The sequence below is a fragment of the Haemorhous mexicanus genome, chromosome 17 (assembly GCF_027477595.1).
Source record: "Haemorhous mexicanus isolate bHaeMex1 chromosome 17, bHaeMex1.pri, whole genome shotgun sequence".
Taxonomy (NCBI): domain Eukaryota; kingdom Metazoa; phylum Chordata; class Aves; order Passeriformes; family Fringillidae; genus Haemorhous; species Haemorhous mexicanus.
Genome location: NC_082357.1, coordinates 15,656,672 through 15,791,068, shown reverse-complemented (window position 1 = coordinate 15,791,068; position 134,397 = coordinate 15,656,672). Strand labels below are relative to the sequence as shown.

Here is a 134,397-nt window from a genome sequence, read left to right as displayed (position 1 = left end):
GCTGCGGGCTGTGCTGCAGGGACAGCCCGGCAGATCAGCGGGGAGCTGCACCCTGCACCCCTGGGCTCCAGCACTTACAGAAGTCCGCAGCCATCCGGGGGCTCTCAGCGGCGGCAGCTTCGTCCCACCGAGGGCTCGCAGCTCTCTTGACTCTCCTCCATCACCCCCGAAAGCGCTTCCCATCTACCCGCAGGGCTCCTGGGAGCATCATCCCGGCTCCCCGTCCTCGCTGCAGCCCCCGGGGCCGCTCCGGTGCTGCCGTGGCACCGGGACAGGGTGGGCAGGGGGTGGCTGCCCCTTCCCGGCCTTCTCACGGCAGCCCTGCGCCCTTCCAGCGGCTCCAGCTCAGCGCCACGCCCGCACTAAGGTCCTTCTGGCCTTCTCCTTTCCTAATTAACGCGATTTCCATCGCACGGAGGAGCGCGGGCAGTCTAATTGCCGTGCTCGTCCTGGCTGAGCCTGGTGCTGACCTGAGCCTGCAGATCTGGGGGGAATTAGGAGCTGGAAGGAGGGAAAACAGATTAGTGCCTGTGGAGGGAAATCCTTCACCCACAGGGCAAATGTGAAGCGACAGCGCCGTGCGGAGCAGGGGGACAGCGCCGGGGCCACCTGGGCGGGCCGGGACCTCTGCACAGGTGAGTGAGACACCGAGGTTTGGGGACTACCACCTACACGTGGTTTGCTGCAGCGATTTGGGGTCGAGGACTTGGGGGCTCACCAGGAGAGCTGTCCCCAGCCAGGCTGCTCCGTGGGTCCTGGCAGGGGGCAGCAGCCGAGCCCTGTTTGGCCACAGAGCCCTCCGCGCTGGCACCGACTGTCCCCTAAGCTGCTATTTCTGATTTTCTCCTCGGCTTCCTCGGCGCTGAGGGATCCCAGGGCTTAGCACGCTAAGAGGTTTTAGAGAATTACACGTCCTGCTGCGGCACCAGCGGGAGGGGCGTCTGCATCTCTCCATGGAGCACGCCGTGCTCGGCCTCCCCTCGGCTCCGGCACCGGCCGTGCTGCCGGCAGTGAGGGATGGGCTGGGAAAACCTCCCTGGCACAGCTGGCACAGCTGGCACAGCTGGCACGGGGCTGGGCGCAGCCTGAGCACGGAGAGCTGCGGGGTCTTCCTCCTGCTCGGGACCTCTGTGGTCATGTCACTGCTTGAGGGGATGGAAACCCACTTCTTCCTGCTCCTCCTGTCCTCTGCAGCTCCTTTCTGGCAGGTTCTCCTGCACAAATCTCCTGAGCAGCACTGCCGGGGCTTTGGGGCCTCTGTCCTCCCGTGCTGGCACTGACACACACAGCTCCTACAAACTCAGGCATCTCTGTTACCATTCCCTGCTCAAACAGTCAAAACTGCAATTAATTCTCTTTTTTTGTTGTTGTTCAGCCAGTGAGGTAATTGCTTCTTTTCCCTCAATTTTTAACTGACTTGAGCACTTTAAACACTGACAGCGAATTTTAATCCTTGAAAGAGCTCAGTTCTGGGATCCCAAGTGAATGGATGTGGCTTCCATTAAGACCTTCTGCCAGACTTTGACCAGATGAGTCTTTCTAAGTGATTTTCACAGGGCTTGGACTGAATGAGCTTCATCCCTCTGAGTCTCAGCCTCTGCCCAGCTGTTTGCTGGCTGGTTGTCCTTCAGCACAGCCTGTCAGGGCACCGAGAGTGGGCCAGCTCCCCTGCAGTGCTGGTGCCAGTGCCAATGTGGTGGCCCTCCCTGCAGCTCCTGGCCTGGCTGTGCCCAGGGACCGTGGCACACACAGACCCTGCCTGTCCCCCCACAAATAAACCCCTCGTGACCACCCCAGCCCCTTCTGTGCCACCAGGCTTGCCAGGTGACATCCAGTGACCCAAGCCAAGCTGTTTCTGTACCTGCAGAAATTCTGCTGTCTCAGTGGGATGGGGGAATGGCTTTTTCCCTCCATCCTCCATCAGGACCCAGGTGCCTTGGGCTGCACTCCAAGACAGCTGTGCCCCGGGAATATTCTGGCTGCGTTTCTCCCTCTCATGTCCTGTTTGGTGCACTGGCCTTACCAAGGGAAAAAAGAGACTCTTCCTGAAACTCAAGCTCGTTTCCTGCCTCCCACCAAGACGATTCACCTGCTCTTCGGCCGCAGCCCCTGGAGCATCCCTGGAAGGCTTACCTGCGCTGTCCGAGCTCCAGCCAGCGGCACGGCGGGCCCCGGAGCTGGGAAAACCATGCCAGCAGTTCGGGAGCCTTTGGATGGGCGGCGCGGCGGCCGCCCCCGGACGGGTTCTCTGGCAAGTTCCAGGCAGGCCCCGTAACCCAATCGGCCCCGGCGGTTTCAGTTGTCACACGGCTCGGAGGGACGGGCTGAGCGCTGCCTCCCGCGTGTTCCCAGCTCAGCCCGGCTCCGCTGGGACCGGCAGGTGCGGGAGCGAGCCCCCCTCACCTGGGACAGGCTGGGACCGGGGGGATCGGGGTTACCGGGGAATGTCGCGCTCACAGCTCTGGAAAAGCACAGGAATTTCGCTTTAGGGACTTCACCAAAGGCCACAAGCCTGCAGGAATTTCTGGCGATGGCTGGGGAATGGCACAGGACGGGCGAGAGCAGCGGCGGCCGCGCTGCGGGAGGACGGAGGCAGCGCATCATCGGCGCGGGGCTCGCACGGGACCGACCTGCCCGGGACCGCGGCAGCGCCGGGGCTCGCCGGCTGATTTCACGGATGGTTTTACGGCTTTATCTCTCCTCGGCGCCGCGGCACGGGCCGTGCTGTCCCCGTTCCCCGCCGGGGCGCCGGAGGGCGCTGGAAGCGCCGCCAGCCCCGAGCGGCGCCGCTTCCGCCGGGCGGCGGCTGCTCCGGGCTGGCCCCCGGTGACCCCCGCGTCCCCCGGGGCTGGAGCGCGGCCAGGGAAGGGAACGGGGCTGGGCAGGGCCTGGGGGATTCCTGAGGGGGCTGGGAAGGGGCTCAGCCTGGAGAAAAGGGGGATCAGGGGGAATTTGTGGCTCTGCACAGCTCCTGCCAGGAGGGGACAGCCGGGGGGTCGGGCTGTGCTCCAGGGAACAGGGACAGGAGCAGAGGGAACGGCCTCAGGCGAGCTCAGGGTGGGCACAGCAGGAATTTCCCCATGGAAAGGGTGCTCAGGCCTTGGCACTGCCCGGGGAGGGTTGGAGTGCCCATCCCTGCAGGTGTCACCTGGAGGTGGCACTCAGAGCTCTGGGCTGGGGACGAGGTGGGCATGGGGCACAGCTGGGACCCCATGGGCTGGGAGGCTTTTTGCAGCCTTTTGGGATTTGGGGATTGTGTGTTTCTGCCCTCGCAGAGGTAGGTAAAGCACTGCCCTCAGCGCTGGGTGCTGCTGGCGGGGCTGCTCCATCCCTGGGCTCGGGGAATGCCCGGCTCTGCCGCAGGACTGGCACGCTGCGGTCCAACAGCCGCTCCTTCCCATTGCAGGGCTCAGCATGGACTTCCTGACGCTCTTCCTGGTGTACCTGTGCTCCGTGCTCGCCCTCGCTGCCCTGCTGTGCCTCTGCTCGGCAAGGAAGGAGAGCTTCCTCACCAGGAGCATCACCAGGGCCAGCCAGGTACGGCGCTGCGCTTCCAGGCAGGGAATGAGCTTCAGGGGAATGAGCTGCTCCCCTGCTGGTCACCTGCCCTGCTTCGTGGTGCTAAAATGAGTGCAACTGCTATATTTGTTCTCAAAAAAAGCAAAAAAAAAAACCAACAAAAGCTGGTGTGTGTGGTCAGAGTGAGAATAGATTCCATCCTGTTTTAATGCCTGCTCTCAAGGAAGTGAGATAGGAAGTAGAAATACACTTCCTTTGAGATGGTTAAATCCTGCCCGAGCAGGGAGTGAAAATCGTTTGGCTCTTGCAGCTCCTGTCCCTGCCTGTGCCTGTCTGGGGTGAGGGTGGAGCTTCTCACCATGCCAGAAGTGCCTTCTTCACTAACACCACAACACAACCTGGAAAAATTAAATAAGAATCGGGCCCCAGGGATTTGCAGTTTTGTGGGGTTGCTGCTGTCATCAAGAGAAAAAGGTGGGGGAGGTTTGAGGATTAAAATAGGAAGAGAATTGTAAGTGGTGGCAGATATTTGAGGAAAGCTCTTTAATGTGTGTACTAATGCTGCAGGCTCCTGTTCTCTAAGAAAGAAGCAGGAATGAAGAGCTTTAAAAGAGGATTAAGAATTGGCATTTTATTGTAAAAACGGGGAATTGGGAAAGCACCAGTTCATTTTTCTGTCTGTTGGGCTGTGTCTGAATGAAAAGGAAAAAAAAAAGCTGTAATATTTCTGGAAGGTTAAGGATAAGAAAATTATCACTTAAATTGTAAATTATGTTTAATGCTGCTCACAGGAGTTCAGACAGACTTTTTTTATTACTGGTATTATGCTTCCTTTTGGTTTATAGACACACTGTGCAGAGAAATTGATTTTTTCCCCCCATATCTTAATGGCTGCTGCTATGAAGTGTCTAAACAGCAGCAATTAAATTACTGCTGTGGTGTGAAGCCACTGTCTGGAGGAATCCAATCAATACTTGTGCCTGGGAAATAAATACACGTGAATATAATCCATGTTTTACCTGGGATATAAATACAGGCAATGCTAAATGTAAGGTCACAATAGAAGGTAAGAGATTATAAGGAGCAATACAATGCAAACCCCAGAAAATCAGAAGGGTCTGAAGCTCTTAGAGAGCACCCAGGGATGGACACGGGGTGGTGAAGGACCTGCAGGGGCCATGGAGGAGCAGCTGAGGGCACTTGGCTTTAGCCTGCAGAGTGCTGAGGTTTCCTGCAGGTTCTTTTCTGCTGGGTTGTGTTTCCTCTTACAGCACACTTGGAAAAAACCTTCTTTTTGCAAACACTCCTCCCTCAATCCACCGAGCTGAGACGCACCAGTTCTCACCAAAATATTTAGCATCTTCTCAGCTCCACATATGCTTTTTGCCTCCTGGTCTTTCACATCTGAGGCAAGAAGCTCTCGCTGCATATTTTCCCTCCGTGTCAGCTAGAAATAGGTGCAGCCTCTCTGATTGCTGTGTTGCTATAGAGACCTGCCAGCTCAGAGCAGACAATTCCTCCTGCAGGGATCTGCCAGACAATTCCTCCTGTAGGGATCTGTCAGCTCAGAGCAGACAATTCCTCCTGTAGGGATCTGCCAGACAATTCCTCCTGTAGGGATCTGCCAGACCATTCCCCCTGTAGGGATCTCTCAGCTCAGAGCAGACAATTCCTCCTGCAGGGATCTGCCAGACCATTCCCCCTGTAGGGATCTCTCAGCTCAGAGCAGACAGTTCCTCCTGCAGGGATCTGCCAGACAACTCCTCCTGTAGGGATCTGCCAGCTCAGAGCAGACAATTCCTCCTGCAGGGATCTGCCAGACAATTCCTCCTGTAGGGATCTGCCAGACAATTCCTCCTGCAGGGATCTGCCAGCTCTGAGCAGACAATTCCTCCTGCAGGGATCTGCCAGACAATTCCTCCTGTAGGGATCTGTCAGCTCTGAGCAGACAGTTCCTCAGGCACAGCCCTGCCTGGGGGAGTCCCTCTGAGCAGGGGCAGCTCCTCCTTCAGCTGTGCTGGAAGGGGCAATTGGACATGGAGCCATGGGCTGGAGCTGCACAAACTGCATTTCTGGGGCTTTGGCTGGCTCTTTTTTCCCCCCTCTCTTTTCTGGAGGCCACAAGCTTTCTCCCTTTGCTTATCTCCCCCCGATCTGTCAGATGGGCTGATGGAGCATATTGTAGCTGGGGAATTGCTCAGGTCTATCCCCTGCTTAAGCCAGCCCCACCCCAGGCCCCCCTAAGCTCCTTAGAACTTTCACACATTAACCCAGATATGTTTGTTTGGGCCTGGGGGGCTCCCAGGAGTGTGGAACCTCAGTCCCCTGTGGAATCCCAGCAGTATTCCTGCCTCTCTTCCTTCTTCATGGAGAGGGGGCTCAGGCATGGGAGGTTTGGGGTCCCCATCCCTGGAGGTGTCCAAGGAAGGACTGGAGGTGGCACTCAGAGCTCTGGGCTGGGACAGGGTGGGATTTGGCACAGCTTGGACTCCAGGAGCTGGCAGGGCTTGTCCAGCCTTCTGTGATTCTGTGTGTCATGGCTGGACTTCATGGTCTTGAAGGTCTCTCCCACCTTTGATTCTGTGGTGAGAAGCTCCTGAAAAGGAGCCTCCTCCCCAGTGCTGGGGCTGTGCAGGTCCAGAGCTGAGGGAAGAGGGACTTGTACTTAAATCTGAGCTTGCCCCGAGGCAGCAGTGCTGGCCAGGTGACCCAGAGCTTCATTTCCTCAGGTGCTGTCACTGGTGATCCCCAGGCAGCTGCAGAGGGTGGCACAGCAGGCACTGCACAGGCTCTTCCACACAAGGTATTGCACTTTCATGCCTTTGGCATTCGTTTCTACTCTGATTTCTGGTGACTGTTGGGATCTCCTGCCGCCAGCAGAGCTCTGGTGTTATCCTCAGGAATCCTGTCTCCGTTTGGAATGCCTGTCAGGGGTTCCAGATTCCCTTGGAGGTTTGCCACGCTGCTGTCTCTGCCTTCCCTGCTGGTTGTTTGGAGGGTGGAGCCCTGAAATGTTGGAACATATTGACAAATGAAGATAATGTGGCTCAGTAACAGATGTTGGTCACACTGGTGGGATCCTGCATCCCCAGAGGAATTACCAGAGCCTCTCTGGCAGCTGCAGGTGGAGTCAGACAGACTCTGTCTCCAGCCTCTCCCTCAAATCCCATCAGTGTCAGTCCAGCAGCCTGGGTGTCCCGGGGGCTGAGGGGGAAGCTGCACAGCAGCCTGCTGCATTCAGGTGCATTTTGTGTGTCTGGAAACTCTGGTGCCTCAGGAAGGATTTAAATACCTTTTCTCTGGGGACAGCAGCTCACTGTGACAGTGACTTCAGGGCTGTAAATCTGCAGCTGTGTGGAGAGTGCTGGGGTGGTTTTGTGCCTGTTCTGCTGATCCTCTGCTCAAACACAGCCTGAGACAGAGAGGTGGCACTGTCAGAGGTGCTGGGGGCACTGGGAATCTCCACATACTCTGCAACTGCTGCTCACTGCCCAGTTATTTATTTAAGGGTGCCCTCCTGCCACCCTTATTTCCTAGCAGCTGGTTCTCTTATTGCAGAGTTGAAAAGATTATTTTCTTTGCTTTCAGAGTAGCAAATATCTTCTGGCAGAATGTTTTGTGGCCTATTGCTGTGGCATATTTTGTCAGCAGCAAGTGATTATAAGCCTTTGTACTGACAGGGGGAAAAATCCAAAGTACATGTGAATAAAGCAGGGAATTTAGCTGACATATTTAAAGGAGTATATGTGGGAAGAAGAGAAGGAGAAGCCAGTGGATGGAGAAAACACTATTAATATGCAATCCAAGCTGGCCTGAAAACCCAAAAGAGGTGTCTCCTTGCATTTGGAAAGTCTTTGATCACCTCTGAGTGTACTTGACCTGTTAATCAGGATGCTGAGTGTTAAACAGACTGTCCCCTTTCCTTGGCAGGAGCTGTTTGTTTGTGGTCCTGCACGTGGCCCTGCAGGCTGCAGTGTTTGGGGAGTACACCTGGGAGGTGTTTGTGTACTGCTGGGAGCTGCAGTTCCACCTCCTCCTGCTGCTCCTGCCCTACCTGCTGCTGGCTGGCAACCTGGGCTGCTTCCTGCTCTGCTCCCGGGCCAACCCTGGTGAGATCACACCCACGCTCTTTGACAACAGAAAACAGTGCCACAGATCCCATTTTTTAGTTCTTTTTCCTGTCTCTCTGGCAGGTACAGTGACGAAATCCAATGCTGCATCCCTGGCTAAGGTCTATGCCTACGATGGGGTGTTGTTCCAGAGAGGCCTCGTGTGTCCCACGTGCAGCGTGGAGAAACCAGCCAGGTCCAAGCACTGCAGTAAGGATCTGAAATTCCTTGATTACCATGGCAGTAAGAGCTTCCCAAAGGATTTCTCCCCCAGGAGCTGCAGTTCCCACTACAGCTGTTCTGTTACCAGCTGAGTGCTCACAGGGCTGTGTTTGTGTTCCTGGGGTCCCAGGTCACAGCTGCACTTGCCCATCCCTGGAGCTGCTTGGGTGCTGTTTCTTCTCGCAGAAATTGCCAGTTCTGAGGGGTAATTCAGGGTCAGGAATAGCTGAGCTTGTGAGGAGTTGGAATTATAAATGAGAAGTTATCAGCTGTCAGGACCTCAGATCAGGATTCTCTGTTTCATAGTCACAGAGCCCTGTCGTGGCTTGGGCTGGGAGGGATCTCTAAAGCCCATCTCACATCAGCCCCTGCCAGGGCAGGGACACCTTCCACGAGCCCAGGGTGCTCCAAGCCCTGCCAGCCCAACCTGGAACACTGCCAGGGATGAGAAGTCCACCACCTCTTTTTGTCATCTAAAATAAAGGTGGGAGCTCCAATCTCTGCCTTGCAGGTGCTTTGCCAGGCAGTACTGTCAGACAAACCTGGAGCTGCAGTCTTGATGAATTAAAGAGGAAATGGAATATGTTGTTTTTCTTAGGATGCACAGATGAATTTATTTGCCTCAAAAGCTGCCAGCTGAACCCTGACTGCAACTCCCACATATTTTCAGCATAAAAAACACCTAAAGATCAATCTGCTTATTTAAAAATGAAGTGCCAAGATCTCAGAATCTCTGCTGGTCAGAGTGACTCTGAGATACGTGCAAGCCTCTTTTTCCCAGCCCAGCAGTCAAAGAAGGAGTCAGGATTCTTCTGTTCTCGTCCTCAAGGTTGTTTATAATTTCTTACCTGCAACATTCTTTCTCCAACCTGCCATAGGTCTGTCTGGCAGGTCGGCTTGAGGCACACTGGTGTTACCTTTTTATACTAAAAACTACCTGTACATTATTTACCATCACTTCCCAGTACCTGTCAGCTATGTTAGACAGTGAGCTTCTCCCTTAAACCAAAGCAGAAGTGCCACCATCACCCAGAACATGGAGGCTCAGAAGAAGGAGGAAGAAGGACAGTCTACACCCAAATCCCTCCATCTTGGGACCCCGAGCCCCCATTCTAAAAACCTCAAAAATCTATTTTTCACCCCGTGACAAACTGACTATTATTCTACTTAAACTTTCTTGACTTGTAATTCTTCATAGAAAGGTGGTGATTTGCTCCATGGGTCAAAATCCAAGGTGGTGATTTGCTCCATGGGTCAAAATCCAAGGTGGTGATTTGCTCCATGGGTCAAAATCCAAGGCACAGGGGTCTTGGGCTCTGTGCCAGGCTGCTGAGCCCCCAGGCAGGGGCTGGAGCCCTCCAGGGCAGTCAGAGGAATTTGGATTCCCACACCAAGGCTCTTGTTTTGCCCCTGCCTCCTGGAGGTGTCTGCAGGACGTGTGTGCATCGCTTTGACCACCACTGTGTGTGGGTGAACAACTGCATCGGGGCTGGCAACGCGGGCCTGTTCCTGCTGTACCTGCTGTCCCTGACGGCCACCGCCGGCGCCGTGGCTGCTGTCACAGCTGCCTTCCTCATCCAGGTGCTGCTGCTCTCCAACATCATGCACGGCACCTACCTGGATGCCCAGGGACAGGAGCAGCCCGTGGAGATCCCCCTCCTCGTTCAGGTCAGTCCGTGCTGTGCGACGCTCCGGCTCGCGCTCTGCTGTCAGGAACCGCGTCCTGTTCCCCCAGCACAGGGACAGACTGCAGGCTCTGGGGACAGACTGCAGGCTTTGGGGACAGACTGCAGGCTTTGGGGACAGACTGCAGGCTTTGGGGACAGACTGCAGGGTTTCAGCTGTTTTATACGTAAAACTAGATTTAGAAAACTGCCACTGCTGAATACCTGAGAAATGGGTTTTTCTCGCAGCACTTCCCATCCTACAGGTTCCCCTCTCCAGGATCTGTCGCTCAGCAGATCTGGTTCATAGAGCAGGAATCTCCATTCCAGTGATTAGCTGATGTAGGAAAGTTTAGGAAACAGCTAAGAGTCCCTGAGGCACCCTTGTGGAGGTGTTAAAGCAGGACACCCCCCCAGAATGCAGATACAGTTCCACCTGCACATGGATGTGCATTCCAGCTGGGGCTGTGCAGTGCCCATGGGATCCAACCCTCCCACATTTTAACTTACTTCTCTCTTTCTCTGCAGCACCTTTTCTTGACTTTCCCTAGGATTGTCTTCATGCTGGGGTTTGTCATCCTGCTCACACTGGTCCTGGGGGGATATTGCTCCTTCAGTCTGTATTTGGCCCTCACCAACCAAACCACCAACGAATGGTGCAAATCCCGAAGATCTGGGGGCTCCCCCCATCTCCCCTCGCAGCCTCGTGACAGACCCCTCGTCTACAAAAACATTTATTCCAAAGGGATCTGGAGGAATTTAAAGGAAATCTTTAACCCTCCTACCATCTTGGAAAGGAAGAAGAAAACATGAAGATATTCTTGTTTCTCTGGGTGTTTTTAAATGTTTTCTAAGACTTTATTTCAGCAGTGGGCTTGGCTGCCCCAGGCAGACTGTGGAACAAGATTACTGCAGAATTCACTTACTGGTGCCCCAGCAGAGCATCATTTGAACTCCCTCCCCCAGTGAGACCCAGGGCCAGCTCAGTCCTGGCCCCTGAACACAGGGGTTTGGGCCATCTTCCCAAAGTGAATCTTTCTCTCTGGGAAGGGCTAACACAGAGCTCCTGTGAATTCTGAGGAAGCAGCATCGTTTTGTATCTTTCTTTGGGAAACAATTAACCCATGACTGTTAACAATGACTACAACAGGTTGTGTGTATTTAGCTGAAAGAATGATTTCTGGCAGGATCTTACCTGCAGAAACTATGTCCTACTGCAGCTTTGGAGCACTAACTTCAGGGAGGCAATTAAAGTGTCCCTGTTCACCTCTCCTTCCAGAAATTCTTCTGTTTGAGTATAATAGAAGAGAAATTGGAAAAAAAATGTAGTAAGAACTTTAAATAATTTTATTTTTAAAAATGTATTTATTTACATGCCAAATCTGTACAATATGCAATTAAAAATCCATATATGGTTTAAAAAAACCAAATTCCTATACAATATGGCTTTCCAGCCCCCAGGCTGGCTCTCAGAGCAGCCTGGCTGGCATTGCAGGGTACAATGATGCATTCATAGACCAGTACATAAGGCTACTTGTGCAGGATACCAAAGAAAAGAGAAATACTGCAGTACCGTGCCTTGGGAGGCCTGAAGGAGTGAGGTTAAAGGCATGAGAGTGTTTCAGTGGTGCTCAACACACACCACAACTCCTTAGGTTTGGTTTTCTCAACTTGTTTTAAATGCATATATTTAAATAATCCCGTGTGAGACCCCACATACTTGCTACACTTTCTGAATCCTTTTAAAAACCAGACCACTGCTCTCCCAGTGGCGGGCAGAGTGGGCTGATTCCCAAAGGATCTTCCTTAATTCGAGGCTGCTGTACAGAATACTGAGTGCCACTTGTGACCTGTCAGTCTCCTCAGTGTGACCAGGCCAAGGGTTTAACTCCTGGTATTGGTTTTAGACTGAGAACACCTCGGGCCTGCCCTGTCCTATCCCGTTTTAGACCTGTCCTATGCCATTTCAGGCCTATCCTGTTTCAGACCTGTCCTATCCCGTTTTAGACCTGTCCTGTCCCGTTTTAGACCTGTCCTGTCCCGTTTTAGACCTGTCCTGTCCCGTTTCAGACCTGTCCTGTCCCGTTTCAGACCTGTCCTGTCCCGTTTTAGACCTGCACTCTCCCCTTCTGGGGCCCTGCACTATGCCAAGAGCATTCCCTGCCCTGTGAGCAGCCCCAGTGCCCAGGTGTGCAGCTCCCATCCCTCACACGATCACGGTCTGCACCTCCACGTCGCCCTCCTGCGCGGCGGCGATCACGAACTCGCCGGCGTGCTCCATGATCTCGATGTCCTCGGAGGCCACCATGGTGACGGTGGCCTCCTGCGCGGCCAGGCCGCCGTCGGTGGCCAGCACGGCGCCGTCGCCGATGGCCGAGGCCAGGGTCATGGCCACCTGCTCGGTGAGGCTCTCGGGCGTGGCGATGGTGATGGTGTCGGCGGCGTCGGCGGCCGCCGCGCCCTCGGCCACGGTGACGTTCTGCACGATGATCTGGTGGCCCGAGCTGGCCTGGTTCACGATCTGCTGCACCACCTTCATGATGTGGCTGTCCACCTGCCAGGGGACAGGGCTGCACTGATGCTGCTGCATTTACTGCCAGAGGGGCCTGCCAACCCCTGGGGCAGCGACAGGAGCTGCTGCAGCTGCTCACCCCAGGAACAGAGTCTGGAATGTGTCACCCCTCCTGTCACCAAAGGACTGCTTTACCTCGTGTCTTGTTCCCTCTATTATTTCAGTAGCTTCACTGGTCTCCATGTCTTCGGTAGAAGTCTGGAAGACAAAATAAGATTATTCTCTTTTTAGGTTCTTATAAAAAGAATTTTATCACCAAGATATAATTCACTAAGATTTTTTACGCAAGTCTTTGTGCTCCCCTCACATGCACTAGCTACTCCAAAGACAACTCCTTGACATTCCTTCCCAATCCCATTATCAGGAACTACTTAAAATGAATGCACAATGTTCACAAATAACTGAAGGAGAATGTCCTCCCTCAGCAGGATTTGGCCACACAGCAGATTTTCCTCCTACTGGAGAAGAACTACAGCAGCACTCAATAACTGAGCTGTGTTACCCTGCTGGGATGAGAACTGGCTCTGTGTGACAGAGGGGAGAAAGTGAAATGCAGAATTCATTGCTTTTGGCAGCCTCTGTTAGAAACAACAGAGATTATCTGGGACAAAGTAAAATAAATAGAAATGGGAGAAAATAGGAGGGGAAGCTGAAGCAAGCTTGTGAGGACCTAAAATCTGGTGTGGTCAGAAGTTCTCAGGCTCAGCCTCCTGGTACACATAGCACTTTGGGAGGGTGGGGAAGCTCCAAGTGCCTTCCTTCCAAACAAGGCTGATCCCACTGGCTCCTGGGGCCATGCAGGCAGGGCAGAGCCTGTTTTACCCTCTCCCAAAAGCCTGGAGCAGGAACGTGAACAACTGCAGAGTTTTTCCTGACCAAAGCCTGTGCTCAGTTCCCAGTGAGCGGGCTGGCTGCCCCTTCTCACCTCGATGATGTACTCCTGGGTGTCTGCCACCACTGAGGAAAACTCCACCAGAACCGTGTGTGGATCTTCCGAAAGGACCGTGGCTGCCAAGTTGTCAGCAGACTGACTCTCCTCTGACACTATCACTTCTTCCACCTCCTTCATAGCAAGGAGGCAGCCACCTGCATGGAAGTCCAGAAAAACATCCGTTTTTGTGTCCATCTCCAGTAGCAGCTGGAAGGTGCTATGCAGCACCAGCAAGGGCATGCCATGGATGAGTGACCAGTGCCACTTGAGGGGCTCCTGGCCCACCAGGACAAGCGAAGGAACAGCCCAGGAAAGTCCCTGTGACATCAGGAGCAGAGCAGCTCTCTAGTGCAATTCCAAACACCACATGGGTAAATTCCAGGTGGTAAAACCACTCAGGGTTTCCAAGCCATGTGTGAAGAACATACAGGAAGAATTTGGGTATATTTTAAATCATTGATCTTTTCTGCTGATACATCTCAGTATCTCCTACAAAAGTCCTTTTTTTCCTCCAGTAAACTTGAATCATTCCTTTGGAATAACACCATCAGCACTACCTGAAGAAGTCTGGAAATCCCTGCCTTAGGAGCTAAAGGAGCAGCAAGCCCAGTGCAACTAATCCCACCAAACCAGATAATTGGTGAAAATTTCACCCAGACATTTCCTTCCCAGAACATGCCCACTTCAGTGTGGGTCATCAGATCCACAGAATTCATAGAATTCACAGAATGACCAGGTTGGAAGAGACCTTCAAGATCGAGTCCAACCCAGCCCTAACACCTCAACTAAACCCTGGCACGCAGTGCCACATCCAGGCTTGTTTTAAACACACCCAGGGATGGTGACTCCACCACCTCCCGGGCAGACCATTCCATTCCTTTCTGTAAAAAACTTTTTCTTAATACCCATCCTGTATTTCCCTTGGTGCAGCTGGAGACTGTGTCCTCTGGTTCTGTCAGTTGCTGAGATCCACCCTCAGCACCATTCCCAGCCTGCCCAGCTGCGAGCCCTGCTCACCTTTGGTTTTGAGGTGCCTGTTGAGGGTGCCGTGCTCGGCGAAGCCGCGCCCGCACTTGTAGCACTTGAAGGGTTTCTCGCCGGTGTGGTGGCGGATGTGGCGCACCAGGGAGCCCTTCTCCCGGAACCCCCGGCTGCAGAACTGGCACACGTAGGGCTTGTCCTCCAGGTGGGTACGGAAATGCACCTGCTGGGCGTTCTGCACGCACAGGGAGGCAAGGCAAGGGCTCAGAAAGGACACGGCCAACTCATGGACGTGGGGTTTTGCTGCCAGGGTGGAACTAAACGTCTTTTATAAGACACGAGGAGGATTTTCTGGGGTGGTGGTTTAGGAATGGTACTTCCCAAGTCAGTGCTCACACCGTGACTCTCCAAACCATGAGACACTCACTTGCTCCCCCTCTCCCCCTCCCCTCACAGTGGGCTGGAGAGGAGAATTCTGAAACACGGAGTCAAGATTCTCATCTCTTCCCTCGTCCTGGGAGCCCTGCGATCACCAGCAGAGCCTGGCTCTGGGGAGGCCAGTGAGGAGGTTTGCTGAGGGGGGCCCACCTTTGTCTTGTAGCGCTTGCCGCACTTGGGGCAGGCGTAGGGCCGCTCGTCCGAGTGCACGCGCCGGTGCCCCTTCACGTGGGCAATGGTCTTGTAGAGCTTGCCACACTCCCCGCAGCGGAACCGCCGCTCGTTCACGTGCACCTCCTGGTGCTTCTTCAGCAGGTAGCCCTTGGTGAACTCCTTGCCACACTCCTCGCACTTGAAAGGTTTGTACTCTAGAGGGACAGGGAGAAAAAGGGGTGGTCGATCCAGGGCAAGCTGCAGCACTTGGTACAGGTGTAACTGAATTGTCACAAAAAGCAACCTGGAGAAGGGGAGGAATTGTCTTGTCAAGCATGTGTGTGGGCTTTCACAGAACCCCAAAATAGCTGGGGTGGGAAGGGACCTCTGGTGATCATGCAGTCCAGCCCCGGTGCCCAGGCAGGGTCACCTGGAGCAAGTGACACAGGGACGTGTTCAGGGCTCTGCCACCCTCGTTGCAAAGAGGTTCTTCCTCGTGTCAACATGGAACTTGTGTTTTAGTTTCTGGGCACTGCTCCTCATCCTGTCACTGAACAGAGTCTGGCACCGTCCTCTGACACCCCTGGGAGGGATTTGTGTGGATTGATGGGATCCCCTCTCAGCCTTCCCTTCTCCACACTGACCAGGCCCAGCTCGCACAGTCTCTCCCCATCAGAGGAGCTGTACCCAGCTGAGGTCACTGAGCCACAGCTCGTGTCACACAGCAGCCCCAGCAGCCCTTTACCTGTGTGACTCTTGCTGTGACTTTCCAGGGCAGCAGCTTCATTGAAGGCTTCATTACAGTGAGAGCAAATGTAACGTTTGTACCCGTTGGTTCTTTCTGCAGGTGTCTGCTAGAGAGAAAATGGGAAAACTGCTTTTTCTTTTTTTAGACACACCTAACTGGTGTGTTCAGTTAGGATTGCTACCCAAGTTCCCAATTAAACACTCCAGCTTTGACAGGAAAGAGATCTCTGTTGTGAAAAGAGACAGCACGTGTGTGAAGGAACATTTCCCTTAAATCACACCTGCACGATGTAACTCTAAAACCTGACACAAAGCCACAGGCACAGGCAGACCCATGAGGACAACAGGGCTGCCCACAACCAAATACAGACAAGGGAGGTTACAAAATTAATCTGTGGATGGAATACAAACATACAGACTCTGCTCCTTCCAGTTTAGCACACTGCTCCCCACACGGCTCCTCTTCTACTTCCACCCCTTTGTTCTCCAGCTCTTCTGGAGCAGCTGCCGCAGGTTCATCTGGCTTCTGCACCTCCTCCACAGCCACTCTCTCGATGACAATCCCCGAGTTCCTCATGGCCTGCCTCAGCAGGTTCTCACTGTTCACCTCCCCCTCGCAGGGCAGCTCCTCGGGATGCGGCTGCTGCAGGAACAAGGAGGAAGTTGGGCACAGCAAACCCACAATGTTCTACAGCAACACTCTCTCTGGGTGTCCAGTGCTGTGCTACAGGGTTGAAAGATCAACCAGGGGATACCTTGGGCTGAGCAGGAGGATGAGCTGGATCTGTACTCTGACAACCCAAGGGATGACAAGCCCAGAGGGAAACCAACCAAAGGAAGCCCTTCATTCCACACTCAGATTTACTGTCAGTACCCAAGACACCTCTGCTCTGAGGTGAAACGTTCTTTGTGTAAAACACACAGAGGGTGTTTGAGGCAAAGAGCACTCACATCTGCCTCCAGGGGTTTTGCATCCACCACGGGAAGTTCCTGCATCTGGACATGGACCTCATGGAGCACGTTGCCTTTTGCATCTGTCACGAGGTGAATGACAGGGGAGGCCTCGATGGTTTCGCTCGCTATGGAGGACACTGTGTCTGTGTTGGAGCTGCAGGGTCCTGCAAGGGATGAACCACGTGGGGAAATGCACCCCTCAGCAACTCCCTGAGCCCTAAAACAGCTGCCTTAGAGCACAAGGTGCCTGTTAACACCACCTTTGTACCAGATCCTCAAACATCTCTGAATTCACACCCGGTTTTGAGGTAATAGCTTTGCTCTATAAATTACTTTTTTCTGGCATAAAAAATATAATTTTAAAACCATGGGAATACTTCTTGTCATAAATAAGAATCAGGGAATAGTTTGGGTTGGAAGGGATCTTACAGGTCATGCAGTTCCACCCCCTGCCATGGGCAGGGACACCTACCAATCTGGCCTTGGACACTGCCAGGGATGGGGCAGCCACAGCTGCTCTGGGCAACCTGTGCCAGAAGGAATTTCTGTTCCAAGTGCTGTGAGGGTTTGGCTTTATCAGGCAGAAGGCAGGTCCTGGCAGCATCACTGACCTGATGGCAGATCATCTTTGCTGACAACTATTTCTTTGGTCATGTTGAAGCGGATTTTTTCAGTGCAAGGTGTCAGAGATTTAAGGTGCCGAGTCAAAGCTCCCGATTCCCGGAAGCTTTTCCCACATTTCTTGCATTTGTAAGGTCTTTCATCTGGAAATGACAAGAATCAAAACAACCATGTTAAAGCCAGCACTGCCAGGATCAGCTCTGTGTGACAGGCTGGACAGCACATGACTGTGCCTATCCCAGAACCTTCCACTGCCTCCCAGCACCCCAAATGCTGAGGAGCTCAATGGTCTCAGCAAAACATGGGAAGCAGGAAGGAATTCCACTGGAAGGCAAATGGATAACCACAGACAGCTCCAGTAACAAGGAGCTCTTATTTGGGAGAACTCTTACCCGTGTGCCGCCGATGGTGTCGGATCAGAGACCCCTTTGTCCTAAAGGAAGTCCCACAGAGTTTACACTCATAGTCCTTCCTGCTGCTGTGAGTGATCATGTGAGCTTTGAGGATGCTGGCCTAGGGAAAGAACTTCCTTTAAGAGACGTTCCAAATAGTTTAAAGATTTTACATTTTAGCTGTAAAGAACAACAAGGCTCCTTGTGAAGGAAGAACTTCCCTCTGGGAAGTGTGGCAGGCAGTAAAGCACGCTGCTACTGAGTCTTGGGAGCTCCTAGTTCACAGCCAGCCTAGAAGGCTCCCTAACCCACACCCAGAGGGGATACTCACAGTTTTAAATGTCTTCTGGCACAGCTCACACACGTATCGGCCCTCCTTGTTCACCTGCAGCTTGACCTTGATCAGCTCGCTGGAAATGTCCTGCTCCTGCTCCTCGGGGCTGCCCTGCTCCTCACTGACCTCCCCATCCACGTGGCCATTCGGGTTCTCAAACACATGGTCCCCTGCTACAATGACCTCTTTGATGTGCCCACTGCCTGGGAAAAGGTGGGGACACAGTTGGCTTCTTTACAGGACAACAATCCATCATCTACTGTCTCAGCATCTCATGCACGAAGATGGAGAAAAGATATTTTAAACCTGCCACTCGAGTCTTTGCAATCTTCTCAATTTTATGGCAGCATAAAATGGGCACTTCTGGAACAGAGTTTAACATCTAATTTGTATTAATTGAGCTGAAGGAGGGTAGGTTTAGAATATATATTGCTAAGGAATTGTTCCCTGTGAGGGTGGGCAGGCCCTGGCACAGGTGCCCAGAGCAGCTGTGGCTGCCCCTGGATCCCTGGCAGTGTCCCAGGCCAGGCTGGACAGGGCTGGGAGCAGCCTGGGATGGTGGAAGGTGTCCCTGCCATGGCAGGGGTGGCACTGGGTGGGCTTCAGGGTCCCTCCCAACCCAACCCATCCCATGACTATTCCATGACCCTGATGGGAGAGGATTGCAGACCTGGCCCAGGGCTGCCTCCCAAAGCTCTGCAGGAACAGCCCCAAATCCCAGTGACACAGAGGTGACACCCACCCAACCACAACCCAAAGCCATCAGAAGAGGTCACAGTTGAGGGAACAGGTACCAGACTCCCTTGGGGGTGCCAAGGCACCCCAGAGCTCACCTACGATGGCCGAGGCATTGCTGATCTCCTCTGCTATGGAAGATGCTTCAACAACAATGTGAGCAACAGTGATGGACTCCTCGACAGCAGGAACCACCTGCTGGCACAGAGCACCTTTCAGCAGGCAGGTCCTGCTGGTCTGAGCACGCTGCTCCCTGCCCTCCAACCCAACAGACCGTTGCATCCTAATTATTTCCAGCCCCGGCTGGGAGAAGCCGCTGTCACCTTTTGTCCTTCGTGGCCGAGGAGCCCGGCGAGCGCGTCGGGAGGGCGCTGGCAGCCCTTCTGCAGCTTGTGCTGCACGAACTCCTGCAGGGAGCTGAACTCCGTCTGGCAGCGCCCGCACTTGTGCACGTCATCCTCGTCTGCGGGGAAAGAGCCGTCAGCGGGGCCGGCACACGGGATACGGCCCACGGCCGGGCTCAGGGCCGAGGGACCGGGCGGTCGGTGTACTCCCCGCTCCCTGCCCCCGGGATCCCGTCCCGAGCAGCTCCCCAGCCTCCCCCGGCACCGGCACACACCCGGCCCCGCCGCTCCGCCCGGGGGATGCTGGAGGGGAGCGGGGCGATCCCGGCCGAGGCACACGGAGACCCCGCCGCCTCCCGCCCCGCTGGCGGCACCGGCCCGGCCCCCTCACCCACCGGGCCGCGCCGCCCCCAGGCCTGGCAGGGCCGGCCGGGACCCCTTGAGGGTGGTACCTTGCTCGCCGAAGGGCGGCGGGAGGCCGATGAGGGCGGCGGGGGGCGCGAGGGGCGCGGGGGACCCGGAGCCCGCGGCGGCCGCGCCCCGGCCCGGCCCGGCCGCTCCTGCCGTAAGCGCCGCCGGCCCCGCGCCCGTTGCCATCGCGGCCCCCGTGTCGCAACGCGCCGCAAGATGGCGGCTTTACGGCCGTGTCGTCATAACAACGGGACGGGGCTCGGCGGGGAACGCGCCCGCCGCGCGGGGGTTCCGGGCGCCGGCGGGCGGTGTCGCAGCACGGTCCCTCTGCTGCCCCCGGTGACCGCCGGGCCCCGAGCCCCAGCGGAGCGGAGCCCGGGCAGTTCCCGACGAGTTACCGCGGAGTTGCCTAACGCGTTACCGAACGAGCGCCGGGGCGCCCTGGCCAATAGCAGCGCGCGGAGGGCGGGCCGTCGCGTCGGGCGGCCAATGAGAGCGCGGCGCGCCCGGCGCCATCGGCGGCGACGCGCGGGAGGACGGGGGGGACACCGGGCGCCGGCTCCCGGCGGGGCGGGCGTGGCCGCCGGCAGCGCCGCCCAATGGGGACGCGGTCCGTGCGGAGCGCGGCCAATGGGGAGGCGCGGGCGGCGGGCGCGGGGGGCGGTGCGGCCAATGGGGCTGGCGGGGCGCTCGGGCGCGGCGGCGCGGCCATGGCGGACGCGATGGCGGCGGGCGGCCCGCGGCGCTGCCGGCGGCTGGAGGGCGAGGCGGCGCGGGCCGTGCTCGCCGACGCCGACACGCTGCTCTTCGACTGCGACGGCGTCCTGTGGCGGGGCGAGGCGGCCGTGAGCGGCGCGGCGGCGGCGCTGGGCCGGCTGGCGGCGGCGGGCAAGCGGCTGTGCTACGTGACCAACAACAGCGGGCGGACGCGCGCGGCCTACACCGAGAAGCTGCGGCGCCTCGGCTTCCCGCCCGCCGAGCCCCGGCACATCTTCAGCTCGGCCTTCTGCGCCGCCCGCTACCTGCGGCAGGCGCTGCCGCCCGGCGCCGCCGCCTACGTGCTGGGCAGCGCCGCGCTGGCCGCCGAGCTGGAGGCCGTGGGCATCCCGCACCTCGGGCCCGGGCCCGCCGCCCTGCCCGGCCCCGCGCCCGCCGACTGGGTGCAGGCGCCGCTGGAGCCCGCCGTGCGCGCCGTGCTCGTGGGCTTCGACGAGCACTTCAGCTACGCCAAGCTGTGCCAGGCGCTGCGGTACCTCCTGCGCGGCGGCCCCGAGTGCCTCCTGGTCGGCACCAACCGCGACCACCGGCTGCCGCTCGAGGGCGGCGCCGGCATCCCCGGTGCGCGGGGCCGGGGGTGGAGCGGGTGGTCCCGGGGCTGGGCGGTCTCCGTGCTCTGCTCTGCGGCTCGGTGTTGTGTTGATAAAACACAAGAAGTTCCACCTCAGCCTCAGGAAGAGCCTTTTCCCCGGGGAGTGGCAGAGCCCTGGAGCAGCTGCCCGGGGAGGTCATGGAGTCTCTGTCTCTGGAGATGTTCCAGACTCGCCTTGGCACGTTCCTGTGTCACCTAATCCAGGTGGCCCTGCCTTGTAGGGGGGTTGGACTGGATGATCTCCAGAGGTCCCCTTCAGCTATCCTGGGATTCTTTGAGGCAGCCTGGGTGTCCCGGACCCTTTCCTCCACAGCACCCCCGAAAGAGAGAGAATCCTTATTGATCCTTTACTTGCGAATAGAAGTTCCCTTTTGTCGCTGCGGGGTGGAATTCCCACCTCCTGGCAGGCTTTAAATACCACCTCCCCTGTCCCTCTGCCTGTAAAGCTGAGGCATCCATTCCCAGTGTCCTGAGCGGGTTTGTCCTTTCTTGTGTGGGCACCAAGAGCCTTTTGCCCCTAATCCCTCTGCCTGTTCCCATGGGAATGGGATGCCTGGTGAAGGCCCTGGACACTCTGCCTGTCCCTAATCCCTCTGCCTGTTCCCACAGGAATGGGATGTCTGGTGAAGGCCCTGGACACTCTGTTGTCCCTAACCCCTCTGCCTGTTTCCCCAGGGCCGGGCTGCCTGGTGAAGGCCATGGACGCTCTGTTGTCCCTAACTCTGGACACCCTACCTGTCCCTAACCCTGGACACTCTGGTGTCCCTAACGCCTCTGCCTGTTTCCCCAGGGATGGGATGCCTGGTGAAGGCCGTGGATACTCTGCCTGTCCCTAACCCCTCTGCCTGTTTCCCCAGGGATGGGCTGCCTGGTGAAGGCTGGGATGCCTGATGAAGGCCATGGATACTCTGCCTGTCCCTAACCCCTCTGCCTGTTTCCCCAGGGATGGGATGCCTGGTGAAGGCTGGGATGCCTGATGAAGGCCCTGGACACTCTGCTGTCCCTAACCCTGGACACTCTGGTGTCCCTAACCCCTCTGCCTGTTTCCCCAGGGACGGGCTGCCTGGTGAAGGCCGTGGAGACGGCGGCGCAACGCGAGGCGTTCATCGTGGGCAAGCCCAACCGCTTCATGTTCGACTGCGTGGCCCAAGAGTTCCAGGTGGACCCTGCCCGCACCATCATGGTGGGGGACCGGCTGGACACGGACATCCTGATGGGCAACAGCTGCGGCCTCACCACGCTGCTCACCCTGACCGGGGTGACGGCGCTGGACGAGGTGCGGGGCCACCAGGAGAGCGGCTGTCCCGCCAGGCACAGCCTGGTCCCCGACTACTACGTCGACAGCATCGCCGACCTGCTCCCGGCTCTGGGGCAGTAACGGGCCCGGGGCAGCCCCGGGCAGCAGCCCGTGACAGTAACGTACGCACTAGATACTCCCCGGGGTTAGAACCCTTCGCTTGTCTCCTCTCTGTCCTCTCGGTATGATTCTGTTTACATCTCAGTCTGAAATGCACTTTGAACAAAGGGGGCATTACAGGGGCTGGGCTTGGGGCTGGGTTTAGTTATCGTGCATCGATCCAGTGCTGGTGGTGCTCCATGGCACAGCTCCTCTGGGCTGGGCTGGGGAGGGGGAGCTGGTTGATCTGAGGGGAAGGATCATGTCCTGGCCAGGCTGGGCCATGGCTCAGCCCGGTCTGTTCAGGGAAACGACTCTTGGGATGTGCAGTAGCTCTGGTTGTGGTTGGAAACACTTGTGGAGCTGGTGTTTGCCCTTGGCTGACTCTTTTTCCCAGCTGGGGCCCTGTTGAGGGGCACAGCCCCACGTCAGGTCACATCTCCTTCGTTTGACCACTGCACATTGCACTTGTGATGCAGACTGGGATGATCCCACACAACTCCAGACCTTGCCTGCTGCACACAGTGTCTGTCCAAGGTCGAGAGTGTGTATAGCACGTGTACACACAGGCACTCCCTGAGCATAAAGTTAGAATATATTTAAATTATAAATAGAGTCTATGATAATATATCTTGTTTCCCAGGAGGGAGGATGAGAGGAATGTACTTAGCACTGATTTAATTCTCCTGAACCATTGCATTTGGTAATGCAGAGAGTCTGTAGCCACGCAGGACTGTCCCTCATTCCTGCTGCTTCCCAGGAATCCCTGGATCGATGTGTACCGAGCTCCTGCACTTCCCTCAGCATCAGCGAGCCACTTGCCTTGGCTTTAGCTGCACAATCCCAGTTCCTGCTCAGTCCGTGGATGGATGTAGTGCCCAGGACAGCTGTCCACAGGGAGCCCTGTGGCTCTGGCTGTGTGTGACAAGAGCTCGTGCTTCCTTCCCATCCCTGAGGTTCAGATCTTCCGCGTGTGCCGGCGGGCGCCGGGCACGCTGGGTGGTGAGGAGTGCTGGCTTGCTCAGGGATGATTCTGTTTGATCTCCAGGTGGGGTTGGGCAATGAGGGGCTCACCACAGGGTGGTTTTTGTGCTGCCTGAATCCCACAGTGAAAGCTTTTGCATTACAGAATTAATTGAAAATTATATATGCAAATAACTCGCTTTTATTGCATAGATTCCAGACCTACAGTTCAGTTTAAGCACTGGTTTTCCTTCCTGTCCAGCTGAGGAGCTCGGGCAGTGCTGATGCCATTTCCTGCCTGGTAACTTGTCACCTTCTTTGCACAGCAATAACCCTGCAGTCCAGAGGGTCTCGGTGTCCCAGAGCACTGGCTGACCCTCTGGAAGGCTGTTTGTTTGTAATGTGGAGTTGTGGAAGGAAGCGTGGATAATCTCTTCTGCCAAGTCCCAGAGGCAGAGCTTACCCTCGCTCTGGGTAACATGAAGATGGACATTATGGACTCACTGCAGGTCGTGTCTGATGTAGCAGTGTGGGTTTGGATTCAGTCTCTGTTTCTGGTGCTTTTTGTGTCAGGAAAAGGCCAGGAGAGAGTCCAGCATCCCTCAGGGCTCTTGCTGGCAAGGGAGCCATTGCCTGGGCTCAGGGGTGCTGGAATGTGCTGGTGGCAGTGTCAGTCGTGCTTCAAATCTCTGTTCTGACTTCCAAACAGTTCTTAATCCTCTACTTGAATTCCCATTAAACTCTCAAACCTGCTCTCCCCAGCATTGTCTGTGTGGTCTGGTCTCCTGAGCTGTGTGTTGGGAATCTTGGGGGTCAGGGATGGGTTGGGAAAGGACCTCAAAGCCCACCCAGGGCCACCCCTGCCATGGCAGGGACACCTCCCACTGTCCCAGGTGCTCCCAGCCCTGTCCAGCCTGGCCTTGGGCACTGCCAGGGATCCAGGGACAGCCACAGCTGCTCTGGGCACCTGTGCCAGGGCCTGCCCACCCTCCCAGGGAAGGATTTCTTTCCAACACCTAATCTAACCCCCTGGCATTCCCCTTTGCCCTGCCCTGCCCCTTGGCCAAAGTCCCTCTCCTTCTTTCTTGTGGACTCCCATCACCCAGTTTGTTCAGCCCTGGGCTGTGCATGATAGGAAAATGTCCAAAACCTGCATCTTCCCTGGATAGACATCACATGAAGGAATTCTTGGCTCTTCCTCCACACCTTGGTTATGTCTGGCTGGCAGGTCTGGAATGTTCTGGGGGCTCCTGGGCTGCTCAGGATCTGGGCACTCAGGTTCTCAGGACATGGGTGACAGTGTGAGCAGTGCAGGCTGTGGCAGTGACTTTGTGGCACAGCCCTTTTCCCTTTTCCTCCCAGGGTGGCACAGGTGTGTCTGTGTGTCTGCAGCCCAGGGACAGCGGGATCAGCACCTGGCTCCAGCCCACGGAGCTCCCGTTGAAATGTGGGAATTGCCGCTGCCGCAAGGGCAGCCTGCCACTGTCCTCTGGGCATTTGATCTCTCAAAGAGCCTCACCTGGCCCCGTGCTGGGCCGTGCCAGCCCCGGGGCACACAAAGGCCGCGATTGTGGCTCCTGCCCGTCCTGGGGCTGAGCAGGAAGAGCCGCGCCGGGCACTGACAGCAGCGCTCAGCTCCCGCTCCCGCCTCAGGTTTCCCGTCCCGCGGAGCCCCTGGCTGCCAGGGACAGCTATTTACGGGGACAGGTATTTATGGCCCACGGACACACGCTCAGGTTCCCCAGGTGTGCCTGGAGACGGGACCATGCCCAGCCTGAGCGTGGGCAGGAGGCAGAGCGGCAGCAGCCCGGTCCTTGCCTGAAGTGGAGGATGGAAGGAGGGGACGGTGCCGGCCGTGCTGCCCCTGCAGTGAGTATTCCTGAGCATTCCCAGTCCTGCAGTATTCCTGAGCATTCCCTGTCCTGCAGTGAGTATTCCTGAGCATTCCCTGTCCTGCAGTGAGTATTCCTGAGCATTCCCTGTTCCACCAGTGAGTATGCCCTGTCCTGCAGTGAGTATTCCTGACCATTCCCTGTCCTGCAGTGAGTATCCCTGAGTATTCCCTGTCCTGCAGTGAGTATTCCCTGTCCTGTAGTGAGTATTCCTGAGCATTCCCTGTCCTGCAGTGAGTATTCCCTGTCCTGTAGTGAGTATTCCTGAGCATTCCCTGTTCCACCAGTGAGTATTCCTGAGCATTCCTTGTTCCACCAGTAAGTATTCCTGAGCATTCCCAGTCCTGCAGTGAGTATTCCTGAGCATTCCCTGTCCTGCAGTATTCCTGAGCATTCCCTGTCCTGCAGTGAGTATTGCTGAGCATTCCCTGTTCCACCAGTGAGTATTCCTGAGCATTCCCTGTCCTGCAGTGAGTATTCCTGAGCATTCCCAGTCCTGCAGTGAGTATTCCTGAGCATTCCCTGTCCTGCAGTGAGTATTCCTGAGCATTCCCTGTCCTGCAGTGAGTATTCCTGAGCATTCCCTGTCCTGCAGTGAGTATTCCTGAGCATTCCCAGTCCTGCAGTGAGTATCCCTGAGTATTCCCTGTTCCACCAGTGAGTATTCCTGAGCATTCCCAGTCCTGCAGTGAGTATTCCTGAGCATTCCCTGTCCTGCAGTGAGTATCCCTGAGCATTCCCTGTTCCACCAGTGAGTATTCCTGAGCATTCCCTGTTCCACCAGTGAGTATTCCTGAGCATTCCCAGTCCTGCAGTGAGTATTCCCTGTTCCACCAGTGAGTATTCCTGAGCATTCCCAGTCCTGCAGTGAGTATCCCTGAGTATTCCCTGTTCCTCCAGCGAGTATTCCCTGCCCCTGCAGTGCTGCTCTGTGCTTGCCTGATCCCCCTCCGAGGGGGCAGAGTTCCTGCCATTCCCACGGATCCTGGGAGGGTTCTGTTGATCCCCAGCACCCCCAGCCCAGCTCCTGCCAGGAGCTGCTGTCACTTGGGTTGAGGTGCCTTGGAGGTGCCTGGGCTTACCTGGGATGAACTGGTCGGGTTCCAGGGCAGAGGAGCCACGGCCAGGCTGCTCGGGATGGGAGCTGCTGGAGTTCTTTATCTGCACCTTTCCCACTGGAGGGAATTCCATTGGTTATTGAAATTCTGCCAGTTAGTGCAGGGCTGGGGCTCTGCTCTGCTGGAATTGATAGGATTTCAGATAGGTGCAGTTTTAACTCACTGCTTTTCTCAGGGAATAAATCTGGGAGTTCCCTGTTTCCAATAAAGATCCATAACTGTCCCAAGGCTGGATGAGCCCATCCTTGTGCAGCTGGAGCACATGTAATCCTGGGCATGGATTGAATTTCTCTGTCCTTCAGAGGATTGAGAAACAGGTTATTTTTTAAATGTGGGCTGTGTTTGAGATTATTGAAAGCACATTTTCTGCTTTGTAAAAATCCCATTATGTGCCATGAAGTTAAATTTAATTGCTTCAGTATAAGAATTAAAGTAAATTAATAGAGCCAATAGAAATGTCACAGCGCTGCCAAGCTCTTTTCCTTGGTCTCATGGAGAACAATTCAGCAAGACAATCCAGCACAGCCCAGCACAGGGAGGGGACAGAAGCAGGATCACTCCACACAGGGTCTGATTCCAAGGCTGACTGTCCTGCTGGGGATTTCTGCTGTAAACCACAATAATTTAATTTGTTATTCCCTGTGTCTGGAAAGCTGCTGCTCCAGCCCTGCCCTGGGGCTTTGCAGCTTTCCTGGCTGTGGCAGGACTGGGTACCAGGATGCTGGATCTGGAATTCCAGCCGTGTGGGGTTATTCCAGGTTCTGCAATTGTTCAGCAGCTCTGCACTCCAACCAGTCTGCACAAGGGTTTGTGTCATCAGCTGGAAACTTGTTTGATGAAGAAGAATTGGCAGAAGGGTCAATTTTAACTCCTGTTCCTCCTTCTTTTGCCTGGCTCCCAGGACAGGAGGGCCACAGCACACTTCCCAGCTCCCTCCAGGACCTTCTGGATCATCTTGTCCGTTGCCTTGTTGTTTTTTGCTGTTGTTGGTGTCAGTGTCCTGGGGGTTCTCAGCTTCTCCCCCAGCTCTGCCCAGGTAAGGGATCCTGATCTGGGCTGGCAGCTGCAGCCCTGGGCTGTGTGGAAGCAGCTCCCAGGAGGGGTGGGTGGGCTGAGCTCTGGGCTGAGTCTGGCTGGATCAGTCCCTGGCCAGTGCAGGAAGGTGCAGGTGGGGCAGGGAGGTGCTGGCAGGCTGCAGGCAGGGCTGGGGGTCCCCTGGCCCTTTCCTGCAGCACCTGCTGCCTTTGGCACGAGAGGCACTGGGGGTGAGGATGGAGTCGTGGATCATCCTTCCCGTGGGTCAGAGCCTGCTCCTCTCCAGTGAATCAGCCCGGAGCAGGGGCCAGCACAGGGCCAGCTGGGGGTGTTGGGGGGAGATGCTGCCCACAGGCACGGGGCAGCTGGTGGTGGGTGCTGCCCTCCCACTCCTCGTGCCCAGGCTGGCTCCCAGCTCCTCCGAGTGACACTCCAGGGCCAGCAGGACCCGCTGAGGAACCAGACAGCCGTGGTGGACAAGGCCAGGAGCACTGTCACCTACTACATCACCTCGCAGAGCAACCTGAGCGCCGTGGTGCTGTACGACAGCAGGAACGTGAGTGCTGGGGCACCCCTGCCCCCTCAGCTCCTGTTTGCTGCCTTCCTCTGCACCTTTGGTCACGAACTCAGAGCAGGGCAAAGGAGAATGGCCACTTCAGGGCTTTCCTGGGACAGGGGTGGGCGTGTGCTGCTTGCTCCAAGGGGCACATCTGTCCACAGGGCTACGTGTGCTACAAGCCGCTGGAGCAGCGAGCCTGCTACCTGAGGAGGATGGAGCCCTGGGACCTGCAGACAGCTCTCAACACCTCTGAGCACAGCGTGAGCAGCTGCTGCAGCATTCCCGGGACAGCTGGGGGATGGACTGAGCTTTGCACGGGGTCACTGAGTGTTGTCCCTGTGTGGATTTGCAGGGGTGACTCTCCACAGCCAAGCAGCCAGGGCAGGGCTCTCCCAGCCCGGGGGAGCAGTGGCAGCCCCTGCTCTGGGGGATTCATTGCTCACAGGAGCAGAGCTGTGCCCCCAGGCTGGGCTCAACCAGCTCTGAGCAGCAGCTCCTGGCTGTATCCATGCCCTGATTCCTGTGGGAAGCAGCCTGGGGCAGGGGGATGTGTCCCATGGAGGTGAATAGCAGGGCTCCTGCAGGACCCGCTCCCACTGGATTCTGTTACCTGCTCAAAAATCTGGGGGAGGAAAAACAAAGGGGGTTTGTTACCAACTGCCAGGGAAGGAAGTTGGAGGCAATCATGTACAAGGACCCTCAGAACAAAGTGTCAGTGGATGCCTGGGAAGGGGCAGATTCCATTTCCAGAAGACAGAAAGCCCCATTTTTTTGTGCCCCTGCCATCTGCTATCCATTTCCCCAGTGGCTCCTGGGGGCTCCTCAGTCCTCACTCCCAGAGAAGTGTAGGAACACAGGCTCCCAAAAGGGATGCAGGAAAAGCACCTGCCCAGCCCTGAGGCTCCTAAATGGAAGTAAAACTTGGCAGTGCTGGCGTTGCCAGCAGCCCACAGACAGGAAATGAGAGCTGGCAGCCTCAGCTGGGAGCTGGGACTGGGCAGCTGGCAGGAGAAACCTGCTGGGGTACAGACCACTCCTGGGGTGCCCTGGGAGCCAGAGCAGGGCTGGGGGACAAAGTGCCTTCCTTGGGAGGAGCCAACAGGGACCTTTCTTTCAGGCTGAGCAGCTGCTCCAGCCCAACAACCGGACCAGGTTCTACCGGGAGTTCCTGGGCATTGTGGCAGGGGAGCAGCTGGAGCCCAGGGGCCTGGGGGAGGCTGTGCAGGGCCTGTGTGAGCACACCTCCATCTTCTGGGTGCGCAGAGGCCACGGTAAGTGGGGCACTCCCCTTGGCAGGGCAAGCAGGAGCTTTTCCAGCACCTCTAAGAGGATCAGGCTCTGCTGCACAGCAGCTGATGCATCCCAGGACAGGCTGCCAAGGCCCAGGACAGGGACAGGTGACCTCTAGTGCAAAATCAGACCATTGTTCACCAACCCTTAGTGCTGGCTTGTACCCACCCCGGGTCCTGAGCCATGGCACTGGGATGGGCTCAGAGCTGCCCCAGCAGCACAGCACAGCCAGCACACAGAGCTGTCCCCTGAGACATCACTGCTTAATCCCTGTCACCTTCATCCTCGGCCAAAGCAGCCTGCTGAGCTGTCAGCCTGCTCCATCTGACTACAGCTTGAATAAGAAAGGTCATTCCCTGAGGCTTTCCCCTTGCTCAGCTCCCGAGGGACTCTGCAGCTGCAGGACCAAAGCATCCCTGGGGACTCTGCAGCTGCAGGACCAAAGCATCCCTGGGGACTCTGCAGCTGCAGGACCAAAGCATCCCTGGGGACTCTGCAGCTGCAGGACCAAAGCATCCCTGGGGACTCTGCAGCTGCAGGACCAAAGCATTGCTCTCACTGCTGTCCTTGCTCCTTGGCAGGACCCGGGAGGCAGCGCCTCATCTACCTGTGCATTGACATCTGCTTCCCCAGCAACATCTGTGTCTCCATCTGCTTCTATTACCTGCCCGAGTAAGTGCTGCAGCCACGGCCGCCCTCTCTGCCCTCACACTTGAACTGGACTCCTCAACAGCCTCTGACTTCCACGAGGAAGGGAACACCTACAGCATCCCCAGAGCTTCCTGCTGATTCCGTGCTACAGGTCAGGAGAGTTTAAAGAAACAGCATCAGGAGAGTTCAGAGGAGCAGGAGGCCTCTGCTCAGCACTGTCAGCACAGACTCTGCAGCTCTGCTCCAGGGCTGCGCCTCGTCCGTAGGAATTAGGAGAGCCAGGCCCAGAGGAATCCCAGGAAGCAGCTGGAGTTTTGGGGCTCCGGGCTCTGCTCAACACAAAGTGGTCGTTGTTACATCTGGGGGTGGTTGGCTTTGGGAGAGCAGCTCTCCAAGGCACTCTGTGAAACACTTTGAATAAAGGGATTGCAAACCAAGACAAGAGCTGCTTCTCCTCTTTGCTCAGCCTCTCCCATCACTGGCAAAGGCTGACTTTTATTTTTTTCCCACTCTGGGGTACAGGAACATCCAGGGCTGTCAGCAGCCGATGCCCCAGGGATTCCTGCAGCTGAGCTGTACCCGTGTCCCTGCAGTGGGACCGTGCCTCCCTCTCCCATTCCCTCCCTCAGGGCCACACACATTTCAGCAATGTCGTGCCTGGAGCTGAAGCCTGCTCAGCCCAGGCAGCTGCAGCTGCTCCTGTCAGAGCCCCAGCCCTCTCCAGGCGGGAGGGGATGGGTACAGAGCATGTCCCAGGCTCTGGAGAGGGCCTGGCAAGGCAAGGGGAAACAAGCAGAGGTGCTGTCCTTGCCACACGTGCCCGTTATCCCAGGACGCTGTCATTGAAGGCCAGGCAGACCACAGCTTTCTGGTGGCCACTGTATTCCCTCTTGATCTCCCCTGTCTCCACACACCACAGTCTGGCCAGGTTATCAGAGGAGGCTGGAACACAGAGTGAAAAGAAGAGTGGGATGTATATTACCTTTTAAGTTTCTTTTTTTACTATTATTCTAAGAAATACTTTGCTCTTGCTTCATGCAGCCATCCTTAGGGCTGGCCATGACCAGCAAGGCAGAGCAGCTCAGTGCACTTCTCTGTATGTGGGGTTTAGCTCCTTTGGAGAGCAGTGAGTGTGGAAATTACCACAGGTGTGCTCAAGGGACTAACAGGCTGTGAGATGAACAGCACACTGGAGACCTCTCCAGTTCCAACAGCTGCCCCAGTGCAGCAGCACACAATGCTCCAGTCAGCAGAACTGGCTGCTCCCACCCCACAGCCCCTGTGCCCCAGGCTCTGGCCACGTCCCAGCCAGGGTAACTGGTCAGGCCTGGCTGCTGCAGGCCCTGGCACAGCCCAGGTGGAGCCTGACCTGTGACAATGTACTGGGAGTCCCCGGAGAAGGCGCAGTCCCACATCCAGCCCCGTGACGTCTCCCCAGGGTTGTTGCTCTTAATGCTCAGCTCTGTCATCAGAGAGAAGTTTGAAGTCCTCCAGATCTTGCATGTCTGATCTGCAGAACAGGTGGCCAAGAGCCTGCAGGAAGGAGACATCTGAGGGCAATCTCATCAGTCACTGTCCCCCTGTGGGCCTCTGGTTACACAGACCTGGGCCAGGGCCAGTGACAGCCTGCAGACCTGTCCCCATTGCAATCAGATCTCCTGACACCTGCACTGTCTGACTGAGCAGATGCCAGCTGAACAGACTCCGTGAAGGAACTCACACTGCAGCAGCTGGATCCCAGCTGTAGAACAGCTCATGGCTGCAAACCTTGCTGAGCTCAGGGAGCACGAGTGGGACACCTGTGACAGCAACACCCTGGTGCCACATGCCCTGACTCCTGTCCCGCTCTCCCTGGGGACCTGCAGTGTGCAGCCAGCAGCAGGCACGGCTGGAGGCACAGCTGGAGGCACAGCTGGAGGCACAGCTGGAGGCACAGCTGGCCCCTGCCTGCCCCGGGAGGGAGCTGAGGGCTCCACACTCACGTGGAGTCGGGGCTGAACTTGCACTGCAGGGCGTAGCGGGTGTGTGCCGGGATCTTGGTCTTGGGGATGAGCTGCGTCACCTCCTCGCCGATGCCGCCCGTCAGGTTCCACACGTAGCAGTTTCCCTGCAGCAGAGACACAGCAGGATCTGTGCCCGGGCTGTGCCCAGGCTGGGGGATGCCCACCCAAGCCCAGCCCAGCTGGCACCCCAGCAGGGCCTGGCAGAGCTCACCGAGCTGTTCACGGCTGCCATGTAACTGGCGTCGGGGTCGATGTGCACCGAGTTCACCGACACCTCGGGCTCGGGGATCAGCTGCTCGTTGTGGTCAGTCTTCAGGTCCCAGATGTGGATGGCCCCGCTCTGGTCACCCACGATCAGCTCTGCCTGCAGGACACACGGCCGTGGCTCTGTGGGAGCCCTGAGCTGCAGCCTGGAGCTGGCACCCACGCTGTGCTCCTGCAGCATGGCTCTGGGGTTAAACAGCTCCATCCTGTCCTGCCTTCTATCCCCAGCTCAGGGCTGTCCCACAGCCTGGCTGTCCCAGCCGGGTACTGACTCCATGACACCCTGCAAAAGGCTGTTTCCCTCCCCAGAAGGGTTTGCTGGTTTTCTAAGCCCCAGAGCAAAGAGAGCTGTCCCAGTTCCAGGGCTGTGGCACAGCCACGGCTCCAAACGACAGCCACAGCAGCCAAGTGGTTTTCAGCACGTCTGAGAGGCAGCATTAAGGGGCAGGTTGGCCACTGAACAACTGAGGCACTCAAGGGTGCAGATACCAGAAAAACACAAGCTGAAGTGGGTTTTTCTCTCTCTCTCTCCTTCTCAGGGGAAGGACAAGAGCCAAGGGCAGGAGTCCTGGCTCTGATCCCGTGCTCAGAGCAGAAGACAATGCTGGCATGTCTCCACTCAAACCAGGCCTTTATCGACAGCCCTGCGCTGCCCATAATTTTAGCAGAATCCCTAGAGGAGATCAGGTCATCAGGCACAGCTAATCCTGTCCCTGGGAGCAGAGGCTGCTTCTGAGGAGACAAACACCACTCAATGCATTTATCTGCCTGCACAAAAGTCTCTTCTGGACTCCTCAGCCCCCTCTCAGCAGGTGTAAATGCTGAGTCCAAAGTTTTCATGGCTTTACTCAGGCCGTGAGGAATCCCTGTATAACTGGATCAGCATCTCTGCAGAGGGAACTGCAGAGCCACAGAACTGCCCAAACAAATGCTGCCACCTTTGGTCAAATGAACCACCTTCTGCTCACAAACCAACACTCTGCACCTCAGCTGCACCGTGGTCAATGGATTATTTCACATCTAAGACCTATGTTCAGCAATATTCATTTAACATAACACACTCTCACAGCACTGACACTACAAGACAGTGGATAGTCTACATGATTTGGATAGTCTGGTCCAAATAACTGGTCTCAAATTTAGCCTGAAATTCCTGATTTGCAAAACTAAACCTTTGCCAAATGAAATGCAAGGGAACATTTCCATTACTCAGGACTTTAGAGAGGTTTGCACAGCCCTACCTGCAGGCAGAACCACAGCCCTGCAAGCCCAGCCCAGCCATTAGCACTGATTGATCCCTATTGATTTCCCTGCTCCTGCTCCCTTCAGCCCCTTCAAGTGCCCCCACTGTCCCTCTGCTCAGCAACAGCTGCTGAACCCACTGGAGAACTTCACCCAAACCCCACAAAACGGCTCCAGGATGCCCTTCCTTGGCAGTGTTGTCACCCTCAAGCTCCCCAGCTGCCCCCACTCTTCCAGCTTTGCTCCCATCCCATCCCCAGGGATGCTCAGGGGCAGAGCCTGCTCCAAGGGCGTGTTTGCTGCCATGGGATGAGCTCAGTGCAGCCCCTGTGCTGTCCCTTTGCAACAGCCACCAGGTCATCAGCACAAACACATCGTGTGAAGCCCCCAGGCCATTTCTGTGGTACCCCATCTTCTGCTGGGATACATCTCTGCAGCCCCTCAGAGAGGAGCCACAGGAACAGGGTGCCCAGGGTGCCCCTGGATCCCTGGCAGTGCCCAAAGCCAGGCTGGACGGGGCTTGGAGCACCCTGGGGCAGTGGAAGGTGTCCCTGCCATGGCAGGGGTGGAATGGGACAGGCATTAAGCTGTTCCTCAGGATTCTGAGCTGGGAACCCCAGAGGAGGCAGCTTCCTCACCTGGTTGGGGTGCAGGCAGACACAGTTGATGGGAGCATTCACCTGGAAAATGCGCTGGCACTGCAGGTTCCGGGACCTGTGACAGAGAGAGAGGAGTGCTCAGGGGAATGGCACCTGTGACAGAGAGGGAGGGGTGCTCAGGGGTATGGCACCTGTGACAGAGAGGGAGGGGTGCTCAGGGGTTGTGGCACCTGTGACAGTGAGGGAGGGGTGCTCAGGGCTGTGAGCTCGGCCCTGCAGCCCGGGGAAGCCCCGGTGCCCACCTGAGGTCCCAGATGCGGGCCATGCAGTCCTCCCCGCCCGTGTACATCCAGCGCCCGTCCTCGTGGAACCCCACCGAGGTGATGTTCTTGCTCACGCCGTCGTAGTTGATGACGGGGTTGGGGTTGTTGGAGTTGAGGTCGTACATGCGGATGTGCTGGTACCCTGCGAGCACCGGCAACGGCTCAGCACCGGGCAGAGACTCAGCACCGGCTCAGCACCGGGCAGAGGCTGAGCACCGGGCAGAGGCTCAACACCGACAGCGGCCGAGCATCCTGCCCGGTGCCCGCCGTACCCGCCGGGGCAGGAGCGCTCACCGGCGGCTGCGATCATGCTCCGGTCCGGCGTGATCTCCAGGGCGTTCACCTGCTGCGGGCGCCGTTAAGGTCGGTACGGAGCATCAGCGGGCCCGAGCCGGGGCCCGATGGCGGGGCCGGCCCCGAGCCGCGGGGGCGGCGGCGAAGGAAGGATACGGAGTCCTGGTGCTGCACCGTGCGGGTGCAGATGCCGCTGTGCGCCTGCCAGAACCGCACCGTGTGGTCGTAGCCGGCCGTGGCCAGGATGACCGGGTCGCTGCCCACCGTGCCCTGCGCCGCGTTCATGGTGCCGCCGCTCCCGGAGCCGCCGCGCTAGGGGGATTCCCTAAAGCCTGCGGGGTCTGTGTCACCCCGCAGGGTGTCGGCCCGGCCCGCGGGTCTCCCTCAACCCGTGTCCCCCCAGCCCCGCTCCCGGTCCCGCTCCCGGGCCGCTCCCGGTGCCCGGCTCTGCGCATGCGCGCAGCCAACCGGGCCGCGTCCGGCGGGAACGCACATGCGCGGGAGCGGGTGGGGATGGACCACAGCCGGGACGCGGGGGGAGCAATGGGCGAGACCACGGAGCGCAGCGGGGGGAGAGCGCGTGCGCAGCGTGCCGCCAGGGGGCGCAGTGCTGGAAACGGGACAGGGGATAGGGGATATGGGATATGGGATATGGGATAGGGGATAGGGGATATGGGATATGGGATAGGGGATATGGGATAGGGAATATGGGATATGGGATATGGGATAGGGGACATGGGACATGGGATATAGGATATGGGATATGGGATAGGGGACATGGGATATAGGATATGGGATATGGGATAGGGTATAGGGGATAGGGGATATGGGATATGGGATATGGGATATGGGATATGGGATATGGGATATGGGATAGGGGATATGGGATATGGGATATGGGATATGGGACATGGGACATGGGATATAGGATATGGGATAGGGGATAGGGGATAGGGGACATGTGATATGGGATATGGGATATGGGATAGGGGATAGGGGATAGGGGATAGGGGATAGGGGATAGGGGATAGGGGATATGGGATATGGGATTGGGACATTTTGGGATATGGGGTATGGGATATGGGATATGGGATATGGGACATAGGATATAGGATATAGGATATAGGATATAGGATATAGGATATAGGATATAGGATATGGGATTGGGATATGGGATATGGGATATGGGATATGGGATATGGGATATGGGATAGGGGATAGGGGATATGGGATTGGGATATGGGATAGGGGATAGGGGATATGGGATTGGGATATGGGACATGGGATATGGGATATGGGATAGGGGATAGGGGATTGGGACATTATGGGATATGGGGTATGGGATATGGGATCGGGATATGGGATATGGGATTGGGATATGGGATATGGGATATGGGATATGGGATATGGGATATGGGATATGGGATATGGGATAGGGAATATGGGATATGGGATATGGGATAGGGGATAGGGGATATGGGATATGGGATTGGGATATTATGGGATATGGGATATGGGATATGGGATATGGGATATGGGACATAGGATATAGGATATAGGATATAGGATATAGGATATAGGATATAGGATATAGGATATAGGATATAGGATATAGGATATAGGATATAGGATATAGGATATGGGATTGGGGTATGGGACATGGGATATAGGATATGGGACATGGAACACACGCTGGGCACAGGGCACACACTGGGTGCCAAGTATGGGACACGAAACATGGGACACGCACCGGGCACACAGCAGGCACAGAACACGCGACATGGGACATGAAACATGGGACACTGCTCATGGGACACTGCTCATGGGACACACACGAGACACGGGACACGCACGGGGCACACCCTGGGCACAGGAGCTGGGGCACGGGACACGCAGCGGGCTCCAGGCACAGAGCACACACCGGGCATCGCTGAGCGGGGGCGGGCGCTGGGCACACACCGAGCTCGAACGGGCACTGGGAACCGACACCGGGCACCGCGGAGCCGCCCCAGGGCCGCCCCTCGTGCCGGGGTCAGGGCGGACGGCGGCTCCGCGCTGTGCCGGTGCTCCCCGCCGTGCCCGTGTGCCGCCGGGGCGCTGGGCACGGTGCCCGCTGCGCGCGGCGGGTGGCAGCGCCCGGTGCATCCCTCCTCGCTTGCCGCACCGGCGGGCACCGGGCCCTTTAAGAGCAGAGGCGGCGGCGGCCGTGCCCGTGCCCGTGCCCGCGCCCGCTGCCGGCGGTGCCCGCGGCCGCCCCGCACTTGCCGGTAAGGGCCGGGGGATGCTGGGGGCCGGGGGATGCCGGTGCCGCGAGGGGATGCCCGGCGCCGCGGTGGGGACCGGTACCGGGAGGATGCGGGGATGCTCGGGGGATGCAGGGCCCCGGTGCCGCAGGGAAGCCCGGGAGGATGCAGGGATGGCTGGGGGGATGCAGGGATGGCTGGGGGGATGCAGGGATGCCCGCGGAGGACGCAGGTGTGCCCGGGGGCGCAGGGGTGCCCAGCAGAGCCCGGAGGTGCCGTGGGGTGGGGGAGTGCCCAAAGGATGCCCTTGGTGCGGGGCGCTGTGGGGTGTGCCGGCTTTGGGGGTGTGGGTGGTGCCCCGCAGCACAGAGGGATGGGTGGGGTGTGGAAAGGGTCCCTTGCGTCCAGGGGCTGCTCTAGGTGTGCTCCAGCACCCCGGGAAGGAACGGGATGGGACAGGGCCCAGTTCTGCCCAGGGATGAGGGAACAGCCCCCTGGTGCTGCCTTGGGGCTGCAGCCCCACAGGGACCCGCAGTCTCCCCACGAACGAGTCCCCGGCTGTGGGGCTGCAGCCCCGTGACCCTGGCGAGGGACAGCTGGTCCTGGGGGGTGGCACGGGCTGGCAGCACGGGCTGGTGATGGCCAGGCTGGCCGTGGAATGCTCTGGAAGCACGCGAGCGTGCACACGTGTGTGTGAGCGTGCACTCGAGGTGTGCAGGGAGCAGCACGGTCCCCCCGGGGCTGCGCTGCCGGCGGTGCCGGGGCACGGGGCTCGCCGTGGGAACACCGGGAGCACCGGAGCGGGGCTCTGGCAGCCGGGCGGCACCCGAAACCCCCGCTGCCAGCCCGTGGAGCACAGCGACACCTGCCACCCCGGGACACTCGGCTCCCACCCCCGCTCAGGTTTGGGTTTGTGCGCTCCCATCCTCCTCTCCGGGGCTCTGGGAGGTAAGCGGGGAGCCGGGCTGGATGCAGGGCGCTGGCAGCAAAGCCCACGCGGGGGCAGGGAGGGGGCCGGGGGTGCGGCCCCTCCTCGCCCCGCTGTCGGTGAAGCGTTGTCAGCCCGGTCGGTTGTGCGGGGCCGCGGGCTCTCCCGAGCTCCTGGGGCCCGTGGCAGCGTTCCCCAGCGCTGGCAGCAGCAGATGTGACGTTAGTAAATACAGCGGGCGCTCGGGGCGAGGTGCCGGGCTGGAGGGGCGGCATCCATGGGCTGAGCCCTCCTCGGCTGCCCAGGGATGTCCCCGTGGCGCAGGGACACGGCCCCTGGCTGTCCCCACACCCCTTGGGACTCCCCCTCTGGCCAGCACGCATCCCTCACCCTGGCTGTGCCACGGAGCTCCAGCCCTGGGAACCTGCCCTATTTAAATAAGATAACGTGCATTAAAAACACCGAATGCTGGCGAGCTGACAGCGTCTGTCCAAATATTTATCCCTGCTCCGATCAGGCGCTGTGTTCCCATGACAGCACCATTAGCACTTGGCATATTTATGGCCTTCCTGGGTGCTGGGCTCCCCACGCTGCGTGCCCAGGGGCCACTGACCCCCCTCCTGAGTGCCCTCTGTGCCTTCCCGTGCGCCCAGTGGTGACCCCTGGGCTGGCAGCCACCTCCAGCCTGGCACGTCCCTGCTGGGCTGTGCTGGAGCTGCCAGGAATATCTGAGCTGGGCACGGCAGGGAGCGGGAGCCACATTTGTCCCCCGCAGCACAGGAGCTGCAGTGCCACCAGGGAAGGAGCACAAGGACAGCCTGCTCCCCAAAAACCGGCTCCTGCTCCTCCTCCTGCCCACGGGCACCGGGCCGTGGGGATGGAGCAGGGATGCTCCAGCTCCTGCACGTCGCTGTCCTGCCCTGTGGCCTGGCCTTGCTGGGGCCTCGTGCTCTGGGGACAGCATGTCCTGCTGCCCAAGAGGGGTCCCGGCGCTCAGCCCCTGCACCCCCGGCAGGTTTTGGGAGGGATCGGGGCTGTGTCTGGGCAAGGGCTCCCTCGGAGCCGCGGGGCGGCTCAGCGCGGCTCTCCCCGGTGCCACCGCTCTGGCAAGGCAAACAAAGCCCTCGCCGTCAGCTGAGCCGCTCGGGCACCCGCAGCTGCCAAAATCTGCTTTTCACTTCCCCAGCGTGCCGGCGCCGAATTTAACCCTGAGCTGGGGTGTGTTTGGGTGGCAGCTCACCGGGAGTTCACCAGGAGCTCGCCGGGAGCGCTGGCGGCAGCAGCGGCGGTTCTGCGGGGCCGGGGGGGCTGCGCTGCCCTGTCCGAGCCTCACCGAACACCCCAGAACCGGAGAAACAGGAGAAAGAACGGGCAGAAGTGCCTGAGAGTGGCTCCCAGGAGGATCCGTGCTGCCTCTCGCACGGCGCCTGCGGGTGCCAAGGCGGTCCGGGCTGCCATCCTCACCCTGCCAGTGCCGTGGCCGTGCCACTGTGCTGGCATGTGCCCGGGTGGCTCCCAATCACCTCTTCCCTGCCTGCAGGGATGCACCGTGCCCACCCCGTGATGCCACCCCATCCAGCCGCCCTGTGACACGGCCCCTGGAGCGGGCGTGACCCGGCAGCCAGACGGGATCCCCGGTGGGGACCTGCTCTGCCGCCACCGCCCTGTTTGCTCGGGCACCGGCCGCACCCGTGCGGGCAGAGGGAGAGGCGGAGCCGGCCGCTGGCCCCACGCTGGGGCACACGAGGTAGGAGGGACACGGGGCACTGCCGAGCACGTCCCCGGTGGGCACCAGGCTGGCCAGAGGGGCTGCCCCCATGTCGCCTTTCTCTGGGTCTCGCGCTGCTCCGGGCAGGGGAGCAGGGCACGGTACGTGGGGCTGGGTGGGCTCACCTGTGCTTGGGGTCCCTCTGGCCACTGCTGGCCCCGGAGTACCAGAGCCCGTGTGTGTCCCCAGAGATCCCAGAGATGGCCTTCCAGCGGAGCCACCGGCTGAACCTGCTGCGCCTCGTCGTGCTGCTCCTCGTGGCCTTGGCCGGCATCAAGTTCCTCTTCCGTGACAGGTGAGGTGACAGCAGGACCCCAGGGGGGTCTGTGGCACCCCCTGGGCTGTGCTTGTGTGATGCCCGGTGCTGGGGGCATCTGCTGCCCCCCTAACCCCACGGACACCCCCATCCCTGCCCCACTCCCTGCAGCTTTACCCTGGACCTGCACAAGCACGTCAGCAAGGACAGCGGGTTCTGGGGGGACACAGGTGACGTCGTCCAGGACGTCATCCCCCAGAGCCAGGTTCTGGAAGCCCCTGCAGCAAAGATAATGACCCTAAAGCAAAAGCAGCAGGTCCTTAGGGATGTCAGTGCCACCGAGATGAGGCTGGTCCACCTGGACCTCAAGGGAGCTGCGCCCAGAGTCTCCTACCTGGAACAGGTGAGGATGCCAAGGGACAGGGAGGAGGGGATGCACTGATGGGGCTCGGCCCCTGCTGGCACCTGGGCTGTGCCATCCCCACTGCTGAGCCCACCCTGCCCACCCTGCAGGTGTTCCCCCTCCTGTCCCAGCTGGGAGCCAACGGCGTCCTCATTGAGTACGAGGACATGTTCCCCTTCAAGGGGGAGCTGGAAATCCTCAGGTCCCCGTACGCTTACAGGTGAGCAGGGCTGTGTGCCGAGCTGGCTGTGGGGCTTGTGGCCCCTGCAGGTCACGGTGTGCCAGGGACTGGGTGTGACCCACCTGGCCCCATGCCCATGATAACCACGGTCAGAGTACCAGACTGTGCTGCTGGGCAAACCAGCTTCCCGCCCTGGCTGGCCAATGTTTGTGCCCCTCAGTAAAGTGCACACATATGTGGGGCAACCAGGGCCATGTGGGCAGGGTGCCAGAGGAGGGGGAGGAGGGGGAATTGCCCCCATGCCCTGGCAGAGGCTGAACCTGTCCCTGCCCTCCCAGTGAGGAGGACATCGAGCGGATCCAGCAGCTGGCGGAGCAACACAAGCTGGAGGTGGTTCCCCTGGTGCAGACCTTTGGCCATGTGGAGGTAGAAGGTCCCAGTCCTGCTCCCCATCCCAGATCACAGGGGTTCCCCTGGACACCCCCTGATGGCTCCTCCCCGCAGTTCATCCTCAAGCACGAGAAGTACCAGCACCTGCGCGAGGTTGAGCGCTTCCCCAACAGCTTCAACCCCCACGTCCCCGACACCCTGGCCCTGCTCAAGAGCATCCTGGCTCAGGTGATCGAGAAGCACCGGCGCTCCACCTGGATCCACATCGGTGCAGACGAGGTGGGCAGGGGCTGTGCAGGGACCCCAGCCCTCTCCCCAGGCACTGGGGGTGCTCCCAGGGCTGCTGAGCATCTCCCTTCCTCCAAGTCCAGGTTTTCCATCTCGGGGAGGGGATGGACTCCAAGAGCTGGATGAGCCACCACAAGGGCGACGTGGGGACCATGTACCTGAAGCACATCAAGGAGGTCCTGGGCTTCCTCACGGCGCAGTACTGGGGGCTGCGGGTGCTCATGTGGGACGACATGCTGAGGAAGATCAGCGTGGGAGCCCTGCGGGGTGAGGGCACAGGGACGGCAGTGGTGGCACCTGTGCCAGCCTCCTCAGCCGCACCCTGGCTGGCATCACACCCAGTGCCAGCACGAGCCCATGCCCTGCCCTGGGGGATCGTGGGTCTCGTGAGGAGCCCGAGGCTCCCTCCTGCTGCCGGCACCAACGTCCCCTCGCCGCTGTCCCTGCAGAGTCCGGGATAGCCAAGCACGTCTCACCCGTGGTGTGGTTCTACGCACCCGACTTCGAGGCTGAGCAGATCGGTAAGGCGACGTGCCAGGCCCCTGGGGGCGGTGGGGGGATCCCCCCTCAGCCCCCCGCAGCCCCCTGGGGACGGTGGCACTGCCTGTCCCGCTGCAGTGCAGTTCCTCACCAAGTACGTGGAGAGCGGCTTCGAGGCCGTGTGGTTCGCCAGCGCCTTCAAGGGCACCACGGGGCCGGCGCAGGCCTGGACCCCGCTGAGCTACCACCTGAAAAACCACCTGAGCTGGCTGAAGGTGATGCAGGCCGTGCCACGGCTGGCCCCGCTGCGCTTGCAGGGTGTCGTGCTCACCGGCTGGCAGAGGTAAGGGGAGGTGGGACCCCCCTGTGCCCTCCCGGTGCCCACAGAGCCGTGCTGGCACAGTGGTGGCTGTCCCTGTCCCTGTCCCTGTCCCTGTCCTGCAGGTATGATCACTACTCGGTGCTCTGCGAGCTGCTGCCCGTCAGCATCCCCTCGCTGGCCATCTGCCTGCAGACCCTGGTGAACGGTGAGCCCCCAGCCCTGGCAGCATGGCCGGGGTCACCCCCACCTCCCACTGCCTGCCAGACCCCGTCCTGCTGGGCAGGGCGCTGGGGGAGGTGGGAGGCAGAGGAGGAAGAGCTTCAGCTCACTCAATCTTGGGGGTGTGGTGAAGCCAGGGTGATCCCAATGGTGAGGTGTCCCTGGCTCTTCTGTCCCTTCCCTTGCCCTCCCAGGGGGCTTCACAGAAGAGGCAAAGAGGAAGGTCCTGGATGTGCTGGGCTTGGAGAGCGTGCAGCTGGAGCAGAGCACCTGGTGCGTGGTCGGGGCAGCTGCATCACAAGGGATATACTGGAGGGAGGCAGGGGCTTGGTCACCCAAATGCCCTGGTCCCAGACCTGCCAGGGTGCTGGATTCACCCAGCCCAGCACACCCCACGTGCTGAGCCCTGACCTTCCCCTCCCTTACCCCAGCGAGGGCAGGGGAGCGTTCCCTGGTGTGGAGATCTACCACATGGTGGAGCAGGTTAATGGCCACCTGAAGGAGAGCATCCTTAAGGCCCTGGAGGAGGAGAGGTAACAGGCAGGGGGAGCAGCGGCATTGGTGCCTCTGGCCATGTATTTCCATGGGAGGGGACCTGCCTGATGCGCAGCTCCCCATCCCTGGTGGCCCCCGTGCCCCCAAGTCCCTCGTGCCTCTCCAGTGCCATCAAGGGCTGGTTCAGCCCCTACCACAGGAAACGCCAGTTTGGGAACCCCCGCAACATGGAGAGCTTTGGCAGCAAGGTGCTGAAGTAGGTGGTGCTGGGGGCTGGGAGGAGTCTGCACGGGGCTGGGAGGGCTCCCTCGCAGGAGGGAGCTGCACCCCTGCTCTCGACCCTCCAGGCTCCATGAGGACTGGGAGAGCTTTGTCCGTGACCTGCGTGCCCAGCTGGAGAGGATCTACTTCCCTGACACAGTGGAGGAGTGGCTGGAGGAGAACGTCAACCCCTACCTGGACCAGCTGCGGGAGCTGGTGCGGGACTACCGGGCCATCATCCGCCTCAAGGGCCGGCCCAAGGCCACGTAGGGGCTGCAGCCCCCTGCTCCCGCTGCCCCCTGGCTCTGGGGCCACCATCGTGTGTGTGTCTGTTTGCTGGTGACAGCGCTGCTGCTGCCGTCTGCACTGTACAGAGCCCCTGCTCTCCCCCTCCACAATAAAGTATTTTCGTAGATCCTGCTGCTGCTGGGGGGGCCACGGCTCTGCCCCCCGTGCAGGGAGAGGGGGCTCGGGCTGCTGTGGAGGGCTGGGCTCCACCCTGTGACAGCCCCTGGGCCCCTGCTCAGGCTCTGATGGAGCCGCAGGGCAGAGTGTGACAGAGCTCGTGGGGACACCCGTGTGCCTCGTGCTGGCCTCGAGGGTGGCCGTGCCCTCCCAGCGCAGGATCCAGAGGGTGGCTGCTGCGTGCTGCATGTCCCAGGCGAGGGCTGGCACCTGGGACAGAGCCGGGACAGAGGGACGTGCAGGGACCCTGAGGGCTCTCACCAGCACCACTCCCCAGCGCTGTGTCTGCTTTCAGTCTCTGAGAATCCCTGATCGCTGGGAGGGGTGTGAGGACAGCGGTGGCTTCTTCAGCCTCCAAACTCTGCCTTCATCCCTTCCTTCTTCTCTGTTACTCCAGCGCCCGGCCCCGTGTGCTCCCAGACCCCCCCTGCCTCCCGAGCCCGGGCAGGGCCCTGCTGTGCTGCTTTCCCATCGGAAAGGCAGCTGTGCCGGGGGGATGCGTGGGGATCTCTGCGTGGGATGAGCCCTCCTGCTGCTGGTGCTGTCTCCGGTTCCCACAGTCAGATTTCCACGTGCCGGTTGCCCACGGTGCCCATCCTAAAGCCCCCGTGCCCCAGGCTCTGCCCGTTCCGGGCGCTGCTTTCTCCCGGCGTGTGCAGGGCAGGAACGGGGACATTTCACTGCACATTCTTCTGCTCTGCAAAGACCAACCCGACTTGGCAAGAGCCCGAGGGAGCCGCAGGAACGCCAGGCTAGAGCTCCTCCCGCAAAGCCCGGCTCAGGCGGGGAGGAGGGACAGCGCTGGTGCGCCCCACCGGCCCCACAGCGTGGCCCGGCTGCCCCGTGTGGTGCCCCGGTCACAGAGGTCCCGGTGCCCGGCGAGCCCGCGGGGGCAGGAGCTGCCCCGTGCCGGGTCGGGGCTGGGTGACCGGGTGTGGGGGCCCAGCAGGAGGGAGCCGTGGGGCACAAAGGGACCTTTGTTGAGGCGCTCCGGTTGTTATCAGGTGGTGGCAGATGTGAAGGAAGCCCCCGAGCCGTGCGGAGCCCCAGCCCCCAGCCCCCAGCCCCGGAGCCCGGCCGCGGCTCAGGGCCCCGTGCGGCGCCCGGCTGCGGGATTAGAGGGCAGATTAGACGGCGTTCCGTGCTGGCAACCCAAATGTCCTGGATTGGAAAGTGGGGGTGGGGAGAGGAGACGGACCCCGCCATCCCCGAGGGGGGGCCAGCCCGGAGATGGGACTGGGCGAGAGCTGGGGGCTGTGCAGGGGACCCTTAGGCTCCAGCTCGGGGGGCACGGGGCAGCACGGGGGCATCGGGGGACAGCTGGGTTCCCTCCTCCATCTTCCCGTCTGCCACGGGGGCTCACACGGGGCTGCAGCTCCCGGTGCCCGTACCCTGCACCCCCTGAGACCGCACCCTCAGTGCCCAGCGCTGCGGTGGCCAGCTGGCCAGCAGCCTTCTGGCCCCGTGTGCTCCAGCGCGGGTTTGCTGGAGCCGGGACTGCACGAGGCTTTGAGCTAGGAACTTGTCCGGGAGGGCAGAAATTTGGGCTGTTTTCGTGGGAATGATGTCGGTGCTCTCCCCTGATGGGGACATCAGCGCCTTGTCCATCACTGGCCCCATTTCCTATCGGGTTCCTCAGCTTCCTCAGCCCTCGGCACAGCCGGGAACCCTCCGCAACTCTAATGTCTCGGTCATTTCAGCCTTAAAAGTGAAAAGGACGAATGTCACCGGCCATTGTGTCAACAAAAGTGGAAATGACGCGGTAATGAGCGCTTTATTTACAGAAATAAAGAAGGCTGCTCCTGCCGGGTTCCCGTTATCGGCGCCGCGGGCTGCTGCCATGGCCAGGCGGGACGGGGAGCGGCGAAGGGCACCCTGGAGCCGGGCTGGGGAGCAGGGGGTGCCCCGGGAGGGGGTCTGCTGGACTCCCCCCCCCGGGATCCTCCCCGAGGAGGTAGAGGCCCCTAGCAGCCGTGTTGCCCCGTCCCCTCCGGCCGCTGAGACCCGCCAGCTCGTTACACGCCACGGCTGCGCGGCGGCTCCCACCGGGGCGTCCCCCGGGCCCGGCACCGGGAGGGGGATCCCTGCGCTCCGCCCGCAGCACCGGGCGGCCCCCGCCCTCTCCTTCTCCTCCTCCTCCCGTTGCTCGTCCTCCTCCTCCTCTTCCTCCTCTCCCGCGCTGCCCCCCGCGCTCCCGGTGCGGCCCCCCCGCCCCGCCGCGCCCCGCCCCGGGCGCCCGCCGCCGCCGCCGCCCCCGCCCCCGCCTCCGGAGCGGGCGGGCTGGGCGGGGGGGCTGCACCGTGCCGAGCCGAGCCGTGCAGAGCCGCGCCGAGCCGCCCCCCGCCGCCCCCCGCCCCTCGCCGCGCCGCGCCGCGGAGGATGCTCGGGCCGTGAGCCCGCAGCCGGCAGCCCCGGCGCGGCGCAGCCATGGGCAAGGACCAGGAGCTGGTGCAGGCGGTGAAGGCGGAGGACATCGCGGCCGTGCAGAAGCTGCTGCAGAGGCCCAAGCCCGGCAAAGCCAGTGAGTGCGGCGGCGGCGGGGCCGGGCGGGGGGCGCCGGTGCGGGGGGACACACGGAGGGGGGGCACGCATGGGCACCGGCGTCGCAGCGGCGGGCGCGGCGGCTCGGGGCCGCATCCTAGCGCTGCTCCCGGGGCCCGGCCGCGATGCCGCCCTGCCCGCCCCGGAGCATCCCCGGCCCTTCCCCGGCTGCGGCTCCTCGCGGGCGGGCGGGGACCGTAGACGTGCCGAGGACCCCCGGCGGCGCCCCGGGAGGGGCGGGGGGCTCTGCCCGGCGTGGCTCTGAGCATGCCGGCGGGGCTGGGAGCATCCCCGGCCGTTGAGCGGGTGCGGAGCGCTACGAGGGTCTCCTCGCGGTCGGGCTCCGGCCGGGCTGCCCTTGCCCCGTACCCGGGAGCAACTCCGGACCCCCCGGGAGCCGGGCCCGGTGCTCCCGGGGGTTTGGGCAGGGTTTGCGGCCGGGCGCGTCTGCGTGTGTGTGCAGCGAGTGTGCCCGGCCCGCGCGGGAGAGCGCCGGGGCTCGCTGCCCGCACACCTCTGCGTGTGTCCGCGCTGCCGCGGGTGCGTGTGCGGCTGTGTTTGGGTGCGTGGGGTGTTTGCGTGGCGGTGTGTACCCTGGCATCTGTGTGTTTGGCTGGGCTGTTGGTGTTTCTCGGTGAGGGGGTGTTTGGATGTCGCTCCGCGGGTATCTCCCGGTGCATCCCTGCGGCTGGCTGTGCTCGGCTCCGCGGGTGCGCCGCGGGTGCGTGGCCAGGTGTGAGGCTGCGGGGGCGTGCGTGTGGCTGTGCGTGTGCGTCTCCGGGTGTACGTGTGTGTAGCTCCATGAGTATCTACTCGCTGTAGGATGTAACTGCTCCGTCGAGGCGTTCCGCCCGGGACTGAATAATTCATGGTGCTGATGCAGCCGCAGGTTTCAGGCCTGCTGCCGGGGACGAGCTGGGCGGCCGGGGACCGTCCCTGGGTACGGGCAGGGACCGCGGGGAGCGCTCGTGCGGCTCTGGGTCACTGGGCACGCAGTCCCTCTATTGCTGTGCCCACTGTCCCTCTCTGCAGGGCCGGCACTCCCCAAATGTGGGCGCCCCTGGAGCTGTGCAGGACTGGTGAGCTGTCCCCTGTCCCTGGTCATGCAGGGCTGTTTCTGGCCAAGCATGGTGCCCCATGTCCTGGTGCTGAGCAGGGTTGGCATGGCATTCCCCATGTCCCTGCTCTGGTGTTGTATCCACCGTGTTCACGGTGCCACATGAGGCCAACACGTGTTTCTTCGTGCCATGCAGGGCTGGCATGATGTCCCCATGTCCCAAGTGCCATTGTTGCTGTCACTGTTGAGGGACTCTGCAGGGCAAGAACCTCCAGCTCAGAGCCTGCTTCATCCCAACCCACTCCAGACACTGCTGCTGCCGTGGCCTCTTGGGGCAGTGGGTATGGGCACAACGCCTGGCCTGTGCCCAGCAGTGTCCCCACACACCCCTCCCCAGTCCCTGCTGGCCTGGGCACGCAGCTGGCGTTGCTGTGGCAACAACCAGAGGTGCTTGAGTGCCACCACCTTCTCCTGCATCCCTGTCCTTCCCAGGGCTCGGCTGCATCTCCCCTGGCTGAGCCCTCTGGACACCAGGCAGGATGGCCACAGGGGCCAGCAGTGCTCCCTGTGCCAGGGTCACAGGTTAGGGACACCCAGTGGGGCTGAGCCTGCTGTTGGGGTGGATGCTCACCCCATTTCCTTGCTGGGCTGCCCATCTCCAGCTCTGCTGGACCCACTGGTGCCAGTGCTGGGCTCATCTGGGGCCGTTTCCCCATCGGACTCCACTCTCCCCTGTGGCAGGGGGTGCCACGTGTGTGGTGGGTGCCGTGCTCCCAGCCTGGGGTACTCAAGTACCTCTGGCCGTGGCAGTGGGGCTGGAGTGGTGCCTGGAGTGGGAGAGCAGCGGGCAGGGCTGTCCCCATGCCGTGGTGTCCCCACGTCCCCTCCAAGTTCCGGTCCCACGCATGCCTGCGGCGCTCCCCGCGCTGCACGGCACCGGCAAGATTTGTAACTTAGCTGTTATCTGGATAATATCCTATTCATGTGGGGTTTAATACACGAGATTTTAAAAATCCTTGCGTGAATTAGCGCGGGTTGCTATGGTGACAGGGGGCCCCGTTTGGTGTGAGTGTGGGTTCGGGCCGGGCCGGCCGCAGCGCACACCGCGCCTGCTTCCCGGCCATCCATAATTGATGAGGTTGTCTGAAAGTTGCGCAAATCAGATGCAGGGATTTGGCAGCAAACTGTTTCCCTCCCTGTCCCCTCCTTCTCGGTGCTACCTCGAAGAAATGTGGTGACTTGGCGTTTTCCCCTCGGCTCCAGTGTCGAGGGATGGGATGGGACCGTGGGGTGTCTCCAGGAGCACTGTGCCCACTGTGCCATCCCTGTCCTGGGCACCTGGGGCTTTGGGCAGTGGGAGATGAGCTGTGCTGTGCTGTGCCATGCAGAGGACCCACAGTTCCGTGGCTGTGGAGGGTTGGAGTGAGCTGGCTCCTTCCCTGTGGGGCCGGTGCTGCCAGGGCTCACCCACGTTGGGAATGGCTCCTGTGCAGTGCTGCTGGTGCCAAGTGTGGGACCTCCAGCCAAAGGCTGGATCCTCTGCTCCAGTTTTCCCTCCAGCCAGGCTGGGGGGCTCTGTAAAGCACTTCCACACATGGCAGCTTTGTGTGGCCAAGGAGATGTCCCAGCACGTGGCCCTGCAGTGCCAGGACAAGCATTGAGCATGTGGGTGGGATCCTGTGGGACTGTGCTGCCCACCCTATGCCTGCTCCTCAGTGCCACCCTGGTCCCCCAGGCTGCCATCAGGACTCATGTCCTGGTGTGCTGTTGGAGCTCTGGGGCCACCCAGGGCTGGGTTAGCCACGCTGCCTGGCTGGGATCAGGGCTGGGCACGGAGCTCTGCATCCCCTGTGTCCTGCCACATCAGGGTAGCCCTGGGTGACCCAGCCCAGCCTGGCCCCACTGCCTGGGGTGCTGGTGCTGAGGCCTGGGCAGCTCTCAGTGTGTCCCCACTCGGGGCAGGAGAGCCCTGTTCCTGCACTGCCACCTGGGCAGGGCTCTGCATCCCGCCCTGTGTGTCACTGGCAGCAGCTCTGGCATCTCAGGGCTTGTCCCATCAGTCCTGGCCCTGCTGCCATGTGCAGGGAGCAGGTCCTGCCCTGCCTAGGAAGGGACCTCGAAGCTCAGCAAGAACCCTCAGGGTCCTGCTGTCCCTGGGGAGCCATCCTGGGATGTGAGTGGAGCTGCACTGGCTGGGTGGGGATGTTCCTTTGCTGGTGCTCCAGGATTTGGGGACAGTGGGAAGCCGAGCCAGAGCACCTGGGGACATGGACTCTGGGCAGGGCCTCGCCAGCTGCCTCCTGCCCTCCGGTGTGTCCTCCTGCACAGTGGCCAGTCAATTCTGGGTTTTCTTGCCTGCAGTTGATTGCATTCATAATCTGCTCTGATAACAGTATTTAATAAAACCGGGCTAATATGGCGCAGTTAGGAAATGTCTTTGACATTTTACAATTCAATTTCCATGCAGTAAAAGGCAGGGCAGATGCAAATCCAATTGTGGTGCAGTGCCCAGGGCACACGTGGCCGGCAGCCACCGGAGCTGCCCGCTTCCCCCGGCCCTCTGGGAGAGCAGGAGCCTTCCCTGGGAGGCAGCCACCCCTGCTGGCCCCTGCTGCTGCTCCCTGGGCACTGGGCAGGACCTCCCTGCTGACAGAGAAACCCAGGCAGAGATGAGCAGACGATGCTCACTGGAGTGCTGGAGCCCTGGATGCTGCTGCCTCTGGAGCCATCCAGAGGTGCTGGGTAGGACACCTGGACTGGGAGGAAGGGGCTGTGGGGCCAGATCCTGTGGCCAAAGAGGTGCTGGGCCCGTGCATGCCCCATGGCATGGCCAGGCACTGCTCCCACGCCTCTCCCCACGCCCTTGGCAGGGATGGAGGGGCGGAATGCCAAGGGGATGGGCTGGGGCACCCGGGTGGTGCCAGCAAGGGGAGATGCTGGTGCATCCCAGGCGTGGCCCAGGCACGGGCTGTGCTCTGAGCACTGATGACAGGCAGGCTCCTGTCAGGGCCCAGCAGCTCTGGCTGCTGCCTGATTCCTCCACGAGTCAGCGGGTCCCTCACCAGCCTCTTGGGGTTCCCAGCCCGCGTGCCAAGCCTCGCTCCCAGCAGGACTTGGCAGGGAAGTGCCAGCTGGAGTGTGCCAAGTTTCCTTCCAGAGGGGCACGATTGCTCAGCCTGGGGTGACTTCTCATTATTTTACATTTCTTGCCTCTGTGGCTGGGCCGAGCTGTGCGTGCAAACCCTCCCTGTCCCCCTGCCCCCAGCACAGCCCCCGTGTCCAGGCTGGCTGCAGGGTCCCTGCCCAGCAGGACTGCTCTGGGGACCCGGGACAGTTGGCCACTGCCATCGAGGAGCAGCAGGGCCACGGGCCGGCGGCTCCGTTCCCAGCTCCCTCACTGGCCTGGATTTCCTCTCAGCAGTCCCAAATTCACCTGGCTGGACACCAAGCAGCCCTTTGGCAGCCCCTCGAGCGGGGCTCTCCCACGGCTGTTTGCTGCACGAGGACCTCACTGCCCCTGGGCTGGGGGGTGGCACTGTGGGGGACAAGGCAGGGCCAGCCTGCACCCGAGGGTGGCAGTGCTGGCACTGAGCAGGTCTGAGTGCTGCGGGTGCTCTGAGCTTCTCTCCACAGCCGTCCCAGTGGCTGCCAGCCCATGGTGGTTTCCAGTAGCCAGGCTGGCGTCTGGCTCCTCTCCTCCTCTCTGCACTCTGTTTAACCCTTCCTTCCCCTTCCCAGCTGCAGGGAATGGCTGTGATCAGTCCCCTGCCCATCTCGGTGTGCCCAGGTGCCCCCAGCCCCTTCCCTCTCCCCACGTGGCTGCAGCAGCAGTGCCTGGGGGTGGCAGCTCCGTGCTGCTGTGCCAGGGCCCGGGGGGGTCCCAAAGCAGTGCTGGGTGCTCACTGAACACATTCCTGGGCTCATGGCAGGTGGGAGCTGTGGCAGTGCTGATGGGGTGAGTTCTGGAGGGGAGGGCCCACTCTTGGGTGATAGCTCAGGTTGTTTCCCACAGCGCTGTCTGTCCTGGGGCTGGTGCTGGTGTGTGCTGGGAATGGTGCTCAGCTCTGTTGGGAGAATGCTGGAGAATAAATTTGCTGATATTTAATGACTGGTGCTGGTCCTGCTGGGCCAGGCTTCCCTTCCAGTGAGGGAGAGGCACTGGGAAACGAAACTCAGGAGTGCCTGCATGGACACTGTTGTTCTGTGACTGTTTTGTGTCCTGTTCTTGGCCAAGTGTGCTGCAAGGGTGGGCCATGCCCAGCAGGTCACCAAGTCAGTGTGCAGCGCTGATGTCACCTCTGCCCTGGCTCACCAGCCTGTCCCACATCTGGGGCACGTGGGACTTGCCCTTCTTCCCAGAGGGATGGGGCCAGTGCAGCCCACCTGGCACAGCAGCGATGCCCCCCGCGGGCTGGCTCATCCTGCCGGGCTGAGAGGGATCTTTAAGCTCTAATGAAATGTTAATAGTATTTTCCAACTCAATACGGGAGTAGAAAATGAGGTGTTTAACGCTGGGCTCTGCAGCGACAGGAGCAATCAGCCTGAGAAATGGGAAGCCGGGATGCAGAGCTGGCCTGGCCTCGGCCCGACAGCCCCGTGCTGCTGGGACTGCTCCGGTGATGGACGGGCCCTGGTGCTGGCACCAGCCACCCGGTGGGGCAGCACCGTGCTGGGAGGGCGTGGGAGAGCGGCTGGCTGGGAGTGCCAGCTCTGCCCGGGTCTCCTTGGGTGTCCCCACCAAGGTCACTGCCAGCGCCTGGAGAGCACCGAGCAGATGGAGGTGGCTGTGGGGCTGGGGTGCCCCGGGGTGCAGCGGGATGAGGGGACCCCAGTGCAGTGCCCTGCCACGGTCTGTGCCAGCTGGAGATGGACCAAACTGGAGATGGTGCCCAAGGAGCCACCACAGGCTCTGCTCCTCGGCGCTCTGGTGGCTGGGTGCTCCTCCCGTGTGCCCAGGTGTGCCCCTCTGCATCCCTGTGCATCCCTCACTGTGCACCTGTGTGTGCCCCAGCCCCTGTGCATGCTGTGCGTGCCCCAGCCCCTGTGCATGCTGTTCATGCCCCAGCCCCTGTGCATGCTGTTCATGCCCCAGCCCCTGTGCATCCTGTGTGTGCCCCAGCCCCTGTGCACCTGTGCATGCCCCAGCCCCTGTGCATCCTGTGTGTGCCCCAGCCCCTGTGCATGCTGTTCATGCCCCAGCCCCTGTGCATGCCCCAGCCCCTGTGCATGCTGTGCATGCCCCTGTGCATCCATGTGAACGCGTGTGCATGGTGTGCCCATGTGCCTCTGCCCGTGTGCCCGTGCCCTCTCCGCTGCCCACGCCGGCGCTGCCTCCTGTCCGGCCGGTCGTGGGGCCGGGCCCCGGGCACGGCCGGCTCGTGGCGGCGGCAGCAGCCGCTGATCCCTTCCAGATGTGGCTGCCGGAGCCCCGCGCCGCCTCCTCGAGAGGCCCCGCGGGTTCCCGGCCCGCGGCCGCCGCTGGAGCAGAGACAAAGCGGCGGCTGCCCGGCTCCTGCATTGCAGCTGGGCTGTTTACGGCAGCGCGCTCCTCGCAGCCCTGCAGCAGCACAGCCCCGCTCCCCGGCTGCGCTCAGCGGCTGCATGAGGCTCGGTCCTGCTCGGCCCTGCCAGCCCCCTTCCTGTGCCCGCCGTGCTGGGGACACTGGGGACACTGGGGACACTGGGACGGGTCCTGCCAGCCCTGTGCCTCCCCTGCAGTGCTGCCAGCCCACCGGGAGCAGTGTGAGGCCTCTGGCCTTGCTCCCTGTGCTCCTGGATGATGCACGGCACGGCCTGGCTGCACAACCCCGCTGTCCACGCACCCTGGCGGTCACTGGCACACGGCTGAGCTGCCAGCCCTGTGCCCGCAGAGCTGCCCGTGCCTGTGCCCGTGCTGCCCCTCCATTCCTGCCAGGAATGCAGCCCTGAAGCAGAAGGTGGGCACGGTGCACCGGCCGTGGATGAGGGCAAACGATGGCTCTGAAGGCATCACGTTTGTAACAGATCCTGGGGCCGGTTTTGCTGTGCGTGGCTGGGAGCTCAGAGACAGCGCTGCAGCAGTGCCTGGAGCCTCTGATGGATCTGGGCTGCCTGCACACAGATGTGCACACGTGTGCACACCTCAGGGCACACCCTGGGCTGATCTGGGCTGCCTACACACAGATGTGCACACCTCAGGGCACACCCTGGGCTGATCTGGGCTGCCTGTACACAGATGTGCACACGTGTGCACACCTCAGGACACACCAGGGTCTGATCTGGGCTGCCTGTACACAGATGTGCACACCTCAGGGCACACCAGGATCTGATTTGGGCTGCCTGCACACAGACGTGCACACGTGTGCACACCTCAGGACACACCAGGATCTGATCTGGGCCACCTGCACACAGATGTGCACACCTCAGGGCACACCCTGGGCTGATCTGGGCTGCCTGCACACAGATGTGCACAGGTGTGCACACCTCAGGGCACACCCTGGGCTGATCTGGGCCACCTGCACACAGATGTGCACACCTCAGGGCACACCCTGGGCTGATCTGGGCCACCTGCACACAGATGTGCACACCTCAGGACACACCAGGATCTGATCTGGGCTGCCTGCACACAGATGTGCACAGATGTGCACACACTCAGGGCACACCAGGATCTGATCTGGGCTGCCTGCACACAGATGTGCACACGTGTGCACACAGGGCATACTAGGATCTGATTTGGGCTGCCTGCACACAGATGTGCACACCTCAGGGCATGCCAGGATCTGATCTGGGCCGCCTGTACACAGATGTGCACACGTGTGCACACCTCAGGGCACACCAGGATCTGATCTGGGCTGCCTGCACACAGATGTGCACACGTGTGCACACGCTCAAGGCACACCAGGAGCTCCCACCACTTCCCAGTGCTGCTGCACCGTGCCGGGTTCATGGGAGGCCAGTGATCACTGCCGTGCCTTGGTTAATGCTGCTTTAAGATGCACAGAGCTCCAGGTCCCGCCCTGCAGCCAGCGTGGGCAGGGCCCGTCCTCCCAGGGATCTCTGGCCCTGCAGAGGGGGTGAGGAGGGGGAGGATGAGGATGGGGATGAGGCAGGATTGTCTCTGCCCCAGGGTGGAGGTGAGTAGTGTGTATCCACCTCTTCCTGCTCCCGTGTCCCAAGGAGGTGCAGTGCCAGCCGTGCTGGGATGGATGGACGGGCAGAGACAGGTGACAGTGGCCCTGAGCTGCCACATCCCCATCCCTGCCATGCCAGCCTCCCTGTGCCAGCAGCGGCTCCTTCCAGCCAGAGTGATTACTGAAAATTACCTGTTTGCCACAGGCTGGCAATTAGGGCTCCCTGTAAGCGACACCAACATTCATTTCCACAGAGACGAGTGTGGGCGTGCGGCTGGCACCGGGCACGGCAGGCACCAGGCACGGCGGGCAGCTGTGATGCCCGATGCCAGTCCCACAGAGCTGGGCACGACCCCTCCTGTCCCACCCGTGGGGCACAGACAGCATGTCTCTGTGCTGTGCAAGCTCCTGCCCGTCCCTGCTGCCGCTTCCCTGCACTCCTGGGTGCCCTGGGCCGAGTCACCAGCGAGCCCCTGCTCAGCAGAGCCCCGTGTGGTACTCGGGGGGCGGGGGGGCTGGCGCTGCCCAAAGGGGTCTGGCTGATGCAGCGTGGCTCGGCCTGGCTGCATGGTACCACACGGCAAAGGTCAGGTGAGGATATGGCTCGGGAATACCTGGAGAGAGTGGGGATCTCCACAGAAGCTGGGCCCCTGGACAGCTCCAGCCCTGGAGGGCTGGCTCTGCCCTGGGTACACCTGTGTCCCCTGTCCCTGCCTGCCCTGGCGGCCCACAGGCTCAGCCCCACGCCATCCCAAGGGACTGAAAAGTTTCCTTTTTGTAAAAATAAAAGCATCACAGTGGAGTCCCTGCTGCCTCTTGAAAGCTGCATTTAAGCTGCTTCCTGCAGCCCCAGGGGACAGCGCTGCACGGTGACTCAGGCTGCCAGAGCCCAGCCAGCCTCCAGTGCGGATTTCATCCTCCCTGGAGAAGGGTCTGCCAGGGATGGGCATCCAGAGCACCTGTACCTGTGCTGGCACATGGGCAGCATCCCCCAAAAGTGCCTTGGGATTTGGGGAATGGCTGGTGATGGGCAGTGGGGCACAGAGCTGTGGGTGTGCAGCTGTGCTGGGCAGTTGTTATCCAGCTGTGGTGGACACCGGGCTGTCCAGCTGTGGTGAGAGATGTCTGTCCAGCTGTGGTGGGTAGCAGTTAATCCAGCTGTGCTGAGTACTGCTCTGCAATGGCTCCATCCCATCCCAGCCACCTCTTAGCCCCAGGCAATCCCTTTCCCTGTAAACGAGCTTCCTGGTGCATTATTTATACAGTCCCAATCGATCGGAAGATGATAACGGCTTCATTAGCATCTGAGCACCGCCGGCCCCAGCGCCTGACACGACCTTGGCTGCAGGAGTACAAGCTTTTCCCTGTCAGGACCAGCTCCCCGGTGTCACCGTCATCACCAGACCCAGCCAGGGCTGCTGTGGCTGCCACAGTGGGGTCCCCACCATGGCACAGGCCACCGTGGTGACCCCATCCTCGCAGTGAGGAATAAGACACCCCCATGCCAGGGCTCCTCGTGCAGTGCCCGTTGTTTGCGTGGCGCTCGTTAGCAGGGATATAATTAAGAGCAGCTATTTTGGATGCTTCCTTTATCCGGCAGCTCCCAGCGATGCCGCTGCAGGATCCTCCCCCCTGTCTCTGAAATAGGCGCTTGCCTTGAATGTCTTCCCTGTGGATATTCACTGCCTGTGGGGTCCCGTTGCGTTTGTGGGGGGCACACGCAGGGGTCTGGCTGCCCACGTGAGCTGGGGAGTGGGGAAGCAGCAGGGGTCGGGCTGGAGGGGAGTGGGGTCACTGCAGAGGGGTGAGGGAAGGGATGGAGAGGAGGATTTGGGGGGTTCTCCTGGCCGATCCGCTGCCGCCATGCTGGGAGGGGGCAGCAATGCTTTCCCCTCATTAAGTAGATGTTGATTTAGCGGAGGATGGAGCCATCTGCTTGGAGCAGCCGCCTGCTGCCTGCCGGGGGGAGCTGGGTGAGGATGTGCTTCGTCAGCGGGGGCTTGGCCGGGAGCCCCCACGCTCCGGCCGGGCATCGATCGCTGCTGGCGCTGCGCTGGCTGCAGACGCAGGGGCTGGCGCAGGAGCACGTGAGGGGGTGCTGGGAAGGGAGAGGAGCCCCCTGAGCAGTCCCACCATGTGGGCCGTGGCCTTGGACACGTGTGCAGGGAAGGGATGGGGCAGCTGGGCACAGGGGTTTCACTGCAACCTGCACTGGGGTGCCCAGAGCTGTGCTTGGCCACTGGGGTCCCACCATGGCGTACACCGGCCACCTGGGCACAGGTGTTTCCATACAGCGTGTTCTAGGATACCTGGAACAGTGACTGGGCACTGTGGTCTCCCTGTGACATGTGCTGGGATTCCTTCCTGGCCATGGGGCTCTCCACACAGCCATGCAGCATAGTGCCCAGAGCTGTGTTTGGGCATGGGGGTCTCCACATGGCCGTGCACTGCTGTGCCCAGAGCTGTGTTTGTGCATGAGGGTCTCCACACAGCCATGCAGCAGAGTGCCCAGAGCTGTGTTTGGGCATATGGGGATCTCCACATGGCCATGCAGCACAGTGCCCAGAGCTGTGGTTGGGCATGGGGGTCTCCACATGGCCATGCATTGCTGTGCCCAGAGCTGTGGTTGGGCACGGGGGTCTCCACATGGCCGTGCACTGCTGTGCCCAGAGCTTTGGTTGGGCACAGGGGTCTCCTCATGGCATGCTCCAGGACACCCAAAGCATCTGCCAGGCACAGTGCCAGGAGCCACGGTGACGCGTGGCTGGAGCCTGGGGTGGGGCAGAGCGGGTACCTGTGCACAAGCCCCGCACGTGCCAGCCGCTCGTGCGTCGCCCGCGCCGCGGTGCCCGTGGGGCCGGGGCTGCCGAGGAGCTCGCTGCACGCGGAGCGCCGGGCTCAACCCGAGCGTGATTTAGCTCCTGCAGTCCCTGTGCTCCAGTGAAGGCGTTTCTGGGAGCAGTGGCAGGCCGCTCCCGCGGCGGTGTTTACTCCGGCAGGCGCTGTTTATCGCTGGTGTCGGTGGCAGACGCTGCGGCTCCTGCTGCACACCGCGGCCACGGGTGAGAGCTGCACCCTGCGGTGCCAGGGCCTGTGTGTGCCCCCCTTTCCTGGGGCTGGCATCGTGGTCCTGCCCCAGGGTGTTTGTGGGGTGCAAACTGCTCTGAGAGCCGTGAGACAGCAGGGGAGCCCTGTGATCCCACACGGCACAGCCATCACCTGAGCAGCCCATGGGAAGCCAAGAGGGGACACTGGGGGGTCCCAGGGGTGGTGGTGGGGCTCAGGCTGTCTAAGCAAAGAAGTGCCACCCCTGCAACAGCACCGTCCTGCTGGCACCTGCATGGAGAGGGCAGGATGGGGACTGCAGGTGCTCGGTGGTCCCTGCCACCCCTCCAGTGACCCCAGCAGAGAGGACAGCCAGGGACACACTGGGGGCTCACTGGCAGTGTGGCCATGAAGGAGCTCTGCTCTCCTCCCCACCGTGCCCATCTCCTTTTGTGGCCGATATTTTTAATTGGAAGCACTCAGCTCCCTTCTCTCTTCCTTGTTAGTGGAAGAATGTTCCTTGTCATTAATTCCTGGCCATTAATGAGCTCTCCTGGCTCTTGCTGCCCCCAGACAGGCTGCAAATCTCACTGTGGACCTGGTGACCAGGGCAGCCATCCTTCTCTCCTGCTCTGGGATCTGGGGTTATTCTGAGACCCCAGCTGGGCTCCGTGCTCCAGCTGCCTTCGGCATGCTGACGGCCACTTCCAGAGCTTTAAGGAAAGTCAAACCACTGCATGGCTGGAAGTCACTGACTAAGCACTTGGCACGGGCAGTGATGGAAGTGCTAAACAGATTTTGGCAGCCGCAGCCTCTCCTGCAGGTGCAGGGAGGAAAAATTTGCCGCTACGCTGCGTTGGGGCCATGGTGGTTTGGTGATGCCGAGGGTGGCACGTGCCTGGGGATCACCAACGGCATCACCACGGCACCCTGATGCCCGGGCACTGCCCCGTGCCAGCCCCTCGCTGGGATCAACCCGTGGGAAAGGCCAGGCAGCAGACCTGCTGACAGCGTCCGTCTGTCCGTCCGCAAGGACCCATCGGCCGGAGCGGGGCCCGTCTCGGGGCCGGAGGCTGGAGCCAGCGCCGGGCACGGTGCCACTCCTGTGCCCACGGCTCCTTTTGTCCGCTGGCCCTTGGCATCCCTGGGGGCAGCTCGGCCCCTTCTCCTGGGAGCTGGTTCCTGGCGCAGGGCAGCAGCGGAAGCGGCGCTGGGCTCCTCTCCACCGGGGCTGAATGGCACCTTTGTTGGGGACGCTGGCGGCAGCACGGGGCTGCCGGGGACTGGGTCAGTCCCGGTGTCACGGGGGCTCTGCCCACCACTAATGTGCAGCTCTTCCCAGGGGAGCACGGGGATGCTATGGCAGGGATGGGATCTGGGGGTTTCTGTGGCATTCCTGTCCCTCCCTACACCCTGGGGACCTCATGGTGTCCCTGTCCCTCTCCAGGCACCCTGCAGTGCCCCTTCTCATCCCACGTGAGGCACCTCATCTGGGAGGAGAGCCTGGGGACCTGGTGGCTGGAGGGTGGTTGCTGTGGCTGATAGAACCCGTCCTCTGCAGCTGTCACCTGTCACACCGGGCTGTGTCAGCATTAGCAAATGTCCTGCAGCTCGGACAGCCGGGCAGCCCTGGAGTGCAGGGGGCAGCCAGCTCTGGGTGCCAGAGCCTCTGTCCTGGCCCCATCTGCACTGCATGGCCTGGGCAGGGCTGGCTCAGCCCAACAACACTCCCCAGGTTTGAGGGTCAGGCTGGACACAGCTGCCCCTCCTGCTGCTGGTGCCCTCTGAGCCCTGTTTGTCCATGCCAGGGCTCCTGGGCTGTGACACAGCCCTTGTGTCAATAATTCAATAAACACAGGGACACTGACAAGGGGACATGGTAGAGGGGGAGAGAGCAAGGCCATGGCCAAGGCTCACAGGGAGGGTCTCTGGCCCCGCATTCCCTTTCCCTGCCTGAAGCAGCCCCTTCCAGCCAGCTTCTCCCAACAAGAGCTTGTCCCTGGCTTCGAGTGCCTTTGCCCATTCTCCCTGCCAGGCCATGCAGCCTTTGGGTCCTCTCCCATGGACTCAGGGCCGTGCTGGAGCTGTGCTTGCTGTGCTGGGCTCAGGGGCTGCTGTGTGGGTCCCCCACCCGGGGCTCTGCCCTGCTGCTCCCACCCTCCTCTTCCTTCTGCTCCTGCTGTGGGAAGAGCAGCTCACTGGAAAGCCTGAGTGGCATTTTTCGGGTAAATCTTATGTAAATCTGGCTCCATCCTTCCTCGTGCTGCTAATTGGATTGCCCCAGTGTGGTTTAATTTCTCAGAAGGGTGGGGAAGCAGTGCAGGGGGGGCTGGGGGTACAGGGGAATGTGCTGAGCTCTGCCCAGCGGGGGCTGCACGGGGCCATTCCAGAGCCCCAGCCTTGGTAGGTAGGGAAACCTGGAGCTGCCACCACATCACCTCCCTTGTGTGCCCCGTGCCCCTGCACCAGCCACCTCCTCTAACACCCTGTCCCCTTCCCTCCCTTCCAGAGCTCCTTGGATCAGCAAAGAAAGTCAATGTCAACTTCCAAGACACGGATGGGTGAGTGGGAGCCCAAGCCCGGGTGTGAGTGCTGTGGGGTGCTGCGAGCAGGGGGTGCACCTGCTGTGGGAGTGCCGGGTGTCTGTGTGGGAATGCCAGGCTCTCCGAGCTGCCAGCTCCAGGGCTCTGGCCCCATTAGCCCACGTAGCTGAGCCCTGTCTGCACCCAGAGCCAGTGCTGGCAGCAGAGGCAGGGCTGTGCCCCACATCTCGCCACACTTTTCCCAGCCCTGTGGGGCTCCTCGGGAGCTCAGGCCTGTGGGGTGCTGGGTGGGAGAGCCATGACCCTGCCAGGCACCAGAGATGTGCCACAGCCAGCAGGAAGGGGCCGCAGACACCCCTGCTAATCACACTAATGAGGCTGCAGGGAGGCCCTGCACAGGAGGGGGCTGCCGTGGGAGTGCTGCTTGTAGGGCTGGGCAGCAGCTGCCCCTGGCTCCTCCCTCCCCGAGATCCCCCTTGAGCAGGGCAGCAGCACGATGTGATGTCACTTGTTCCCTTGGATGGCTCTGCTGTGCCAGGGAAATGCCAGGGAGAGCAGCAGAACGGGAGGCCATGCCCTGGGGATGTATGGCCACAGCAGCCCAGCTGCCTCCTCATCCTCGTCACCAGGGTGGTGGCAGTGGGCATCCCCTGGTACCTGCCAGCTCATCGCTGTGCTGGGGGCAAGGGGGCACCACCCCAGGGGCCACCCCGGGCTCAGCAGAGCCAGCAGGCTGCAGGAGGGCTGAGCATCGTGGCAGGGCTGGGGAGCTGCAGGCAGGGCCCAGCTCATATCCAGCTCCTGGAAGGTTCAGGGGGTGCTGAAGCACAAGGGGAGCAGCCTCCAGCCTCAGGCACTGCTCCTGGAAAGGATCCCCTGGGATCGAGGCTGCAGCCTGGCTGTGCTCCGCTCTGTGTGAGCTCAGCCAGCCCCGTGCCTCAGTTTCCCCATCCCAGCGTGCTGGCTCATTCCCGGCTGGGAGTGCCGTGGGTGAGCACCGTGCTGGTGTCCCCGCGCTGGCCCCGGGGCCGGTGCCCTGCTCGTGGCCGGCTGGGCCATGAGGTGCCCGAGGGAAGCCCCCGAGGCAGCCCCGGGGAAGGCTGCGATTTGCACCATCTTGAGCGGATTTGAGCAGGGCGCTGGAGCGGAAAATGTTGACATTTCCCAGGCAGACGTTGGGGATCGGCCTCCTGTGCAGGCTGTCTGCTCACATCGCCGCTCCCCGCCGGGCACGGCAGCCGCAGCTCCGTGGGCACCGCCGTGCCTGGAGCCTGCTCCCCACGGGACGTGTCCCCTCGGCCGGGGGCCTGGGGAAGAGGGCCAGGGGGATTGTCACCCACACCTGCCCCTCGGGCACCGGGCAGCCACAGGCCAGCGTGTCCTGGGGGCTCCCATGCTCCGGTGACACCGGGGTGGCCCTGGGGAGGGGATGGGGACGCCGTGCACGGCCAGGGCCCCGAGCAGCGGCGCGCTGGGTGCCAGCGCAGTCGCACGGAGGATGCCACTGCCGGGAGCACAAGTAGGTCAGCTCCTGGCCTGCTTCCCAGGCGGGAGCCTCCGGGAGCTGCGAGAGCAGAGCGGGTGCGGGGCCGGGGGTTTTCCCCAGCCCACAGCCAGGCCCAGCACCGGGCAGGGCAGAGCTGCCATCTGTGCTCATGGCTGTGCTGATGGGGCCAGCCTGGGGGAAGTGGGTCAGTGGGGAGGGGGCTCCGTGGCACCCCCACCCTCGGTGCCTGCCCTGCCCAGCACCTCCAGCCTGGCGGGGTCTCAGCATTCCCAGGCCTGCAGCAGCTCTCACCCAAAGCCCACACAGGGATAGGGGGGTGGCTTTCCCGGGGACATGGGCACGTGGAGGGCAGAGCAGCCCCGGGTGCTGCAGAGGTGCAGGTTGGAGGCTGTGGTGCTGGGCAGGGGTCACCAGGGCTGTGGAGGGGACAGGCCAGTGGCCCCTGACACCAGCCCGGTCCCCAGGTTCTCGGCTCTGCACCATGCAGCACTTAACGGCAACACAGAGCTCATCTCGCTGCTGCTGGAGGCACAGGCTGCCGTGGACATCAAGGACAACAAAGGCGAGTCCCCGGGTCCCCCGCCCCGTGCCTCCTGCAGGCTCTGCCTGCTGCGTTGGCACATGGAAGGTTCATGGCTTCTTGCCCCTGCAGGCATGCGGCCCCTGCACTACGCAGCCTGGCAGGGCAAGAAGGAGCCCATGAAAATGGTGCTGAAGGCAGGCTCCTCTGTGAACATCCCGTCGGACGAGGGCCAGATCCCCCTGCACCTGGCAGCACAGCACGGGCACTACGACGTGGTATGGAGAGGCACGGGGCTGGCAGGGGGTGGTGCCACCCCTCTACCCCTGCCCTCACCGGGTCGGGGTCTTGCTTGTCCCCAGTCGGAGATGCTCCTGCAGCACCAGTCCAACCCCTGCATCATGGACAACTCGGGGAAGACGCCCCTGGACCTGGCATGCGAGTTCGGCCGGGTCGGGGTAAGTTCTCGCAGGGCTGGGTGTCCCCAGAGGAGGACTGGGAGGGGACAGGGGCACTGCGAGGTCCCTGGTGGGGGGACGGGGCACTGTGAGATCCCGGGGGTGCTGGAGCAGCTGGAGGGGCACAGGGGTGGCCGGTGCTGGGGCTGTGCATTGCCACCACCGCAGGGGAGCTCCGGCTGCTGGCAGGGGGGAGGCGGGGGCCGGGGACCGCAGCCCTGGGGGGCGGCCGAGCCGCCCTTGCAGCCCTGCTCCGTCTGTGTTTGCTGAGCCAGGTGGTCCAACTGCTCCTGAACAGCAACATGTGCGCGGCCCTGCTGGAGCCCAAACCGGGGGACACCACCGACCCCAACGGCACCAGCCCCCTGCACCTCGCCGCCAAGAACGGCCACATCGACATCATCCGGTGCGTGCCGTGGGCAGGGGGGACAGGAGCGGCGCCCCCCGTGCCCCGCTGACCCCGCTGTCCCCCTGCAGGCTCCTGCTGCAGGCTGGCATCGACATCAACCGGCAGACCAAGGCGGGCACGGCGCTGCACGAGGCCGCGCTCTGCGGCAAAACGGATGTGGTGCGGCTGCTGCTGGATGTAAGGGCCCCCCTCAGCACCCCCAGATGCCCCCAGGCACCCCCAACCCAGCCAGGGGCTGTGGGAAGGGGGTGACCCCACAGCTGGGGGCTCAGAGCAGCTTGTGCAGCTCTCCCTGGGAACAGAGCTGAGGGTCCTGGAGGGGACGCACCAAGGCTCTGAGGGTCCTGGGGGGAGCACACCGAGGGGTGAGGGTCATGAGGGGGGTACACGAGAAGGTCTGAGAGCTTTGTCCTCCAGCTGCTGGTCTGCTGGTGGCCTAGGGAGTCCCAGGGGTGGCAGGATGGGGACCAGCCTCCTCCCAATCCCTCTCGGTGCCATTGCAGAGCGGGATCAACGCCCACGTCAGGAACACCTACAACCAGACGGCTCTGGACATCGTCAACCAGTTCACCACCAGCCAGGCCAGCAAGGAGATCAAGCAGATGCTGCGGGGTAGGGGGTTGGAGGGCACAGAGTGGCCACGCTGGCACGAGGGACGCCGGGCTGGGGGTGCCAACCCCCGTGGGGTGAGCGGCCGGTGACGCTCCCGTTCTGTCCCGCAGACGCCTCTGCAGCTCTGCAGGTCCGGGCCGTCAAGGACTACTGCAACAACTACGACCTGACCAGCCTCAACGTGAAAGCCGGGGACGTTATCACCGTGAGTGCGGCCGGGGGGGCCGGGGACAGCCCGGTGGCAGTGCCGGCCCCCGGCCCGGCCCCTGACCCGGCGCCTCCCGCAGGTGCTGGAGCAGCACGCCGACGGGCGCTGGAAGGGCTGCATCCACGACAACCGCACCGGCAACGACCGCGTGGGCTACTTCCCCTCCAGCCTCGTCGAGGCCATAAGCAAACGAACAGGCAAATAACCCCCCCTTGACCCCCAGCCCCGGGGAGCCCATCCTGGCTTGGTGGGGAGCGGGCTGTGGGGGGCTGCAGTGGTGAAGACAAAGCGGGGTGATGCCCCTCATGCATGTGGGGTCAGTGTCCCCGCCGTGTGCATGGGGACCGTGCCTAAAAGTGTGTGGGGTCAGTGTCCTCATGGTGCCTGTGGGGCTGGTGCTCCCATCCAGTGTGCAGGGTCCGTGTTCCCGTTGTGTTTGTGGGGTCGGCGTCTTGGGGGTTGGTGCTGGCAGCCCTGGGGTGCTCGAGGGTCAGCCCTGGCTGCCCTTGGCTGGGGAGAGGCATTTGAGGTGCTGGGAGGTTGGTGCATGAGGAGACCAGGGGTGTCACTGTGCTTTGGGGGGACAGGCACAGCAGTGGGGTGGCAGGAGCTGGTGCTCAGGGTCTGTGCTGAGGCTGGGCACCGGTGCAAGGGAGCTGATGCTGCCACACAGAGGCCATCTCTCCAGTCAGGGGCCATCTCAGGGATCGGCCCCTGCTCCCTTGCCCTGTGGCTGCCTGGTCCGTCCCAATTCCCATTGTCATCCCTTTAGGCTCCTGGGGGCGTGTGCAGCCCCTTGGGATGTCCCTGGGCTGTGCCCTCGGCCAGGAGAGTCCCAATGGGGCTGGTGCCTCTGCAGGCAGCATTGAAAGGCCCCACATCAACCATCTCACCCCAGCCCTGGGACTGGATCCTGGGGGCAGCCACACCACGGGGACATGGGCAGGGAATAGTGGCACATGAACAATGTTTCAGGAGCCTGGCAGCACAGGTGGCTGCCTGGCAACCTGCAGTGTCCCTGGAGGCCCCTGGTGCTGGACAGGCAGGGGCAGAGCCACCCTCCAGGTATGGGTCATGTGCCAGTACCAGAGATGCCATCCATGTGTCCTGGGCTGTGCTTCGTGGCTCCTGGGCTGAGCTCTGTGGCTCCTGGGCTGCAGCTGGCCCACAGCAGTGCTAGCCAGGCTGTGGAGTTCTGTAGCCACCCCACGGGTGGCAGCAGTGCGTGGTGCAGGCTCTGTGTCACGGCTCACCCCTGGACACTGGGTGCCGGTGCTGCGGCCCCGGCCCGGCCCTGCCTGCAGCTGTCCTGGGATGGCCCTGCAGGGAGCAGGACCCGCAGCCTGGCTGTGAGAGCCCGTGAGCTGAGCCTGGGGCTGTCCCAGGGTCGGTGCCGGATCCGTGGGGTGTGTCCGTGCCCTGTGCTGGGCTGTGCCTGTGCTGAGCTCCCGCTGCTGCTCCTCGGCTCCGCTCCGCATCGCCTGGGTCTCAGTTCTGGCTTCTCCACGTCCCTCTGGTCGCATTTTGATTTGCTGCCTTTTCCCCCTTTCTTTTATTTTCTTTCCTTTCTTTTTTTTTTCCTTTTTTGGTGGCACTGAGCGTGTCTCTATTATTTTGATTCTTTTCATTTTGTCTCTTGTTATGTTTTATTATCAGGTTCATGGGAGACTGTAACAATCCCCCAACACTTCCAAAAGATCCCGCTCCCGGCTTACGGGGCTGCTGTGCTAAACGGTGACGCCTCGTCCCATCCGTTCCATTCCCTGCCTCCACCTCCACCTCCACCACCACATTCCCATCAGACTCTTTTCAGTTCCTTTGGCTATCACAGGCTCTCCCCTAGCAGTGCCGACGAGCCGCGTTACGGACAAGGTAGTTCACCGCTCGCTTTGTGCTCTCCATGGATTTTCCTTTCTTTCCCTTTAAAGCGTGTGTCGAGTCCTTTCTCTCTGCTCGGCCTCTCCCCCTCACCGGGGGCTGCAGGGCGTGTGTGTGTGCATGCAGCGTGTGCATGCGCGTGCATGCGTGTGGTGGGGCAGCGGGGGCACTCGGGTGGCACACGTGTGCCACCGCTCCTCCCGCACCCGCTCCAGTGCTGCTGGCACACCGTGTGCCCAAGGCACAGCCACCCTCCCCACCCCGGTGTCCCCGTGCCCCCTGCGCTCCTGTCCGGGTGCGTGGGCACCCCTAAAACACTCATGGCCCTGTGGGGGGCAGGGCTGGCAGCACAGTGCCACAGCTCTGTGCCACGGGCTCAGGGACCCTCTGCTGGCCACAGCCTCCCTGCAGGGCCCAGCTCTGACCAGGTCCTGGCTGTGCACACAGAGCTGGAAGGGGCTGCGGCTCCAGGGGCTTTCCCAGGGGATGCTGTCAGGGCTGGCTCAGAGCAGGCAGAGCCCAGCTGAGCCCTGGGGACCATCCCCAGGACACAGGCAGGTGACGGATGCTGCAGGGCTGTGTGTCAGGAGCAGGGGTTGCAGGGGTGCTCTCCTCGATGGCTGGGGCCAGGGGTCTTTGCTCATGCCCCGGTGGCAGCGGCTAAGGAGGTTGTGTTGGGGGGCACTGGGTGGCCCTGCTGGCACTGGGGACAAGGGAGCACTTCATTTCCCTGGGGCTTTCTCTCCTGGTGGGGTCGCATGGAGCTGCACAAGCCCAGGCTCCTCTTGGTGTGACCATGGCATGTGCAGCTCAGGGATGTCCCAGCCTGATTTGGTGAGGCTGTTTGTCCCCTGCTGTGCTCCTTCAGTGACTTTATCACCTTGTACCACCTGTCCCCTGCTACGGTTGGTGCTGTTGGAGTGAGCAGCTCCATGAACAGAACCGGCCTGGTTGGCAGTGGGGTGACAATGTCCCACAGCTGGTGGCGGGGTGGCAGTACCCCATGGCTGGCAGTGAGGTGGTAACACCCCATGGCTGGTGGCAGGGTGGCAGTGCCCCGTGGCTGGCAGGACAGTGGCGGAGCCGCGGTGGGGCCATGGCAGCACTGGCCTTGTAGGGATGTTGTCCATCTCACTGGATGCTGTTTTCCCCCTGTACTCGGAGCTGGGTGTCCCTGGTGCAAGTGGGACCTGGCAGAGGTGGCCAGCACAGTGAGCTGGTGAGGAGCCGTGCCTTGGGGTGACCCTCAAGGTGTGCCCCAGAGGAGGGCCAGGTCCTCTCATGCACTGCTGTGTCCCCTGTATGTCACCAGGGTTTCAGCACCTGGTGCCTGGCCCTGCACAACCCCCAGTGTCCCTGCAGATGGGTGCAGACAGCTGCAGGGACATGGCCAGCACTGCCTGGGACAGGGGACAGTGGGGTGGGAACTCTGGTCCCCACTGCTTGAGTTTGCCCAGCTCCCTTTGCTCCCTGCATTGGGTAATGTCCCCATCCTGCCCTGTGAAGGAATGACACAGTCCCTGTCCCTTGTCCAGGCTCAGCCAGGGCACTGGAACACCCCAGCATGGTCTGTCCCTGGCTGGCAGCGAGGAGGGGATGCTGTGCACAACAGGGCCCAGAGCTGGTCACTGTCACCCCTGCCAGCTTGGAGTGGGACAGGGCCCTAGGATGGCTCTGGCATCCCTGGGCACGGACACAGCCAGGGTTCCACACCTTCCCTCTGGGGCTGTTCCCACGTGCAGCAGCGCCAGTCCCGGGGCCGAGGTCACCTCCCCCGTGCCACAGCCGTGCGAGCCCGAGCGCAGTGCCCCGCGCCTGACGGTGGCTCTCTCTGCTCTGCCACCAAGGGTCCCGCGGGGCCGACATGAGCCCGTCCCACCTGTCCCCGTCGCAGGGCGGATCGGCCACGGCAGCCCCCGCCGAGGAGATCTGGGTGCTGCGGAAACCCTTCGCAGGTACGGCACCGCTGGGACACGGAGCACGTGGCGGGGGCTCCGTGGGGCACGGCCACGCCGTGGTGTCCCCTAAGAGCGGGGCTCGGAGCCCTGACAGCCTCTCCTCTGTGTGCAGGTGGTGACCGCAGCAGCCTGGGCAGCACGGGCAGCGTGGCCTCGGCGCGCAGCTCGGGGAGCGGGCAGAGCGCGGGCAGCGGGGCGCACGCCCTGCACGCCGGCTCCGAAGGCGTCAAGGTAAGGAGAGCCCCGAGACGGCCGTGCCAGCTGCTGCTGGCTGCAGTCCTGCAGCGTTTGCTGCCTGCTGCACCCAGCTGGTGCTTGGCCGGGTGCTGTGCAGTGTCATCGATACCCTGTGTGCCACCAGCTATGCTGTCACCGACAGCGGCCACAGTGTGTCCCCTCCACCTGGCCCCTGAGTGCTACCCAGGCCTGGGCTCAGCCCCTGCAAAACATTCCACAGGTCCATTGGGGCTGCTGTGCCATGTCTCTGCTGCCACTCGCAGGGGCCGCTGCACTGTGCTCTGCACTGCCCTGCCCTGCACACACTGCTGCCACCAGCCTGGCATGCTGCCACCAACATGGCACACTGTCACCAGTGCACTGCTGCTACTGGTATGGCACACTGTCACCAGTGCACTGCTGCTACTGCTACGGCACACTGCAACCAGCACCACGCACTGCTGCCACCAACATGGCACACTGTCACCAGTGCACTGCTGCCACCAACATGGCACACTGTCACCAGTGCACTGCTGCCACCAGCACCGCACACCGCGCTGCACACTGCCCTGCCACCACTGGCACAACAGCCCTGCACTGCCCATTCCCTGGCGGTGGCACCTGCCAGCCCACCGACCCCAGCACCCGCCAGCCCACGTCCCCAGCACCCTGCCTGCCCTGCCCACCCTGTGCCCCTGAGCCACAGCATGCTGCCAGCCAGGGGGGCTCCGTCCTGTGGGCACAGGGGACCCCCCAGCCCGTGCCGGCAGCCTGGGCTGGGCATGTGCCAGGCTGGCTTTGGGGTGCGGCAGTGCCGTGGGCTCCTGCTGCCGGCAAAGCACCATCTGCTGCTCCCGCGGCTCCCGCTCTCCCCGCTGCCGCCGAAATCTGCTGCAACCCTCCCTGCCCACCCTCGCCCGAGCTGGCAGCACCCGCAGCACCCGCAGCACCCACGGTACCCGCGACACCCGTGACACCGGCGACACCCGCGACACGCACCCCCCGGCCCGCCGGCCCCCTCCGCCCGCCTCACTCCTGCCTGCTCTCCCCCCTTGCCGGGGTGTTTTTCAGCTGCTGGCAACGGTCCTTTCCCAGAAGGCTTCTGCGCAAGAGTCTGCCGTGGGCGATGGGCCGGCCAAGGCGCAGGACATCCCCGCAGGTGCGTGCTGCGGCCGCCCGGCTGCCGGAGCAGGAGGAGCCCTGGCCGTGCCGTGGATCCAGGGATTTGTCTTTTTTTTTATTGCCACGGCACCCGTCGCCAGAAGAAAAACGTGTGGGTAAAAAATGACTCTCTCGCCTTTCGGCTGCTGCCAGGCCTTCTCCTGCCTCGGTTAGTGGGGGCCCGTGGGGGGCGGGGGGCGGCGTGGGGCGGGCAGGGGGGGCACCGCTGCTCCCCGGCCCCTTCCCTTCCCTGGCCCCCCGTCAGCCCTGCTGGAGCCCGAGTGGGGTCCCCCCCCCCCGCCACCGCCGTCCGGGGGGCTGCGGGGAGCATGGCCACGCCACCGGGGTGCCCACGCCACGGGAGTGGCACGTGCCTGGGAATCGGGGGGACAGACGGGAGAGGCACACGTGGGGGTGGGCGTGGGGGGATGCCCAGAGCTGCCCGGGCTGTGGGGAGGGAGGAGGCTGCGGGCAGAGAGAGCTGGGGAGGGGGATGCGCTCAGGGGAGGGGGCGCACACGTGGAGGGGGGTGGGCACGCGGGGAGGGGGGTGCAGACGTTGCTAGGGAGAGGGGAAAAGATGCTGGAGCGATGCAGACGCAAGTGGGATGCAGACGTGAGGGAGATGCACACGGCAGAGGGATGCACATGTGAGCAGGATGCCCACGCGAGAGGGATGCAGATGCCCGAAGGATGCACACACAGGGAGGATGCACACACACACACACACACACACACACACACACACACACACACAGAGAAGATGCAGTTGCTGGTGGGGGGGAAGGGGCTTCTCTTGTCCATCCTGATCAGAAACATGAGGGAAAAATTTCAGGGCAGCCCTCCTTACCCTGCAGGGAGGGCACCAAGGGATGCCCGTTAGGGAGCCCAAGGGATGAACAGCTCCTGCGATCCTGCCTGGTGGGTGGCAAGGCCAGAGGAGTGGGGCCAGAGGGTTTTGGGCAGAGAAATCCCTCTGGCTGCTGCCTGGGCTCCAGGGACACTCGCTCTGTAGGACAGGTCTGGCTGGGTCCCACTGCTTGGGGCCGTGCTGGGTGCAGCAGCTCGCCTGCCCCTCCCCGAGGAGCAGCACCCTGTCCGGGGCACCGTGGGTGCTCCGGGCTGCTGTGCTGGGGTGGGTGCCCTGTGTGCTCTCCCGTGCCTCCCTCGGCCCTGCCAACCTGGGGCTGTGGCCGTGACACCCCGCCCAGGGCAGGGCTCGGCTCTCCCTTCCACTTGGCCGGAGCCCGGGGCGTGCAGCCCCGGCCGCGCTGACCGCTGCCCCTCCGGCAGGTTCGTCACGGTCGCAGAGCGTGGCCAGCTCCCCCTACGCCCCCCAGCCCCCCGCCGAGCCCCAGCTGAAGAAAATGGAGCCTCCATCAGAGGGGAAGGTGAGCGGGCAGCACTGGGTGCCGTGGGGAGCATGTGGTGGGGACAGCTTGGGGGACATGGGCAGGAGTGGTGGGTCCCCATCCCCGGAGCTGCCCCCATCCATCTGTCCCCTCTCACCCCAGAGCTCGGAGGCCGTGTACCAGTGGCTCTGCAAGTTCCAGCTGCAGCTCTACGCTCCCAACTTCATCAACGCCGGCTACGACATCACCACCATCAGCCGGATGACGCCGGAGGTGGGGCCGGGGGCGGTGGGAGGGAGGCACGGCTGGAGCAGGGCAGCACTGACCCCCCTCTCTGCCCCAGGACCTCACGGCCATCGGGGTCACCAAGCCGGGGCACAGGAAGAAGATTGCCTCCGAGATCAACAACCTCAGCATCCCCGAGTGGCTGCCCGAGTACAAACCGGTGAGGGCTCTGCAGGGCCAGGGGGACAGAAGCCACACCCATGGTGGCAACGAGTCCCCTCCTCTCTTCCAGGGAGGGGTGGTACTGGACAAGGGTGGGAGCTGGCTCCATGGTCCCAGAGCTGCTCATGTCCACCCCCCACCCCGCTAGCTCCCCAGGGACCATCAGGCTGCTGCCAGCTGTCATCCCTGTGGATGTGGCACTGTGACACCCCTCCTGCCCCAGTGTCTGAGCACAGTGAGAGGCTTCCCATGGGAATAGGGCTGGCAATAGTCCAGGATGATTGTGGGGCACAGGGACAGCACAGGGAGAGTCCCCTGGGGCTGCAATCCCCCAGCAAGATGGGATCCCTGTGTGCCGTGTGTGCCTGGGGTGGCAGGGCCAGACCCTGGCTGCCAGCTGGTGCTGAGCTGTGCCCACACCCACCCCAGGCCAACCTGGCGCTGTGGCTCTCCATGATCGGCCTGTCCCAGTACTACAAGGTGCTGGTGGAGAACGGCTATGAGAACATCGACTTCATCACCGACATCACCTGGGAGGACCTGCAGGAGATCGGCATCACCAAGCTGGGTAAGGCCCCGCACGCGGCGCTGCCTGCACTGCCCTTGGCAGTGCACTGATGGCATGTGCCGCCCCCAGGCCACCAGAAGAAGCTGATGCTGGCGGTGAAGAAGCTGGCGGAGCTGCAGCGTGCTGAGCTAGGCAAGTACGAGCCGGGCACGCTGAAGAGGAAGGCGTCGGGGCCGAGCCCAGAGGTGCTGGCCATCGAGTCCCCCCCGCCGGAGCCGCCCGAGTGCCAGTCGCCCAAGATGACCACCTTCCAGGACAGCGAGCTCAGCAGCGAGCTGCAGGTGGCCATAACGGGCGAAGGCCCCGAGGAGCCCTCCGAGAAGGCGGCGAACCCCGCGGCCCCCGGTTACCGCTCGCCGCCGGGGCTGGGCGGCCGCGCCCGGGTGATGAGCAGTTCTCAGGAGCTGCTGGGGGACAGCCCGCGGGGCCCCCCCGCTGCTGCCATCTCCAAAAGCCAGGAGTACCTGGCAGAGGGGGCCGGGGAGAGCCCCCCTGCGCCGCCCAAGGAGAGCCGCCCGCCCCGGCATGGCCACCCCGTGAAGCGCGCCAGCGTGCCCCCGGTGCCCGGCAAGCCCCGGCAGCCCTTCCCCGCCTCCGCCGGGCAGCTGACGCCGCCGCAGACCCCCGGCAAGGCACGACCCTCGTCCCCGCAAGGCCCGGCGGCCCCTCACGCCACCGCCAAGGTGAAGCCCACCCCGCAGCTGCTGCCGCCCGGCGAGCGCCCGGCATCGCCCCGCTCCCTGCCCCAGTCGCCCACGCACCGCGGCTTCGCCTACGTCCTGCCGCAGCCCGCCGAGGGCGAGGCGGCACCACCGGGGGTGCCCGTCCTGCCCGTTTCGGTGCCCGTGCTGTGCCTGCCGCCGGCGGGCGAGGGCGAGGAGGAGCCGGGCAGGCCGAAGAAGCGGGCGCACAGCCTGAACCGCTACGCCGCCTCCGACAGCGAGCAGGAGCGGGACGAGCTGCTGGTGCCGGACGCGGGGCCCTACGCCACCGTCCAGCGCCGCGTGGGCCGCAGCCACTCGGTGCGGGCACCCGCCGGCGGCGACAAGAACGTCAACCGCAGCCAGTCCTTCGCCGTCCGCCCCAAGAAGAAGGGACCCCCGCCGCCCCCTCCCAAGCGCTCCAGCTCTGCCATCTCCAGCGCCGGCATGGCCGAGGACTTCCCCAAGGAGGGTGAGGGCGAGGCGCCCGTCGGAGCCCCAAGTGCCGAGGGCGAGGGCCGCCGGGAGCAGCGGCGGGCGAGCGACCTGGGCGGCAGCGTGGACACGGGCAGCGCCGGCAGCGTGCGCAGCATCGCGGCCATGCTGGAGATGTCCTCCATCGGCGGCGGGGCCCGCGCCCTGGCGCTGCAGAAGCCACACGTGGCAGCCGGGCCGGGGCCGGCGCCGGCCAAGGCGCCCGAGGGCTACTACCTACAGCCCGGGCCACCCCCGGGCAGCCCCGACCGCGCCCGCGTGGCCACCGTCCTGGCCACCGTCAAGCATAAGGAGGCCATCGGGCTGGACGGGGAGGTGGTGAACCGGCGCCGGACCATCAGCGGCCCCGTCACCGGGCTGGTGGCAGCCGCCCGCCGCGAGCGCGCCGACAGCCTGCGGTCGGAGGCGGCTGCCGACGGCCCCGGCGAGCGGCTGCGGGTGGAACGCGGCGGCTCCCCCGACGGCATCCCCTTCGCCGAGGATGGCACCCTCACCATCAAGCAGCGGCCGCGGCCCCTGGGGCCGACCCGCGGGGAGACGGGCGAGGGGCTGTCCCCGGCCCACCGCCACGGGGACCTGGCCAAGGTGGAGGCCAGCGCCACGCTCAAGCGGCGGATCCGGGCCAGGCAGAGCCAGCAGGACGGCGTCCGCTTCGTCCTCACCGAGTCCGACACCGTCAAGCGCCGGCCCAAAGCCAAGGACAAGGAGCCGGCGCTGGAGCCGGCCACGCTCGCCGTGTACCAGAACGGCACCGGCACCGTGAAGCGGCGGCCGGCCTCGGAGCTGAGTGGGGCTGAACCGCCGCCCACCCCGCCGCCCACCGCCCGCCCCGACCGCCCCGACTTCGTCCCGCCGCCTGCCGAGCCCAAGAAGCCCTTCAAGCCACCAGTGTCCCCCAAGCCTGTGCTGACGCAGCCGCCTCAGAAGATGCCCGGGCCGCCAGTGCCCGTCCCCAAAAAGGTGCCCATCCCAAGCCCCGGCAGCCCAGGTAGGTGCCCCGCCAGCCCCCTGGGACGGGCGCTCCACAGGGTGGACACCGGGGGTCCCAGCTGGCCCCGCAACCCTCCTGCCCCTCTCCCTTCTCTCCGCAGAGGTGAAGCGGGTCCATGGCACGCCGCCCCCGGTGTCCCCCAAGCCCACGCCGCCCCCCACGGCGCCCAAGCCCCCTAAGCCCCACGCCGCCATCCAGTCAGTGAGCGCCAGCTCCACGCCAGCCCCGTCGCCAGCCCGGCAGCTGAGCCCCGCGGCCAAGCCCTCCAGCACCCCGCCCTCGCTCTGCTCCAGCCCTGCCAAGCCCCTGTCGCCCGGCGCGCAGCCCCAGCAGGTGCCGGTGAAGCCACCCCGCTCCACCATCGCCAGCCCGTCCGTGGACAGCGGCGGCCCCGAGCTGGCGCAGCAGAAGCTGGAGGAGACGAGCGCGTCCCTGGCCGCCGCGCTGCAGGCGGTGGAGGAGAAGATCAAGCAGGAGGACAGTCAGGCGGCAGAGTAAGGGGGCGCAGGGGTGGGTGGTGGGCCCCCGGGATGGTGTGAAGCCACTGGGTGCCACTGAGCACAGGAGGCCATAAGGAGCATGCACAGGGGTCAGGCTGTGACACCACGGTGGAGTGGGATGGTGCTGGGGGACACTGGTGGAGCACCAGTGGGACCCTGGCTGGAACCGCCCTGAGGAGGTGACACTGAAGGACATCTTGCTGGAGCAGCATGGGCAGGGGGACCTAGCCGTGTGGGTACCCTGGGGCCTGTCTTGGAGTGGGGACATGGGGGACATGGAGCCAGAGCACTGTGCCATGGCACTGGGAACACAGTGCTGGGCACCAAGCACAAAGGGGTAGGAGGGCCATGCCATGGGCCCCAGGGGGCTGTGCCATGTCCACATTCCCTGCCCTGTCCTGACCCGTCTCTGTCTCTCCCCAGCTCAGCCGTGGAGTCGAAGAGCACCGTGAGCATCCTGGACGACATCGGCAGCATGTTCGACGACCTGGCGGACCAGCTGGATGCCATGCTGGAGTGAGGGGCGCCAGGGCCCCGAGAACCTCAGGGCTTACGTGGGCACAAGGGCACAACGATCCACGACCCCCCGGCCCCGCCGCCCTCCCCCCGTCCCCTTTGTACAGCCGTCCCCTCCCGGACATCCCGTCCCTTGGGGTTTGCACAAAGAAGAAGATACCTCAGGATTGTGCTCACGGACTCGGCGCCGGCTCCGGCAGGACTCCCTTTTGCAGAAGCAAAAAAAACAAAAACAAAAACAAAACCCACAGAAATAAAACCCAACAGAAGAAACAAAGCAACACAAAGCTCCGGACCGAGCTGCGGCCGGGGCTCCGGGGGGCTCCCGCCTGACCCTGCCAGCCGCGGCGCCGCGGGTCACCGCCGCCCGAATGTAGCACAAGCCCTGCCCGGCGCGGTGGCTCCGCCAGCCGCGTGTCACCGATGGCGTTTGCTGGTGGTGGGGCCGGGCGGGCAAATGCACTTGGGTTTCTTTGCTCCGTTTTTAATTTTGATTTTTAAACTTTGTTTTCTTTCTCGGTCGGCGTTGGCGGGGGCGGGCAAGGCTGGCGGTGGCCCTGGGGGCAGCGGGACGTGCCCCTGCCCGGCCCCTCCCCGCCTGGGGACAGGACGGTGATAAGCTATTAAAAAAAAAGTATTAATTTATTGGAGGGGAAAAAAAAATAAAAAAAAGATATAAAGCAGATTTCCCCCAACCCCAAAATAATAAAAAAGAAATAAACTTTAACAAATATATATTTAAAAGATTTAAAAATATTAGCAATTATATATAAAGCAGTTTAAAAGAAATCAAGAGAAAACTGGATTTTAGCTTGAGAAAAACTATTAGATTATACTAAGCTGTGTGTCTTGTGGCAAACTCATTCTAAGAGTAGCACAATATTTACCTTTTCTCTGGGTGGAAGGTACGTGCGAGCGGTTCTGGTCGGGTTTTCCGTTGGGATTCAGTGTCGCGTCTTTCTTTTTCCACCGTTACGAACTCAAAGGATGTGCCTTGTTTTATGGAGGTTTTTGTTAATTCTTACGCTGGAGGTGTTTCATTTCTTTTGGAGTGTCTTCAGGGTTTGGTTCGGTTTCTTTCTCTTGCTTTTGCTGTTGGTCTGTGTCTGGGTGCGTGTGGGTGTGCGTGGGTGTGCACGCGGGGTGCACCGCTGTATATTCCTGTACAAACTGGAGTTGGAGTCTGGTTCAGTCGCTTGAGTCCTGATGAATGCATTTTTTGCTTGTGGTTTCCAAACAAAAGTGTTGCTGTTCTTTCTTTCTCTCGAGACGTGGAGTGGTCTCTCTCCCTCCTTCCCTCTCCCTACCTGCCCTGTCTCCCCCGTCTCTCCTGTTGTGGTCGCTGATCCAGATGTGTTTGGCACAACTTTGAAATTTCTTTTGAAAAAAACAAAAAACCAACAAAACACAAAAAAAAAAAGACTTTAAAAATAATTAAAAAAAATAAATAAAACACCCGCCTGAAAATATCTGTTGAAAAGAAAAAAAAATATGTATCTAAAAAAAAAAAATCCATAAAGTTCTACATGATGGATATATACATATATATATTTTTTATGATTAAGTTATGGACTCTGTATCGTATCCCATCTGTCCAGCTCTGCATCTTGGTGCTGCTCCCTGCTCTTCTGTGCTTAGACTTCACCTCTACTCGTCTTTATTCTTCCTATTCTGAATTGTAGATGGCTCGTGGTGCTGTGAAGACGTTTGCTCCTATACCAAGTCTGGCAACAAATATTTAAACAAAAATAAAAAAAATAAAACCCCTGCCGGGCTGCCACCACTGTTTGTGTCCCCAAGCCCTCCTGAGTCCTCGTGGCGTGCTGGGTGTTTGTGCTGCACAGTCTGGGGGCACCCCTGGGTGCCTCTGTGGGGTGCTGGGGCCTGGCTGGGACCTGTCCCCTGTGGAGTGCAGGGCCCAGGCACTTCCATTTTCACCCCACAGGGCCAGTGCTGGCTGCTGGCTCCCTGCAATAACTCACACCGGGCAGGAACAACTGTTTCTGCTTTTATTGTCAATGAAGAAATAATCAAATCTATATTACAATCTTAAAAACAGTAGAAAATGTGAGTAAAAATGCAACGGAGGCTTTTTGTCTTTAATGTGGAGACCATTATTACAGGGTGGTGAACAATGGGCTTGTGGAACTTGATTTGAGAACTAGCTGTGGCATAAAAATCGTACCTGGCTACTCAAGGAAACACCTCTTCCCAGCTGGATTGGCCCGGCGCCTTGGCAGTAAAATTAAATACTAGAGACAGAAAGGGGTCGGGTGCCCACCCAGGGTACGGCCTAAAGCTCAGTCCTGCCACGGACAGGGGCCCAGCCTGTCCCCACCAGGACACACGGATCTGTCCAGTCCTGGCACCAGCCAAGTGCTCGCCTGGCCCTGAGCCCCGAGGCCCAGTGTCACCCCAGCCCCAGCCTGGGGGTGTCCCCAGCTTGGGAGACACAGGCAGAGGAGGGCACTGGAACAGCTTCCTCTTTTCCAATCATCTGGGGCAATGTGAGGGAACACCTGGAGTGTCCGTGGGGCAGAGCTGTCCGGAGAGCCGCCGGCCGAGGGGCAGCAGCAGCAGGCAGTGGTTGGTGCAGGAGGAGCTGCAGCAGTCGTTTCAGTGGTGTGGTCACCCACAGGCCGATGGAGGGGAGAGTTTTTGGTCTTTCAGTGTGCAGGACTCGTGTGACGCTCTCGTTAGCACGTCCAGACCTGTGGACAGATGATGGCACCGCAGGCAGTGACTCCTGAGCAGCCCTGTGGGCTTCTCCTCATCCCCCACAGAGCTTCCCTCTGCACTGCCAGCATCCACAACACTGTCAGGAGGGAAACCTCCTGCTCGTGGAGAACCATCCCCTTGTTTCAAAGAATCCCTGAATCATTAAGGTTGGAAATGACCTCCAAGATCATCAAATCCAATCTGTAACTGATCCCTACCTTGTCACCCAGCCCAGAGCACCGACTGCCACATCCAGTCACTTCCTGGACACCTCCAGGATGAGGAATCCACCACCTCCCTGGACAGCCCCTTCCTTAGAAGCCCTTTCCATAAAGAAATTCTTCCTGATGTCCAACCTGAACCCGGCCCAGCTTGAGGTTATGTCCTCTTGTCTGGTCACTTGTTCCTTGGGAGCAGAGCTCAACCCTCACCTGGCTCCACCCTCCTGCCACTGACTCCTGACTCATTTAATGCCCTAAGTGCAGCACTGGACGAGCCCAAGCCACGCAGGAGAAGCCTGAGCAGACCCACCTTTACAGTGCTGTCCACGGCGCCGGAGAACAGGCGGCCACGGGACACGGCCAGGGCGGTGACACTGCCCTGGTGGCGCAGCAGGGTCTGGGTGCAGATCATGTTGTCCATGCTCCACACCTGTGGGGACACGGGGAGCGTGAGCCCAGCACAGCCCGGAGCACCGCGAGGGACGGGGGGAATGCTGCGTGTCACGGGTGACACGGGTGACACACGGAGGCCCCTGGGGTTCCCCCCACCCTTCCCTCGGGGCCCCTGGACTGTCCCAGACCCTGGGTCTGGCCCCACACACGGCCCCACACACGCACCCTGAGCGAGCGGTCGTAGGACGCGCTGAAGACTTTGGTTTGATCGGGCGTGGAGATGACGGCGAGGGCGTAGACTGTCCCCACGTGCCCGGTCAGCGTGCGCACCTGCTCCTTGGTCTCGATGTCCCACACCTGTGGGGACAGCTGGGCTTGGGGACCACACTGTGCTGAGGCCACCCAGCTCCCCTCTGAGACCTGTTCCTACCTCCACGCACAGTGCCAGGGGGGTGCTGTGCCCGAGGGGACGGGCAGAGCCAGGTGCTGTGACTGAGGGACAGGCAGAGCCAGGTGCCCATCCCCATACCCCTGTGCCCACACCATACGTGGATGAGGTTCTCCTGTGCCCATCCCCAGGCCCCTGTGCCCATCCCCAGGCCCCTGTGCCCCTCCCCAGGCCCCTGTGCCCATGCCGTACGTGGATGAGGTTCTCGTAGGTGCCGCACACGATGTGGTGGTTGGTCACGGCGATGGAGTACACGCTGCCTCCTGACGTCTGCAGCACGTGCACACACTCCAGGTTCCGGATGTCCCAGATCTGAGAGAGATGGAGCAGAGGAAGGATGAGACCCTTCTCCCCAGGGGCGATCCCCTGCAGCCATTCTGCCACGCACGGAGTCAGCCTGACTCCCCGTGTGCCCAGATCACACCTTTAGGGACAAACCTATCCAGCTGGGAATGCTCAGCACTGAAAAGCAAATCCCTGTTATCTTATTTAGCTGCCCAACTTTAAATATCCAGGTTGGAAAGGTTGTGTAGAGACTTCACACCCTTTGTGTGTGACTGCACACATGTACACACACAGCCCAGTCCTTGATAGCACTAAAACCCAACGCAGACAAATCGACAGAGATTCATTAACACTGAGAAGGGCAACTTCCAATTTTCCTGTGTCCCCCGGACAGTTCACCCCTGAGAGGTGACCTATTCATCAGAACCTGAGCCAGTACAGAGGAGGGAGGGCACTGGGAACCCTCACACGGATTTATGGTAGCGCTGCAGCCAGGCAGTGACCTTGCCCTGTTATCAGCAGCAGTGTCAGTGCAGATAAGGCTGCAGCAGCCTCGAGGCGCCATGGCTGAGGCCCAGTTTGTCCCAGTGAGCCTCCCCAGCAGCTCCCGAGGCCCAGCCTGCAGAGATGCAATCAGCACAGGAAAACCCCACGTGTCAGCAGAGCTCTCACATCCCAGCAGCTGCCTCTGGTGCTGCTGCCCCAGTGCAGAGCCCAGAGAGGAGCAGGGAGAGGGGGCTCAGGATGTCACCAGTGCTCAGTCCCACCTTGATGGTCTGGTAAGATCCACTGTACAGATAGTTCTGGGAAGCCACCAGCGCTCGAACCCAGTGGTTGAGACCCGTGAGCTCCTTCTTCAGCTTGAGCTCAGTTCCCACAATATCCCACACCTGTGGAAAGCAGGGACACACACAGGGGGAGGAATCTCAGTGGGGCTGGGCAGGACACAGCAGTGCCCACCCTCCCTGCCCACCCTGCCCGAGGCTCTCACAGCTCTTGTGGGGATCCTTGGGCCAGCTCTCCTGCCTGATGGGAATTGCCTGATCCCACTGACTTGCTGATAAAACCCAGAAACTGCTGAGCAAGCACATTCCCTGAGGGAGCCAGCCTGGAGCCTGCATTATTGCTGGCAGAGACCCTTCCCTAGCAGAGCCACGGGCTGCAAAGCCCAAACCACAGCTGCAGCAAGGAACTGCCCTGCACTTCCACTCCCACCCCTGGCACACAGGGACTGGCAGATCTCACTCCCCCCACTCTGAGCCTGCCTGGCTCACTGGCAGGAAGTGGCCAGGGATGACAAACCCAAAAGGCCCCAGATTCTCCTTGTGCTGTGTGGCTGCTCCAGCTTTGAGCTGTCTCCAGAGCTGAACCACTCCAGGCCCCAGATAAAGAAAAGAGCACAGTCCTCTTACAGATGGACGGGCCCATAAGCTGTCTCACCAGGAGCTGGAAGCAGAACCACAGAGATCCAGCCAAGGCTTTAAAGGGCAGCCTGAAAAGCTGTTCCTGATTTCTGCATGTTTTAGGTAGAGAATGCAGACTCAAGATCCTTTGGAGGTGGTTGCAAAACAGACAGCCTGAATCTCCAGCCAGTTCTGGAGCCCAGACACAATTCCCAATGGTCTGGGCAGGTCTGTTGGGGGCCTGAGGACACACACGCTCAGGAACTGCCAGGATACTGCAGCTGCAGCCTCAGGTTTAGAGCTGGAAGAAATACAGTGCTTCTGCAGCCAGAGAACAGCTTTCCCTTGAGCACAGAGCATGGGCTAAGCCTCTGCAGTGCTGGCTGCTCTGTGGCTCAGGAGACCTTAGCAACAAGGTCACCTACAGGTCAAAATGCCACTTCCTTCCTCTTTGGACACTTCTGCCTTAGAGTTTGTACCCCTGGTCCCCAGGGAGCCCCAGAGGAGCCCTGGAGCTGCACCTTGATGGCTTTGAGGGAGCCACTGAAGAGCATGTTGTGTGAGGAGACCAAAGTGCAAACAGGATTGTCGTGCGCTCGGATCGTGTTCACCTTCTGCAGGTTTTGAATATCCCAGACCTGCAAACAAGAATCATGGAATGGTTTAGGTGGGAAAAGCCCTCTAGGATCAAGTCCAGCACTGTCAAGCCCACCAAAGCAGAGCCCACGAGGGGCTGGGCAGGCCACTCTGCCTCAGCCCAGAGCACCAGTCCCTTGCTCCCAGGGAGGAGCTGGGAGTGGGAAATCCACCCTGCAGGTGGATTTCCAAGCCCCAAGCCCACCCCAGGGGTGGATCCAACACAGGATGGTCATCAGCACCCCCCTGAAGAGGAGGGGCAGTCCCTGCTGGGGTGGGTGCCCTGTACTCACGATGATGGTGCAGTCAGCTGAGCCACTGTACAGCTTGTTCCTGCAATGACACAAAGGGGGGTCACCGAGGGACAGAGGATCACCGGGGGTCGCCATGGCACATGCAGGACAGAGGATGGGAATTGTGAGGGCATGCTCAGGGGCCCCAGGGCTGTCCCCACTCTCCCCAGGGACAGGTGCCCCTCCTCACTCACCCCTGGATGCAGAGAGCCAGCACAATTCCATCGTGACCCTCCAGGGTCTTTTGGCACTTGTATGTGGTACAGGTATCCCACACCTAGCAGAGAGCACAAGGCAGAGGCTGGAGCATGGGCAGGATGTCAGCACCCAGAGGGGGAAACAGGCTGGCTGTCACCTGGGCACTGCCTGTCACCTGGGCACTGCCTCCAGCCCTGGGCCTGCAGGCTTGGCTAGCAAAGGGGAAGGACTGCAGAGGGTCAGGCTGAAGCTAACAAGACCCAGGCCAGCAGCTGCTCCAGCTCTGCTCCCTCAGCCCAGGCCAACACCACACTCTGAGACAAAGGAGCAGCTCTCAGGCTCCTGCTTTAGCACTTCCCACCCATCCCAGGGCTGTGGCACAGCACAGCTTCCTCTGCCACTGCAGAGGCTTTTCCCCTGAGCACACAGGGCTCTCTCAAGAGGAACGTGGGAATGTGGTGGCCAGAGCAGCCAGGACAGGGGAGGAATCTGCTTTCCTTCCCTAATGTACAGCAATATCCATTTCCTTCCACGTGGCTCTACAACCAAGGAAGCTAAAGCAAAGCCCTGCTCCTGGCAGGGTTAGCTGTGGCAGCCCCTGGGTCCCCAGCCTGGCCAGCAGCCACCAGCAGCCACCAGAGTGACACTGGGAAGGGCTGCTGAGGCTGCACTGGGGCAGTGCTGTCAGTCTGAGTTACTGAAAACAGGACAAAGAAAAACAAACATGCCATAAAATAGGAAAAGGACGCATTGGATCAGGGACAAAAGTTTTGTTCTAAGATGACTTTTTATAACAAAAGAACATAAAATCAGAAGCTGAAATAGTCCTGAATACCCTAAATGCCACATAAAGCAAAACCAGCAGCTGCAGGAATGAGATTCTAATCAGGGCCTTGCAAAGATCTCTGTTTGTCTCTCCATTTCACTAGCACATAATGTTTCCTTGCAGAGAATTTTGTCCAACTGTAATCATAAAGAATCATTTGATTCTTTGGAGGAAACTTTAGGAAGCAACATCCACCCACCCCACAAATGAACTCAGCTTCTGTTCCACGTGCAAATGCAGAAGGTGCGTGGAAGAGGGAAGCTCTTACCTTAATGGTTTTGTCTGAGGAGCCACTGAAGAGCAAGTCTCCTATGGAGTACACACACAAACACCACACGGGGCCCTGGTGGCCCACAAAGGTCCCCTTGCACTTGAAGATCTGCTGAGGATCATAGGCTGCAGAAAGGAGAGCCAGGTGAGGGAGGGAGGGAGGGAGGGAGAGCAGTGCTGCTGCTCTGCACAGCTATGAGAGCAGCCAGGAGGGCTCCCTGGGCCCCCCACACCCAGCCCCAGGCCTCAGGGATACTCACATCCAAGGATGCCCATGTTGAGCCGAGCATTGATGTGGGAGAGCTCATCCTGGAAAACACAACAAGGTGTGTGAGCTGTGGAGCCATCCAGGCCAGCCTGCCCTGGCTTTAGGACTGTCCCCTCCACTGCTCCAACCCCACTTGTGTTCTTGACTCCCACAGGGCCCTTCCTGAGTGGCCAACTCATCCTCTGACCAGAGGTCTCTGCTCTACTCTGTGACTGCCACATCCCTCCAGAGAGCACAGGGCCCTGACAGCACCTCAGAGCTGCACTAAACTCTCAGTATTCAGAGAGGCCCAGAAATACCTCTCAGGAAATACTGTCCTCACTCTGCAGTTCACCAGACTGCTTGGATCTGCTCATCTCCCTGCTTTCTGCAGGCAGGGAGGAGGGGACCATACCCCTGTAAAAGGCCCAGGCTTTGGAGCAGAAGGCTCTCCCCAAAGCCTCCCCCACTGCAGGAGAAGCCCAGCCAGGGGCAGAGCCAGGTAACTCCAGAGGCCCAGGGTCCATCCTCACGTTCAGCATGGAGGCGTCCCTGCGGAATTCCATCAGGTCCTCGCTCAGCTTGCTCTGGTTCTCATCCAGCACATCTGTGAGAGAGGGACAGGCCCACAGTCACTGAAGAGCCACTGCTGCCATCCCAGGGAACAGGCAGAGGGCACCCACTGCCCCCCAACCTCGGAACACACCGCTGCCCTCAGCAGGGAGAGCAGCCCTGCAATGCACCCCCAAAGAGCTGCCCCGTCCCTGCAGCTCTGACCACAGAGCTCGTTGGTGCACCCTCACCAAACTTCAGCTCCAGGTTCTTCTCCAGCTGGTCGATTTTCTCAGAGAGCTTGCCCAGCATGGAGCGCAGGAAGGCGATCTCCTGGTCCTTCTGGGCCATGGCCACCTGCATCTCGTGGAAGCGATCGTCCGTCTGCTGCAGGAACTCCTTCAGCCCCTCGAACTTGCACGTCTCCAGGTGGGTCTCGTAGGTGTCCTGGTTTCCTATGAATGCACACCTGAGGGGAAGGCAGATGGTGGCTGGAACAGGGCTCTCCTGGAGACTCCTTGCTCAGCTGTCTCCTCAGGGCAGCCTGTGTGGGTGCCCAGCTGTCCTGCTCCTCCTGCCAGCAGCAGGGATTCTGTGGTTCGTGATCCTCCAAAGGGTGGACTTGATCATTGTGGAGGTCCTTCCCAATTTTAATGATTCCATGATGCTGCTGGGAGGGGCAACTGCAGGACAAGAGAGGTCAAGCAGCTCCCATTCTTCCAGCCAGGGCACTGGCCCCAAACTGCACTGTCTGCCTGGGAAGTTCAAGGAAAAGCAGATCTTGGGCAGGAGACAAAGGGTGGTGTCAGTTTGTTGGGCTCACCAGGAGCCATTAAAACCAGTGGAAAAACCTGCAGCTGACCTCAGCAGATGCTGACTTGGGCCTGCAGCATGGCACAGAGTCAGGGCTGCTCTGCCAGGACTTGCCTTGCTCTGCCTCTGCCAAGACATGGCTTAGGATCATGGAATCATAGAATTGTTGAGGTTGGAAAAGGCCTCTAAGACCATCAAGTCCACTCATTCCCCCAAGGCCACCACTAACCCATGTCCCCAAGTGCCACACCTACATGGCATTTAAATCCCTTGGAGATGGGCACTCCACCACTGCCCTGTGCCAGTGATGGAAGACCTTTCTGTGAACCCTCTTCCTGCAACAGTAAACCCAAGCAAGGGCTGCCCTGGGGCTTGGGTGATAGGGAACCCTCTGAGGTGGATCAGCACTTCCCTTGCCTGGGACAAGGCCAGGTTGGCAAGACACAGCCATGGTGCTCAAATTACTCTTGTCCTCATCCCCCTCTCTTCCTGCTCTGACTCTCCTCCAGCTCTTCTGCCTGTGCACTCACCCTCCTCCTCACCATGACCTGCCTGTTCCCACCCAGAGGCTCCAGGGCTGCCTCCTGCAACCCCTGTAACCCCCAGCTCAGCCTCAGGCCAGTGCACAGCACTGGGGAGAGCTGCTCAGAGCCTCGGGGCCACCCCAAGGCTGCAGGAGCCAAAAAGCACCTCAGTCACGAGCTCAGTGCAGTTCCCCACCCCAAGGCATCAGCTCCTTACCCGTATTTGGAGTGGGGACACTTGATGTGCTCACACTCCTTCAGGTGAGCCTCCAGGTTCATCTTGAGGAGGGGAGGGCAGCTGGGGTTGTTGGGGCAGCGCACGGGCCTGTAATCACAGCTGCTCTCATGATCCCTGGCCACGGAGAGAAGCAAAGGCAGGGAAAATCAGCAACGAGCAAAAATTATTGGGAACAACACAGATCCTCAGGAGAGGAGCAAACCAGCCCTGTGAGGCTGTGAGATGATCCAAAGCCTCCTGCTCTGAGACTGCAATTCCAGCTTTAAATTCTCATCTGGCCAGAAAATTGAGAGTAATAATAGGCCACATTTTCACAGGGCACATCTACTTCTGCAGCTGATGGGCTGAGCCTTCAGGCAGCCATCAACAACAGGCAATGGACAGGGAAAACAGGGATGGGGAGGGAGAGATATTTCATATTCATAGGATATAACGAAGATAATTCCTCTTACAAAAAGAATCCCAAGTTCTCTACTTGACCTCGGCCATGGAGTTTCATCCCAGATGTGAGGTGGCCACTCTCAATGCACCCCCTGTCCCAGGGCTGGCACTCAGGGAGCAGAAAACAGCATCCTCCCCCTGACACCAGCCCTGAGCTGTCCCCTGAAGCCACCCTGCTTGTCCCCCTGGCACAGCCAAACCGAGCAGCGCTGGCAGGGACCGCACAGCCCTGGAGCCGCAGGGCAGCTCGGGCAGGCCGGGCCCTTTCCCTGGAGAGGATTCCTGGAAGGAGCACTCACTTCCTGGCACTGAGCTTGATGGTGAAGGGGCAGCCACGGGGGTCCACCTCGAAGGCGGTGGGCTTGCTGCTGGCGGCGGGCCGGCAGCCGTACTTGCAGTGGATGAACAGCTCCCCGATCTGCTCGGCCACCGCGATGTTGTTGACCACCACCGTCAGCTTGGCGTTGTCCACGGGGCACTTCTCTGCCAGGGAGGGAAGGATGGCACGCTCAGGGAGGGCTGGGACAGGGCACTGGCATCTCCCAGAGCCCCTGCATGGAAATTGTGGTTTGGTGCCTTCCCTGGTCGGGTCAGCCAACTCCCAGCTGAGTGGCCATGGAAAGAGCCAGGAATATTCACCCAAGGTCTGCACACCATCATCTTTGGTTTGTCTTGGGGTGTGGAAAAGTTACAGTTTATGTTAATCCATAATGATTGAGGGAGCTGCCAGTGAAAGAAGCCCATGGTGATTCAGACTGCCTTGTGCTGGCTGAAGGGTGAGTGTTCACAGGCAGTGAGCACAAATCACCAGATGCCCCAGCCATAACCTGCTCCTCACCCAAACCTGGACTCAGCTCCTGCTGCCAGCAACCACTGAAAACCCAGAATCCTACAGGTTGGAAAATACCTCCAAGATCATCGAGATCACCACCTCATCAACTGAACTCTGCCACACCCAGCTGTTCATGGAACACCCCAGGCATGAGGATTGCAATTGCAAAGCCTTTTGCCACAGATCTGTGGGTTGGGGTTGATATAGCAGAGAACAGAGGGGATTAACACGCAAAGCAGAGGGACCTCTTGCATGTGGAACACAAAAATCTTAAGGCAGAAAGAGCTGTTGCTTTGCAGGGCCCCCAGGGAGCCTCCTCAGGGCTTGCTGTTCTGGTAATGCCAATGGCTTGCTCTGTGCTGAACGACAGCTTGCCAAGAGGGGCACAGGCTCGTGCCAAAAAAAGTCTTGTTGTTGCAGCCAGAGTCCAACCCAAGCGGGAGCTGGTTAGCCCAGGCCAGCAACCAGGGGCTTGGGCTCTCCCAGGGTCTGGAAGAGCTGGGTGAGCTAAAGCAGCTCAGTGGGGCTCAGTCAGGGGCCAGAGCCCTGGCACTGAGGGGATGGGGGAGAAGGGGTTGATGCCAAACGTGGCCCCTGGTTCTTTATCCAGGCAGCCACAGAAAGCTTTCAGTTTGAAATCAGTGGGTCAACTCTGGGCGAGACATGTATTATCCTGGGATTATCCACTGCATTTTCTAGGATCTGAGAACATCCTGTGCCCAGCCCTCTCTGCAGTGCCCATGCTCCAGAGTGCAGCATTGGCCCCCAGCCCCTCAATGCTGCAGTGCCACGCCTGACTGACAGCTTGTTTTAAGCCCTTTGGACATTTTTCTGCAGGTTTCTCTTTAGGTGAAAGCAAATCAACCAGGAAATAACAGTGTTCTGGCTGCATCACACAAGAACAGCCCTGTACTCACCAGATGTTAAGGCACATCTCCTGCAAAACGTGTGCTGTGGAGACAGAGAGGAACAGCAGCGTCAGCGTAAAACGAGAGCGGGCAAATGATTCCCTGTGGCTACCCATGGGAAAGGTGGGAGACACCAAAGCCTGGGGCTCAGGAGCCTCAGCAGCTGTTCTGCCTGTTTTAGCTCACAGGACAAACCCCAGCTGCTTGCTCAGGGGGAAGCACAGGTCCTGAACACACAGTTTGGAGCTTTGACCTTCTCCCCGTTCAGGATCAGGCCATGATCGTGGAGCAAGACAAAGCCAGGGGCATGTTCTGCCACACTCTGATATTCATGGGATCACAGAATCCTGGAATGGTTTGGGTTGCAAGGGATCTTAGAGATCATCAAGTTCCAAATCCCTGTCATGGGCAAGGACACCTTCCACAGCCTGCTCTTGAATGCATCCAAGTCTTTCCTACCCTCCACATCTGCATAGGGTTTCTCTACTTCACCCTCCACTGTAGCCCATGTCATCCCTCTCACTCCCCTGAGCAGCCCCTGGGGGAAGCCTGGCCTCTCCCTGTCCTTGCCCAGTCAGCCCACCACATCCATCCCTCTGGAGCCCTCTCAAGGCAGCAGAAGCAGCCCTGTCCTGCTGCCAGGCAGATGGAACAGCTGGTTTGTAAGCCCATTAAATTCTCTGTAAATTTGAGCACTTTAAATAGCTCCCCTCTCCGTCCTGACAGTTTAACTTGACAAAGCAGCAAACACAGTCTAACACACTAATGAACATAAAGGCTGCAGCATTTCACTGGTCCTGATCCTGCCCTGTGCATTCCCTGGAGCCTCCTCAGCCATGTTCCCTGGCCAGGGAGCCAGCTCTTGGCAGGGCTGTCAGTCCCCCTCTGGAGCTGTTATCTGCTGCCCTGCTCCCATGGCCTTTTCCTGCCCAGCACAGCTGCACCGAGCTCCCTCCAGAGCTGCCAGAGCAGGACTGCAGATGAAGCCAGGCTGCTTCCTGCAGTGGGCTTTTTTCCACATTAACCAGTAAATCTCAGTGTCTCTGTGCACAGCTGCTTACTGGAATGGTGCAACCAAACTACAGCAGCTTCCAGCACTTTTGGGGAATAGCACCCTGACTGCCATAAACAATCCTGAGCTCTGCTGCTGTTGCTACAGCCCCATCCTGGTGATCAGATCACGTCAGAAGCATTAGAGCCATCTCAAAGCCATCTTTCTTCACAAGGAGCACAGGAATAATATACAGCTTCTATTAAATCCCAGAAAAATGGAATCCAGAAGAATATTCATAACACCCTGTGCCTTTCATTTGAGGATCTCAAATCCCTTTGCAAGCATTAACTAAATGAAGCTTCAAGCCATTCTTGTTTTATAAGCAACACTTCCCTCACAACTGAAGCACAGCCTTTCCTGGGGTGCCCAGGAGCTCCTGCAGAGCCCTTCAGGAGGAGTTTTTGACCTCATGGAAGCCACAGCAAGGAGACTGAACATGGCTGGGATGGGGTGGCTGACAGTACAGCTCTCCTGGGAAAAGCCATCCCACCTTAAGCTAGCCCTAGTTTTGCTTGACAGTCCCTAGGGAGAGACAGAGGGGACAGTCCAGGCTTGAGTGTGGCTCACCCAGGAGGTTTGGGAGAGCCATGCCTTACCCCACAGGTTGTGATGACAGGATCCTTAAAGACACTGCAGCACAGCTGGCAGCACAGCTTCACGGACGGCTGCTCTGCAAACACCAGGGGCTCCTGCAGGGCACACACAGGGACACACACAGCGGGGATTAGTCCAAACCAAGAGCCTGCAGCTCTGCAGAAGGAATAACACAGTCCCTCAGGGCTGAGCCTCGGGGAGCCTGGGGCACACTGAGGGTTTTTCATGGTCTCAACGTAAAATTCTGTCTGGATCTCCTGAGTTCCAGTAGGGGAAGAATGAACTTGGGAATGGCTGGAGACCCTCACTCAGCTCATCACAAACTGGGGGCCACCAGCATCTAGCAGGATCAGCACCTGACAGCAAACTGCACAGACCAACTCCTTGGCCAGTGATTCAGTCACCAGAACTGCATGAGCTGCACTGGCTGGGACTTTCTCCTTGGTTGGCCTGAGCATAGAGTTGTCAAAATTGTACAAAGCCTGAGCTTAAGTGAATTTTAAAGCAGTCTGCACTCTTGTGTTTTTGAAGCATTCTGAAGGAAGGGCTCCTTCACTCCTCAGGAAGCAGAAAGAGCATTGTTTCTGCTGCAATGGGCCCATCTCTCCAGTTTTGTTTACCAGCTAGGACAGCCAGCACAGTGCTCCAAGCACCACGGCTCTCCATGCTCACATTTCAGAGCATTTCCAATCAATCTCTGCAGTTCCCTCTGTCTTTTCATCCTATGCTGCTCTCAGAAATGCAAACACAGCCCCCTGGGTTCCCAAATATGAAATAAACTCTTATCTTTGATCAGTGGCAGAACGCCGCCTGACCTTTTATTCATCCAGTTTGGGGTTGGTTACTGGGTCACAAGCTAAGCTCAGTTTAAAAGTATCCTCCCCCAGCATGCAGACAATTCCTTGCACCCTCCTGGGGCTTACAATCAAGTCTGTGGGGTGCCACACAGCCCTGAATGGGGATGGGGCTCCAAATCCATGGGGAATTGCATTTTTTTTGCTGCCTGGGGCCAGACCACCAGCCTGAGCCTTGCAACCCACCCTGCTCTGCTGCAGAGCCAGGGAATCAAGCAGGACTTTGCACAGACTTACAGTTTTTCTGGGAAGCAGAAAAGCCTCACCATTGTCCTCGCTTTCCAGGCAGGGAAATGGCACAGAGGAAGCAAAGTCAGTGGTGGAAACAAAGTTAAAAGCAAGAGTCTGAGCCAGGCTCCGCACAAAATCTGCCCCTGAGAGCTCTGCGTACTCACAACAGTCCACTAAGTTACTCTTTTGACACTGAGCTTCCTAATCCTGCTCCTTCAGACAATCCCAAATACCTACTGGCTCCTCCTCTTCCTCATGGAGTGAGAACGTGGAGCGCAAGGACATGTTGGACTCGGAGTGCAGGGAGCGGACGGAGATGGCGGAGTCGGAGCGGCGCGGGGTGCTGATGGGAGGCTGCGGACACAGAGCAGCTCTGGTCAGTGCAAATCATTCCCCAACTCCAGCCAGAGCCTTCAGGTGCAGTTCTCCCCCTCCACTACACTTCAGCTGCACTGAGTGGCCCTGCTGCTGTGTGCCCTTCCCTGCACTGTGCCCAGGGACAGGAATCACTCGGGTTTAGCTCCCTCAGCCAGGCTGACATCGACATCCCAAGCACATCACCTTCTCCAAGGTGCATTCCCTGCACACTTACCGTGCACACCCGCAAAGCAAGGGCCTGGAAGAATTAATCCTTCATGGAAAGCTCTGTAAATCTCCCCCAGAGACCGCTCCAGCTCCTGCAATGTCTCTAATCTCTGCAGCAGCACTTGTTGTTGCACTCACTATCTAACTTCTGCCAAATTTCTTTGCGTAAGTGCAGAGACTTCCTTCTATTGAATTCTCTGTGAGCCCGGCTCTGCCGCTTCCTGCTCGGGAGGGGAGAGCAGAGCACACACCGTGCACCAATCCAGAGAGATCCTCTGCCATGGCAGCCCTGGGATTGGCTTTGAGGGAGTGCTGCTGCTGGAATATTAACCAGCAGCACGTCTCCCAGGGTGGAATGTCAACCACCAGCACGTAGCCAAGGTGCCACTCGGAGTCAAAGTGCCACTGGAGGCTGCAGACCGTGGGGAGACTGGATCTGAGGATCCAGTGCAGCTGGGAGTGCAGCCACTGAGGGGTTACTCTGGGAGAGATGCTGTTGGTGGAGTGGAAAAGGTGCAGAGAGGAGGAATAAAGGTCTTCAAGGAGCAGAATGCATGCTTGGACAAAGAAATGGAAGAATGAAGCCAGAAGCTTCAGACACTTCAGATGAGGCATGATGGATGAGCATCTGCACGTGCCACGCTCTCCAAGGCTTGGCTGTAGCCTCTGTCAGTCCCTAGCCCTGAGGAGTGTTGGCTCTGAAGATCCCTGGCTGCCCACTGGAAAGGGACTCTCCCTGGCCCTGACCCAGGCCAGGCCTGGCACTGCCCAGGGAACAGGGAAAGCTGCACGGACCAGACTCTGCTGAGCTCCCATCCTGCACCCTGTGGGAAAAACGCTTTTCCTTGTGTTCCATGTGAGCCTCGGGAGCTGCATTCTGTGTGCCTGCCCTGGAGAAATGGGTGACATCAGAGCCAGGACCAGACAAAGGCAATGCAGGAGGGTAGAGGGGCCAGCAGGAAATTCAGCAATGAAAGCTGCAAGATGAAGTTCAGAGGCTGCTGCCCTCCCCAGAGACAAAGCACGCTGCAGTCCCAGTGCAGCCTGGCTGGGCTGCAGGAGAGCAGCAGACCAGGATCCTGCTGTTTCCTCACACTGCTCTGCTGCCTCATTTTTATGATCCTGGGCTCCAAGGAACTCAGAAATGCTGCATCTGCTGAGAAGCCAAAGCATAAATGTCTTTCCCTTAAAGACAGCATATTTATTGACTAAATACATAAACCTTAAGGAGGAATGGTTATAATGAGGTAAATCCATTTTATGTGTATCCATTCATTTTATTATTTTCCTCCACTAGTGGCAGAAATTATTAAAATAACCAGAATGACTGTGCACAGTTCCCACTCTGGAGGTGACAGGGGTGAGGGCAGCAAAGACAGGCTCTTCAGGGAGGCAGGTTTGTCACCAGCAGCATCCAGAGAGGATCACCTGCAGAGAAGGGGACTGCAGCATTCCAGGAGGCAGGGGTGTGAGACACAGAAGGTTTGTGTAGGACTCTGGGCTCAGCCCCCTGTGTCCTGGTTTGGATAATGCTGGTGTTAACTGCTCAGCAGAGAAGGGGATGGGCTGAGAAGGATCCTTCACTCCTCCCAGGCTGGAGGGAAAACACAGAATGGCAGAGGGTGTGCTGGCAGTTCCAGACCCTCTGGGTATCTGCAGCCTTGGTTTTGCCAAGCAAACAAGGATAAAACTCCAGAGACCTCATTTCTGCACTAAACATCAGGCACACCTTCAAACAGCCTAAGGATGGAGCACTCAAACCTCTGATGGAGGATGGAGAGTTTTCACCTCTGGCTCAGAGGTGAAGCTCCCTGTAAACAACAGACTTTGGACAGGCAGGCAGCCTCCATCCATGGTATCCAATGGTCCAGTATTCAGCTGCAATCTCCAGCTGCAGTTCCCACCACCTCAGCAACAGGAGCAGCCTCCAGGTGGAAGCTGCAGCACAGCCCTGGTTCCAGCTCCATGCAGGCACAGCGAGGTGGGAACCTGTGGCACTGTGTCCAGGCAGGATGACAGCAGCCACTCAGCAATCCCTGCCCTGCACACAGAGCACACTGCTCTGCTTCTGTTTCATTAACAGCAGCTTTACAGGGAAAGAAAAAGGGGTGGTGGAGGTCACAGGAGGGCTCTGACTCCTCTCCAGCTGTCTCTCTGATGGCTGAGAAGCCCTTGGCAGCTTCTGGAGGAGGGAGAACTCAGTGGTGAGGAAGGGAAATCCCAGATTATTTCTTGACAAAGCAAATGAAGCTTCCTAAGAGGGTTAGTGAGTCTGCCTGGAGCAGCAGGCAGAGCAGGACCGAGGTGGTTCTGGTTTGTCAGCACCTCACACTGCTTCCTGAACCACTCATTAATCCTCTCACTATTTTTGCTAAAGAATATTTAACACTCCAGGGAAAGTGGGCTGAGACTGTCCAAGAGGATTGAAGCTGGCTCCCAGCAGAGATCTCCCCCATTCTTGGCTGCACACCCCAGTTTGTGCCAGCGGGGTTTTCAAATGAGTCAGGGAGTTTCTTTATCAGACCTGGCTAAATGAAATATTCACAACATCCTCTCCTCTGGAAAAATCCTCCCCTCTGCCCTGTGAGAACTGCCCAGCTTGTGAAAAGGGCACTGTGAGCCCAGCACTCAGCCCAGAGGGTCTGTGCTGACAGCCAGGGGTGGCCTGAACCCTGGTCCAGCTCGTGGGGTCAGTGGTGGGCTGGAGAGCTGCACTTGCCAAGGACACCAGGCACATTTTCAAAGGACTTGCTAGAAAAAAGACCAACAACAAACAAAACCCCCACGGGCTCACATAAAACACAGCAAGATCTCCAAGCAACAGAAGGAACTTTATAGGATGCTGACAATAAAATTCTTTGCAATCTGGTGTCAAATTTATTTTAAGAAGTGCTGCAGCTCCACACTGTTGCTGACCCCAGTCTCCAGCTCCAGCAGCAGTGATCCATTTATGCCTGGCTTGGAAATTGGGTCTTGTAACCTAAGTCTACAAATACTTAATTTGAAGTTTGTTACTAACATGTTTAGATCTGAACAGAGCTTGTGGTTGTGAGATGTGGCAGGAGCACCAGGGACCAGAGAAGGTCCACCCTCAGATCATCCTTTCATCAAGGTTTGTTTTGCTGTTGGTGTTCTTGATTTAATTGATTTAGCTAATTTAATTTCTCTCAAGCAGCTAACCCTGAAAACTGTTGAATCACTAAATTCCCCAAAAAGAACTTACTCAGAAGTGAGTGAGAAAACTGGACACAAAACTGGGAACTGCTTTACACCAAGATACTGGGAGACAAGGGAATGGTGTGTGGGAAGCCCAGCACAGCCCTTAGTGTCCAACATTCCAATCTGCAGGTTTCAAACCTTCTCCCTGTGGTCAGAGGCCCCATCTGGAGGTGGGAATAGGAATGGATTCTATGGCCATAACTGCAGAGCCAGCTGGGATCCATCCAACACAGAGAGTGCCTGGCCCCAGGCACAGCCCAGACATCCTGGCAGGGGCTGCTTCCTCCCGAGCTCCCTGCTCTCCCAGGAGCCAGCCACTCCCTCACAAGGAGGCTCTGGGATTTGTAGTTCCCACCTTTGGACCCACATAACAATCTCAAGCAGTGTGAAAAGCGGCAGCAGCAGCTCCAGCCTAAAGCCCCAGGTGAGAAGGAGCTGCTTCCCCAGGGCACCAGCAATGCCCTGCCTCTGGGGCACACGTCACACAGAGAATGATGAGGGAGGCAGAGGAGTCCAGAGGAGCTCCAGACACCTCTCACTTCACTTCTGGTCAGCTAAGGCAGTCAGGAGGGCCCTGACAGCACCTACCATGCCATCATCCTCGTCCCGTGGGGAGTAGGTGAGGGTGCTGGAGGAGGACGGGGTCCGACGGTGCTGCTTGAAAGTGTTGGTCCCGTCAGCTTTACAGGGAATTAAAAAAGAAAAACAAGCATTTAGGCTCCTCAGGAACTTCACCAAGCTATGGGACAGCCTCTGTAGCTGTGCTCCTTAGAAAAGGAAAAGATTAGGGATTCTGCAATGCTGCTTCATGACTGGATGTATCAGCACAGGCAGAACAACCCTGATCTCTGAGAGCTTGCCCAGAAAATAGCACAGGTAATATCCTTAAAAACACTATTAAAAGGAAACTTTATACTCCCACATATCTCAGTCACCAGTAAAAATTGCCTGGATCCAGGGAGGTCTGGATATCCCCGAGGCACAGGGGAGCCATGCTAAATTAAATATGAAATATTTGTATAGAGATCATGTAACTGACTCTGATATGTATAAAAGTCTGAGTGTAAATATTTGGGAGTCCAAAACCATCCAGAGTCCTTGACAAAGGTAATCCAAACATTTTTCTCGGGCAGATGTTCATATCCTTATCAAAACCAGTGTCAAGTCTTTTTGTTTCTATTAAAGGAAGGATATTTGTATCCCAAAATGAAACCAGGCCTCTTCCTACATTCCCCCCACGTGCCAGGGCCAGGCTCCCCTCACCTGCTGAGCTTTGAGGAACAAGGCACAGGAATTGTAAATGAGCAGGGACACTTGCATCCCCTCCTGTCTGAGCTAGAAGTGGCCATGGGGTTTTTCCAAAGCTCCAGAGTGACTCACAGTCAGGCACAGAGGGAAGATGGAAATTTTCAGCATTGGTGATGATTGTCACAGAGATCAATAAGATTTGGTGCTGAGCTCAGCATCAAGCCCTCTTGTACTACTCTGTTTTCAGCAAAGGCTTCCCAGTGGTACTGCTCAGTCTGCTTGAGGGGAGACAATTCCTGTGCCTGCTCATTTCCATCCTGTCAGGACACTTGGGCTGCAAAACACCAAACCCAGCCCCTCAGCACCTGGTTAATGACCAGAGAGATTCTCCCAACAGCTTTATGATCTGTAAAAGGACAACAACCACACACAGTACATGAAATACCCACCCTTTGTGATGGTGGTCACAGCAGAGAAGGCTGGTCCAAAAGTTGTTTCCATTCTTGTCTGAAATATTGAAAAAATGAATGTCAGGGCATTTAGAGCTTTCAGGCTTTGCCTGAGCTGGTGAAACACTGCACACCCATTCCCAGCTTTTCTCTGTGAACAGTGAGATTTTAAGTGGCAGGAAAATGGCCTGTTTGCAAAGCAAGGACGAGAGCACAGGAAGCAGCCCTGTGCTGCTGTGCCAGGGCAGTGGCCTTACCCCGTTAGTGTTCTCAGCAGTAGTGATGGTCGTTGTGCCACTGGAGAAACGATTGTAGCGAGCGCTCTTGTTTGAGCTCATAATCTAGGCCAGCATCTGTTAGTCATGGGAAGCGTGCTCTGTGGGAGAAGGAGGACACAAAGGGAGTTAGGCTCCTTGTGGGTATTTCCCTGAGCTCAGAGAACACTCTCTTGCAGCACAAAGCCCAGTGTTTACCTAAACTCATAAAAACCTGGATTTTCAGAAGCAAGAGGCAAGGACAAAGTCAGATTCCTTCAAATCGTTGCTGGGTGAGTGTTCAGCATTTTTAAAATACATTATTATCTTTTAATGAGAGCCTCATTTCTCTCCCTCCACCGGTTCATTAGGCTCAAGTCTGCAAAGTCAAGAATTCCACAACAGTAATCTGCAGAAACACATGGAATTTGCTTTCTTGAACCTCTGCTGAAACCTGATACTGCTTCAGGGCACAATTAGGCTGCTGTCCCAGCAAATCTGACAAGATGCTCTCAGTCTCCTTCAGAGCCAGGGCAGCCTCTGGAAGGAGCTGCAGCTCCTCTGCCATCACTCAGGGGTGCTCCTGGCTCAGGCAGGAGTTTCCCTCAGAGAGGACAAACTCAGCCTGGCACTGGAGAGGTGAAGTGTCCCAGGTGTTTCTAGCAATTGGTTTTCTCTTACCTGGGAGTGACAAGTCCTAAATCTCCAAGCTCTTTATAAAAACACCACTGGGATTTCTCCACTTTACAGGAAGGGAAACTGAGGCTCACAGAGACAGGATCCCAGCAGAGCTGTGAGCTGGGATTTGTGCAGGGATTCCCACCTCCCTGAGAGCCCTGGCACACAGGGCTGGGCACATCCTGCACACACATTTTGAACACTGCAAGGGTGACTCTGGGGCTGTCCTCGGCCTGACACAGCACTGCCAGTGCTCCTGCAGCTCTGGATCCAACAGCTGGCAGGCAGCCAGGAACAGCAGAATCCTGAGCAGGGGATTGCTGCTCAGGTCTAAACTCTCAGACACAACTATGGTCAAAAATTATAAAAAATCCAAAATTCCAAAGAAAAACCAAACAAATGGAAACACTGAAACCAAACCCAAAGCCATCTGAAAACCAGGGGTCTGGATAATGTTTTCCACACACGTGACAGCAGTGTCCTGGCTGCTTGCAAATGCCAGATCCCTGAGGAGATGCTGAGCACAGAGTCTGGAGCTGTCTCAAAAGCAGCAGGAATGAGCAGAGTTGTGCTGCAGCATCAGGGAGACCTGCAGAGTTTCAAGCTGGGCTCAGGTTTGGCTTTGGCCACTGGATCCTTTTACTCCTGTCTGTGCTCCTGAGGGCACAGAGAGCAGAGGGAGCCCAGAGGGTGGGAGGTAGAAGAGGACAGGCAAAGGGTTTGGGCCACTGGCCCCCGGAGAGCTGAGCCCCAGTGACTCAGCCTCTCTCCCTCTGGCAGCCTTGGATCAGCCACTGGAGCCCTCGGCTTCCTCCCTGCAAAAATTCCCCCCTTCTGCACAAGCCTGAAGATTCCCCTCTCCAACTACAAAGGCTGAAGATGAGAGGTCTCCAGATGATGCAGTGCTCATAAATTAAGCAAAGCAAGTACTTCCACGAGCAATGGCATGAACTGCTGCATTTCCTGGGATTTCCTGTCTCAAGGCTGCATTATCTCATGTCTAGTAACATGCATATCCCCAAACTGTAGGTTCCCTACATCTAGCAGTACACCTGGGCTCACCACTCTCCTCTGGAAAAGGGATTCAGCACTCTGCTCCTCCCATAATTGGCTGGAAATAGAGAAATATTCAAATTTCCAGGGATACGAATCCATGCAACACCTACCCACACCCCCTCTATCCTGCCCTGCTCAAAGGCAGGAGCAGAGATTTGCTCCCACTTCCTCAGCCATGTCAGTGAAGGCTAAGGGAACCTGGCATATCAGATATTCCTAGTGGGGTTTAGGGCAAACACTCATTCCCAGATGGAAAGAGAGGAAAGTCACCCTGATGGAGGATCAGGGCTGTCTGGAGACTCAGGCACAGCCTCATTCCCTCTCATTTTCAGGGTATGTATCACCTTCAGATGAACAGATGGAGACTCAAGCAATGGGAAACACTCAGAGACAAGGAAAACAGAAATGGAGATAAACTGGCAGTGTGAGGAGTTCTGTGATATCATCAAAGGTTGGATCAGATGTGCCACAAACAGCGACTGCAGCCACTGGAGCCACTGCTTGGCCTGTGCCTGCAGCTTGGCTGAGCGAGGTACCTGCAGCAGCAGCAGCAGCAGCAGCAGGCTGCAGCAGCAGCAGCAGCAGCAGCAGCAGCAGCAGCAGCAGCAGCAGCAGCAGCAGCAGCAGCAGCAGCAGGGAGCCTGCTGGTGTCTGCTCCAAGCAGAGACCAGAGGAACGTGAGCAATGGAAAAAATGTCCAGCAGAATATCAGCCAGGCTGCACAACCCCAGCAAGATCTGACTGCAGCCCAGACCCTGCACCCACCACAGACAGCAGCATTTCAGCAGAGCAGATGCCTCTCCAGAGCATTGTCTGACAAGCTCCTCACACCTTCCTTTCCATCTGAGAACCATTTCCAACTGATATCAAAGAACTTAAAAGGAGGCAGAAAAGAGCTGATGGTGTCAACATTAATACCGACTTCCTACAGCACTTGCAAAGATCTCTGCCAGTTCTCTGTGCCTTTGCTTGGCATCTGAACCCTGCCAGCTTCACTGTCCTGTGCTCCCAGGTCCGAGTGTCCCTCTTGGGTGGCTGCTGCTGCTGGGAACCCAGCCTGTGATCCACATTCTCCTTGCCTGGACTTAATTTTTTTAACATGCAACATCAGGGGTTTTTACAGTAAACAAAGAGGGGGGGAAATCTCCCCTGGGAAAAGGAAGCTGTGGGGACCCAATATTCAGTAAATGCCACAGTTGATCATAACCAGATGTGAGGGGGGGGCAGGGATAGATTTCAGCATTTGCACATCACAGGGATCAACTCGAGGCTTTTGAGACTCAGTGAGAAGAAAAGCCTTAAAATCCTACTTTAGTAATTCAGGCAAGAAAAAACCCAAGCAGCAGCAGCTGCAGAGGGAAGCAGTGCTCCCTCTCCCCACTGCTGAGGGGAGATCCAACAGGATCAGCCACAGATCACCCCATGACTGCACCTCAGAGCTGGGAGGAGAATCAGCACCAGTGGCCTGGCTAATTCCCCCCCTGCTCACTGAAGCTCTCTCGGAGGTTATTCACCCCCAAGGAAACTGCTGGGCTGGCAACTGTCCCAGAGCAGAGTGCCTGGCAGTGGGAAAGGCAGGCACGGGTTATCCTGCTCTGACTGAACCTCCTGATCTCACTGCTCGGGTATTTATGGCGTAAGAGTTCCTGTTCCTCTTACAACACTGCACTCACAACAGAAGGGTTACACATCCCTGAGACTGCTGGCACATCCCCAGGGAAATACTCCCACAAAAGCACACGCAGGAGCCAAGGGCATAGGGTGATTGTGGGGTAATTAACTACTCTGGGGTAATTAACTACTCTGGGGTAATTAACTACTGTGGACCCATCAGCACCTCAACCCTGACAAGGGCTGTCAGCATCTGGTCTGACCTGTACAGCACAAGGTGTGAGAATGCAGAGCTACAGCAGATCCTGAGACAGGCACCTCTCAGGGGACATCTCTCCATCCATGGACACCTCTCCATCCATGGACACCTCTCTGGGGACACCAGAGCAGAGGCAGGCAGTGGAGCCCACTGGTCACTCCTCAGCCCAGGAAACACCTGGCCAGGGCCCCCAGCAGCACAGCTGAGCCAGCCTGGCCCAGCCCCCAGGTGAAGATGGGCAATAAAAGCCAGCAGTGAAATCACCAGGGCTGCAGGTGACAGCTCTGCCCAGCAGTCAGTACCAGCTGGTGGTGAAGGGCTTATGAAAAACCCCACAAAACTAAGGAGACAAAGAGGTTGCAGAAGAGCTAAAATCTAAAACACCTGACCAGCAGGACATTTCTTACACTCTTTAGATGTCAGTCAGTGCAGGAAGGACATAAAACATGAACAGAAGCTCAGCCTTACTGACAGGACGTGGCACCTCCACCTGATGAATCTGTGGAATGGTCTTTTTACTGTTTGTAAGTTTTTCTTATAAGTCACACCAGCTTTTCTGAGTGTCTTACAGTGAGACCATAATTGTACTGAGCTGTCACCAATAAAAATAAAAGGGATATTTTTAATTGCTGCTACTTTTACCAGCGCTTGCACTGACTGCAGGACTGAGAGAGAACATTCAACAGCTGTTTGAACACTGCCATGCCTTTGAACAAACAGAGTTCAGAAAGGAAAAGCATTTCATATGGTGCTTTTCCTAAAGGATAATGAAGCCTTGGGATAGGAGAATATTTGCAATACTTCACATTAAAACCTGAAGCTTTCAAATGTTCCCACAGCTGGATCAAAAGTGATTGCTCTGGTGAAATGAAGCACCTCAATTTTCCCAGAAAAATAAAATTAAATTAGAAGTTAGAACAGAGGCCAATATTCACTGCTGTTCCATGACACAAAAGGTACATTTGAAGTTTTATTTCCATTTCAGGTAACCTGGGAGGATCCACCTACAACGCCATTTCTGTTATGCAGCCCTGCTCTGACCCTGCAACCGAAATTGTCCTGTGTGGGCTCAGCAGCTCCTCAGGCACTGCTGGGCAGGAACAGGCACATCCACAGCTCTGCCACACAAGGACCTTAATCAAAAGGTGCTTTAAAAGTTGGCCCTGCCACTGCACAGCTGTGTGCTGTGCCTCTCACAGCTTGTGCTCTTCCACATCCTCCCTCAAAGAACAGACCCCTCCCGGGAACATCACATTGCTAAATTGTGGATTTGGTGAAGGAAAAAGAATAAAACTCCAGCCAAGCCCTGAAACCAACAACATCCTCCCCCTGCAAGGCAAAAATTTCAGTGCTGCTGCAGGTCCTTGGGAGGGAATGGCCAACTCTGTGCAAGATCCTGATGGAAGATATCACACTTGAGAAGCTGACAACAGTCACCCTCACCACTCACACCACAGCTGGTGCTCCTCAGACCTGTCTGACAGAGAACAAGTGGCTGCCAAGAGCCCACGGGGTCCTGTGGGCTGGCTCAGCTCTGCTCTAGGTGTCCCTGCTGCAAATCTGACAGAGAGAGGGGCTTGCAGCTCAACTGCAAACCCCTGAAGACATGGCAGGGCAGCAGCAAAGACTGGGGGATGGAGAGGTGTGGCCTCTGTTCTTCTAAGGAAGCCAGAGCAACGAATCCAGAATCACCTGGATTCTGCTCTCCTGGAATCCAAAGCAATCAAAGCTCCTCTCTCCTTTATTCCCCAATTCCTGTGCCATGGCTGAGGCTTTTTCCAGCTGCTTTTCCTTATGGTTGGCTGCACTGCATCCTCTGGAAAGCTGTAACCACCCCAGCACACTATGGGATTCTTCCAGATTAAAGTCACAGCAAACCTGAGCCCATAGCCATGACTCAAAAAGCACAAAGTAGCACCTCCACCCCCTGCTCCCCCCAACATCCTCCAAAGCTTTGACACCTCGTGACACACACTCTTCCCTGCCCTCTGGATGCAACTAGAACACTTCAAAGATCCAGCTGAAATGCATCATCTCCTTCAGGAAAAAAAAAAAAAATCCAGCAAATTCCAGTCACCTGCTCTTCTTTTTTACAGCTCCTTTGGGCTTTGCCACTGAGAACAAGCAGGAGGCACCTGTAGACACCAACACTCATGGCTCAAATCAGTGATCCTGGGAGAAACAGCACCAAATCCTTGATTCTAAAATAAACCAGGGGATGTGGACACTTCCACCATGGCAAATCTACTGACAGCTTTGAGACAGAAGCACCACTCAGTGTCCCACAACCCCAAACACCACGGATTAAACTCTGCCCCAGGGTGACTCAGAATTCCAGGGGACACAGCCTCTCCTCCAACTTGGCTTCTGTGCTCACAACTCTGCCCAAGGAATATCCAGGATTTCCCACTTCTGGAACACCAGACCAACCTCAGGACACACTTGCTGGGTTGCTGCAATCAAGCACTCCACGCCTTTGCAAAGGTCACTCTGAAGGATCATAAAACCAGCCCAACACAGCTGCAGCTGCTGGATGGGCCACAGGTACCCCAGCCAAACTGCTGCAGGGCTCCAGGTACCTCCTGGAGGGATGGAAACAATTCCTCCCTCACTGCTGCAGGGGAGCAGCTTCCCGGGAATGCTGCCTGACACCCGGCACCCGGAGCAAACACTTCTCCTTGGAGCCAACACTTCTCCTTGGAGCAGACTCACCCCTGGCCATCCCGGAGCGGCGGAGCCCGGCAAGATGCCACCACCGTGCCCAGCTCCTGAGCTGGGGACAGGCTTCTCCTCGGCCAAAGAGATGCCACCACCATGCCCAGTTCCTGAGCTGGGGACAGGCTTCTCCTCGGCCCAAGTGCTCTTCCGCTACGCGTGTGGATCGCTCCCCAGTGATGCAAACACAAAGGCATGCGGAGCAGTGGGCGATATGTAAATCCAGCTGGAAAATCCCACAGCTCAGCCAATCTCCACGCTGCCTCCCAGCTTTGCCCCGGCTGCTCCGGGTTCAGTTTAGTGCAGGAAAAACAACCCTCTCTCAGCACACACAGATTTATTCCCCTGATAGGAGACAGAAGAGTCCCTCGCTTGCTTTAAGGGGAGTTTGAGTTTCTCACCCTCTTTTATAGCTCCCAAACTATTCAGAATTCTGCCTAACAAACAGCAACACGCGCTCTGCCTGGAGAGACACTCCAGGGAAACCCAGTTACCCAGGAAGAGCCACAAAAAGGCAGAGCTGGGGAGCAGGACTCTGCTGAAACACAGACACTGGGGCTGGTGGGGACTTCCCGTGCCAGGCCAGCCCCCCAGAGCTGGGGCTGTCCCAGGAGCAGGCACTGCCCCGCTCCAGCCCCAGGACACCTCGTTCAGAGGTGGCTCTGAAGCTCCGAGGCTGTGCTCAAGGCAGGGCAGGAGCAGCCTGAATGGGTAATTTGGGTGCTGCTGCCAAAGGCTCCTGGGGGACTTGCTGAGCTCAAAGAGGGGTGACAGGTACCCCTGTGAGCAACCAGCTGCCTCCCTTCTGGTCCCAGCTATCCCTACACCCCCTGATCCAACCCACAGGCACGGGGACGTGCTGGTGTGTGCCTCACCATGCCCGAGGCAAAGGGAATAAAAACCAGGAGGGAAGAGCTCCAACAGAATGAACACAGCCACGTTATCCAAGTATGGAACCCAGGAAGGATTTTCTCTCCAGTGCACCCCTCCTGGCACACCTGGGATGGGCTAACCTGTGAGAAAGGTACAGTCTTGCTCAGGAAATCCCACACCCAGGGCCAGCAGGGCCTGGGAGGTCCCCGGGAACAGGGGAATGCTCAGCCCTCGGGGTGACCCCCACTGAGGCTGTAAAGTGCCCAGGAGCAGTCCCAGGGGCAGGGCACAGCTGGCACCAGCACACGGGGCTCTGGCACCACCCAGAGCCTGCAGGGCTCCCTGAGGCTCCAGCAGCACCTTGGCACTGTGGAGCCCTGGGAAGGGAAGGGCTGACTTCAGGCAGGGACACAAACCTCCATGTGGTGTGCACACATGGCTCTAGGCCACCAGAGACTGTGCTGCACAGGAGGGCTCACCCTGGGATCCCCCAGGTCAGGGAACCAATCCACCCCAAAACCATGGATTGTGGTTTTTTCCTTCCTTGAGCCCAATCCATATGAAATCCCCTGTCTGAGTGTTAGCAGGGAAGGTACTAGCATCCCCTGCCTGGAAACACCACTGTGGCTCAGGTTTCCCATTTCCACAAGGTCCCCTCCCTCAGGCAGTGTCACCTGCACACACACCAAGCCCAGCAATGGAGCTTCTGGGTGGCATCAGCCTGGCTGGCTTCAGCCTGTCCCTCCCCTGCTCCAGACAGGGACCCCAGGGCCTGGAGGGGATCCAGCACTTTGCAGACAGGACCTGCTCCTGCAGCTTCCTGCATGATTTTAGGAATTTCCCTTGCCAGGGGAGGTGCAGGCTGGACATCAGGCGGGATTTCTTCACTGAAGGGGTTGTCAGGAATTGGAAGGGGCTGCCCAGGGAGGTTTGGAGTCCCCATCCCTGGAGGTGTCCAAGGAACACCTGGATGTGGCACTCAGAGCTCTGGGCTGGGATCAGGCACAGGGTGGACTCAGTGGTCTTGGAGGTCTTTTCCAACCTAAACAATTCTGGGATTCTGTGATCTCACACTGCTTTCACTCATCGAGGGCGTTCTGGAACCATCCTTCACCCCCAAACCCTCTCCTGCAAGCCCCACCACCCTCACTGTGGCTGGAAGCAGCCAAACACTTGAGGCCAAAATGCTGCAGCTGTTTAAGAGGAACCCGACTGCTCAGTGCAACCTGGAAACACATCCCTGCGGGGGAAAACACCCAGGGAGGCAAAATCATACTGCTGGGACTGAAACAAAGGCACAGCAACGGTGCTAGAGTGGAAGAAACAACTGCTGGGTCACAGTTCTCAACACAGCTATGCCCTGGCAGAGACCCCAGCCTGGACCTGGCGGTTATGGACAGCCAAACCCGCTCCCGGAGCGCTCAGCAGCCCTGTGGCTGTGCCAGAGCCCAGCAGAGCCCGAAGGGAAGAGGAACCAAGGGGAATGCTCCCCACTGCCCTCCCCAGCACAGCAGCTCAGCGATCCCACAGCCTGGCAGCCTCTGGCAGCGGGACAGCGGCAGGGACGGAGCCCGAGAGCTCGTGTGGAATGGGAAGGGCACAATCCACAATTCACAATCCACAGTTCACAGTCCTGGTCCGGACCTGCACATGTTCTGCGGCAGCTAGAGACCGACCCGCAGGCAGCCCGCATTTTGGGTATTGGGAGCTCAAAGCCCGGGGAAATGAGGCTCCTGCGAGGGCAGGACAGAGCCAGCAGCAACACGTGCTGCTCGGCCAGGGAATGGAGCAGAAAACGCCAAAACTGAGCAAAAAAGGCAAAGATAAGCGGAGACTGCGACGAGAGCCAGCGAACCCGCCGGGAGGGCAGCGGGACGATGAGCGAGACCTGGCGGCATTCACCGGGGACGGGGCAGCGCAGATGATGCTCGAGCTGCTCGGAGCGCCCCACCAGAGCCTCTGGCACCCCACACACGACGGCCGGTGGGCACGGGGCGGCCCCGGGAACCTCGGCCGGCGCCTCCCTGGCCCGCGGCCCGGCGTCCCCTCCCCTGACGGAGCCGCCCGGCGCGGCCCGCCCGGCTCCCCCCGGCCCGCCCGTACCTCCCAGCGGCGGCGGCGGCCGCAGCGCCGGTACCCGGTCCCGGCACATCGCGCCCGGGCCTGCTGCCCCCCGCCGCCCGGCCCGGAAGAGCGGCGCCCAACGCTCCTCGGGACTTGTAGTCCCGTGCGCTGCTTCCTGCCCGCGCCGCCGAGCCGCTTGGACTGCAACTCCCAGCACCCCCCGCAGACAGCCACTCCATGCTACAACCACTGTTGCTATTGGTTCTGCCCAGCCTCAAGCAGTGACCAATCAGAAGGCGGCAACTGCCGCCTCGGGCCACGCTGCGCTGCGCGTCGCCATTGGCAGGGAGGAAAACGGAGGCCAATCAGAGCTGGGAGAGGCGGGGCGGCGGTCACGCCAACCTCTTGCGATTGGCTTCGCCTACCGCCGTCTGACCAATAGCGGCGTCGCAGTGGCCATAAAATATGTAGTGAGGAGCCCGCGTGCCCTTTCCAGCCAGAGGTGCGGGACGGGACGGGACGGGTCGGCAGGGCGGGAACGGGGCCGGGAACGGGGCCGGGAACGGGGCTATTACCGATGGCGGGCCGCTGATGATCCACATTTACTTTTCTGACACCTCGTCTGAGGGCGGCGGGCGGCCGCAGCCCCTGCTGAGCAGCCATGGCTGAGGCCCGCGGTCCCCGCGGCCCGGCCGGGCGGGCAGGCGCGCTCCTCTCCCTCACGAGCTGCCTTCTCCCCTCAGGGCTCGGCGGGAAGCGGCCGCGGCGTGCAGCTCGGCGGTGGCGGCGTGCCGAGCCCCCGTGCCCGATCCGCGGCGGTCCCCGGCGTTGTGGGCCGGTCAAAGGCGGTGTTCCCTGCTCCGGTGTTTGCGGTAAGTGAGGCTGAGCCCCCTGGGGAAATGCTCCTGCTCCGCAACGAGGCGGCTCTTAAAGCCCAAAGAAGCAGCTGCAGAATGGGCTGGAGGAAAGAATTCACCGCCTTTTTCTCTCCCTCGTGGGTTAGTTCAAGGTGAATGTCCTGGTAAGGTGGTGGATTTAGGAGTGCGAGTAACTGAAGGGATTTGCATTCTTTACTCCAGTGCTGCAGTGTGTAGCTGGAGATTAAAATATTTTTTCTGTCAAGCTCCATGGAAGATAACAAGCTACTCCTTTAATGTTTTCCCACTCTCAAGACCATCTTAATTGTAAACGCCTTACTGTTACATTTCTACTTCAGTTTCTATATAAAGCAAATTTTGTAGCTTACAGGTGAATAAAGTTTTGAAAAGTCTGGGTTTTGCTTCTGTTTATTGCAGTTTCCAGGGGAGACGTGTACCTCCCCAGACTGAAAAAGTTTTGTGGGTACGCAGTGGAACTGGAGTGCATTGAAATTTGATGCATTTTTGTCAGCCTCACTCCCTTAATTGGAATCTTGGAGTCACTTTGGTTGGATGGGAACTACAGCACTGCCCTGGCAGCTGTGCCAGGGCTGGACAGCCCTTTTGGGGGAGAAACCCCAATATCCAGTTTAAACTATGTCATACCCTGGTTCTGCTGTGTGGATCCAGATGGTTTCAAGGCTGAGATGTTTAAATGACTTTACAGTGCTCTGTGTTTAGACAATCAAAACGCCGCTGTAGCCATGGAGGTTATTAAAAAATTTTATTAACAGGAATGAACCGAAAGCTGTAAACAAGAGCCAGCAGAAATGGGATGTTGCAGGTGAGGCCGAGTCCTCGCACATGGCTGGGTGCTCTGAGCAATTAACTGGAATAATTAACGCTGCGCTGAGCAGTTCCGCGTGGTGGCAGCAAAGGCCCGTGGAAAACCCCAAAGGGCCGTGAGGAGCACTGGGAAACCAGTCCCACACTGGGAACTGCTGACTGGGAGAGGGGCTGAGCCTGCTCCAAGTTTAGACCTAAACCACAACCAGGGCTGTGAGGAGTCTGTTCCCCACAGGAGTGCTCAAAGGGAAACATTTAAGTCTTCCTCATTTTAAGGGGGTTTTACTTGGTTTTAGACCAACACTGAGCAAGAAATGAGCAGCTGTCAGCTTTGTAACCCAGACAGATGCCAGTCTGAGGGAGAGGGAAGGTAGCAACCTGACATTAGGAATCTTAATCCTTTAGGGAGACTCCTTGTCACCTCAGGATGGGGCTGCTGCTGCTCCAAGGGCAGGATGAGGAAACAGCCGTGGAGCTGCCAGGCTTGTCCTGCCCCACCCAAAACCAAATTGCTGGGGTGAGAGGGCCCTGACAGCCCCCCCATGACAGAGCTCACCTGGCTGCTCCTGCAGGACTGGCAGCAGGGTTTGCCAGGAATGCAAACGTTCCTGCACGAATGGGTTTTCCACAGGTGGTTTTAAAATTTAAATCGACAATTTTAAGACTTGTCTCTCCCCTAAAGTGCTGTTTAGGGGAAAAAGCTGGTTCATTTTAAGATCTTTTTTCACCCTATGAAGCTGTAGCTGTTCGTGTTGCTGCCACTCCCTGAGGAGTGGAGCTCGGAGCATGTGGGAGCTGCAGAGGCTCCTTGTGCCCATCAGGAAGGCAGTGCTGGAGGCAAAATCCCAGGAAAAATGAGGGGCAGGGGTATCTGAGTCAGCAGCTGGGGGGGTTGGTGCTGGCTGGAGGGCTAAGGATGGGTTATTCTGTTCTGTTTGGAGGAGCCACCAAGGCTCAGCACAGCAGGCACCTGCTGATGTGTGCGTGGAGTTTTCAAAGGGAAAAATTGCCAAAGGCCAAACACTTCATCCAGATTCAAATTTGTACTGAGAAGTGCAGCTTGACAAAAAACCAGCCAAAAGCCTGACACAGACCAAAGGGGTGAGGAGGCCCTTGAAGAGAGCTGGCAGGAGTCTGCAGCCTGTAAAACCACTGCCTGCAGCTTCCCCCCAGCTCTCTGCGGTGAAAAGAAAGAGCTGCCCAAGAGAACTTTGAAGATATCAAAGCGTTGTTGCAGTCTGAAAACACCATCACACTTAGAGGAAGGTATTTAGAATAAGCTGCAATACATTAGGTTTCTTCTCAAAGTACTAGAAATGGTGGAAGGAGGAGAAGCGAAGCCTTTCCCAAAGGGATGAACATTCAGAAATCTCTGTACACAGCCAGGTGTGCAGGAGCTCACTCGGACAGCCAAGCTCTGCCTTCACAGGGAGCCGGAGAATCCCTCACTGTGGAAACATGTCCCACCTCACAGGGATGGACAGACAGGAGAAAGCACCTACAAGCATGGCTGCCTTCAAACACATCCTTCCTGCACGCCCCAGGCCAGGGCTCTCAGCTGAATTCCAGGTACACAGGGAAAGAAAAGGGAATTCAGGGCGTTCTCCTACCCAGAAAAAAATCAGGACTTTTTTTCCTTCTCGGTGGGGAGAAGGTGTTGGTTCCCCTGCATCACACCCTGGCTCTCACAAAGGTTCCAGCAGCCTCACAGAGCAGGCACAGAAGGAGACCCCAGCCCTTTCCCAAACACCCTCCTCCCACCTGTGAGCTGGGCAGGAATGCTGGCGAGGGGAGCTGGAGCCGATGGATGCGACGGGGCTGCAGAATCCGAGAGAGCTTTTCCTGCTGCTCCTGTGCCCTGGTCTCAGCTGGCCTTGGGGGCAGACACAGACACGACAGACAGACATGCACACACTGCCCACGGGCCTGAGTCTCTGTACAAACACATGTTAGGACCTGCAGCAGCCCGAGCCTCGCACTTCCTTCTTCACGTAGTCGTGGAGCTTGAATTTGGGCTCGTTGGGCAGCTTCATGGACCTGTGCTTCAGCTCCCTGGGAAAGGGGAGAGATGCTGCTCTTACACTGCTGCTTCTGGCAGGGAGAGGATTTTGTCTGAAGGAGCCAGAGTTTGGACAAGGGTGTGGAGTGACAGGACACAGGGAATGGCTTTTCCCTGACAGGGCAGGGATAGATGGGATATTTGGAAGGAATTCTTCCCTGTGAGGGTGGGCAGGCCCTGGCACAAGTTGCCCAGAGAAGCTGTGGCTGTCCCTGGATCCCTGGCAGTGTCCAAAGTCAGACTTGACAGGGCTTGGAGCAATCTGGTATGGTGGAAGGTGTCCCTGCCATGGCAGGGGACGGAACTGAATGGGATTTAAGGTCCCTTCCAACCCAAACCATCCCAAGATTCCAAGCTGCCTTGCCCAGCTCAGTTGATCTCAGCATGGCTTGCAGACTGCTAAAGCTCCTTTGGAGGACAAGGCCACTGCTCTGCTCACTTACTTGGCAATGGCTGTGAATGCTAATTCCACGTTGAGGCCGCTCTTGGCGCTGGTCTCCATGAAGGGCACTCCGTACTCCTGTGGGATGAGAGACAGCCCTGCCAGGAGTGCCACCAAGGGTGTTCCCAGGGCTCTCAGGGAGCAATTTTTGGGGACAAAAGAGGTGTTAGTAGAACCTTAAAGGAAGAACAGATGAGGAGAAAGGGGAGAGCATGACAAGGGAAAAGAGCCAAGTGTTCCCAGGTGTATTTTGGGTCAGACTGGTGTCCAGGTGACCATTTCCTGTGCACATCCTCAGGGACATCCTCAGGTACCTCACGTACCTTGGCAAGCTTCTCTCCATCTTCCCTTTTCACCACTCTGTCCTGGGCTGAATCCACCTGCAAGAGGAATGGCAAAGAGCAATTTGTGGTGATTTGGAAGGTCACCAGCATGTACCTCCCTGTCCCCTCATGCCCAGCCAGGTTCCCCTGCCCGTGGCTCCAGCGTGGGAGGAAGAGGAGGCTCTGGCAAAGCCCTGGGGCAGGCTCACCTTGTTTCCCAGTAACATGAGGACCACATCCTGCTGTGCGTATTCATGGATCTCTGTCAGCCAAGCCTGGAGGGACACAGCCAAAGACAGGGGTTGGCAATGGCTCAGGAGGAGGAGGGGAATGGGAGTGAAGGGGAGCTGCCCCAGTCCTGCCAAGGACACCCTCAGCAGGCAATGCTGCCATCCCAGGGAATGCCAGGGATGTTCCACGGATGATCCCTGTCAACAAGGGGGTACCCTGGAGGACCCACTTGGCCAAGCAAGCCCAGCAGCCCACTTTGGCTGCTACCAGATCCCCATTTCCCAGGATAACATCAGATTTCCCAGGGTAACATCAGCCTTCTGCCCCCGGGATGTGCCCCATGCCTGTGTCCTGCATGTGCTGCCCCCGTGCCGAGCACACTGCTCCCAGCAGGCACCTGAACCTGCCTCCCTGAGCCATGGGGCGGCTTCCCTGCCCTCTAATCCAGCCTAATCCAATCAAACCTGCTCTAATTCCCTGTAATCCCTGACCCGTGGTGTGAGCAGCTGCCTGCTGTCTCCAGTGCTGGAGCAATGAATCCATCACCCTTTATGTGCTGTGAAAGGGAACAACTTCTCTGCCTGTCCCCTGCCTGTCCTTGCAGGTGCTCAGCAGTAACCAGAGCCCTGCTGCAAGTGCCCACAGCTCCCACCAGCAGCACACAGCTCCTGAAGGAACCCACAGCCACAACCCAGCCAGTCACGCGTGGGGGACAGCAGGAGGAGCTGGGGCTGCTGCTGTACCTGGATGTTGTCAAAGGATGCTTTGTTGGTGACATCGTAGAGCAGGAGCAGGGCTGTGGAGAGAGGGACAGCCCGTTAGTGCCTGTGCCAAACCGAGCCCATGGCTCAGAGCACACAGCCCCTGTGGCTGGTCACAGCTGGGGCCATGAGGTCCCTGTGAGACACAGAACACACTGAAATCCAGCACAGCAACACCTCATGCTGCTGCTGGTGTTTGCAGAGCCTCCTCCCACGGCAGCTGCTTCCCATGGAAAACACTCCAGTGATTCCTGGCTCACCTGGCCTGCAGTGGCAGGTCAGGGTTCCCCAGGAGCAGAGGTGGCCGTGCTTACTGAGAGCTGCAGGAGGGGCTCCCCAGGAGCAGAGGTGGCCCTGCTTACTGAGAGCTGCAGGAGGGGCTCCCCAGGAGCAGAGGTGGCCCTGCTTACTGAGAGCTGCAGGAGCAGCTCCCCAGGAGCAGAGGTGGCCGTGCTTACTGAGAGCTGCAGGAGCAGCTCCCCAGGAGCAGAGGTGGCCGTGCTTACTGAGAGCTGCAGGAGGGGCTCCCCAGGAGCAGAGGTGGCCGTGCTTACTGAGAGCTGCAGGAGGGGCTCCCCAGGAGCAGAGGTGGCCGTGCTTACTGAGAGCTGCAGGAGGGGCTCCCCAGGAGCAGAGGTGGCTGTGCTTACTGAGAGCTGCAGGAGGGGCTCCCCAGGAGCAGAGGTGGCTGTGCTTACTGAGAGCTGCAGGAGCAGCTCCCCAGGAGCAGAGGTGGCCGTGCTTACTGAGAGCTGCAGGAGGGGCTCCCCAGGAGCAGAGGTGGCCGTGCTTACTGAGAGCTGCAGGAGCAGCTCCCCAGGAGCAGAGGTGGCCGTGCTTACTGAGAGCTGCAGGAGGGGCTCCCCAGGAGCAGAGGTGGCCGTGCTTGCCGTGCTTACCGTGGGCATCCCGGTAGTAGGCGTGGGTGACGCTGCGGAAGCGCTCCTGCCCAGCCGTGTCCCAGATCTGGAAGGCAGACAGGAGCAGAGGGATCAGACCTGAGCAGAACCCACCCAAACCAGCCCAAACAGAATGGTGCAGCTTTTGCTCCCGGGGACATCAATAAGAAAAATGACCAGAGCAATAAATGCGGCAGCAGCGCCTTCCCGCTCCTCGGTGTGGGAACACGACGTGGCCAAGGGCTCCCAACACGGCCATTAATTGGAAAATCCATGGAGCAGATGGATGCATGGGGACCTGCTAATGTGATTTATCAGTCCTTAATGCAGCAGGAGGTTTGCAGAGTGCACGCTGCTGCCTGGGGGATCTGTGTTACCGAGCTGTGGGCAAAGGGCTCGGAGACACTGTCGGGTCTAAGGGGGCTGGAGCAGCTCTGGCTGAAGGGTTGGGATGGGGATCACTATGGCCAGAACAGTCCCCAGCCCTGTGCAGCCTCCTGCCAAGGGGACAGTGCAGCCAGAAGGGTCTGTAAGGCTGTCCCAGGGCAGGAGATACGAGCACAAAGGACAGAGGTGGGGCCCCATTTTGGGGGTGCTCCTCTGCTTTGTCCTCAAAGGGGCTTTGGCCATCTCGGAACACTCAGGTCAGCAAGGGAGATGCTTCCAGGGACATGGGGACATACCTGCAGCTTCACCTTCACTCCATCCACTGTCAGCACCTTGTTCTGAAAGAGAATGGAAAAGGTGGTGAGGGGTGAGTGCAGCTGCACGACGCCAAGGAAGACACAGCCAGCCCCCATCCCAGTCAGTGTTTTCCCCAAACCCTGGGGGAATCCCAGGGCTGATCCCCTCTCCTGCTTCTTAAACTCCCATCCATTGGTCCCAGCACCTGCAGAGCCATTTTCACCATATCCCAGCCAGAGGATCTCTCCCTGTATCAGCAAAAGTTGCATCTATTTGGGTACCTAAACCCTGGCAATGCCACACCCAGCTCAGGCTGGAGACCTCTGGCCATAAATTAATGAGCACCAGCATCCCACCTTAATAGCCTTCAAAAGACAGAGACAACCACTTCACATGCAGCCAGCAAATTAAAAACAATTCCTGCTCCTGCCTCTTGGACCTGCTCTTCTCCTGGTTTCTCTCTTAGTATGTTTCTTCCCCCTGTTTTGCTTGGTTTTAGGAAAGGTGGAACCGAGGAGGAGAGGGGGAAGTGTCCCTCCACAATGGGTTTTCCCCAAAGCCAACAGGATATTTTGTGTGGAAGGGTGCCCTGGCAGAGCTGGGAGCTGTGTGGGAGCCCCTCAGTGCCCCTCAGGGTGGCTGTGCCAGACAGGGAGGGCAGGAGATGGATCCTGACCGTGTCCCAGAGGAACCACCATCCCAGCCATCTGCAACAGCCTCTCCAAACATTAAAGGAATGCAAGCCTACAGACCAGGGGTCCCAGGGGAAGCACCAGAGAAGAGATTAATTTGCTTGCCAGATCCATAGAAATTAGCACAGTAATCAGTGGGACGTGCTGGAAACACGGCCAGGGAACAGCACACCAGTGGGACGAGGCAGCTGGTGGCTGCTCTGCTGATCATTTAAATCCCATTTCCTCCAATAGCTCTGGAGCAGGTTTGGGGTGCTCCCATCTCCCATGTCACATGGCATGGGATGGCCAAGGCTGCCCTGACCCCAGCTGGGCTCTGCTGGCTCAGACCCACCCTGGCACTGGACACGCCACCAGCCACTCCAGTGCCACCAAACCCCCAGGGATCCATGCCAAGATCTATCCCTGCACATCCCACACCCCTTCAGGTGCTGGCGAGGCTCTTCATTGATAGTTTTAAGGAGGGCAGAGGGAGCATCTCATCTCCTGCACATCTACACGAGGATCTGGTGAGGAGGAGAGGGCAGGAGGGAGCCGGAGCGCTGAATCCTCCGTCTGCTCAGGCAGGCGCAGGGAGACGGCCGAGGGTTATAAATACCTTCAAAGGCAGCGACTGAGCCGGGGGAGAGAAGTGATTCACAGCCCAGGAGCTGCAAAAATAGGCACCAGGGACTGGGGTGGGGGAGCAGGCAAGTACTCGGGGAAAAGCTGGGGCTCGGGGAGCCGGCCGTGGGTTTAGGGCTCCCCACAGGTGGAGCTGAGCCTCTGCCAGGATGTGACACAGGGCTCCTGAAGGCTTGAAGTGACTAAAACCCAGCGTTCCCACTGCCACAAAGTGCTCTCCAGACCTTGGTGCCTCTGCCCAGGGCTCCCAGGTGAGCAGGGACAGAGCCATCCCCAGGACAGAGCCACAGCCACAGCAAATGGCACTGAGCTGCACCTCCAACTCATCCCAGAGGCTGGGGAACAGCCCTGTCCTAACCCGAGCCACAGGTGAGACAGGACAGGTTTATGCTCTGCAGGAGATCCACTCTCTGAGCTCACCTTGCTCTCCAAGACATCCCACAGGCTCATCCTGCAGTGCCATTCCAAACAGCATTCCCAGCTGCTGGCATCCAGCTGCCAATAGCACCTGCCAGGGCTCATGCCAGGGCTCATGCCAGGGACTGCAGAGGAAGGCAAAGGCTCTGTGTTTCACCATCAGCCCCAGCTCCTGGCACGAGGGGTTGAGGACACTTGGCGTGATGGATGGTGACAAGGGACAAGGACACAACGTGTGTCACGTTAAAAGCAGCAGCAAAAGGTGCCCTGTCCCATGGCCACACTCTGAGCACCTCCAGCTCGGAGCAGAGTGTGTGGCTGTGCCCAGGGACGTGGCCATGTCCCCAGTGTGGCTGTGCTCCAAAGCTGACAGAACACCAGGGCAGGACAGAGACCATGGCCCCAGCCCTGAGCATGCATCATCCAGGCCAAAGCCACCTTGAAGCACCTGGTGAGCAGCCAAAAAGGCTGAAGCTCCAGAGGTGCCCCACATGCACTGGCCTCCTCTTCAGGAGTTAATTAACACGGAGCCAGCAGCAACAGGAGTCACACTAATTACAGCTGACCTATATTTTAGGGAGGTAAATGCTACGACCTAATTAAAGTCTGCACACGGATCCAGGTGCTGCTGGACCAGCCTGGGGAAAAAAATTGATTTTCTGAGGATTGGGTGTGGAAGAGGGCAGGGTTCCAGGGTGAGAGGCTGTACAAGTGCTCCTGCAGGCAGGAGACACAGCCAGAGAGAGCCAGAGCAACACTCGAGCTGGCATCCCTGCCTGCATCCCAAAGAAGTTTGCCCAGAGCAGCTGTGGCTGCCCCATCCCTGGAAGTGTCCAAGATGTTCAGATGAACCAGATGCCCGAGTCCCCCCCACACCACAGCTAAGTGACTTTCCAACTTCCAATTTTTTTTTCTTTTTTTTTAAGGAGATGCCTCAATTCCCTCCTGTCAGCCCTTCCAAGGCACAGCTGGGGGCTGAGCTCCTAATAAGCATCCAAAGACAAAAGATGTCGTGTGTCAAGGCACTGAGATGTGAAACGTGCTGCCAGCCCTGCTGCTGAGGGAGGGGCTGTGCTGCTCAGGGCTCCTTGCTCATCTCCCCATTTGTTAGAGCAGAGGTAATGCTCCCAGCAGCCTCCTGCCACAATTCGGGCAGCAAAACCATCCCTGCACCTCAGCTCTGCTGTCGCCCTTCACAATTTCAGTTTTTGTGTCCTTTTTCCTGGGGCAGTGCAAAGGTTATCGAAATCTCATCTAGCAGGGGCTGCAGTGGAATGCCTGCAGTGCCCAGGGTGGACAAACACGATGCTCCCAAGTTAAACAATCGTCAGGACATCAGATAAACAAAGTTGGAACCTGGCAGATGCAGGAAAAATTAAATTACCAAGTGCAGATGGTCCTCAATTAAGAGCAGCATTATCACAACCGAGGCCCCGCTGGCTGCAGCCCTGGCACGATCCCACAGCCACGAGTGCCCAGAGCAGCAGAAGGGAGGGAGGGGAAGGTGATGGGGTGAAACCACAGACGGTGCTCCCACACAGAGCCAGCACTGCCAGCCCACCCTGCCCCCAGAGCAGCTGCAGGATGGGCAAATGCCACAGCCCGGATCCCAGGGTCCCCACAGTGCCCCTAGGATGGGCAAATGCCACAGCCCGGATCCCAGGGTCCCCACGGTGCCCCCAGGATGGGCAAATGCCACAGCCCGCATCCCAGGGTCCCCACAGTGCCCCCAGGATGGGCAAATGCCACAGCCCGGATCACAGGGTCCCCACAGTGCCCATGAATCCCCCCAGGAGCAACGGGCAGGTCCCCAGGTGCCTGAGCCCATGGCACCAAAGCTGCAGCCCCCGGAGCAGCATCATCAACAGCCCGGCCTCTCCCAGCACTTACACACATGAACTCATTAATTAAAGCCTTTAAAGTTAAATTGGATACATGGATCAATTTGGCTCACAATTAACTGGACAAATGGGAAGCTGCTCAGTGGCACCATTCCCTGAGCAGGGACCCCCACCCTGGCTCCCTGGAGCCTGTGACTGGTGCTGGCTCCAGTGGTGCTGCCCAGGAGTGCCCACCCAAGCACCCCCCTGCACGGGGGGTCCACTTTTACCATGGAAAAGAAGACCCTCAAATGTCATTTTTGGGCCTTGGAGGCATCTCCTGCAGCTGAGGAGGGGCAAATTCCTGTCAAGATGGGGACAAATGGCATTAGTGACTATAGATCAAAGTGGGCGCTGGGGCAGCACAGAGTTAATTAGTGCCAGTAATGAGCTGTGGGGCTGACAGCACAGCCACCCAGAAATGTCATTAGGTTGTGGTGTCACCGGGCCAGGCCACCCAGGAGCCAGGGATAGATTGGGTTATCCTTTATTGCAGGCAGCCAGGAGACACCTGCAGGGCAGGGCTGGCTGAAGGGATGCTGGAGCACCCCAGCCCCACACCAAGGCCAGAGCAGGAGCCAAATTCCCACCTGGCAAAGCCCAGGGAGCCCCTGTGAGCACAAACACTCCTGTGCCAGGAGGAAATGGGATGAGCTGTGATGTAGCAGACACACAAATAACCACCTCCAACGGCGGCTGCAAAAATAGATCAAGGATCGATATGGAAATCTGCCCAAAACAGCAGGACACTGCATTAAATTTGCTCATTAAAACCCTGAGGTTGGTTTTCCCAGCCATATGCAGCCAGGGCACTGCTCCTGGTGGCTCAGCATCTCTCTGGGCACAGCCCCTGGCTCAGGGACATCCCGGCCCACTGCCAAGGCCAGGATCCAGGAGCAGCCCCACTCTGCCCCTCCAGAGCTCCAAAAACTCCAGAAGTGCCTGATCCAGCCCAGCCCAGCCATGGAGAACACAGCCAGCCCACCACTCCAGCCTGGGAAAACCCTGCCAGGAGCACATCCCTGCAGGAGAGGGGAGGGCACAGCCTGACTCTGTGCTGGAACCTGAGAAAGCCTCTGGGGATGGGGAGAGCAGGGCAGGGATGTGGCTGCAGGCAGGGCTGGACATGGTCCTGCTCCAGTGGGGCTGGAGGATGTCCCAGGCACTGGGATCTCATTCAATGATCCTCTTCCTCCTCCTCAGCTGTGCCACCACCAGAGACACTCACCAGTGGTCAGGACACCCCAGCACGATTCCCTCTGCCTCTGCCACAGATCTTCTATTCAGAGAAAAATCCCAGCCATCCATCTCGCGGGGCAGGTGATGAGTTCCTCAGCAGCTCTGTGCATTTGCACTGTGCAGCTAAAAATAGAAACTTCTGCCTTGGGATGTTTTCCTCCCCAGGCCTCGCACACTCCTGCCTGCAGCTGCTGCCAAGATCCTTTCAGAGCCCACAGCGTGCTCTGGCTGCTCAGCTCCTGCTCTGCTCCTCGCAGAACCTGGGAAATGCAGATTAACACCACGGCCCCTCGCAGCACACAGCACCTCCAGCCTGCTCTGCTGCCAGAGCCACCCCACAGCCCCTTGGAGGGGTCACCCCATCCTGTCCCCTCTGCCACGTCCAGCCTGGCCCTACATAAATGCCCCCCAGGCCTGGTGTCCAGCTGGGTCCCCCCAGCAGCCAGCGAGGGATGTCAGCAGCACCAGCTCTGTCCAGAGCCTGGTCAGAACATTAAATCCCAATTAACATCTCCCTGGCTGCCAGCCCTGCCCAGATAAGAGCCCAGGCCCTTGTTCGAGCAGATACACTGAAGAATTACTGACTTATCATCTTCTAGTCACATCAGTCTGCAAATAAAAGGGTTTTCTGGCAAGAAGAGAATCCTGTCTTAGGGACAGATTAGAGGTAAGAGGATCTGCTTAGGATCACACATTTTAAATTCAGCCCTGCTCTGCTCCTCGGCATCGCCCGCAGCAGTCGCAGTCCTGGGTGGGGGCTCTGCTCCCTCCCAGCCTGGCTGTCCACGGGAGCAGCAAAGTCCTGGGATGATCCACGGGAAGGTTCCTTGGGGGAGGCTCAGGCAGATGAGACTTGGTGCTCTCAAGCCCAGCGGGGCTGCTCAGGCTCATCCCAGCAGGACGGAGATGGGGCTGTGTGAGGCTTTGAGAGTGGGGGTGAGCCTGAGCCCCAACCCACAGGCAGCCAGAGAAACCCAGCCCCGAAATTCCTCAGGGTAGGATTTGCTACAACCATCCTGGAGACCAGAGCCACCACAAAGCAGCAGCAAGCAGGAAGGCAGCAGCCCCTCCCTGCAGCTCCAACACACGGGATGGGATCTCCCCACCCCGGGATGGTCTGCACAGCTCCCCCACCACCCTGGCCTGCATTACTCACCCCTTCCATCTCCTGTTCCCATACTTTATAAAAAAAGGGATATTTTTAAAAATATCTCTGCTTACTTCTAAACCAGGAAGCCTTGGAAACAAAGGGGGCAGAGATGGCTCACGCAGATCTGTGCCAGCACTGGGAATCAGAAATGTGGCACTCGACATATCTATCTTAATTTTCCTCATCAAGGCCATGGCATGCTGCAAAGCTGCACAGGGATCTCCACGGAGCATTTATTGCTCTATCATTCCTCATCTGTAGCAAACACGGCCCCGTCAGTGCCACAGAGATGAAAAATGGCTCATCAGGTCCTGTTAGGCAGGGAGTCATTTATCTGGGGAGAAATAAAGCCTAGCAGCACTTGTCTGACCTTAAAGGTCTTTTCCAACCTAAACGATTCCAGGATTTGCCTCAGTGACTGCAGCCAGCCCTGGGCTGAAAACTTGCCTGAAGTTTCTGAGAAGACTCCACAATCCAATTAAAGGAAAATCAGGGCTGAACATCCAGCAGCAAACATTCTGTCAGCACCCAGCAGCAACACAGCAGCGTCTGCAGACAGCACTGCAAACAGCATTATTAAAGAGCACTTCTCATCCCTGAAGAAAATGAAATCCCCAAAGACCTGACAAAGGAATCTGCAGCTTTTTATCCCAAACACTCCCATCCTTCAGCCACAGCCAAGGCAGACAGCTCCCAAAAACTGCTGTGCAGCAAACCTGAGCCCAGGTGCTTCGAAGGATTCAGGGAGAAGAGAGTGACTGAAGAGCTGGGCTGAGATTTCCTGACGGCTGCAGGAGTGCAGTCAGCCTCCAGGACTGGCACCCAGCAGGTCCCAGGGCTCCCTGGTACCACAGCCCCTCCCTGCACCCTGCAGAGGCAGCAGGGCTGAAATGCAGCAGGTCCCAGCCCCCTGGGCAGGGCAGGACCCTCCTCACCCTGCGCCTGCTCCCCCGAGTCCAGAGGAGCTCTCTGAGGTTTCACCTCCTCCTCACCAACCACAGGGGCCTCACAATGCCACCGTGGTGCTGCCTGGCCACCTGCCCCTTGTGCAAGGACAGTCCTGAAATGGCCCTTGGACAGAGCTGGGGACAGGGGGACAGAGCTGGGGACACGGGGCTGAGCTGGGGACAGGGGGACAGAGCTGGGGACAGAGCTGGGGACACGGGGCTGAGCTGGGGACAGAGCTGGGGACATGGGGACAGAGCTGGGGACAGAGCTGGGGACAGGGGAACAGAGCTGGGGACAGAGCTGGGGACAGGGGAACAGAGCTGGGGACAGGGGGACAGAGCTGGGGACAGAGCTGGGGACACGGGGACAGAGCTGGGGACACGGGGACAGAGCTGGGGACAGGGGGCTGAACTGGGGACACGGGGACAGAGCTGGGGACATGGGGACAGAGCTGGGGACAGGGAGACAGAGCTGGGGACACAGGGGCTGAGCAGGCAGAGCCCTGCCCATCACTCCTGTGCCAGTGCCAGGGTGGCCACTCAGGTGCCCCACAGGTGGCACGAGGCAGAAGCCACAGCACAGGAGCAGGCACCGTGCACTCAAAGCTTTGATCTTTGCAAAGCTTTTCCTTCCCCCTGGCAGCAGTCCCAGCTCTCCCATTTTCTGCTCTACTGGAGCAGGCTCTTCCCCAGGTTTGGGCACCACTGAAAGGCCCGGGAGATGCAGAGGTGCTGAGGAATTGCAGCACACTCAGCACATCCCTTCCATACCAAAACCACCCCAGTCAGTCAGACCAGTCTGGCCAATCCAACTCCACATTGGCTCTCCCCATGTGGGGCTCTGGAGCAGAGCTGCAAGCCAGGACCGTGCTGGGCAATCACCCCAGGGAGGCAAAGCACCCCAGATCCTTCACTGTGGGTGCTGGAGGTCTGGGCAGCAGTGCAGACCACGCTCCTGGGAAGCTGTTCCAGGACACTGCCAACCCTTTTACAGACAAAACTGAACCAAAACCCACACGTGATCACATTGATTTTTTTTGTTGTTGTTGCAGGTTTGGGGAGCCCAGCCTCAGCCAAGAGCTCCAGCTGGAGCAGCCAGGCCCTCAGGAGAGGATTCCCAGCTCTGCCCTGGGCTGTGGGGCCGATCCCTGGAGAATGAGCCCTCCCAGAGCTGCTGTGCCCCCGCTGCTCCCCCAGCACCGCCGGCTGTCAGGAACACTCTGACCTCACGTGTGCTACTCAGGAGGGAAAAACACATCACATCTGCCAGGCATTAACGCTTGCTTGGGAACAAAGTTATTTTGGGCACTGTTGAGCACTTCTCCCATTAATTCATGCACATTGCTGAGTGCAGCTCATGAATGGCTTGGAGGAAGTCAGGCTGAGCCCCAGAGCCACTCGCTGAGCCCCAGCCTCGCCAGAGGCCACCTGGACGTGTCACCCTGATGCAAAGGGGTCTGGGGAGCAGCCCCCAGAGCAGGACCCCCTGTCCAAGCCCAGCTCCTCAGCACTGACTGAACAGTGCTCTGGGCAGGGAGGGCACCCCTGCCACACTGCTGCCATGGGCAGGTGCAGGGAGCAGGGCACGGGGGGCTCACATCCCACCAGCCTGGCACAGCCCTTCACCAGGGCTGGGCTGTGGGGGCTGCCAAGTCCAGGCTCAGCTCTAAAAACTGGCACCAGGAGCAGCAACAATCCCCCAGCTCTTCCTCTGAGGAAAATGGTGATGCAGAGCCCAGGGGTCACAGCTCAGCTGCTTCCCCACAGCTCCCAGAGTGCTCAGCTCCAGGGAACAAAGATGAACTGATGAGACACAGAGACACCGGTGGGACTGCCTGCTGGTGAGTGGCACGAGAAGCAAATCCAGCAATCTCCACCAAATTCAGCATCCAACACAGGGCAAAGTCCTCAGCAGTGGGGTCTACACTCCCCAGACAGGCTGGAGCTGCCTTCAGCAGCCTCCTGCACTTGTCTTTTGAGGGAAAAAGATCATGAACAGGGATTTGTTCCAGAGCTGGGAACACAGGACCCACAGCCAGCTCTCCTGGGGGGATGTGCCAGGCACTGGGGCCGGTCCAGGCTCGGTCCTGGCGAGGAGGAGCAGCAGCCCCGGCACCCGAGGGGCAGGAGCCGCAGCTCCCCCCAGCCCGGCACTCATCCCAGTCACAGCGCTGATGGCACACAGCCTTGCCGGCGTCGTTGCCGTGGTGATGCTGCGCAGGCAAAGCTGGAAAAGCCAAAGCCTCCATTTCCCCAGTGTGTCACCGAGCCTGGGAACATCGAGCCTTGGCAGGCGGCAGGAAAACGTCCCGAGACACGGGCAGATGGCACGGGGGCTGGCTCCGTGGGTGCCATGGCTCCGTGGTGCCATGGCTCCTTGGTACCATGGCTCCGTGGGTACCATGGCTCCGTGGGTGCCATGGCTCTGTGGGTGCCATGACTCCGTGGTGCCATGGCTCCGTGGGTACCATGGCTCCATGGTGCCATGGCTCCGTGGGTGCCATGGCTCCGTGGGTACCATGGCTCCGTGGGTGCCATGGCTCCATGGTGCCATGGCTCCGTGGGTACCATGGCTCCGTGGGTGCCATGGCTCTGTGGGTGCCATGGCTCCGTGGTGCCATGGCTCCGTGGGTACCATGGCTCTGTGGGTGCCATGGCTCGGTGGTGCCATGGCTCCGTGGGTGCCATGGCTCCGTGGGTACTATGGCTCGGTGGGTACCATGGCTCCGTGGTACCATGGCTCCGTGGGTACCATGGCTCCGTGGGTGCCATGGCTCCGTGGGTACCATGGCTCCGTGGGTGCCATGGCTCCGTGGGTACCATGGCTCCGTGGGTGCCATGGCTCCGTGGGTACTATGGCTCGGTGGGTACCATGGCTCCGTGGTACCATGGCTCCGTGGGTACCATGGCTCCGTGGGTGCCATGGCTCCGTGGGTACCATGGCTCCGTGGTGCCATGGCTCCGTGGGTACCATGGCTCCGTGGGTGCCATGGCTCCGTGGGTACCATGGCTCCGTGGGTGCCATGGCTCCGTGGGTACTATGGCTCGGTGGGTACCATGGCTCCGTGGTACCATGGCTCCGTGGGTGCTATGGCTCTGTGGGTGCCATGGCTCGGTGGGTGCCATGGCTCCATGGTGCCATGGCTCCGTGGGTGCCATGGCTCGGTGGGTACTATGGTTCCTTGGGTACCATGGCTCCGTGGGTACCATGGCTCCGTGGGTGCCATGGCTCCGTGGGTACCATGGCTCTGTGGGTGCCATGGCTCTGTGGGTACCATGGCTCCGTGGTGCCATGGCTCCGTGGGTACCATGGCTCTGTGGGTGCCATGGCTCTGTGGTGCCATGGCTCCGTGGGTGCCATGGCTCCGTGGGTACCATGGCTCCGTGGGTGCCATGGCTCTGTGGGTGCCATGGCTCAGTGGGTGCCAAGGCTCCGTGGGTACCATGGCTCTGTGGGTACCATGGCTCCGTGGGTACCATGGCTCCATGGGTACCATGGCTCCGTGGTGCCATGGCTCCGTGGTGCCATGGCTCAGTGGGTACCATGGCTCCGTGGGTGCCATGGCTCCGTGGTGCCATGGCTCCGTGGGTACCATGGCTCCGTGGGTGCCATGGCTCTGTGGGTGCCATGGCTCTGTGGGTACCATGGCTCCGTGGTGCCATGGCTCCGTGGCATCTGACCCGAGCAGCTGGGCACGGCTCACACCTCTCCCCTCCTTTCCATAAATCACATGGAAAATCCCCACACAAAATGGAACAAAACCTGTGCAGGTGTTCACACCAGGTCCAGCCACATCCTCAGAGATGTGCTGATGGTTTTGTGGCCCCTGGAAGACGAGCCTTCCTGCCTGCTGACCTCCTGCAGTAGGACTGACTCAGCCCTGCCACACCACCACCTTCCTCAGGCTCAGAGTCATCACTGAGACCCCCAAAGCACCCATTAAACTCCTCCTCACCCTGGGACAGCCACAGCCCACGGCAATGGACATCACCCTTTAAAGCTGAAGCACCACGAGCTCCCAACTCCTTAGCTGTGATCAGGGAGAAACACTTTTTCCCAGTGGAGGCATAAAGATGAATTATTGGCTGCTGCTTCCGAGAGATTCACCAGTGCCTCAGGGCAATGACTCGGTGCTGAGCCACGATTGAAATGCTCTGTGTCCCTGGTAGACAAACAAAGCCCTGTGAGCTCCAGAGCTCCTCTGAGACCCTGAGCCAGGGCAGCCCCAGCACCCCGGGATGGAGCCAGGGGCTGCACGGGCAGTGCCAGCTCTGCCCTTGGTGACAATGACAAAATATTTTGCTTGCAAAGGCTCTGCAGGTAAAGCCCTCAATCCCCATTGCCATAGGAACTGAGTGTGCCCCATCACCATCCAAGGACAGGGACACCACACTGCAGCTCCCTCCACCCCTAAGACAGCTCTGACCTGCCTGAATTGGGCTGGGTTTTCCCAGTTTTTCCCAGTTTTTCCCAGTTTTTTCCCCAGTTTTTCCCAGGGTTTTTTTCCCAGTTTTTCCCAGTTTTTTCCCAGGTTTTTTTTCCCAGTTTTTCCCAGTTTTTTTCCCCAGTTTTTTCCCAGTTTTTCCCAGTTTTTCCCAGTTTTTCCCAGTTTTTTTCTCAGGTTTTTCCCAAGGAGGGTGCCCTGCTGCTGCTCATTGTTCCAGGCTTTTTGGCACATTCAGTTACTGCTCTGCCTTTGGGCACGGTGATGCTCAGTGCCACCATCCCAGGGTCCAGCAGAGCCCACGGAAGGGACTGACCCCGTGGCTCAGGTCTCAGGGAAGTGGCTCTTTGGGGAAAGGGGAAAAGGGAAAGGTGTTTTTCAGGGAAGAACAACACACAGAGCAGCTGGTGAGCTCAGCCAGAGTCAGCTCCTGCCACTGCAGCTGTGCCAAACCCGGGACTGGCACCTCACCCTTCCCCACAGAGATCATCAACATCCACCCCGGGAATAACCCACAGCCTGCTGGGAGCAATAATTAATTAACAAAACGAGGCAGCAAGGGCTCAGGGGACCACAGGAGCTGAGCAAGGCAGAGCCACAGGGCAGGGATGCCCCAAATGCCCATCCCAGGGGCAGAGGGGGGGTCAGAGACACCCAAACCCCACCTGTGCCTCCCCTCCTGGGCGCCTTCCCTCTGCTTTCAAAGAACAAGCCAGTTCTGCACAGCTGAGTTCAATATTTTATCACAAATAAAAGATGAAAGTGAAATTAAGCCAAATGTATTCCATTAAATATTGAAAGCATTTAGGCTTCCTCTGGCCCCATTTAAATGTTTCACTGAGTATAGAAGGCTCCCTCTCAGGGCCTGGCACCGGGAGCGGATCCAGCCCGGCTCGGATCCATGGCACTGGATGCTCCAGTGCCCAAATTGGCCTCTCCAGAGCCAATTTCCCACCTGGCAGCAGCCAGCCAGGAGCCAGCACAGCCCAGCCGTGTGCCCACAGCCCTCCCCAGCCCGAGCTCCTGCTCCCCTGCTCGTCACAGGGATCTGACCCACCCCCCCAGACACACTGTGCTGGGGATTGCACTCCCAGCTGAGCTCCCCATGGTTCCCATCCTCTGTAGGGGTTTGGGCTCCCACACAGCTCTGACCAGGAGGATACAGAGGCAGGTTATGCTGAGCACCTTTTCAAGCTCCCTCCTTGCACCAGCAGCTCCCAAGTTTGTGTTTTCCTTGCCTGTGTCCTGGCACTGCAGCTCCTGAGCAGCCCAGGCCCTCTGCTCTTGCCCTGAGCTAATGAAATCCACTCTTCCAGCCAGCCCAGGCCAGGACAGACCCACGGGGACACCAGCCATCAACAGGCACCAGGAAGCCACCCAGCACCAGCAGGGCTGCAGGAGCCTGGAGACACTGGTGCCCTTCCAGAAGCATCTTGCAAGCCCCACATCCCCAGAGCTGGAATGGATAAAAAATTCCACATCCAAACTAGGCTGGGTGGTATTTCTGACACCGAGGAGGTGGAGAAGGCACCTTCCCACCATCCTGCAAAGAGAATTAAGCTGGTTAAGAGTTTTCTTAAGCAGGCTCTGGAGCTGCCTGCCACTCCAGCTGCTCAAGCACTTCTTTGCTTTGAAGACATTCATCTCCTTTCTGTGCCTTCCCCACGGCAGGAATGGAGTCCCTTGTCCACTGGGATCACCGCCTGCACACGGGGCTCTGCATCTTCCTGCTGTGCTGCAGAGCTGGGGGTTTATTTTCCAAGAGCTAGAGGCCCAGGAGGGTGGATAAAGCCCGGGAGCGGCGAGCAGCCACGGGCACCAGCAGCATCTCTTGGCAACTGAGCCCCTGCATGCAAATGACAGGCACCGACTGCAGAGCTCTGAGTGTCCCTCTGCCAGGCAGCAGCAGCCCTGCAAGAAAAGCAGGGCTTGGCTTCCCAGGGAAAATGGGTATTTACTGCCCCGAGAGCCCGTCCTGGGAGCGGGGAAGGGGCACCAGCAGCAGCTGTGGGGGAGCAGCACCCTCAGGGCCACACACGGGCACGAGGGGCACAATGCCAGCTGAGCAGTGCTGCCCTCCCCGGGCAACACTGCCAGGATCTGCCTCCCCGTGCTGGGTTTGGGCACAGCTGCTCCCCAAGCACCGGTGGCAGCACCCTGTCCATGCCCTGGAACCAGGGAGAGGGGGAAGCAGGGCAGGGACCCTCAGAGACTCCTGGAATGGTTTGGGTTGGAAGGGATCTCAAAGAGCATCCAGGTCCAACCCCCTGCTGAGGGCAGGGACACCTTCCAGCAGACCAGGCTGCTCCAAACCCCATCCAACTTGTCCTTGAGCACTTGCAGGGATGGAAATCTGCTCTGGGCAAGTTGAGCCCCGCTCTCCATACAGTGAGAAATGCAAAAATATGAAATCAGCTACTGGCTGCTATTAAAATTCATCCAGCAATGGGAGCTGCAGAGCAAACTGATTTTCAGACAAAGAGCTGCTGGAAACACACAGAAACATGGAATGGTTTGGGTTGGAAGGGACCTTAAAGGTCATCCAGTTCCAAGCATTTGCCATGGGCATACTCAAGGTGGGAGCACAGGCATCCCCTGCCTGCTCCTGCCCCACCTTCCCCATCCTGGTTGCACCTCTGCTGCCACTGGCATGGCCCCATGAAGGGAAATTTGGTCCAAGCAACTTGGCAGCACCAAGATGTTTCTCCCAGGAAAAGGCCACTTCCCTCCAGAGCTCCAGCCCTGGAGACCAACCTAAACCCACTCCCTGCAGCAAACCCCATCCTGACCCACACAGCAAAGGAGAGACTAAACACTGCCCAGTTCCTTCCCTCTAACATCCAGGGCTAATTTTGCACAGAAAGACACTGAAATTAATTTATTTCCATTTCTTTCTTCTGGCCTAAGCAGCTCCCCTCCCACTTTTTCCAGATTGATCCATCAGAAAATGAGCCCTGCTAATGCTCTGTGCCAACTGCTGAGATAAAAGCCAGCCCTGGCTTTCAGGAGGCTCCAGGTTGCTCCAGCCCTTCAAAGGGAGGCACCAGGCAAAGGCTGTGAGGGCAGGGGGGTGGGCAGGGGGTGGGCAGGGGAGTGGGCAGGGGGGTGGCACCTGCTGGGGAGCAGGAGATGCTCAGGGCACCCACAGCCCTCTCGCAGCACAGGCACCCCCAGGAGCAGTCTGGGTGAATCCAAACCGTGGTCACTGCTCCTCGGCAGGGCTGGAGCAAAGGTTCCCATCCTCCTGCAAAGCTCAGCTCGCTGCAGGAGCCAGGGGCAGCCCGTGGAAGGGGCACACACAAACACAACAAAAAACAATCAGAGATGCCACGAGCCTCCCATGTAAAAAAAAAAAAAACCAAAACCACCTTACAGACTGCTGATTCCAGCCCTGAGCTGCAGGGCTGGGTGTAATCAGGAGTCCTTAGAGCTCAGGGCCGCCGGGGACAGGTTTTATTTACAGCACGTCCCACATTAACCACGGCACAGCCAAGGCTGGGGCAGAGCACGGAGCCTCCCGAGGGGGCTGGGCAGCAGCTGAAGCCCCCAGCCCTGTGAACCTGTGCACATCAAAGCTGAGCCTTCAAAGGAAATGTCCCCAGTGCCACTGCCTGCCCTGGCAGCCTGGAGCTGTGCCTGGCTCCTCCTGCTCCTCCTGAGCCAGGTGCCAGGACGATGCTGCTTTGCTCCCTGTCCTCGGGGCAGCAGCAGAGCAGTGACACCGCCGCACACCTGGGACAACACCGAGAGGAGCCAGCCCGCTCTGAGCTCCACCAAAAAGCTTCCCAGTGGTTTCATCCCCCGATTGACACAGGAACCATCACCCCTGCTAATGCAAAGGAGCTCATTAGCACCTCTTCCCAGGGAGAAAAGCCTCATCCTTAATTTTTTTCTTTTATGTTCTTCTCCTTTCAGGTCCAATTAGTACAAAAATCCTCCCTTGCCCAAGCCTGCAAAGCTCAGGGCTGTGAGGACGGGGCTGGGCAGCCCCACAGAGGCCAGGTGTCACCGGGGACAGGGACACAGGGGGTTCACGTGGCCCTTTGGCTCCTCACTTTGGCGAGACTCCCATCACTCAGCTGTCACGACAGGACACAAGTCCCCCCGGCTGCACAGCTTGAGTTTCTGTCGAGGTTTCTGAAGCGTTGCCAAAATTACAAGAAGAGGCAGCTCCTGCCGTGGCACTGAGAAAATCGGGATTCACAGCCCTGAGCACCAAACCTGCTCTTTTCCAGGAGCCCCTTCTCCCTGGAACCCGAACGTGTGAAGCCAGGAAAGCACCCTCAGCCTGCCCAGAGCTGCTCTGCCCTCCCCAGTGGGGATCTGTGGGGAGAGACCCCCAGGCAGAGGCACCTGCCAGGACTCCCCTCGTGCCATGGCACAGCTCATGGAGGGCAGTAATTAATCCCCTCATTATCTAGCAGTGACACCTTGAAGGTGACACCTGTGATCCAGATGCTGGAGGCAGAGAGGGGTTTGTCCCCCAGCCTGGGGGGACAGCTCAGGAGCTCAGGCAGAGGTTTCTGCTCAGCCAAAGCTCTGCCAGGAGCAGGACCCCTCGCCCAGGGCTCTGCCTCCATGGCAGCCACCCATTGCTGCACCCCAGCCAGCCAAACCCTCAGCCTGGGGACACCTGGCCCTGTCCCAGCTGAACTGGGAAGGCTGGAATCACCCCCAGGAGCTAAAGGTGCTCCCCCAGCAAACCACATTTTCCTGGGATGGAGCGCTGAGGACCCAGCACCTCCAAAGCTCGAAGCCAACAGGTGCCATTTTGATGCCTTTTCTAATATTACAATCATCTTTATTTCCCCAGCATCAGTGGTTTGTTTTCCAAACACATTCAGATCAACATCCTTCTTTGTTTAAGAGATGATAATAAACAAACACGTGGCAGGAGGTTCTCCCTCACATAAAACAGTGGGAGGGAACAAACCTCAGGGGCCATTAGGAATAGTAATGCCAGATTAATTTGAAATGGATTTCTATTCATTTCCATTCTCTCTGGCCTGTGGAAGCCATCAGCTCTGGGTGCATCTGAGGGTTTGCCATCCTTGAACAGGAGCAAAGATCCTGGAGCCCACTGGGACCAGAGGATGGGCTGGGACAGGAGGAAGCTGGGCTGGCCTGGGGGCTGCCCCCAGAGCCATGGCAGGGAGAGATGGCACCAGGAAGAGTGGGGATGGTGCCCAGGACAGCACGTGGAGCCGGGCAGCTCCGTGCCCGAGGTGTCCTGAGCCAGGATGGCCCCAGGAGCTGGCAGGTCCCGAGCAAGGCCGGGCGTGCACAGGAGGGCAGCTGCCACAGGAGCTGGCCTTGGGGAGCTCCCTGCAGCCCCTGGTGCCAGCCAGGCTGGCAGAGTGCCACCAACCCTGCCAAAGGCCCAGAACAACCCCCCTGTGCTCGCCCAGCACCCTTCACAGCAGGCCAGGAGAACACAGAGAACCCCAGTGATGCCTTCCTGGTGGCTGCTTCAGCCAGCAAACCCCCTGCCAGCCTCCGGGGCTGCAGGGAGAAGGAGCTGTGATGTGACAGTTCCGTGATTCAAAAGGCACAAATTAAAACCAGCAGAAGCCACCAGTGTTGCCACCCCAGAGCGTCATCGGCATCACGGCGAGAGGGACAATTACCAAACAGGATTATCCTGGTGGGAATGCAGAGGCACATCAAAAAACCATTTCCACGTCCCCCCAAAATTATGAATGCCTTGCAAGGATGATAATAATGAGTTTTAGGGCATGCACATGATCTCCCCCACTGTATAATCTGCCCATTTCAGAGACATGGAGCTCTAGCAGCTCTATTAGAGAAGTAAATTAACTCTAATTTGATTGCTTCTCAGTAACAGTCATTTCAGCACTCTAATCAATAAGTCACAGGGTTTTATGGCTGCCCTCTGTATCAATCACTCCAATCAGTAATAAAATGCTTTTATTTGAAGAACACCTGAACACTGTGTAATTACCTCTGTATACAATTACAGACCCCAATTTACCCATTTCACCTGCAGCAGCCCCCAGCCTCGCCGGGCATGGACACCCCCTTCCTTGCTCAGGGCTTTCCCAGCTGCCCTTCACCCTTTATTACCATTATTACTCACACCCCAGCCAAGCAGCAGGTTACAGGAGACACTCATCTCCCAGAAATCCTCCAAGAAAAGTCAAGAGCCGAGATCCTGCTGGGAAAAGGCAGTTGGGAAGACACAGTGCTGGTGTGTGGCATCACCAGGAGCTCTTCACAGCAGCCACCAGAGCCCCCAGATGGAGCCAAATCCATCGCAGAGAGACAGCACAGCCAGGAGCAGGGCAGGGACAGCAGCACTGCCCAGGCAGCCCGGGAGGTGACAAGCTCCCACTTCGGAGGGAGCAGATGGTTGGGGGACTGCTGAGGGACAGGGAGCAGCTGATCCTGGCAAGCCAGGCATGCTGCTGGCTGCTCTTGGGTGCCAAACCTGCCTCGTGCCCTGCACAGCTGCTGGGAAGGCTCTTTGGTGCCACCTCTGCAAAGTCACCATTCCTGTGGCTCTGCTGTCCCACCCCACGGGTGGGGATCCCCTTGGACAGGGCCTGAGGGAACCACAGAGACCCCAGGCAGCCCCCCAGCACGGGACTGACAGGGAAACCCGGCCAAGGGAAGGTTACAAGTCCATGCTCAGATGTTCCTGCCTGGCAAAGGATGCCCTGGGCACACTGGGGCACTGCAGGGTGTGATGTGATCCCCTTTCTTCCCCCAGCCCACCTGTGTGGAGCAATTCCCACTGTCCTCGCTGGAGCTGCACAGCTCCAGCCACTGCCCCCGTGACTCTCCTGGCATCAGGATGCTCCCATTGCTCCCAGCCAAGCAGAGACCTCAGAGATCCCTCGGCACATCCCAGCCCCACAGCAGCACCCCAAAGCTGTGCTCAGGAGAGTCTCCCAGGGCATTCTGGTTTCTATCCGTGTTGGTTTTGCTGTTTCAAGAAAAAAAAAACGCACAACTCTTAAAAACCACTGGAACTGCCTTAGGGAAATATTTTCATGGGCAGATGTCAGGCCTCAGTTGTTACAGGAATTATCCCCAGGATCCTGAGCAGAGGACAGGCTGCCCCATCCCTGTGCAAAGCCGGAACAAAGATGCTGCTGCTGCTGCTGCTGCTGCTGGAGCTGACACGGCTGCAGAGGTTCGAGTGCTCGGAGCAATGCTTAGTTACCCCTCTGCAAACCCCATCACTCACCTGCCAGAGCCCAGCAGGGCCTTGGCCCAGGCACTCACCCTGAAGTCGATTCCCACCGTGGAGATGAAGCTGCCGGCCAGGAAGGCGCCGTCCTTGAAGCGCACCAGCAGGCAGGTCTTGCCAACCCCCGAGTCCCCCACCAGCATCACCTGCAGGGAGGGAGGGAGGCAGGGAGGGGAGTCAGGCTCCAGGTTTGGGAAGGCAGCCCCCTGCAGCCATCACCCTGCTCCATGGCAGCAGTGGGCGCCTGGGGGAAGAAGCACATCCAAGAGCGATGTCCTCGGAGCCTGGGGAGGGTGGGGAAGACCCACAGTGGGATTGTTCAGGCCCTGCACCATGTCACCAAAGTGGAGACACCTTTCCCTGACAGGCACTTAACAGGTCCTTCGTGAAAACCAAGAGTGACACGAGCTGTCCGTGTTGTCCCCACACAACAGCCTACCACGTGTAGGGGCTTTCCAGGAGGGTGACACTGCTCGTGGGGGTCCCCAGCCACGAGTGCCAGCTCCAGGGGTGCAGTCTGCCCTCGCCTTCAGTGGGACCCACACACGCCCACAGCCACCCTCCCAGTCCTCCATGGATGCCAAGGGAGCAGCTCCTGGGCCACCTGCCTCAGTTTCCCCACCCAGCAGCTGCCCTGGGCACAGACAGGGCAGGCAGCTCCCTGCCACAAAGCAACCACGGCAGAGCTGAGGCTCTCAAATGCAGCTGCCCAAAACCTCTGCCCACACCAGCAGCCCTGCTGCCCCCCAGGGCACTGACCCTGCTCCCCTTGGCGGGATGACACCGAGAAATCCGGGACAGGGAGTGGGGCTGTGCCAGCTCCTTCCACACCTGCCTGCCAGGCTCCTTCTCTCAGCCATCAGCCTTCCACGAGCCATTAACCCGTGACAGGATCTAAATGGCTTTATGTCAGGGACTGCCCTGGGTCACACCGAACCCTCCCAGGAGCTGCCAGAAGTGGCAAATGCCACCAGCCCTCTGCAGCCCAGCCCTGAGAGGCAGTAGCAGCCCCAGCTGCAGGTGCAGCTCGTTTTGGCACTGCCAAGGAGGGCAGGATCTGCCCACGGTGCCCCACACCCCCAGCAGAGCCCCACACTGGTGTCCCACAGGAGCACCAGGCACCGAGCCCTGGCACAGTGGGATGAGGGCAGCCAGAGCCCACAGGAGTACCACTGTGAAGCCAAGGGAAGGGGGAAAAAAGTAATTTTATTACAAAATCTTGATTTTTTTTAAATTTTCCAGAGATCTTTTTGGAATAGGTGACCCTCAACAGCAGCTTCTCCCCACTCAGCAGCACCAAAGCCTCACCCAGGCATGGAGAACTCCCAGGGCCAGGAGCCAGCCCTGTGCCCAGGACGTGGCCACTGATCAGGCACAGACTGGGAGCCTCAGGAGAGGGGAAGGGAAGGAGAAACTTTGATAAACCAGGATTTTACTGGACACAAAGCAATTTCTGTCTGCCACTGGGTCAAAACCAGCCTGACCATTAGCAGATGCTTTCTCTACCCGGTGTGTTTGGGCTTCTCTGAGACACATTTGGCTCACCCTCGTGCCATGGGGACCATCCCTAGGCAAAGCCCCAGCCTGGGCAGGCAGAGGTGAGCTCCAGGAGCCAAGGACCAGTGCAAACACAGAGGTGGCTCCATTTTAGGGAAGCTGTTGAACCATTAATGCAGCTGTATCAGGTCCAACCACCTATCAAAGCAACCAAGCACATTTCTGGAACGTCCCTCTTCAACCCCAAACCCCAAACCTGAACACTTCCTACCCCACACCCCAAACCTGAACACTTCCTACCCCACACCCCAAACCTGAACACCACGACGGCCACATCACAACACCACAGGCACCAAGCTCTCCCCACCACACACCAGGCAGGACCTGCCCCAGCAAATCCATCCTCTCCAGGCTCGATGTCCCGGGCTCGGCACTGAGATCCGTCTCACAAACACGCAAGAGTTTCACCGAGCCGTGCTGAAATCACTAAATGAGCCCCAAAATCGCTGTGTGAGCCCCCAAATCATCAAATGAGCTTCAAGCTGGGCTTGCATCAGGTCGCAGGATGAAGTGGGGAGGAAGCAGATACATTTGCGCTGTGACTCGCTGGCCAGGGTCTGAGCAGCGAGGAGAAGCCACCTGAGCCCCGCAGGCTGGGGACATCTCAGCAGCAGCCGGAGCACATTCGGTGCCCCTCGAGGGGTGCCATCACCCTGCTCAGACCCCGCTTTCCTGTAGGCTCACAGGATCCAGGGGCTTACAGCAACTCCCGGGAGCAGCCTTTGGCCGTCACTTGCTCAAGTAGCCCCAGCCCCGCTCCGGGGGCTCTGCGGGCGCAGCCCCCGCCGAGCGAGACCCCGAGCGGGCGGCTGCGGAGGGGCGGGATGAGGGCTGGCAGAGAGGGAAGCAGGGATCCAGGCAAGCAGGGATGAAGGGATGCAGGGATGAAGAGATGAAGGGATGAAGAGATGAAGGGATGAAGAGATGAAGGGATGCAGGGACGAAGGGATGCAGGGATGCCCGCCCGGTCCTGGCCCCCGGGAACTTCGGCGACGCTACCCCCGGCACCCGCCTGACCCCGCACTCGCGCAGCCCTCTCCGCTGCCCTCTCCGGTCCCGCACCTTGAAGGCGAGGTCGTAGAACTCCCCGCTGCTGCTCAGCGAGGGCCGCCCGGCCGCCGCCGCGCCGCCGTTGCGGGGCAGCTCGGGGGCGGCGGCGGCGGCGGCGGCGGCGGCGGAGCTGCCCCGGGGGGCGGCGGCGGCGCGGCCGGTGCCCTGCGCGGCGGGAGGCAGCGCGGCGGAGGGCGCGGCACCGCCGCCCTTGCTGCGAGCCGCCTTCTTGCGCGACATCCCGGGGCCGGCGCCGCGGCCGCGCCGGGCGCTGGGGGGGCGCGGGAGCCGCCGCCGCCGCCCCGCCCGGCCCCGCCCCGCGCCGCCGCTCCGCCAATGGAACGGCGCGGAGGGCGGGAGGGGGCGTGGTCTGAGCGTTGACCCCGCCCCTCCGCGCCCCGCAGCGCCGGCACCGGGAGGAGCGGGAGGCACCGGGGGGCACCGGGGGGAGCGGGCACGGCGAGAACGGGCTGCGGGGGGTCTGTACCCGCGTGAAGGGAGGCAGGGCGGGGGCAGCACTCCCCGCGGTGCCCGCTCCCCGCTCCGCCCCTGCACGCCTCGGCCCCGAGGCGCGTTACCGTGGGGGCACCGGGAGGCGCCTCGGGTGGGTCTGCGGGAGCGAAGGGAACCGCGAATGGAGGGTGGCACCCGCACCCCGGGGAGCAGCGTGGGGTGCACAACGCCGCACATGCCAGCCCCGCCGGCGGGGTGCGCAGCGAGGCGGGGGGGGAGCTCCACAGCCCGGGTTGGGCTCCGTCCCGCAGCCACGTTCATCCTTCTCGGGTTTGCCGGCGCGGTGTGGGAGGGCCGCTCAGGCAGTCACAGACCCTCAGCCGCCGGCAGCATCCCTCGGGGGTGTAAGGGTGGAACCGGGTCCAGGCCACGGGGGGACGGAGCGTGGGCTGCGGGACCGGGAGCCCGAGTTCCCCAGAGTGTCTCAGCCACTGGTTTCTCTCTCTGCTCCCGTCTGAGGCACTGGCGGTCTCCGGGCTGGAATAAATGCCGTCAGCTCGGGCACAGCCTGGCTGGGAATGGAGGCCTGGACAGGCACGGCGGAGCAAGAGAGAGGAGTAAATCATTGTCAGGAGAAGCCAGGCAGGCACATGGTGAAGATGGAGTAAGTGACAGCGCTGGCACAGGGAGTGACAGTGACAGGGCAGGGATCAGCATCCCAGAGAGCCTGGGGCCAGCACCAGAGCTTGGGTGACAGCCGTGGTGAGGCTGAGGGGTCATTCTCACTGTGGGCATGGACGGGATTTTCCCTTCGGGAGCATTTGAATCTGTGATTAAACCCTGAAGCAACCAGTGGCGGGGGAGGAGGAGCAGGCAGCAGGGTTCTGATGGATTTAACCATGGACAAGGGAGATGGGCCAGGTTAGGAGCTCCTGTGCACGGCTCCTGGGTGACATCCCCCTGCTGCCACCCCGAGTCTTGGGCGCGGGCACGGCCCTCACAGGCTCCAGGGAATGAATGCTGAGGAGCTCTGGGTCTGCAGCACTCCTCCGACACAGCTGAGGCTGAAGGAAAACTGTCACGGTGGAGGCTCATCATCCCACTCCCCTGGATCCCAGAGATCCAGCCGGGAGATGGAAGAGCTGCCTCGGAGAGCAGACTGCATACCACGGTTTTGCACCATAATCTGATTTTCCAGGACAGCTGCAGTCAATAGAGGCCGAGGCCTCGGAACAAAGTGCGATGCTGGAACCATCTGCGGGCTGCAGCTTTTTCACCAGCCCCTGAGCCACGGACGTGGTGCGGCTTTTCCTGGCGGTACCCGCCGGGAGGAAGGGGGTACGCTCTGCCCTGCACCACGCACCTTCGGGGCGAGCCAGGACTTTGCCCGCTCCCATCCCCAGGCGAGGATGATGGAAATCTCCATGGGCAGCCCGGCGCTCCGGAGCAAACAAAGCCAGCTGTTTATCGCCACCGCATCGGGGCAACGCCGGAGGACGCGGCTCCTTATCGAGCCGAGAAGCGCTCCCGGATAACCCCGCCTGTGCCAGGGGCCGAGCGCTCCCCTGGCTGCCGCAGGGCTGGTCCCGCTGCCCCCAGCCCCAGCCCAGCCTCGGCAGAGCTCGGAGCCCCGCGGCCAGGAGGAGCATCTCCGGCAAGTTCCTCTCCTGGAGGAAAGGCGTGTGCAGAGGCGCAGCCTGCTCAGAATCGCAGTCACGCCTGGAGATGTTGCTCCTCAGATAGTTACAGGAACTAATCAGATAACGGCAGCTGAACTAACGGGGATATGTTTGCTAAAAATAGCTTAATGGAACAACAGACGCCTGGAGATACGGCGTGCCTCGGGGAAGCGGGGCTGCGGCATCTGGCAGGGCTCTGAGCGGGGCCGGCACTCCGAGCCGTCTACATATATGTAAATTTGTTCTTAAAGGCAGAAAAACAGCTTGTCCCCATCTCGGTGGTCAGCCCAAGAGGGCCCTTGTGCTGCTGTACCAGTGTGAGCACGGAGAGGCAGATGGTGCCA

The 134,397-nt window shown here is 59.3% G+C and overlaps 9 protein-coding genes, 1 long non-coding RNA gene and 1 other non-coding gene across 20 annotated transcripts; 6 read left to right on the top strand and 5 right to left on the bottom strand.

Moving 5' to 3' along the window:
- The first annotated feature begins 3,002 nt into the window (after positions 1 to 3,002).
- ZDHHC4 (zinc finger DHHC-type palmitoyltransferase 4) lies at positions 3,003 to 11,229 on the top strand. Its single transcript, XM_059861344.1, has 6 exons — positions 3,003 to 3,537; positions 6,249 to 6,322; positions 7,450 to 7,628; positions 7,713 to 7,838; positions 9,274 to 9,518; positions 10,043 to 11,229. The coding sequence occupies exons 1-6, from the start codon at positions 3,415 to 3,417 to the stop codon at positions 10,325 to 10,327; spliced, it is 1,032 nt and encodes a 343-aa protein (XP_059717327.1). The 5' UTR covers positions 3,003 to 3,414; the 3' UTR covers positions 10,328 to 11,229.
- On the bottom strand, positions 4,314 to 10,111 carry LOC132335138 (uncharacterized). Its single transcript, XR_009488600.1, has 2 exons — positions 10,025 to 10,111; positions 4,314 to 9,851 (listed from the first exon to the last, which is right to left on the bottom strand). It is a non-coding gene; the product is annotated as an uncharacterized LOC132335138 (long non-coding RNA).
- On the bottom strand, positions 10,839 to 19,518 carry E4F1 (E4F transcription factor 1). 8 transcript variants are annotated; one of them, XR_009488597.1, is made up of 15 exons: positions 19,169 to 19,518; positions 18,696 to 18,835; positions 18,471 to 18,567; positions 17,635 to 17,840; positions 17,304 to 17,424; positions 16,902 to 17,054; positions 16,288 to 16,454; positions 15,752 to 15,979; positions 15,335 to 15,443; positions 14,587 to 14,804; positions 14,035 to 14,233; positions 13,012 to 13,172; positions 12,166 to 12,284; positions 11,629 to 12,084; positions 10,839 to 11,586 (listed from the first exon to the last, which is right to left on the bottom strand). XR_009488597.1 is itself a non-coding variant. In XM_059861340.1 (14 exons), the coding sequence occupies exons 1-14, from the start codon at positions 19,311 to 19,313 to the stop codon at positions 11,721 to 11,723; spliced, it is 2,427 nt and encodes an 808-aa protein (XP_059717323.1). In that variant the 5' UTR covers positions 19,314 to 19,517; the 3' UTR covers positions 10,839 to 11,720. The 8 variants fall into 8 exon arrangements, 4 of the variants coding, with proteins under 4 accessions (XP_059717323.1, XP_059717324.1, XP_059717325.1 ...); XR_009488598.1 differs by having other exon boundaries at positions 10,839 to 11,565; XR_009488596.1 differs by having other exon boundaries at positions 10,839 to 11,565; positions 11,608 to 12,084; positions 19,169 to 19,517.
- A 208-nt stretch (positions 19,519 to 19,726) lies between these two features.
- On the top strand, positions 19,727 to 23,616 carry PGP (phosphoglycolate phosphatase). The gene is made up of 2 exons (XM_059861510.1): positions 19,727 to 20,465; positions 21,549 to 23,616. Exons 1-2 carry the CDS (start codon positions 19,727 to 19,729, stop codon positions 21,872 to 21,874), a joined length of 1,065 nt encoding a protein of 354 aa, XP_059717493.1. The 3' UTR covers positions 21,875 to 23,616.
- A 3,132-nt stretch (positions 23,617 to 26,748) lies between these two features.
- BRICD5 (BRICHOS domain containing 5) lies at positions 26,749 to 29,828 on the top strand (the record flags this gene model as incomplete). The annotated part of the gene is made up of 5 exons (XM_059862081.1): positions 26,749 to 26,901; positions 27,304 to 27,456; positions 27,621 to 27,719; positions 28,577 to 28,730; positions 29,331 to 29,828. Coding segments are annotated over 5 exons (654 nt in total), but the record flags the coding sequence as incomplete, so codon positions are not given.
- Positions 29,829 to 29,849: 21 nt separating this feature from the next.
- MLST8 (MTOR associated protein, LST8 homolog) lies at positions 29,850 to 34,571 on the bottom strand. The gene is made up of 8 exons (XM_059861757.1): positions 34,282 to 34,571; positions 34,126 to 34,177; positions 33,811 to 33,973; positions 33,548 to 33,623; positions 31,615 to 31,767; positions 31,383 to 31,507; positions 30,770 to 30,933; positions 29,850 to 30,342 (listed from the first exon to the last, which is right to left on the bottom strand). The coding sequence occupies exons 1-8, from the start codon at positions 34,408 to 34,410 to the stop codon at positions 30,224 to 30,226; spliced, it is 981 nt and encodes a 326-aa protein (XP_059717740.1). The 5' UTR covers positions 34,411 to 34,571; the 3' UTR covers positions 29,850 to 30,223.
- Positions 34,572 to 39,257: 4,686 nt separating this feature from the next.
- LOC132335239 (hexosaminidase D-like) lies at positions 39,258 to 42,774 on the top strand. Its single transcript, XM_059861538.1, has 13 exons — positions 39,258 to 39,359; positions 39,492 to 39,723; positions 39,834 to 39,943; positions 40,243 to 40,330; positions 40,409 to 40,573; positions 40,666 to 40,849; positions 41,032 to 41,103; positions 41,201 to 41,405; positions 41,507 to 41,589; positions 41,798 to 41,876; positions 42,035 to 42,136; positions 42,265 to 42,354; positions 42,446 to 42,774. The coding sequence occupies exons 1-13, from the start codon at positions 39,265 to 39,267 to the stop codon at positions 42,627 to 42,629; spliced, it is 1,689 nt and encodes a 562-aa protein (XP_059717521.1). The 5' UTR covers positions 39,258 to 39,264; the 3' UTR covers positions 42,630 to 42,774.
- Positions 42,775 to 61,278: 18,504 nt separating this feature from the next.
- On the top strand, positions 61,279 to 75,381 carry CASKIN1 (CASK interacting protein 1). 2 transcript variants are annotated; one of them, XM_059861424.1, is made up of 18 exons: positions 61,279 to 61,424; positions 61,509 to 61,604; positions 61,880 to 62,010; positions 62,082 to 62,190; positions 62,517 to 62,625; positions 62,736 to 62,830; positions 62,913 to 63,030; positions 64,490 to 64,705; positions 66,559 to 66,666; positions 66,782 to 66,900; positions 67,957 to 68,044; positions 69,339 to 69,436; positions 69,560 to 69,670; positions 69,741 to 69,842; positions 70,274 to 70,412; positions 70,482 to 72,596; positions 72,700 to 73,093; positions 73,523 to 75,381. In XM_059861424.1, the coding sequence occupies exons 1-18, from the start codon at positions 61,281 to 61,283 to the stop codon at positions 73,617 to 73,619; spliced, it is 4,389 nt and encodes a 1,462-aa protein (XP_059717407.1). In that variant the 5' UTR covers positions 61,279 to 61,280; the 3' UTR covers positions 73,620 to 75,381. The 2 variants fall into 2 exon arrangements, with proteins under 2 accessions (XP_059717407.1, XP_059717408.1); XM_059861425.1 differs by lacking the exon at positions 64,490 to 64,705.
- Positions 75,382 to 75,610: 229 nt separating this feature from the next.
- TRAF7 (TNF receptor associated factor 7) lies at positions 75,611 to 103,771 on the bottom strand. Of its 2 annotated transcripts, none has more exons than XM_059861423.1 (21): positions 103,645 to 103,771; positions 94,353 to 94,471; positions 94,096 to 94,153; positions 92,987 to 93,078; positions 88,832 to 88,948; positions 87,512 to 87,604; positions 85,871 to 85,904; positions 84,421 to 84,604; positions 83,660 to 83,794; positions 82,357 to 82,574; positions 82,087 to 82,160; positions 81,567 to 81,615; positions 81,305 to 81,432; positions 80,207 to 80,289; positions 80,013 to 80,052; positions 79,605 to 79,721; positions 78,448 to 78,570; positions 77,588 to 77,707; positions 77,173 to 77,304; positions 76,865 to 76,984; positions 75,611 to 76,326 (listed from the first exon to the last, which is right to left on the bottom strand). In XM_059861423.1, the coding sequence occupies exons 2-21, from the start codon at positions 94,431 to 94,433 to the stop codon at positions 76,312 to 76,314; spliced, it is 2,013 nt and encodes a 670-aa protein (XP_059717406.1). In that variant the 5' UTR covers positions 94,434 to 94,471; positions 103,645 to 103,771; the 3' UTR covers positions 75,611 to 76,311. The 2 variants fall into 2 exon arrangements, with proteins under 2 accessions (XP_059717406.1, XP_059717405.1); XM_059861422.1 differs by lacking the exon at positions 103,645 to 103,771 and adding an exon at positions 100,666 to 100,822.
- Positions 103,772 to 104,188: 417 nt separating this feature from the next.
- Positions 104,189 to 104,279, top strand: LOC132335566 (small nucleolar RNA SNORD60). The gene has a single exon (XR_009488697.1). It is a non-coding gene; the product is annotated as a small nucleolar RNA SNORD60 (small nucleolar RNA).
- Positions 104,280 to 105,231: 952 nt separating this feature from the next.
- RAB26 (RAB26, member RAS oncogene family) lies at positions 105,232 to 132,161 on the bottom strand. Its single transcript, XM_059861876.1, has 9 exons — positions 131,934 to 132,161; positions 129,350 to 129,460; positions 110,707 to 110,748; positions 110,024 to 110,090; positions 109,107 to 109,159; positions 108,342 to 108,407; positions 108,133 to 108,189; positions 107,811 to 107,887; positions 105,232 to 107,360 (listed from the first exon to the last, which is right to left on the bottom strand). The coding sequence occupies exons 1-9, from the start codon at positions 132,159 to 132,161 to the stop codon at positions 107,258 to 107,260; spliced, it is 804 nt and encodes a 267-aa protein (XP_059717859.1). The 3' UTR covers positions 105,232 to 107,257.
- Positions 132,162 to 134,397: the final 2,236 nt, after the last annotated feature.

Bases quoted from the DNA above. Each gene is read 5' to 3' on its own strand.
- E4F1 (XM_059861340.1), bottom strand. From the start codon at position 19,313: ATGGCAACGGGCGCGGGGCCGGCGGCGCTTACGGCAGGAGCGGCCGGG. The intron at 16,455-16,901 runs GTCAGTGATGCT...CATCCCTTGCAG, and splicing joins CAAAGATGATCTGCCATCAG to GACCCTGCAGCTCCAACACA. The intron at 15,444-15,751 runs GTATGTTTGTAT...TTTTCTCTCTAG, and splicing joins AACTGGAAGGAGCAGAGTCT to CAGACACCTGCAGAAAGAAC.
- PGP (XM_059861510.1), top strand. From the start codon at position 19,727: ATGGGGACGCGGTCCGTGCGGAGCGCGGCCAATGGGGAGGCGCGGGCG. The intron at 20,466-21,548 runs GTGCGCGGGGCC...CTGTTTCCCCAG, and splicing joins GGGCGGCGCCGGCATCCCCG to GGACGGGCTGCCTGGTGAAG.
- RAB26 (XM_059861876.1), bottom strand. From the start codon at position 132,161: ATGTCGCGCAAGAAGGCGGCTCGCAGCAAGGGCGGCGGTGCCGCGCCC. The intron at 129,461-131,933 runs GTGCGGGACCGG...CCCTCCCTGCAG, and splicing joins TCTACGACCTCGCCTTCAAG to GTGATGCTGGTGGGGGACTC. The intron at 107,361-107,810 runs GTAAGTGAGCAG...CCCCTTTCCCAG, and splicing joins GCATTCACAGCCATTGCCAA to GGAGCTGAAGCACAGGTCCA.
- MLST8 (XM_059861757.1), bottom strand. From the start codon at position 34,410: ATGAACGCGGCGCAGGGCACGGTGGGCAGCGACCCGGTCATCCTGGCC. The intron at 34,178-34,281 runs GTATCCTTCCTT...CGGCGCCCGCAG, and splicing joins CGGTGCAGCACCAGGACTCC to CAGGTGAACGCCCTGGAGAT. The intron at 31,768-33,547 runs GTGAGGAAGCTG...TGTGTCCTGCAG, and splicing joins TCTGCCTGCACCCCAACCAG to GCAGAGCTGATCGTGGGTGA.
- TRAF7 (XM_059861423.1), bottom strand. From the start codon at position 94,433: ATGAGCTCAAACAAGAGCGCTCGCTACAATCGTTTCTCCAGTGGCACA. The intron at 80,053-80,206 runs GTGAGTGAGGAG...GTGTCATTGCAG, and splicing joins CTGGCTCTCTGCATCCAGGG to GAACAAGCTGTACAGTGGCT. The intron at 76,985-77,172 runs GTGCGTGTGTGG...GTGTCCCCACAG, and splicing joins CCTACGACCGCTCGCTCAGG to GTGTGGAGCATGGACAACAT.
- ZDHHC4 (XM_059861344.1), top strand. From the start codon at position 3,415: ATGGACTTCCTGACGCTCTTCCTGGTGTACCTGTGCTCCGTGCTCGCC. The intron at 3,538-6,248 runs GTACGGCGCTGC...TCATTTCCTCAG, and splicing joins GCATCACCAGGGCCAGCCAG to GTGCTGTCACTGGTGATCCC. The intron at 7,839-9,273 runs GTAAGGATCTGA...TGCCTCCTGGAG, and splicing joins AGCCAGGTCCAAGCACTGCA to GTGTCTGCAGGACGTGTGTG.
- CASKIN1 (XM_059861424.1), top strand. From the start codon at position 61,281: ATGCGGCCCCTGCACTACGCAGCCTGGCAGGGCAAGAAGGAGCCCATG. The intron at 62,626-62,735 runs GTAGGGGGTTGG...TCTGTCCCGCAG, and splicing joins GATCAAGCAGATGCTGCGGG to ACGCCTCTGCAGCTCTGCAG. The intron at 68,045-69,338 runs GTGCGTGCTGCG...CCCCTCCGGCAG, and splicing joins GGCGCAGGACATCCCCGCAG to GTTCGTCACGGTCGCAGAGC.
- LOC132335239 (XM_059861538.1), top strand. From the start codon at position 39,265: ATGGCCTTCCAGCGGAGCCACCGGCTGAACCTGCTGCGCCTCGTCGTG. The intron at 41,877-42,034 runs GTGCGTGGTCGG...CCCTTACCCCAG, and splicing joins CAGCTGGAGCAGAGCACCTG to CGAGGGCAGGGGAGCGTTCC. The intron at 42,137-42,264 runs GTAACAGGCAGG...GTGCCTCTCCAG, and splicing joins AAGGCCCTGGAGGAGGAGAG to TGCCATCAAGGGCTGGTTCA.